This window comes from Sceloporus occidentalis, unplaced genomic scaffold, assembly GCF_023333645.1.
Source record: "Sceloporus occidentalis isolate IW3139 unplaced genomic scaffold, rSceOcc1.0.p SCAF_23, whole genome shotgun sequence".
In the NCBI taxonomy this organism is placed as follows: Eukaryota; Metazoa; Chordata; class Lepidosauria; order Squamata; family Phrynosomatidae; genus Sceloporus; species Sceloporus occidentalis.
The window spans coordinates 3,457,422-3,601,600 of record NW_028317003.1 but is presented as its reverse complement, the minus strand read 5'-3'; the positions used below and the strand labels follow the sequence as shown (position 1 = coordinate 3,601,600).

At 39.4% G+C, this 144,179-nt stretch overlaps 5 protein-coding genes across 6 annotated transcripts; 2 read left to right on the top strand and 3 right to left on the bottom strand.

The window, feature by feature from the left end:
• Nucleotides 1-27,659: 27,659 nt before the first annotated feature.
• Nucleotides 27,660-53,559, bottom strand: LOC149300701 (intraflagellar transport protein 70A). Its single transcript, XM_089484908.1, has 19 exons — nt 53,506-53,559; nt 52,373-52,438; nt 51,595-51,804; nt 51,312-51,368; nt 49,245-49,380; nt 48,461-48,565; nt 42,571-42,699; nt 42,107-42,156; nt 41,014-41,166; nt 40,077-40,142; nt 38,680-38,733; nt 38,322-38,387; nt 37,364-37,440; nt 36,331-36,541; nt 31,463-31,534; nt 31,152-31,255; nt 30,394-30,472; nt 30,115-30,244; nt 27,660-27,796 (listed from the first exon to the last, which is right to left on the bottom strand). Exons 1-19 carry the CDS (start codon nt 53,557-53,559, stop codon nt 27,660-27,662), a joined length of 1,956 nt encoding a protein of 651 aa, XP_089341034.1.
• A 2,498-nt stretch (nt 53,560-56,057) lies between these two features.
• On the top strand, nt 56,058-82,379 carry LOC149300700 (nephrocystin-3-like). The gene is made up of 27 exons (XM_089484873.1): nt 56,058-56,381; nt 56,625-56,750; nt 57,286-57,436; nt 58,166-58,318; nt 58,814-58,947; nt 59,181-59,341; nt 60,446-60,596; nt 60,807-60,881; nt 61,583-61,747; nt 62,797-62,900; nt 63,639-63,753; nt 65,235-65,378; nt 65,610-65,707; nt 66,151-66,253; nt 66,593-66,675; nt 67,201-67,339; nt 67,483-67,647; nt 68,254-68,351; nt 68,987-69,109; nt 70,332-70,521; nt 71,134-71,375; nt 72,411-72,486; nt 73,342-73,469; nt 74,364-74,604; nt 75,140-75,265; nt 78,392-78,507; nt 82,208-82,379. Exons 1-27 carry the CDS (start codon nt 56,058-56,060, stop codon nt 82,377-82,379), a joined length of 3,903 nt encoding a protein of 1,300 aa, XP_089340999.1.
• A 1,801-nt stretch (nt 82,380-84,180) lies between these two features.
• On the bottom strand, nt 84,181-92,061 carry LOC149300699 (ubiquitin-like modifier-activating enzyme 5). The gene is made up of 12 exons (XM_089484874.1): nt 91,907-92,061; nt 91,556-91,601; nt 90,815-90,904; nt 88,584-88,693; nt 88,307-88,393; nt 87,760-87,844; nt 87,269-87,373; nt 86,034-86,161; nt 85,754-85,889; nt 85,404-85,485; nt 85,020-85,126; nt 84,181-84,258 (listed from the first exon to the last, which is right to left on the bottom strand). The coding sequence occupies exons 1-12, from the start codon at nt 92,059-92,061 to the stop codon at nt 84,181-84,183; spliced, it is 1,209 nt and encodes a 402-aa protein (XP_089341000.1).
• Nucleotides 92,062-92,673: 612 nt separating this feature from the next.
• LOC149300697 (acyl-CoA dehydrogenase family member 11-like) lies at nt 92,674-115,873 on the top strand. Of its 2 annotated transcripts, none has more exons than XM_089484850.1 (20): nt 92,674-92,813; nt 93,730-93,829; nt 93,986-94,111; nt 94,484-94,645; nt 95,985-96,149; nt 96,431-96,529; nt 96,977-97,135; nt 97,320-97,426; nt 97,586-97,712; nt 97,983-98,060; nt 98,417-98,555; nt 98,761-98,868; nt 99,996-100,094; nt 111,637-111,703; nt 111,859-111,944; nt 112,322-112,393; nt 112,977-113,131; nt 114,080-114,196; nt 114,953-115,062; nt 115,759-115,873. In XM_089484850.1, the coding sequence occupies exons 1-20, from the start codon at nt 92,674-92,676 to the stop codon at nt 115,871-115,873; spliced, it is 2,331 nt and encodes a 776-aa protein (XP_089340976.1). The 2 variants fall into 2 exon arrangements, with proteins under 2 accessions (XP_089340976.1, XP_089340975.1); XM_089484849.1 differs by having other exon boundaries at nt 96,431-96,578; nt 97,014-97,135.
• On the bottom strand, nt 104,265-105,332 carry LOC149300698 (atypical chemokine receptor 4-like). The gene has a single exon (XM_089484924.1). The coding sequence runs from the start codon at nt 105,330-105,332 to the stop codon at nt 104,265-104,267; it is 1,068 nt and encodes a 355-aa protein (XP_089341050.1).
• Nucleotides 115,874-144,179: the final 28,306 nt, after the last annotated feature.

Genomic DNA, 144,179 nt, shown 5'->3' with positions numbered 1-144,179 from the left:
CTGTTGTCTGTGAATTTTATATGCTTTTCAATAGTCTGAAAATAATATGAACTATATTACTTAAAACCATTTAGGTCAAAACCTGAATACGGATTCAAGGAAAACGAATGTTGTAATATTATTCATCACTACTTGTCACTAACCTTGGTCATCTCATGAACCCTCAGTGGTTCAAGTCTTAGTGATAAAGAGCTTATATTTTATGATAAATAGTGTAAGCCAATGCTTATTGAAAGAGATAATACAATTGGAGCATCAGGTCCCATAATAAATTTCATTTTTTTTATTATTTAAAAAATATCTGGTCAGATTCCATTACTTTATACATTTTCTTGCACACATACTTCTCGAGAATGCTGCATTCTTGAATTTTTTTATTTTTTTTTTGTTCAGTGTATGGCCTGTTGTCATTTCTTGAGGCAGGCCAATACTCCAAATGCTATGGTCTACACTTTGGGGTTTTCCTTAATACTAAGATTGTTGTAATATCCAAGCCAGATTCTAATAAAGATCCTTAAAACTAAGGCAGAAATGGAATATGTGGAGTAGGGACACAATATGTATATAGGTTGAACTTGATGGACTTTGGTCTTTTTTCAACCTTATGAACTATGTTACTATGTAAGTGAGTCAGAAGCACAAGATGCATAGAAATCCCTGAAGTACCCGATTGACCATTGGGTAAATGTATGCATATGTACCGTTATTGTCGCTTGTGCCGCAGAGCCAAAGTAAGAATATAGCAGGCAGCAATAAGTATAATTTACTGGCCACTATCAATAAAGTGCCAGGGCTGATTTTAATCTCCAGTCCATCTCTACTTTTCAGTTATTTCTGTGGAACAACACCCATAACAATCATTATAATCTTGTATCACATTTTATAACTGGGGCTGTCCTCCATGCTTAACACTATTATATGATGTCATGTGCCAAGATGTGCAGATTAAGATCATTATGGACCCTGTACTGGCTAGACACAGTACTTCATAGGGTATGTGGACACGTTCCAACCCGCCCTTGTTGTACCCTTATGTACACAAATATACATACAGTATAAACTTAAAGCTAGAACTGTCCAAAGGTCTCCCAGTCCTTCTTCATGCATGAGTAAGGAGGGGCAGAGGAGACTAATCGGAGAGAAGACTAATAAGGAGAGGAAGGTAATTGAACAAAGGGTCAGAAAGTGGGGAAAATGATTGAAAGCCAGGCCCGGACTAGGACAAAAAATAGGCCTGGGCATTTAAGCCTGAGCAGACCATTTTTATTTATTTATTGTTAAAGCCCACCCTTCATGTACCTTCTTTGCATTTACTCACTCATTCACACAAATCATTAACACATTCATTAATGCAGTATCACAAATCATTCAAGCAATTCATACACACATGAATTCATTAATTGTCATACGCATTCACACAATTCATCCACACATTTATTCATTCATTCTCATACACATTCACACTACCCCCTCTCCCCATCTTATCTGCCCCTTCTCACTATGTACCCCCTTTTCACTATGTACCCCCTTCCCCATTTCTCACTATCTAACCTCCCTCTGCCCCTTCTCACTGCACCCCCCTCCCTCACCCTTCTTACCTTGTTGCCGGAGCAAGCAGCAACTGCGACCGGGCCCGCGGCAGGGCCGGATTGTCTTAGGGGCTGATGAAGCTGCAGCTCCAGGCCCCTACCTTAAAATAGGCCCAGTCAGGACCGGACTGACTGGGCCTATGCGGCCTCTACGGCCGCATTAACGCAGGGCCCCTTAAGCCCGCCTCAACTGCGACCGGGTCCGCCACTCTAACGGGCCGGGAAGCCCCCACCAGGGCCGGCCTTAGGGGTCTGCGTCCGCACAGGGCTTAAATTAAAACATTGGGGTTTTTTTTTTTACTTTATTTAACATCCTCCATGTTAAATAAAGTTAACAAAAACTTTATTCTGCTCAGATTATAGTAGCCTTCCAAGTTATACAATGGCCCTCTCCCTTATAATTATACCCCTAATTGTTCAGGCAAAATCTCCACAAAATATAAATAATTACTCAGACTTTTTAATTTTAATAGTTCACTTAAATTTTCTGCCAATAATCTAAAATTATCTATAAAAAAACAAAGGATGGTTGTAATCTAAAATGTGTTTTTGTTAAAGTATAAGAAAAAACAACTATAGTTTAAAAGTGCAATATTCCGTTTTATTTTATGGTTACATGCGCATGATGTGTTCAGGTGCCTCAATGCATAATTAATACAAACAATGCCTGTGGGTTTAAAGCCACGCAAATAATAAAATATATTAGGTCAAGTAAAAAATGTGTACACAGATGTGGCCCTTCTATTTGACCTCAATGCACATAAGTCTCTTCAAATAATTTCCTCATGTGTGCTGGTAAAATATTTTAACTTTGAAGGTCAGAAATAGAATAATAAGATATTCCAGTGATCCAAAGCTTAAATAATACATAGCCAACTAATGAAAGTATGTTCTCCCAGGATAAAACTGTATAAATTTAAAGGAAATGCAGCAATGAACCATACTGTGATGTAATTATATTAAACACACAAGAGACAGATTGACTAAGCAGTGTTATGTTCAGTTATATAAATATAATAATAACCCTTACCCCTATCTCTCCCCATATTACTTTCTCTCTGTGCCCCTTAATCCAGTATGTACTTGTATTCATTGAACATTGATTTATCTGATTTTGTCCCTTTAACAATTTACCTTAACTTTATTTTTCTTTTCTTTTTTTAATTTTGTTTTTATTTTTTCAGTTTTAGAAGTGCCTTAAATGTGGTTATACATCTTATCTTATATGCTTATTTATATTACGAAACTACACCTGTGCTTTTCTGTTTATTTTGCATGTCATTATCACAGAATCAAGTTTAGCTTACAGCACTACATGCTAATAATGCCTGGATAAATTATGTGAGAGAATGAATGAATTAATGTGTGAATGAATATATATCGGCAGCAGGGGCTAATATTAATATATATCAGCAGCAGGGGCTAATATTAAGGAAACTGCCAGTTCAGCTGTTATTTTGAAATCATATTTCAATCATAGTCTTTACTAAGAAGTTAAAAATGCATGTATAACCCATATACCGTATATATATATATATATATATATATATATATATATATACACACCTGTGTGTGTGATCTCAAGCGGTTCATAGTGTGTCCCTGAATGGCAGAAATAAAATGTTGTCACCCTAGAACTGTCACCTGTGCATCTATCACTATAATTAAATTGTGGGATGCACCAGAAGTCTTCATTTTAATTTTCCAAATGTTTGATATTTCCATGCCACTGACTTCTCCTTGCTACAAACAAACCCCCATCCAAACAGCCACATAATAGATATAATAGATAATAAGATCGCAAGACCCTCTTCTCCTTCTGTACCAGTATGCCTTAATGTGTGTTAATTTTATTGTCAATTTTAATGTTTTTACTATTCATTATTATAATTTCACCGTCCTTTCAATGTAAAAGCAATGGGGACAGATTATGACCATGCAGTTGGTATAGGTGGCCATTTTTAAATTTAGATCCAATTATGTACTTTGCCCAATAATATAGATTTTTCTATTTTCATAGGAAATATGTCCACTTGTGCCAAATCAACCAGTCACCCATGCCCCCATCCATGTTGGTTCCTATCCTAGGCATTTTTATTTGTAACCAAAAATTGTTGATGGCCTTTGCTTATGCCTCCTCCCATCCCACCCAATACCAAACATTACATTTCAAGATCATAGTGATTTTAACAACTAGAACCAGAGCCATTGGGTCCCTAAAGGGGAACTGCAGCCATGATATTTAATGCATATGATTGTGAGTATCACCTTTCCATTAATTATTCTTCAGGATCCCTTCTGTGCATTTGCACCCCCATTTTCTTTGCTTGCTAGAGATGTACATCCAGGGAACATGCTCAGTATTCTCACTGACAGCCAGCTCCAGTGATGGCTTGGGTGAGATTTCCACAATGTCTAATGAGAACCTCCATTCACTTGTGTAGAAAGCATTCCCATTCCATTTTCTTGCATAATTTAGAATATATGGGACATCAGGACAGATACTTTAAAGATACTTAATAATTTTCAGGGCTTACACCTCTCAGGGTTTCACAGCCTGCAGCTGATTCCATTATATTCCACTTTTATATAAACATACCAGTTCATATTTGTCTTAAATCTATGCTTGGACACAGGTGACTTAATGTACAAAATGTACAAAACCTCCTGACAATTACTTATTAGAACCATTTTGTTTGCCACCAACAGAGTGCCGCTATTATAGCATATTTGTGATGTGCTGTAAAAGAGTTAAACATTGATAATGTTAACAATTGTAACATTAATAATATTACTACGTAATGTAAAGGAAAATCTACGCAGTTCGTGTTATTGATACTTTACTTTTTCTATTAGTTTGATTTTCTAAAACTTTACAAAAAAAAATATTTCCAAAATCATCTAATTATCTGTGTGATATAACATAACTACAGTATTTTGAAGTAGAGTAGGATAGGCATCTTTATTTGTCTCTTGGGATCAAATATAACTGAATTAGAAGTAAAGACACTGTATAATCATACACTCTTTTTCCCTATGTAGACTATTTGATGTTCAATAATGTATTTTTCATTTTGCGATTGAATGCAAATTTATTCTGCTTTTTCTTTTCTGAAAAATGTAGAAATGCTCATATTTTACATAAGTCTTGAGAAGAGTAGGTTAGATGGGAACTTATTCGAGAAGGTTTACTAAATATTAGAAACAATGAAACTTATGCTGTGGTAAAATAGTTCTGTTTATTTTTGCCAAATGAATTAAGCTTTTGTATTACCATTGAAAATATTTGAGATAATAATCTATTATTAGAATGTTCTGTTCTAGGGGTATGTATAGAACACCACCAGGGACAGGCTGGTCCATGAGGAAAGGAGGCATTTGCACACAAAGAGCCGGTCCTACCTAGTGAAGACTTTTGGATCATTATGGGGAGATAGGAGTGCAGCGGGGTCATGTAACGCAAGCAGCCAGAACAAAAGCTGCAGGCAAGGTGGGGGGGTGAGGGGAGTAAGAAGGAAAGAGATGGAGGGTGTATGTATGCTAGAGTGAGGGTGTATGTATAAGTGTGTGTGAGCATGAATGTATATGTATAAATGTGTGTGAGAGGGAGTGTGTGTTAGCATGAGTGTGTAAATGTGTGCTAGCATAATTGTGTGTGTTAGTTTGTGTAAGTGTGTGTAGTGTAGAGAAGGAAATTCATTGGCTGCAGAAACACACAGAGAAGGGTTTATAAACAATTACATTTAATTTCCTCTGTAACTCTCATATTCGGGGATGCTTATGTGTCCTCTGTGCTGAATGCTAGGATATGATGTCACAGTGTGCAGTGTAGGGATGGCAAAGATTAAGGAGGCTGCTGCGTAGACATAGACGTCCCTAGTCGATATAGGCCAGTTATAAGGCATATCAGAGATCCATTGTGCTCTAAAGTCTTCCAATTGGCTACATTTTCCCTGATAGTGGTAGAAGAAATTAAATGTCCCAGACCATCAATACAACATTTGGAAACATGTTTATTTCTTAAAAATCTTGTGGTGGGAACAGCTATATGCGTATGTCTTAAAGAGAATAATTTCATTCAAATAATAAAAAAACATTTTCCTTGGTTAAATATTAAGATTGTTTATTGAAACAAAATGAAAGGGTATAGTGGACCATGCTTAATTATAGGTCTGTCTAAGGGTTGACGTCAAGGTCCTTTTGTGCTTTGAATCTATCCACAGAGCCAACAAATACATGCCTTTTAAGATTTCTTTTGGCTGCTAAATATTAACTTAAGTATAGCTGGAAAAAAATATTCTCCTATAAAAAAATGGGGATTCACTAACTCACTAACGCCCCAAACTGTGCTGACCTTAACATAATTGAGCTCCTGACAGAAGAGGACTGGCACCATTCAAAAGATGGAGGAAGACAGAAATAGGACTAATTTCAGGAAGACCACCTAGTGCCATACTAAGTGCTTATTCCTTCCTATGTATGGTCATGTCAGGGAATTTGGAGCGGACTAGTGCCCCCTCTTGCAGTTGCCCATGAACTAAGGTTTCAATTCAGCCTTAAAATGACAGAAACCCAAAGGGCAATATTCAGTGTTGTAATGGGTAAAGGATTCTTGAATTTAAGAGACTATCATGAGCTTGGAGTGAAGTAATTACTCCCTGGAGCATAGAATCCATTAGTTAAGGCAAATAAACTACAGTTACTGATTTCTCTGGTGGATTAACAGCAGGTGTAAGGAATTCCAGGTAGACTTAAAGCAGGTGGAAAATCTCACTTGAATATCTACTGGAATCTCACAATCAATTGATAATTACCCATCTGAAAGTAAATTGTGTACAGTTTGAATACGCAAGTTCTGTGTATTATAACAATGTTCAGTTCTGTGAATGCCCTCCGAGTCCTCTGGCAAACACCTGCTACTTGTGTAAGCTGCTTCTTACTGTGACTTTCAAGGGCTATAGGATAAAGAAAGTGAAGTTATTCAAGACAACTTTCACATAGCATTTGTGTAGAATCAGTCAACAGAATACAACGATGCAAAATAAATCATGACACACAACAAGATTAGTAAACAGCTCCAGAGGAGCAGAATATTTGTAATGTGGTAGAAATCGCACCTGGGGGTCTGGGGGGATGTGTGGTAGGGTTGAAGGGGATATGACAAAAGTCCAAGGGCTGAGGGGACCAGGAGAGTGAAGACTAGGGATTAATCGCCTTCTTGAGGACTGTCAATGATGGAATAGTCTTTGTGCAAGTGGAAGATCAGTCTGTGACAGTCTCAGACAGTTCCTAGGAAACTACAAAGGGTCCTTAATGTAACACATTAGGCACCAAACTTTTTAAATGGGACCCTCCATGTGAGTTCCTAGAAAAAATCATCAAAAGGACTAATAGGAGAAGAACTTCCTCTCCAGAGTCCTTGAGTTTATTTTCCAGGGTACCCAACAAATTTAGTAAAATATTCTCCACCACAATGTGGGTAGTATCTGTAACTGCCCTCTAACATGCACAAATTCATGGAAGGGGAAGTCCTTCCTTAAGGCCATCTATGCCATGTCTTTGTGTCTGTGGCCTGCTCGATGCTGAATTAGTCCAAACAGCCTCTGCTGTGGCATTGGGGAGCTCTGGAATTATGATTCAAGACAACACTTTATGTAATGCGAAAACCTTCAGTACATTTATAGATAGGGGACCAATACATTTAAGGACACATTTCCAACTATTGATTGATATTGATATACTTACAAATATTCAGATGATTGCGTATTTATGACAGCTCCCTGTTTTTTGATTAATATATTAATTTTATAGGGTAACACCAGGTTGATTTACAAAAATGAAACTGTTGTAGGTGGAATTATGTCAAATGCAAAATGTTATAACTGTTAACACTGAATGTGTCATAGCACAGAGATTCGATTCCATTATTAGAAAGGTTGATGTACTCAGATTACACAACCATACATAAGGAATACATTCTAGGCCATTTTTTAGAATAAACACAATATTGCATATGTTTTTATTAAGGGTAAAATATGCTATCCATAGAAGCATACTGTTATATTGTTCATATGCGAGTCATACATACACAAATTAGGTTTCCCAATGCAGAAGCAATCAAGGTTTCCTCTCAAAGCTCACAAAAGCGTGTAAATATACCAATCAATGTTCTGGATTATTATTATAAGTTGTCGAACAATAAGAAAACTTCTGCTTTTCAATGAAATAAAATATATACATTTAAATCTGTACTAGATTGTGTTACTTTCCCAAGGATTTTCATGAAACACCAAGTATTTGTCATCTTAAATCCGATCTTTCACAAAGGGATGCAGTTGCCATAGAAACCTCTAATCTCTTGGTTTAAAAAATGCTCACTCATCAGTTCCTGAAACATTGTCTAGATCCAGGCTAGACATATCATTAAAGAGTCAAAAGCCTATTTAGTTTGAGAGCTCAGAGCTCCCCACCCACTGTCACCATATAGTGCATGGAGGCTTCACATTCATTTTTAGGACTGGCAGGGAGCATGAGACATTATTTAATTTAGTCTTCAAATAAATTTAAACTGTGACTATGAAAATGTTCGGAATCCTACAAATTATTTTCTCCGACCAGCTGGATTGTCATCTGGTATTCCAAAACAATTATACAAACAGGATTTGTATGGTCATTCTGGAAGCTATGATAATAAACAAGGCTGTATACTTGTAGGAAACCTTCATATGTGTATAGGATAAGTTGACTTTATATGAATTTATATATTGTTAGATAAAAAAAAGTGTGGTACAGTCGTTGAGGGAAGATATATTAGGCTGCTTTGGTAAATAGTAGCTTGCTTTTTGTCAATTGAAGGAATGCCCCAGGTAAAGATGTTGGGTTTTCAAACAAAATTCATTGCTGGTAAATTGGGAACCATGGTGAGAGTCCCTGGGATGGAGCATCTGGAGAGCAGGGTGGCCAAGTGTCTTCTGCTATAGCCACATTTTCAAATTTTGACTCCAGAGCATTGAGAAATTCCTGTCTACCTTAACATTTGTGCCTGGGAGAGACCTTGCTGATGGTGTACCTTGTGTCTTGTTGCTGTGCTCCATCTCGCCACAATATATTACTTCTGACATTAAACTGACTTCAGCAACCTCACCTGAATTTGTCTATTACCCGCCCAGTTTTATCCCTTCTACACAGCTGTTTCGGTTTCTGTTAATTATTGCATCTCTGTCTACATATTAAATGGCTGATCATTAGTACATGTTTGGTATATTTCTTTAATCATACACCTAACTATATGCCTACAAAATCTCTCACTTTGTGCAAGTAGAACACCGAATATTCATTTGATTTAGATTTTAGTGTTTTTCTTCACTCACTTTGTCAATTTTGAAAAGCATGTTTTGATATAGAATACTGTGACCCACTAATCTTTCTCAGCTCAAAGAAAGAGCGCCATCGGGAGGAAAGAGGAACAGTGGACGATTGATGAGTACTGGGTGACAGCTTGCAATTATTAAGAGAGCATTTTTTTAAATTTACATTTTTTTGCTGTGTTTCATATTTTTCTGTTTCTTTTTTATACAGGTAGGATTTTAGCTTTATCCAGGATATGACATTCCGTCTGCAGAAGGTCAACACATTTTCTTGGCAGAACAAAACTGCCCAGATGATGAGTGAAGGGACCTACTGTTCATGCCATTGAGCGCTCTGAGCTGGGTACTAACTGTTCCAAAATGCAGCTGTGCACTTAGACGTCTTAATTGGTCTTGGAATTGTACATTGTGTTTACTTTTACCACCAAATTATCACACATTCAGTTCTTCCTCCTTTTGTCATGTTTTTCTCAGATGTGCTATTTTGGAAGATTTTCAGTCTTATTTATTTGTTTGCTCAAAAGGCAAGCAAAATCTGACCATAAAAAGGAATTTTTGTTACATAAACATATTTCATACAGAAACATACTGTCACATATATTCTGTGTGTAGTAATATTAATTAGAACATTTTTATTTATTGTTTCATGCAGCGTAATGTGCAGCCAGAGCCAGTGGGGCGCCTGAATTTGGGGGGCACCAGAGCTGCTATGAAGAAAGGCTCCTCGCAGGGTATGTGTGTATATATACGTGTACAGTGTTACACTATGTGGGGTGTCATTGTACAGGGTTAGACTGTGTGTCAGTGTGTCAGTGTACAGTGTTAGAATTAGTGTGTATGCAGGGGGGGTAGCAATGTATAGTGTTAGAAATAACTTGCGTGTTTGTGTGTCAGTGTACAATGTTAGAATTAGTGTGTGTTAGAATTAGTATGTGTTAGAATTAATTTGTGGAGGTGTCAGTGTATGGTATTTGTGTTAGTGTAAAGACTTAGAGTGAGTGTATGTGTTAGTGTACAGTGTTTGTGTGTGTGGTGGGGTATCAATGTACAGTATCAGACTGTGTGGGATGTCAATGTATGGTGTTAGGGTGTGTGTTAGTGTACACTGTTTGAGTGTCAGTGTATGATGTTAGAATGTGTGTTAATGTATGGTGTGAGCCAGAAAGGAGGTGCACAGAGTGACATGCAGGGAGCAGAGCATTGAGCAGAGAAGAACCTGTACAAAGTAGAGGGCAGAGCAATTATTTGTGTCCGGGTGTGATGTACCATATGTACTCAGCACGCCCCTGCATAGAAAACAACTGCTCTGCCCCCTACTCTGTACAGTCTTGTTAGGGATATTAATGAGACAAAATAGGCAAAACCAATATTTCGTCACACACACAAAATAACGACGCTACCAAACATTGCAGTACCACATCCACAATATTAATTTAAGGAGATACCCTATATTTTATCTCCGATCCTAAATTCTTTCAGATCGCCGAAAATTATAATTCAAATCAGATATATATCACCAAGATAGTCAATCAAAAATATTTATTTATTGTGAATACAATTTATAAAATCTATGTATGAGTCACACAGTGCATAATATAAAACACAACGTTCTTAAAACATGTCAAAATTGAATCAATTCAAATACAATATATTATCGATAGTTATCAATATGAATTAGTACTTTATGAGTCTAACACACAATTAATTTCCAGTCCACTCAGCAACCAAAAATTGATAATAATCAGGGCAGTAATAAAGATATCACTATCTCTCTTATATTAGTTTAACTAATATGACAAATTAAAAAGTAATTTAATAATATCTACGAGTATTAGTGAAATTCCTAATAGATGCAAATGATGTCAAACTTCATCTACAGATAACAATACCTTTTCATTATTGTTATTATCACGGGTTATAAGCTGCAGTCTCACAAGCCGCCATATACAATAATGCAATATATTATTTCCCAGAAACAGGGAATTCTATACGAAGAAGACAAAATTCACCTCTATTCAGAATAATAAAACAATTAAGTGGGAAAGAATATAACTTTCTAAAAGTTATATAGGTTAGAACTCCAAGTAACTCTAAGAGTGAAATATGGTGCCAGGATCTTTAGATTCCAATTCTCTGGGGTAAATTTGGTGAATAAATCTGTCACGGTCTGTCCATTTCAGTGTGCGATCTTTTTTTCTCTTCTAATTATCCAAGACATAAGCTTTAAAACAGAGCTTATTATCATAGCCTCCACCTCTTGATTGGAATTCTCCAATCATAACGGTGGGTTTTACCCATTAAAAGTAGGATTTCTATTCATATTTACACCGTTGTAATTTCTTAATTTACCTGTGAGAGACGCTCTGGTCTAAGAATTAATTTAAAACCATTACATATGTGTTTGGAATTTATCCTTGGTCACCCTAATCGCCAGGTGTTACCTCCTAGATAGTAACTCAGGCCTTGGTAGTCTTACCATGTATCCCCCATTCCAAGTTACATTTCTAAAGATATGTAGCGTCTACTCCTTAACTTTCTCATGGAAGATAACATTAATTGTATCATACAAACTGAAACATCTATATACATGAATACTTCTTTGTTCTCTATTATAGAGGGAACAAACACAAAAAGAAATCATCACTACATGATTAAGTAAAATAAAATGGCTCTGACTCCATTTTGTGTTCATGTAAAGTACAGAATATATGGAATACATGATAAAATATCTGACATAATCCCCCCTTTAGATTATGACAAAGCAAAGTCCAGTTTGCTTTAGAATGATCTCAACAAGTGTCAGATGGCATATTAACGACTTCAAATCATGTTGTCCGACATGGGACATGCAGGGGTATAATGCACAGATTGGAACACTTTTGCTCCTGTAAGAGAAGTCATTAATGAAAATTTTACAGTAAAAATAATTAGCCATATAAGAACTATTACAATCATCGAAACAAAAATGATATCGCTGTAATATGACCAAGCTACCCAAGGTTGAAAAGCCAACACAGCAGGGGTTTGGATTTTGACATGTATCTCATCCTTCCAGGTTCCAACATTATGTATGGTTTTCAACTGAAAAATATTTTGTGGGGTAACATACGGGATTGATAATAAGAAACATATTTCCATTCTCTCTGGATCAATATAAAGAGGAAGAGCACTTCCCATTTCATAGGCCAGATTTAGTTGCATGGGTTCCACGGTATTGCCATCGACTTTTGTAATCATTTTACGAACGATATCGTCTGCAACAAAATATAAAGGGATGTGTCCTCTGGTTAAATCAGTCATTCCAGATTGCACTTCGTCCAAAAATGAAGTTGTGTGGAATATTATCGGGTCGTGCATAAACAAAAGTTCACGTTTGAATTGTTCATGACTTTGGTGCAGATTAATGGAGTGAGAGATTAATTTGGAATGCATATTCGTGGTTACAATGGTATCATTTACCATAACCATTAAGTCTACTAGATACTCTCTTTGTCGTTCCATTTCCCGATGAATAGCATTGATTTCTCCTTTTAAGCCTCGAATTTCGTTCTCCAAAGTTTGAACAGAAACAGAGTTTGCAGCAGACATACCGGTTGCAACGACTGCACCTATGGCTGTACATACCAAGGCAACAATTAAGGCAACAAGGAATCTTTTAGCTCGATGATTCATTGTAATGGAGCTCGATACAAACGGCTTCCTGGCTTGTTCCAAAATTTCTTGAACGCGTCTTTGTGCTCTTTCAAGATGCATCTGGTACCAGGCCTTTAATTCAGGGAGCTGCATTGACGAAACATTGTACTGTTTTTCGATGGAGATCTTCGGGTCTAAGCTGACAAACACACGTTGTGTTAGGATCCTCTTTTCTGTAAGGATGAATCCAGGAGTCTCTTGGATCATGATGCCAGAGGATGGTCCAGGCTCTGCGATCGGTTCCATCCGCATCTCGTGACACAGGAGTAATACGATCCAGACGATCGCCACATCCTTCTTGGACATCTTTCAGAACATGAATCCTTATCTTAATATTCAAAAAAAAAATATAGTATGAGTATACATACTTGTAATATCACTTGACATTAAAACATAGCTATCCAATCTACCTATCGATATTGATATAGTTGCTGGATGGTATGGAAATTAATGATATGGATATACATTATCGCATAACATAACAACATGTCAAGTTGTATACGATACCACATTGTTGATTTGGATCTTCTGACTCCACACCGATGTTCAGTCTTCTATCTCAGAATCATTATCTAGAATTCTTAACCGAGATCTAGGATGACAAACACGCAATTGGTTAATATGAACCCATTTTTCAACAAAATCACCATCTTTAGAAATCTTGATCTTATAGGCTACTGGTGAAATCTTGTCAATTATGACATATGGACCCTTCCAAGAAGGTAGAAACTTCTTTTCCTTCACTTGGTTTCGTGCAAAGTTATACAGATAAACTTGGTCGGAGATTTCATATTCTTTCTTAGTAGTCTTCAGATCATAATAGGTTTTAGCACTGATCGCTGCTTTTCCTAGATTCTTTTGTGCAAAAGAAAATGCATGATGAAGATGTTTACGTAGATTTTCAACATACTGATGGGTTGTTGCAGCATTAATCAAATTATGATCAGATGTACGATATAGCAAATGTTGTGGTAAAACCATCTTCCTGCCTGTCATCAATTCAAAAGGTGACATCTTAGTAGCGGTACTAGGTGTAGCTCTAATAGCCATTAGAACCAAGGGCAATTTAACATCCCAGTCCTTGCCAGATTCTTTCACATACTTTTTGAGTATATTTACTATGGACTGGTTATAACGCTCTACCCCTCCGCTAGAGGCTGCACGGTAGGCGATATGTAACTTGCGTTTCACACCTAGGATTTTCCACATTTTTGTCATCACTTCGCTTGTGAAATGACTTCCACGATCTGACTCGATTCTCTGAGGAAGGCCAAATATGGAAAATACATGATTAATTAGTAATGCTGCACACACAGAACTAGTGTTCTCTTTGTTGGGATACATTCTACCCATTTGGTGAACATACATGTAACAGTTAACATATACTTGTTACCTCTTGAGGATCTAGTTACAGGTCCTATGAAATCGATTTGTATGTCAGACCAAGGTAGAGACATTCCTCGTTTCTGAAGTGGTGCACGATGAGTTGGAGCATGAGGTTGGAATTACGGACAAATCAAACATCCTCGACAATAAGTTTGCACATCTCTTAGCATATGCGGCCAATAGGCATAATCACGCAGTATCTCGTAGGTGATCTTATCCCCACGGTGACCAGAAGTAGGTGCATCATGTGCATGTTGCAACATTAAACCTCTAAAGGCGGTAGGAACTACCCACTGTTGTATGCCATGTTTGGATGTTCTGATCAGCAATCCATCCATCAAGTTGAATTGGACTTTATATCTCATCTCAAGATTCGCAAGTCTACATTATCCTTACAATCATCATCAGTGATAGGATTGGCAATGGGATCTTTTATATACTCATAAAATCGACCAATAACGGAATCGTTCTTTTGACTAGTGATTAGATCCTCATTGGGAAATTCTTGACTCCACTGTGCAATATTAAGGTCCACTTCATTTCTAGCTTCTCCATTGATGGCTGCCTGTTTTGCTAATGAATCAGCCAAATCATTACCTTCTTTATCAATACTTTGTATCTTAGAATGACCTTTGGTTTTCTTCCGGTAAATGGTCAAACCATATTTGATTACCAATTCATCAATCTTACAAAACAGCTTACCATGCTTCACAGGTTTGTTGTTACTTCTCAGCATTTGGTTACGTTTCCAGCTAGGCAGATACTCGACAAAACTGTTGCGCACATAGTTAGAATCGGTTATGATAACAAACTCTTTAACACCATATTCAATTGCCATTTGAATGGTTTTATATACGGCACAAAGTTCAGCTATCTGACTGCTTTTAGGACCAATGCTGTATCCTACAGATATATTTGGATAATCACCTGTCCATGTGATTCCAATACCTGCAACCAATTTACATTCATTATCAATGGTGATATGATATGAAAAACCATCTATGTATGCACATGATAGTGGTCGACAATATTCCTCGTCATAAGCTTTATAAGGAGAAAGTAATTGTTCCTCTAGGAAATCATCTCCGGTAGAGTTATCTTCCAGAGGTAGAGCGGCACAATCATGTAGATCTGCTAGTCCCTGGGCAACTACATTCTTCTTGTTTTGATTATAACGGACTTCTAACGGCCATCCCTGTAAGAATAAAGTCCATGCAGTAATTCTACTGTTAGAAAGATTACCGTCTCGTATCCTGTCGCTCTGCAAATATTGTAGAAGTTGGTGAGCAGTTTCTACAATAATCTTCTCGCCGTGGATATAGCTCCGAAAATTCTGCAATGCCCATACCGTAGACAATAAAGCTTTCTCACAGTTGTTGAATTTCATTTCAACCGGTGACAAGGTTTTGCTTGCATATGCGATGACCTTGTTAAGATTGTCCTGTTTTTGATACAAAACCGCACTTATGCTTAAGTTAGTAAATCCTGTTTCCAGATAGAAAGGCTTACCTCCCTCCGGATATGCCAAACAGGGAGCCTGAGTGAGTTTTCTCCTCAGCTCGTCTATGGCTTTGTTCTGGGCCTCCCCCCAGTTCCATCTTACATCTTTCTTAAGCAGCTGTAAAAGAGGTTTTGTTATTTCTGCATAGTTATCAATAAACTTACGGGAATAATTAATCATTCCTAGAAATGATCTTAATTCTTTGACATTGGTAGGAGTTTTGGCATTCAGAACGGCTTCAACTTTCTTCTTCTGTGGACTTAACCCTTCAGAAGTTACCTTGTGTCCAAGGAAGTTGACTTTGGTACGACACCATTGGGCTTTCTGTAATGAGAGTTTAACTCCTGCCTCTCTTAATTGAGTAAGAACATGTCGGATCTCCAGAATATGTTTATCAAAGGATGTACTTTTGAGTAAAATATCATCCACATAGGCCAAGGTTCCCCTTTCAAATGCGTCAGGTATAACTTTATGCATGAATACAGCAAATTCATGACCAGAATTTATGTAACCAAAAGGCATCCGGGTCCAAGTATACTGCTGTTTTCCAAATGTAAAGGCCAACTTGTATTGGTCCTCTTTGTGTACCGGAATAGTCCAGTATCCCTGGGCACAATCTAAGGCAGTGAATATTTTGGATCCTTGCATTTGTACCAAATATTGGTCTATGTAGGGTACAGGCCATCCAGACATATATACACGTTTACTTAGCTGTCTTAAATCAGCACACAAACGCCATTGACCATTAGGCTTCAGAATTCCTAGGATGGGGTTATTATACGAACTGTGTACCGAACGGATAATGCCACGGTCCTTTAAATTCCGAATGATATCCTGTAGCGCATCATAGGACGCTAAAGGTAGTCTATATTGCTTGATACATACGGGTGGTAGATCGGGATCAGTCTGGATCCTAGCGACATGAAGGTTAGTAAAACCACAATCATAAGAATCTTTGGCAAAGATCTCTTGGAACTCCATTAGAATTTCCCTTAGCTGTTGACGTTCATTGTCGTTAGAGCAAGCATCAGCCATGGATATCTGTTCTTCCACCCTTTTCTGAAATCCAGGAAAAATTTTAGGTTGACCTATTTCAAAGGATTCCTCAAGTTTAGAGGTTAGGTCCTCTCCAGGTGGATTAATTTTCTTTTGGTCATGATATTCTTGTTCATCAATTAGGTGGTCAAAGACGATGGAGGATTCTTCAATCCTGCACGAACCTTCACCTATATTGAAAGGATAAACAGATTGGATAGTGAATAAACCTTCTGGAATAGAATTAAACGTTTGTTCCACTATTTGTTCTTCTGTCAGATATTCTTCAGGAATGAGACCTATTACATGATTTTGAAATCCAAAAGTATAATATTCTGAATCCAATGCCAAACCTACAACAGTACCTTTGGATAAGGTAATCTTATGAGGTGCAATGTTGTTTATAACAACATAAATAGGGTTTCCATGAATATTTACCATTGGTGTGGGTGTTACCATGATACCGAGCTGTTGCATCCGGTTGGATAAGCAGATAAATGCATTGAGATTTCTCAATCTCTGGCCTTTCTTAACCTGTATGGGTAGAAGAAAATTACTACTCCCTTGTGGAATGGTTACATCTTCAGGTACTTGAACACTGACTGCATATGGCAATGCCTGTGCCGATTTCAGTGCTTCATCTTCATCCTGAAATTCACAAGGATCGCCTTTTAACCTGGTCCAAAGATTAGAATTAATCAGATCCAGATGGATAGCAAAGCGATGTATGACATCATTTCCCACATAAATCTGGTAACGAGGTTCGTCCAACACCAGAAACAAATGTTTGGCTGTTTTATTTCCGATAGAAATGGATAATAAACATTTTGCAATAATATTATGGCTATCCGATTCGCCGTCCAGATTATGGATCCACCTGTCTTGGGGAGAAAGATACCGGATCATTTTAGGATTAGCGATCTGTTTTAACAGACTTTTGCTGATATAGCTGTTTTCGATCTCGAAGTTTAGCTTGGCATTCTTACTTCTCCCTAAATCATTCACTTGAACAGGAAAAAATTACTTGTTATTAACCCTTTAAATTTTTTCAAGGAATTGAACATGACCTGCTGATTCCACAGATTCCACATAATCCCTGTGAAGAGAAATGGTTAAAATATCGCCTTCCAGAGATACATTTCAGATCCCTTCCGGCTGAACTTTTATGGAATGATCATCTGCAGGGGAAATAAAATCATTAACCTGCAAAACAGTAACATCAGATGACTGACTATTCCTAAAATGAATTTCAATTGAGTCCGGCTTTTCCTCAATCACATGGCAATTACGCCTGGATTGCTGATGAGACTTATCATATGGAATGGGTACTTTAGTTTGTGACCATACAATCCCATTCACACAATCTATGATTACATTAAGTCTTCTGAGTATATCTATACCCAAAATCAATCGGTCATAGGGGAGATTTACCACTATTACCGGGTGTCTCAAGGTCTTATTACCTATGGTAAACTTTAATCAGGTAGAACCTACGACATGAAGGGAATTACCTCCAACACTCAATAGAGTATTTGGAAAATCTCTTAGCTTCGGCTTTTCTGCTGCTAAGTCCATTACCTTCTGAAAGTACACATTTGACAATATAGTTGCCTGTGACCCAGTGTCAATTAACCCCATGAAGGGTTGTGGTAATGAATCCTGTACGTTTACAGAGACATAATATCGTCCTTCATATTCTTCTAGTTCACATAAAAACTTAGAATGTGTCAGCATATCACTTGTCTTCCATACGTTACCTGTCACGGCCATAGTTCCAACCTGTACTGATGTGTGCGCATTCTTACCCACTAGTTCTTCCCTCTCAGGAATGTCTTGAGCATTCAAGCTGTTACTAGTAGTCGGCATCTCATCGGTTAACTCCTTCCGAGCCGGTTCCTGGAAACTAGGTGCTTTTAAAGACAAGTTAGCTTGCGGATTAATTTGGTCTGGCTGCAAAATAGAAGAAAAAGTTACAGACACGTCCCCCCTAGCCAAAAGTGGAGGGACCACATAGGTTTTACCCTCATTATTAACACAATCATTTGATAGATGATGAGGATCTGGAAGTAAAACAGGGTTAGGAATTATATCACCTGATAACCATCCCTGTATCGCCACATCGGCTTTAACTTCGTTATGATCTATTGCGGGGGAGCTGGCATTGTGGCAGGACCTGCCCCTAAAAAAGGATTGGTGGTCGCTGTAGCCATAGTTTGACTTAATTTAGTCATTTGCTCCGTTAACAATTTGATTTGGTCACTCATTTGATTTACATGATGACGTAAATTGTTTTTCCCATTCCTGTACTGCCTATTAGGTTTGGAGTTATTTGGCTGAGACTGTTGGGAGTTATCAGACTCAGATTGGCTGGATCTGTCCCTATTAGTCCTGTAAAATTTCCTCCTTGCCTGAGGGTTTTTATTCCACTGGGAATTACCCTTCCTCCACTGTGGATTCTTTTTGGCAGTAGGACTTTTTCCTTTGTTATCTTGGGATTCCCCATTAAGAGTTTTAGGCTTGACAGCAGGTGAGGCTCTTTTTATCATGCAAGTCATCATTGGCATGCAGTACTGTATACAGCGTCATGCATTCATTAACAAGCCAGTCTAATGAGCAATCGCTATCATAATCTCTAGCAAGATTTGTCCGAATTGGAGAAGGCATTGCATAGAAGAAAAGATCACGGAATTCTCGAGAATCATATCTGGGCTTACGTTCTGTAAGAGAATAAGCGTTCTTTAGAACAGTTAAAAACTCTCTGGGACTTTGGTGAGACCTACATTTCAGATTATACACAGCCTTTTTAGCGGCTGAGACGGTTTTATACTGTCCAAACTCAATCTTAATCTTATATTTCATTTTAGACCAAGATAGGGTTCGCATACTTTGTAAGCCTTCAAAGTAATGTCTGTGATGACTTGAAAAAGTCCACGACACATAGTGCTTCCTGTGGAAATCATCATCCATTCCCAAAAACTGCATTGCCCTTTCAAATGATTCTAAATGAGCAGCAATATTAGCTGTGCCTTTTTTAGAAAATTCAGCAACAGTCTCCTTAAGGAATTTAATTACCTTAGGGGCATCATAGACAGGTACGGGTAATTTCTTAGTACTCTTTGTTGCTCCTTTCAAATTATGGGAGCGCCCGTCTGATCTGTGTGTTTTGGCCGTATTGGCACCTTGTAACATCACAGAGGGTTTACCTGAAACATGACCTTCTGAATAAACGGAAGATTCACTATCACTTTTATCACTCTCCTGATTTTCATCAGAGTCAGAGGAATCGCGTGTATCAGAACATTTAATCTTCTGATTCCGCTGTGATTGGACAGAAACCACCTGGTTAACCTGTTCTTGTAGAGTTTGTAATCGCTTACTTAAACTCAGAACAACAGACTCTGTTACGGTGGTGTGGGTTTTAACCCCTTCATCACCTTCACCGTACAAAGATAGCTTAGGCATTTGTACACTATCCTGTTTAGACAATTGGACTTGGAGTTCTCGTATCTCCCTACGACAATTATCCAGATCATAGCGACAATTCGTTTCCCTGCTCTTAGCATCAAAGTACTGGCCATGAAGTGCCAATTGCTTATCAGTCAAATCATCAAACTTTAGTCTCAACTGTTTGTACTCTGCCTGGGTATCATTTAACTGATCCAGGGCTGCTTTAGAAACATTCAACTCTTTCTGGAGACTAGACACTTCTTTTTCTCTAGTTTCACGATCTCGCAACAACTGAGAAGCCAATACAAAGAAGTAGGGCCAGGATGAAAAGATTAACCCTTCGTGCTCCTTCAAATCTGATGTTTGAACAATAGCATTCAAATGTCCAACCAAAGGTGATCTGTCAGACCATTCATTTGTTAGGGTCATTTGTACTTCATCCTTAAGGGATTGGAGCCACTCTCCATAATTCTCTTTGATTTTCAGATTTTTATGATAACCTCTCATAATATCTTGTTTAATGTTATTAACATGTACCAGCATTTGTGCTTTAGACATCAAAACATCTTCACCAGAAGTAGCACTCGATTTGCTGGACACAGACATGTTTTATGCACTGATCAGTATACAATACACAGTACCAAAAATATACTATGTGAAACAACAGAAAATGACAACAACTACCGAATATCAAGAATTGGAACAATTTTACGTGAAATATCTCAGCAGTGCCTCCAATTATGTTAGGGATATTAATGAGACAAAATAGGCAAAACCAATATTTCGTCACACACACAAAATAACGACGCTACCAAACATTGCAGTACCACATCCACAATATTAATTTAAGGAGATACCCTATATTTTATCTCCGATCCTAAATTCTTTCAGATCGCCGAAAATTATAATTCAAATCAGATATATATCACCAAGATAGTCAATCAAAAATATTTATTTATTGTGAATACAATTTATAAAATCTATGTATGAGTCACACAGTGCATAATATAAAACACAACGTTCTTAAAACATGTCAAAATTGAATCAATTCAAATACAATATATTATCGATAGTTATCAATATGTATTAGTACTTTATGAGTCTAACACACAATTAATTTCCAGTCCACTCAGCAACCAAAAATTGATAATAATCAGGGCAGTAATAAAGATATCACTATCTCTCTTATATTAGTTTAACTAATATGACAAATTAAAAAGTAATTTAATAATATCTACGAGTATTAGTGAAATTCCTAATAGATGCAAATGATGTCAAACTTCATCTACAGGTAAAAATACCTTTTCATTATTGTTATTATCACGGGTTATAAGCTGCAGTCTCACAAGCCGCCATATACAATAATGCAATATATTATTTCCCAGAAACAGGGAATTCTATACGAAGAAGACAAAATTCACCTCTATTCAGAATAATAAAACAATTATATTTACCACCACTTGTTGCTGTTGTCCAACTGGTCCTTGTAGAAATTAATCCAGGTTCAGTGGCAAGAAATTAAGTGGGAAAGAATATAACTTTCTAAAAGTTATATAGGTTAGAACTTCAAGTAACTCTAAGAGTGAAATATGGTGCCAGGATCTTTAGATTCCAATTCTCTGGGGTAAATTTGGTGAATAAATCTGTCACGGTCTGTCCATTTCAGGGTGCGATCTTTTTTTCTCTTCTAATTATCCAAGACATAAGCTTAAAAACAGAGCTTATTATCATAGCCTCCACCTCTTGATTGGAATTCTCCAATCATAACGGTGGGTTTTACCCATTAAAATTAGGATTTCTACTCATATTTACACCGTTGTAATTTCTTAATTTACCTGTGAGAGACGCTCTGGTCTAAGAATTAACTTAAAACCATTACATATGTGTTTGGAATTTATCCTTGGTCACCCTAATCGCCAGGTGTTACCTCCTAGATAGTAACTCAGGCCTTGGTAGTCTTACCATGTATCCCCCATTCCAAGTTACATTTCTAAAGATATGCAGCGTCTACTCCTTAACTTTCTCATGGAAGATAACATTAATTGTATCATACATACTGAAACATCTATATACATGAATACTTCTTTGTTCTCTATTATAGAGGGAACAAACACAAAAAGAAATCATCACTACATGATTAAGTAAAATAAAATGGCTCTGACTCCATTTTGTGTTCATGTAAAGTACAGAATATATGGAATACATGTTTTCTATGATAAAATATCTGACAGTCTCTTCACTGTCCTTAAGCATATTGTTATTTATGCAAAATAATGGGGGGGGTATTCTTGCCTGGGGCACCACTTGGTTTAGGACTGGCCCTGTGCAGCAGAGAATAGGATAACATGTAGGTTTATTATATGCAGACCACAAAACTAACTTCTTTTGGCATGAGTGAGCTAAGGGTCATTGACAACTGGGTGCAAGAATTTTGTTTATAAAAAGTAACTTTGGTGCAAAGCTTGAAAAGCAGTCAGCATAGCAACCAATAGAATGTTCCAGAGGTTGAAACATCACTTATAAAAGTCTAAAAGACGACTTTTTTCCCATACACTGTTTGTATTTTTTTAACCATTTCACTGCTGTGTGAACTTTACGAAAGTTAAAAGAGTGTGTGTTAATATATGGTGTAAGAATGAGTGTGTATGCTAGCATATGGTGAGATGTTAATGGTGTTAGATTGTGTGTTATAGTATGGTGTTAGCGTGATTGTGTGTTAGTTGTGAGGTGGGACAGGGGCCTGGATGTGTGTGTGGAGGGGTGCCAAATAAATCTTGCCCCAGGTGCCATTAACCTTCTCCCTTACCCGACTGCATGTCTTTAAGAGGTGGAGAGACCTCATTTAGACAGGAGAAACAATGAGACACATGAAGCATGTGTGTTCACAGAAGAAGAAGTTCTACTTTGGGATACCTTGGGTTATTAAAGGAGCTTTGGATTGTTGGCAGGGTTGGCATGTTACGCTCTTCCAAATGCTACGTTTCTATGTTTAACCAATGAGATATAATGTCATATCATAGCACTAAGCTTAGAGGACCGTTAATGCAGAGGTGAACACTTGTGGGGGTATCATAGGTAAACCTGGCCATGTATACCTTATATCAATATCTTCGACAAGTATTCCCAAATAATTTGGTTTCAGACAAAATTATCTTTTAAAGCTGTTTAACACCCCTTTTCCTTATGTTAAACATCCCCAGAGTACATTGACAAATTCTGAATTAGAGAATAGATGGATGAAATATAGAATAGCTTAAACCAGAAGTTGATGTGATATCAGTGTGGGGCAAGCTCTCTACCCTGCCACAGGTGACAAGAGCCGTAGTTATGGCTTGGCAAGCGTACTGGTGGATAGTCCTTTAAAGACCTTACAAAACTACAAGAATTAATGAATATGAGGTTTGAAAATGTTGATACTGCATTCTAGAACAGACAACATGAGAATCAGAATTTTCATGGACTAATTGTTATTTGAAGATTCATCCCCACATATATCATTATGGCAGGTTTCAGTTAACAGTAGGACGGTTGTCTGGGTTGAAAGCAGGAACTGAATGGGGATGATAAATTACATGCATCTTACATAAGCCATCTAGAATTTTGGACCTTGTGGACACATCTATCAAGCAGGCAGCCACACTGGGGATTTGCCTTATGGTCAGTGGGGGCTTGATTGAAACAGAAGGGGGGAAAATCATTTTGTCTTAAAGGAGTAATTTCAAATTTTCTTTGACATAACTGACACTTTAAACTAGAAACCAACATTCTCTATGTACCCCTGTATCACGCAGAGGCCCCTTAGCCCTTTTAAATGTTATGTACCAGCCAGTTAGCCTATCTAGCAGGTTAGTGTGCTAGTGGCACATGTATTTTTTCTTTGGCTGCTAGAGCACCATGTGCTGAGAGCAGTGGCGACTCTAGAAACTATATAACACAGTCAAACTGGGGGGGCATTCATAATTTCCACCATTAAATCATACCACTGAGAAAATATATATATATATTGCCAAAAGTAATGTGCTATGGAATGATACCTTTGTTATTGGACTAACATAATACTCGGTCATTCAGCATGGGAAGCCTGAAGCCACAATTTAGTAAGACTAACCCTTGAAATAAATATTATAGCATAAATAACACAATACCTTAACTTTTCCACTAAATTATTTCAGGGCCTTGAATGTTTTGTCCCCTGAAGTCACTACAACTTCAGGAGGGCATTTTATCCCTGGATAAGTATAAATTAAATAATTCCAACTGCCAGGAAACAGATAACCAAACACACACACCAACACGGGCTCTGTCACACCGACACCCAGACACACACACACACACCAGGACAGGCTCTGTAACACCGACACCCACACACACACACACCAGGACAGGCTCTGCCACACTGACACACAAACACACACACCAGGACAGGCTCACACCAGGACAGGCTCTGCCAAACCAATACTCAAACACACACCAGGACAGGCTCTGCCACACCGACACCCAAACACACACACAGGACAGGCTATGCCATACGGACACCCAAACACACACACCAAGACAGGCTGTGCCGCACCAACACCTATACGCACACATACCCCAGGACAGGCTCTGGTACACTGATAACCAAAAACACACAAACAGCAGGACACAATCTATGTCACTGACATCTACATCAGGATTAATTTTTCACACTGCATTGTTGTTTATATCCCCTTAGTGTTTTTGACCCTTGTGTATTGATGCCCCAGCCAGCACCCTTTTAGTATAGATTAATGTGGTGCCCCCACACCCTTGTATAATCACCTCCAGCAACCACTATTTGTATTAATGCCCCCAGCAAGCCCCTCCTTTTATTATTGATTTATGTGATGGCCCATCACATATATGCATTAGACATGCATTTTTATCTACATAATGAGTACTTATCTCTTTTAAGTAAAGACTATGATTGAAACCTGATTTCAAAATTACAGCTGAACTGGCAGTTTCGTTAATATTAGTTCCTGCTGCTGATTTATATATATATATATATATATAAATATTGGATCCTGCTGCTGATATATATATATATATATATATAAATATTAGCCCCAGTTGCCGATATATATTAATATTAGTCCCTGCTGCCTATATATATATACATATATATATATATATATATAAATATATATATTAGACCCTGCTGCCGATAGCAGGTATAGATCAACACATCTTTGCATGCATAGATCAATTGAAATTCACTTGTGATCTCAGCACTGAAGGTATATATCAAATCAACAGAATCAGATATACAAATCCTGTATTTGCAGGTATACAATAACAATATATAAAACGTAGCATTGCAGGTATAGATCAAATAAATACATGGAAACAGCATTGCAGGTATTATCGTATTTGCTCGATAAGACAACCCTGATTATAAGATGACCCCCCAAAATCTGAATATTAATTTAGGAAAAAAAGAAAAAGCTTGAATATAAGACGATCCTATAGGAAAAAAGTTTCCTATAGTAAATGTTAATTCATGTAAACTATTTTTTTTAATAAAAGCTATGATTGAGAAAAATATTTTGTTTTTAATTCCTTTTATTTTCCAACCTGCCCCCAGTTATGCACATCTGCCCCCAGGCTTGTCACTCTGCCCCATAAATGCCTTAAACCCCTATATGCCACTGGGCCCCATGATATGCCTTTTAACCCTCTAAAAGCCACTGGGCCCCATGATATGCCTTTTAACCCTCTAAATGCCACTGGGCCCCATGATATGCCTTTTAACCCTCTATATGCCACTGTGACCCATTATATGCCTTTTGACCCCCTATGTGCCACTCTGCCTCCAGACATGCCTTATAACCCTATATGCCATTCTGGCATTTAGGGGGTTAAAAGGCATGTTATGGGGAAGAGTGGCATATAGGGAGGTATTAGGCATTTCAGGAGGCAGAGTGGCGTATAGAGGGTTAAAAGGCATTTCTGGAGGCAGAGTGGCATTAAGGGGGTTAAAAGGCATTTCATAGAGCACTCTGCCTACAGAAATGCCTTATGCCCCCCCATTAAACCCAAAAAACTTACCGGTGCTTCTGACTTCCGGTGTGTTGTCCGGGCAGCGTGTAGACTTCTGCTGCAGCCAGAAGGAGGTGCGGCTAGCAGGGGGGGTTGTCTGCGTCCATCGCGCAGACCTTCCCCCGCTGTCAGAGAGAATTTCCCGGTGAGTGCCATCTTTGCCCTTCCACAATTACACATCTATGATACACACATACTCATTAACTCATGGTCTCCCTCATTCAGACTATTCATCCACATATTAACTCATGCTCTCCCTCATTCAGACTATTCATCCACATATTAACTCATGCTCTCCCTCATTCAGACAATTCATCCACATATTAACACATGCTCTCCCTCATTCAGACAATTCATTCACACATTAATGCATACTCACACATTCACACAATGCATCCACACATTAATTCATACTCACTCATTAACATGTACCCCCTCTCCCTCCCTTATCACTTTCTACCCCTTCTGCCTCCCTTATCACATTCTACCCCTTCTGCCTCCCTTATCACATTCTACCCCTTCTGCCTCCCTTATCACATTCTACCCCTTCTGCTTCCCTTATCTCTTTCTACCCCTTCTGCCTCCCTTATCACTTTCTAACCCCTCTCCCTCCTCTTTCCCTACTCACCCCCTTTGTATTTCACTCACCTTTAAAGTCCTGCGGCGGGAGAACGAGGCTTCTGTCTTCACTCCTGAGCGCCGGATATGATGTCATATACCGGCGCTCAGTATGAAACGCCGGCACTGCGGCGGAGGTAGAGGCCTCGTGGAAGAGAGTGAGGGGGGCCGAGCGGTTGCTAGGCGCTCCTCTCTCTCCTCCGCGTCCCCCCCCCCCCAAAAAAAAGCGTTTCAGGCTGCCCAGGACTTAAAGCCCTATTGCGGGACTGTCCTGGGCAATCCATCCGCTGGATGGTTCCAAATTCGGCGGGGGGGCAACGAATAACCTAGGGGGGGCAATTGCCCCCCTGTAGCGACGCCACTGGCTGAGAGCATGTTAATAGGTGTTAACAGGTAGGTATTAATTTGATTAACTAATTAAACTATTTTATTTAAATTAATAGAATGATATATTGGGTTAGATTATGTTAAATTAAATAAGATTTAAAATAAATGCTTCAATTCAACAGTTTAGAATTTGTAATTAATAACCGAATTCAAGTGATTATTTAATTCTGGAAAACCTCTTTCAGAACAGCATTCTTAGCCAAACATTTCCACACCTGCTACCTTGTGTTGAAGACAAGTCATCCAATGTGTTCCTAGTGGACATGAATTTTTTGATGTGTATATAATGTCATTATATTATGCTTTTCTGCATTATGCAGGGAGAAAACCCATTTCAAGAATATATATCTGTTAAAAAAATTTTTTTTAATATTTCAAATATACAACAGTAAAAATATCAATTAATACATCTAGGGATGTGATTTTGGGTAACCAGAATTAACCTTTATCTGGGGATTCATCTGAAATACGTACACAGAGTTTCAATATTTTTTCATTATTGCTAACCCAAATGTGACTGTGTTTTAAGTTTACTCAGATTAAAGCACCATCTGCTCAACTGTAGTCTGAGATATTTTAAATGTTCCAAGAAGCGATCTCATAGATTAATGCTTTCAGCTGTCTAGACTCATAAGTAACCGTATTCTTCCCAATATGCATTCTTTCTTCTTCCAATGGCTGCTCAATCATAGCTGGAATGCTTTTACCGTAAACTGGTCAAAATAAAACAAACAAAAAACATATGAGCCTGTAGTTTAGTATACAATAGTGTTTTTGCTTCATAAACCGCAACAGTATTTCATATTTGCACATCTCCCCAATTGCTGCTGATTGGTCATGTTTTGAAATGTAAAGATAAACTAAAAGAAAAAATCTGATTGCTGCCTTTAGTCAGCGACCGCTCCACAGAGCAGGCAGCCTAATTTGATTGCTTACTCCCATGGTAACCTATTGTGTAAAAAAAAAAAAGTTAAAGCTGCTCTTTTGTGAGATCGGCTGCCAAGCATGCTGGGAAAAAACATGAATCCACATCACAGGTGCCTCCATACTTAAACCTCTCTCACTAACAAATATATATTAAATAAATTGTGTAGCCAATTAAAGAAGGTGCACAGAGGTGTAAAAAGCTTAGGTCACTTGTGCAAATACATATTTGTGTCTTTAGCATAGGTATGAGATGTAAACCCTTATTTGTGTGCCTACTGAGTGATTTATTATGTACTATGTGGGCTTTGTGTGCAATCTACATGTATGTACCTCTCTCTATATATATACACACACACACAGTATACATGTTTTAAAGATTTTCTTTTAGCTTTAGTTACTTTAAAGGGGTTCAAGCAGGCCCGGACTAGCCATCGGGCAGATGCCCCGGTGGGCCGGGCGGCTCAGGGCCGGATTGACGTAGGGGCTGATGGAGCTGCATTAACGCAGGCAGGTCCGGACTGGCCATCGGGCACACCGGGGGGGGGGGTTGTTGTTACTTTATTTAACATCTTCCATGTTAAATAAAGTTTTTGGGGGCTTCCCGGCCCGTTAGAGTGGCGGACCCGGTCGCAGTTGCGGCGGGCTTAAGGGTCCCTACGTTAATGCGGCTGTAGAGGCCGCATAGGCCCAGTCAGTCCGGTCCTGACTGGGCCTATTTTAATGTCTATAATGTAGATTAAAATGTTAATGCTCTTTTGGGAGGTTACAATTCAAAAGAAAATGAGACCAAAAATAACATTGCTTTACACGAGCCATATGTGGCAGAATGCACAGAAGTAGAATCTTCTGTCGGCAGAAAAAAAAGTATTTCGGAATAAGACACAGAGGTTTTAGCCAGACATTACTGAAGGCAATCACAATAAAATTATTGCAATGTATTGCTGGGTAAGGTGTGAGGGAGTGAGTGTCAGACCTGACGTCTCCTCCACATCAGTGTTTTGGTCCTCATAAGAAGGTGAGTCTGACTCAACTCATGTGTGACTCAACACGCCAAAGGAACAGGGTCTTATTGGCCAATATTGTGCCATGCCACCGGTTTACCTGCTTTCCTGTATGGTTTCCTCCTCACATATTTTTGTGCAGAAAAAGTACTCTGAAAGAAGACTTACCCAATGACCAGATTTACTATACAAAGGTGGTAGATTTTTTTATCCGGGTAATTTTAAGGTAGGGGCCTGGAGCTGCAGCTCCATCAGTCCCTAAGTCAATCTGGCCCTGCCGCGGGCCCGGTCGCAGTTGCTGCTTGCTCCGGCAACAAGGTAAGTAGGGTGAGGGAGGGGGGTGCAGTGAGAAGGGGCAGATAGGGGTTAGATAGTGAGAAATGGGGAGAGGGGATAGATAGTGAGAGGGGGTACATATTGAGAAGTGGGGAAGGGGGTACATAGTGAAAAGGGGGAACATAGTGAGAAGGGGCAGATAAGATGGGGAGAGGGGTTAGTGTGAATGCGTATGAGAATGAATTAATAAATGTGTGGATGAGTTGTGTGAATGCGTATGACAATTAATGAATTCATGTGTGGATGAATTGCTTGAATGATTTGTGAGACTGCATTAATGAATGTGTTAATGATTTGTGTGAATGAGTGAGTAAATGCAAAGATGGTACATAAAGGGTGGGCTTTAACAAGAAATAAATAAATAAAAATAGGCTGCTCAGGCTTAAATGCCCGGGCCTATTTTTTGTCCCAGTCCAGGCCTGGGTTCAGGCATCCTCCAGGCATCATATGCACCTTAAAATTTTTGTGAAGTCCCCCTTGCAAGGCATACCTTGTACCACATAGGGGGAAGGGGAAACTGCAGTAAAATAAATGCAAGTAATTTCATGTGCATTTATCGCTGGGATACTGGAGTGTGGTTTGAGATATATGTTTTGTTTTGCTTTTTTAATTTATACTATTATATCATGTGATCAAATGCAGATATAGTGTGAACTGCTAAATCTAACTATAGCAAAACTACAAAAATGTGTCCTGACCCAGTCACTCAAAGGGTAACATACATACATACAAAAGTTTTATTATATGGCAATGTGATTTTGACTTACTTTCACAGTGTTCCAAAAACTGTATACATTCATAGATGACGGTGTCCCGTAACATGATCATATGCTTGGACATGTTTTCAAGCAAAGAAAGAAAGCACCTTTTTGCATAAAACCAGGTATCTGTCCCAAGCTGGGAAAAAAAGGAATATTGTTAAAAGGTTAAACATAGTTAAGAAGAACTAGAACTATTTGATTACAAACATCTTATACAAGGTAGGTTGCGTATGTTTAGTTGATAAATCTGCGAAACCCGAACAAGCAGTTTATAACTATACTTGCCTTTTTATTATACGGCTCCAAGCTTTTAATAACTCGCGAGATGCCAAACTCATAGTTGCCTTTAGCGCAGTAAAGAGTTCTATTCAAAAAAGAATCAGCAGACTGGTTAATTCCATTTCAGTAAAGAAATACATTTTCATTGATTATGTCACCATCTTATTAGAGATTTTTTGGGGGATTAGGTTCAGTGGTATATATTTTACATTTAATCAGTTAGCCTCACTAGTTAGACATCGCTATAATGTAGATTAAAATGTTAATGCTCTTTTGGGAGGTTACAATTCAAAAGAAAAAGAGACCAAAAATAACATTGCTTTACACAAGCCATATGTGGCAGAATGCACAGAAGTAGAATCTTCTGTCGGCAGAAAAAAAAGTATTTCGGAATAAGACACAGAGGTTTTAGCCAAACATTACTGAAGGCAATCACAATAAAATTATTGCAATGTATTGCTGGGTAAGGTGTGAGGGAGTGAGTGTCAGACCTGACGTCTCCTCCACGTCAGTGTTTTGGTCGTCATAAGAAGGTGAGTCTGACTCAACTCATGTGTGACTCAACACGCCAAAGGAACAGGGTCTTATTGGCCAATATTGTGCCATGCCACCGGTTTACCTGCTTTCCTGTATGGTTTGACAGCATGTAGAAATCACCTGGCATAAGAGTTCAGAGAATTCCTTTTCTAGAAACTTTGCCTGGCAATCTTGGTTTCCTCCTCATATATTTTTGTGCAGAAAAAGTACTCTGAAAGAAGACTTACCCAATGACCAGATTTACTATACAAAGGTGGTAGATTTTTTTATCCGGGTAATCGTAGGCAACCTGTTCCTCTTCTTTCTCAATCTTCCTCATGAGTTCTTCTGCCTAAAGAGAAAATGAAACAAAATAATGCAATATAACTAAGAAATGCATAATCCAATGTGAATGCAGTAAAATGTCCATGAACAATGGACTCCAAAATTACATTAAAAAAAAAAAAATCCTTTAAAATTACAGTATTGAAGCAGTAATGTTGGCTTCATGGGTTTTTACACGTATAGAACACATATGGGTTGACTCAAGCATACTTACCTCTTCGTTTTGGTTAGTCATTATGTAGGAAACACACAGATTTGCAAGGACAATGGCACTGACATTCAAGATCTAAAAGAGAGACAAAAAGAGAATTGTTTATCACAAAACAATAGAATTCACAGGATGTGTAAACCAATTGGAACAAATAAAGAAAAACGATATGATTAATCATAACACTTAAAACAAACACTAAGCTGGTAATAGATGTCATGCAGGTCTTGGGAAACTCAGGAGGCTAGCATATGCAAAAATGCCATGTATATATATATATATATATATATATATATATATATATATATAAAACTTTTATTTCCTAAGAAGTTAATAACGCTCTGTACTAGAGCCCAAAAAGGAAAACGTTGGCCAAAGACAAGCCCTCTGGGTGTTTACCAATGAACCTACTTAGGACCGTAGCAGATTCCATTTAGCTTTCCTTCCAGTTCCTCTGTGATGTTCTCCGACCTAAGTGAAGACTACTTTGAAATCAAAGGAGGGAGCTGAAGTTGTGGTAACTCCTGGAGGCTGGGAATTGTTAGGAGAATGATACATTTTCTAAGCACACTCATGCATGCCATGAACCCCAAAAAAGTAAAGCTGAACGCAAAAGGCTCTACTGACATTTAACTAGTTTAAGTTCATTTAAATAATTACTTGTTAATCAGAACATGTGTTTCCATTAAGCTCATGAGAAAATGCTTTTTAAACTGTGCTAAGGTCTGTATTGGAGCTTTACAATTTACAATAAATGAAAGCATTTTTAAAATAGCAATAATAAGGTACATATTAGATGTGCCATTCTGTATTTTTTGGAATAAAAAAACGTGTACCTGAATACAGGATACACCAAATATTTGAAAGAAGCATGATTTATAATCCATGGGGCTGTTTTATTAAACACTTCTTTTTAAAAAAATATTTTTAAATGTTTTCACTTTTTAGTTTTAGTTTACTTAGTTTCAAGAGAGGCCCTAAGGTCAAGAGATCCCCTGATGATGTCAGTGATTATTATTACTATTTTTATTTAGTTTTATTATTGTATAAGAATAATTGTAAACTTTAGTACTCCTCACTCTTCTCTACTTACCAATTACGCATCGATCACAAAGCCGGGCTTTATCTGAGCCTTTTCATTCTCAAATCCTACGCTTTGTGTTTCAATATACTTACGGTTTTTACGGTTTGGAAAATATTTTTCTTGAAAGAGCCTATAGGGCATACTTAATGTTTGAACAATCAGTGTAATTGTTTTGGAGATACCTACAGTATCTCACATGTGAGTACACCCCTCACATTTGTTATAAATATTTTATATCTTTTCATGTGACAACACTGAAGAAATTACTCAATGAATCTCTGCATATGAAGCTGAGCACGTGCACTCAACTTCTTTGGCTGACCATGGCGAGGCCTGTTCTGAGTGGAACCTGTTCTCTGAAACCGCTGTATGGTCTTGCCCACCGTGCTGCAGCTCAGTTTCAGGGTCTTGGCAATCTTCTTATAGCTTAGGCCATCTTTTTTTCAGATCCTCAGAGAGTTCTTTGCCATGAGGTGCCATGTTGAACTTCAAGTGAGCAGTATGAGAGAGTGTGAGAGCGATAACACAAATTTAACACACCTGCTCCCCATTCACACCTGAGACCTTGTAACACTAATGAGTCACATGACACCGAGGAGAGTGGAAATGGCTAATTGGGCCCAATTAGGTGTACTCACTTTTGTTGCTAAGGTGTTAGACATTAATGTCTGTGTGTTGAGTTATTTTGAGGGAACAGCAAATTTACAAGTTATACAGGCTGTACTTTACATTGTAGCAGAGTGTCATTTCTTCAGTGTTGTCACATAAAAAGATATAATAAAATATTTACAAAAACTGTGAGGGGTGTTCTCACTTTTGTGAGATACTGTAGCTTAAAAGTTCAAAGTGAAGCTGAGATCAGTGTCAGCAGTATCTGTTCAATTCTGAAGTCCTCTCTCATCTCCTCAACCCATGCCTACAAGAAACTATTTCATAAACATATGTAATAGAGTTTAAAGAACCATTTACTCTATATGCCTGTGAAAGTAGCTTTAGCTACCCACCATAGGTTAAAGTAATTATTCATCTACATTTGTTTCCCTAAGTGGAATCCTCAGCGTATGGACTGGGGAAATGGGAGGCGAGTTCATTAGTGGAAGCACCAGTTGTACAGGTTGTGTACTGGCAGACACTGGCAAACGTCTGTAATAATTTTAATAAATACATTTAATTATACTAACTAGCATGAATGTTACAGACCAGATTTTGCCAAATTGTATGTTCAAAGAAACACCCCAGCCCAATCCCAAGGTAATGCATGTTGGAGTCAATTTTGCATTGACTCCACTATATTTTACTGCATCCATACCTCAATTTTTACAGAAAAATAAGTCTTTTGATTTGTTTCCCACTTCCCAGGCATGCTTGAACCCCTTTTATTATAAATCCAAATTATTATGTGATAAATTACTTGCTATGTCTTGCTATGAGATATGATGGTGCTATATAAATAAGTAAAAAGAAAATTATAATACTTAGATGTGTCACCTGTACATAAGTAACATGCAAGCTAAGGTGGACTTGATGTCAGGTAGAATTTAACTTGTAACCCTTAAATTTTTAGGCACAGCCACTGAAAGAATAAAATATTAACTAACACTGATTGAACTAAGGAACGTCTGGAGAAACAAAAGCTCTTTTAAAGCTCTTAATAAATAGTTTAATATCAGGGATATTGTGGGTCCTTGGTGGACAGACCCTAGCAATAGTAGTATGGGCTGGAGAGAAAAAAACTGTACAAAAGCCAGGTATTTAGGACTAAATGATACTGAAGCTCACTGGACAGACAAACACTTTGAGAACATTCTTGTGTCACAAACACAATGCCAACTCCATGCAATACCAGAAAAGGGGAAATTAAAAGAATATTGGCACATTCTCTTTTTTACCGAAACTTTTCTCCTGCAAGGGCATCCCTCAATGTTACACTGTCCCAGCTATGAAGCACAGGAGAAAAATAATGATTAAGACGTTACAACAATGTCATTACTGTCATTATTTATGTATTTACCATTTAGGGGTCGGGGTTTTGGACACATTTTTCTACTTCGGTGCCTGGGCCATTTTCTTCGCTCCATGGACGCATTAGTGCCTAAAGCTTTTTACTTTAACCTCCACTTTTTGCTCACTGTCTCTGACAGATCATCAGTATTCTCTATCGTGCAATTTAACCCTTGTTTAACAGCCTATGTTGTCTGATTTTCACAAATATATTTGCGGGATAGTTTTGTACTGTGTAAGAGACTACTATTTACAACATCACTTTTAACACTTTAAAAACATTGGAGAGGCCTGGCCAAATAAGTTCACAATCATAATAGGGCTATAGCTACAATTAAAGTGGATACTTACTATATTGGTTCTTATATTTTTCACAGCTTCCCCACCAACAATTTCATAGGCCAGAAATAAATACCATATTGGCTCGAATATAGGCCGCACTTTTTTCAAACAGTTTAAGTCTTTAAAGTGGGGGTGCGGCCTATATTCGGGGTGTAGCGCCCGACGGCCGGGACATGCAGTCCCGGGCGCCGGGCAGGCAGCGGGGTTAGGATACAGATCCCCCGCAGCGGTGCAGGGGACCTGTATCCTACTCTCGGATGTGGTCAGACAGCCTCCCCTGCCAGCACTTCCCACGGGGGGAGTGGCGGCACGGGAGATTCGCCAGCAGCGGCGATGCGCGTAAACAGCCTCCGCTGCCGGCACGTCTGCATGATGTGCTTTAACAATCTCCCTTGCCGGGAATTTCCACGGGGGGAGTCCCGGCAAGGGAGATTTTTAAAGCACATCATGCAGACGTGCCGGCAGCGGTGGTTGTTTCTGCTCGCATCGCCGCTGCCGGTGAACGTCTGCGCGAACAATCTTCCGGAAGTTGAATACGTGTTATGTGTAGATGTCCCCCGCCGGCCCCGCAAGACCCCGTGGAGTCTGCACCGGTAAGTCTGGTGGGGGAGGACATCTTGGGGACAGAGTGGCAGCATATCTCGGGGGGTGGGGGTAGAGTGGCAGCATATCTCGGGGGGGTACATCTTCGGGACAGTGTGGCAGCATATCTCGGGGGGGGGGCAGAAACTTTTTTCATTAAAAAAGCACCTAACTTTTAGGGTGCGGCCTATATTCAGGTGCAGCCTATATCCGAGCCAATACGGTACTTGGTCATCATGCTTTTTGAAAAACATTATTTTTATACATTTTTGTGATCTATTTCATGGCTTGGTTTACTCACGCAATTGATATAAATATATATAAATAAATTATACATACTTTTATATTATATATATATATGCCTACAAATGCACAATTCAGAGATAAGGGTACTTATTATTATTATATATATGCTGTTCTTGCATACTCCTGCTTCTACCAAGTTAGCTTGGTGGAAATGCATCAAGATTTCTCAGTAGTTGAGAACTTATAGAAACCAGTGTAGATACTACAGAGAAGTCATATTTTTTTTCTAAATAGATACATGATGGCATAGATGAAGCTGCCATCTAACAAATAATACACTGAAACTTGTCTAAGTAGTTTGGGTAAGCTAGTGACTGGACTAATGGTATTCTGTTGTAAATGCCCACCCCCATAGTTGGGAAGCTGTATAGATCCTGCCTTAATTTTTCCAGCTAGCCCAACATCTGACCAGCTGTATTTAAAGTTGTCCTGGTTTCACCCAACACACAGTTGGTGAGCAGTCAAATTTCAATGTATTATTTTGAATAAAACCCATAAACATACATATCTGCAATGTGACACATCACTTCCAAAAAGAATGAATATGAAATTTACTTACGTTGTCATAGTGTTTTTTGACAATTGGTTCATAAAATCCAATGGCTTCCTTGTATTTGTTTTCTTGCATGAACAGGACATGAGCCACATTCAGTTTCCAGACATCGTGCTCATTGCAAAACTCAACCGATTTCCGGAAAATCTTTTCCACCATCTGGTAGTTCTCCATGTTCCAGTAAATTTTCGCCTGAGCCATCAAAACAGGGATATACCTATCAATGTATACGAGAGATGCCAGTGATATAGCTGAAACTCCAAAAATAAATAATCAAAATACTGCTATCTATATTATGATCAAATAAGATCCATGTTTTTATTTTATTAATAACGCATAAAAAATATGATCTGCAGCTGAAATAAAAAAAAAATGGTATTAAGGTAATAATATTTAGCATTTGAGTTTGCCAAACATTTTTCATATAATTTTATCACTGTGAACACTACTACTGTGTAACGATACTAAAACAGATTTTGTGTAGGATGATCAGTTTGCTTCTGTTTACTATACTTTAATAACAAATTACATTAGGCTAGATCTAACATTCTGGCAGCTAATTTGGAGTAGATTGCAAACAAATTTAGTGACGAAACAGAAAGTTTCCTGGTGGAAATATATATATATAATTATATATTTTCTTGAGTGATTATTTAAAGAAGTCCCTGGAGTGCCGGTAACTATTTTTGGATGTTTTATGATTTGCTGTTGCAGCTACTTGGCACCGGGCTAAAAAGGTGGTGATTGGTGTGCAATTGTTAATTTTGGACATTATATATATATATATATATATATATATATACACACACGCACACACACTAGATTATATGGGCAGATAGACAGGTTAAAAAAAAAAACCCAGAACATTAGTCTGAGGATTGTTTACAGTTTTTTAGGCACAAATTAGACCTGGAAATTATGAGAATTACCGTATGCTGGGTCTTACAAGTACAAAAGTATTACGACTATTTGATTAGTCATTTCTTTAAGATAATTTACCAGTCTGAAATATACAGAAAAATCTGAGTATTATTCTCACTTATCAAGTGCTTCATCATATTCATTTACAGCTTTCTTAACAGCCTCATCATCTCGGTTGTGTCTTGCCTCTTGCACCTGAAAAAAGGATGGCTTTATTACAAAAAAAAAGCTTGGTAAATCGTCTTCCATAGTTAATAGGTTATGGACCCAACCTTTTTGGTCCTCGAGACGTCTGCCCCTACCACTTAAGCAGTCAAGTCATAGATAATATGTATTATATATATATATATATATATATATATATATATATATATATATATAGGTATATATATTGCACTATAAAAATGAGACCTAAAGCCTACAGGACAAAGAATCGTCTGGAGATAAAAATAAGGGAGAGGCAAAGTGAAACAATGTAAGCTTCCGGAGGGTACCCATTAATGATTTGTTTCACTTAATACGTAAGGAAGGTAGCGATACATTTTGAAGGCATTTTTGTAACACACATATTTTTGTATATAATGATATACGGGATACGATTACCTGGATCTACAGGTAACTTGGTTTAACGGTACATTATATGATATTGATTCTCTTTTTCAGCCACTTTGTGAGCAATATATTGTGCCCTACCAAACAGAGGATCCACGCTAAAAATAGCAGCATGATGCTGCAAAGTTATCCTAACCTCCAGTTCACCAAACAGATTCCGTGAAACTTTTACCAACTGGTCATTGTTAGTTAGGGTTTCATAAAATTGTGTATGATTTTGAAGCCCCCCATTTATTTGAACTTAAAAGAACCCTGCATTTCAAATGCATACCAGATAATGTTGCCAATGTTGAAACATGGATTGTTGCAAATTAATCGACTGATAATCATTTCAGCAAGGACCCCCTTACCTTTTTTTTCCGTAAGTCTATATTGTTAAGTGATGCACTACTTGCCCTGTGTACCCATTGTACAGAGCTGTGGAATATGATGGTGCTATAGAAATTGATACATAATAATAATACCTGTTTTGTTAATTTTCTTAGTTGTTCAGTGAGCATCCCTGCTAGTTCGTCAAGCTTAAGGAAAGCCTACAGAGAATAAAGTGAGCTATTATATAAAAATGTACAAAACAGGGCTAGCAAAATAACAAATCCATGTAATTCAGCAAATTTGTGCCTTGAAATGACATAAATCACAAAAAATACACATAAATAAAATATATTGAGCAATCATGGTAGTAATAATAATTAGTATTTTGCAATAAATAATATACATGGCTCCCATATTCCGAAAAGCTAGCCTGTTTTCTTAGTCTGGACATATTTTGTGCAATAGCTTTGATGCAGCTATATAGTCGTAAGTAACTGAAATACAGCATACCTCATCTGGAGCTGTCTGGCATGTTATCAGGGCATCCAGAAAATCATATAGATACTGAAAAACACATTAAAACAGAACATATTTTACAGTCGTACATATTGTTAAAATGTATTAGAAAAATTCCCAATTTTTTTTTTTTAAAACTGTGAGTGCTTGTGGTTTGGCTAAAATTGCAATAAATTTTTTTGCCAAGTCACAAATTGGACAAAAGACCCACTCGCAAATTCACTAAAGGAAGCCAGAATTAGCATTCACAAAAAACTTACACACAATTGGACGCAGTGGATTAACCAGTGAGTTATACAACTGTCTCAGGGATAGGGTGCTCCAACACTCTTGAAAAAGGACTGGTTGGAAAGAAAGAAAGAAAGAAAGAGGGAGAGAGAAAGGAAGTCAGGGAAAGAGTCAAAGACAGAGGGCATGGGAGTGAGGAAAGTAGTCAGAGAGAGAGAAGGAAGGAGTGAGTGAGTATGTATGTATGTATGTTCGGGTGATTGTTTAAGTGTGTGTTAGAGGGGGTGTATGTGTAAGTGTGTGCTAGTATGGTTGTGTCTATTAGCATGAATGTGTCTGTGTGTGTTAGCATGCTAGCATAAATATGTACCATTCATAAATCTGTACACTACCATAGCTGTTTTCATGGAAAATAATGACATTTCTAGCTGTGGTAACATATTGGCAAAAGGGTTTTCTAATGATCAATTAGCCTTTTAAACTTAAAATTGGATTAGCTGACACAACGTGCCATTGGCACAGGAGTGATGGTTGATGATAAAGGGCCTTTCTACGCCTATAAAGATATACAGTTATAAATCAGCTGTTTCAGCTACAATAATCATTGACAACATTAACATTGTCTACACTGTATTTCTGATCCATCTGATGTTATTTGTTTTTCTGTCAAATACAAGCAAACTTCTGGGCGACTCCAAGCTTTTGAACGGTTGTTTATGTCATGAGTGTGTATTAGAATGATTGTGTGTGTGTTAGTAAAAGTATGTATGTGTAGCATATGTGTGTATGTTAATTACTGAGTGGCAAGGGGCTTATGGGGCTGCCTTACATGCTCCCTGGGCCAGAAGATGCCAGCCATTCCCATCACTGACTCATTTTTTGAGCAAAACTGTGTTCATTTGCTCTATAATGCAGGTGCACAATTGCACGTTTCCTAACATGTTCTGAGGCACAGCATTTTAGGTCCAATACAAGATACACACATGGGGCAGGCCTACCAACATAGCTCGTACCTCGAGTGGGTCAATGATTTTTCCTTTTACCTCAAAGGCTATTTTTTTTTTAGGTAACATGAGGAAATCATTCAACATTTATTGATTGTGTTTTTTATCAAATCAACTTTTTTATATATTATTTCGATTATATGTTCAAGAAAAACTTACTGGAGTGAGAAATTTGTAAGTCAGATGAGCATTCTCAGCAAGCACGTCTGCTGCAAGATCAAAGTACTGTGTAGAAAACACAACACAGCGTTAATAATATTGCCATACATATAATCTGTCTTCTGTTAACAATGGAGGGAAAACATTTTCTCAACATTTCAGATATTGCTAAGATTTTACCAGCTCTGAGCTCCTTTAGGCCAAGGGAAAACCACATATAAAAACAGAAATCTAATGTCATCAACACTTTAAATTAAAAAGGGGACACAGAAAGGAACTGAATCCCAGAACAATCAAATCAATAACTAAATAAAACAGGATTCTAAAGTATATCCTTTATTAGTGATTCATTAAAAATACTAAAATGATGGGTGATATCAGATTCCCTCAATAGGGTAGCGTATCCCTATGTGAAAAGACATAAAGGCTATGAACTTAAAACACTTAAAAACATTCTCTCATGACTGTCTGAATAGTCTCTTTTATTCAAATTCTAGTGTCGACACCTCTTGTGTGGACCAGGCCACTAGAAGAGGCAAGAATGCAGCAGGGTCACGTAACACATGACCTGCAGTAAAAGCAAGAAAAGAAGGCTACAGGTGAGGTAAGCGGGTGTGGGAAGAAGTGAGCATTAGCATGACTGTGTATGTGCAAGTGTCTGTGTGAGAGGAAGTGTGTGTTAGCATGAATGTATGTATATATATTTGTGTGTTAGCATGAATGTGTTGGTGTTAGCATAAGTATGTGTGTTAGTGTGAGAGTATATGTGTGTTAGCATGTAAGTGTTATGTAAATATGTTAGTTACCTGGGAGGCAAAGGGCTGACGGGCCATTTGGCTTTACCTGCACCTAGGCCAGAAGGTGCAAGCCCTCCCCTGGTCTCAATGACGGTTGGACACATAATGAATTTCAAGATGTCAAGTTACAATTTAAATACCTCATATTTGCAGTAGAGTAGTAAGAGATTTCCAAATGTTTCTGGGGGGAACGGATTCTGCTGCAGCAAAAACTGTAGTTTCTCAAAGCCTTCAGTGGGTTTTGCATCCATGTTCATCAAAGCTTGATTGTGAAGAGTAACTGGGTCAAGTTCCTATAGTTGAATGAAACAAAAGCGAAAAGCAAAACATTGCCATTTATAAAATGCTTTGTAAGAAAGTGTAGGGGTCGCCTTTATGGATGTGAAAAGGCCACCTCTTAAAATGTATCACTGCACATAAGTAAATTAGACTCTCACTGTGAGCTCAGGGCATGGGAGTCAACATGAATAGGATATAAAGCTCTCATATTCAAGGACTACACTGTCACTGTACACAAATTGTCAGGCACCACCGGGATTCAAACCTGCAACCCTGTGGATTCTAGGTAAATCACCTATCCACTACTCCACTGGGTGGATCTTGAATTGCACTGTCCTTCTGCCTCTCCTTGGACCATGCTGTTCCCTAATGCTCTTGAAACACCTGCCCCTCGTTTAGTCAATTAAGGCTTAATATAAACCATCCATTAGCCTAGCCTCATTGCTAGAGCATTGTGTTCCTGACCCTGTATACTAAGCTAATGCTTTGCTGCATTTGATCTGTCTCCTGTGTATGACTCTTGGCTACGTCAACGATCCAGTTTTGTGTACCAGACCTCGGTGTGTTCCAGACGTACCTACCTGTCCAGCTGCTTCCTTGCCACGTGCCCTGCCTGAGGGCTTCCTAGCAGCGTGCCCTGCCTGAGGGCTTCCTAGCCGTGTGCCCTGCCTGAGGGCTTCCTAGCCGTCTTCCCTGCCAGTGGGCTTCCAGTTTCCTGCCTGTTTTTCTCCTGCTCTCTCTGAACACCTAAAGATGGCGCCTAAGAGAAAATCTAAAGCTAAAGTAGCGTACAGCCCTGAACTGGACACATCAGCCTGCCTACAGCCATGTTCTGAACCTGAACCTGCCCCTGCATTGAGACTCCTACCTGATCCGGCACCGAGTGCCCTGACACAAATAAAAAACGGTCTGGCTCCTTTTAAAAGGGCACTGAGCAAATGCCGTATGACTTACCTCTTCAGATCTCGGTGGCATATCTGTCAGAGCTTCTTGTGCAGCTTCATCTAAGAGCAATATAAAAAACACTTATCACAAAATAAATCAGCGATAGACTGCAACAGCAAGTTACTAGATCAGTTAATGTTAAAAATTCTCATAATTCCCTGTATATATAAAAAACGTGGTTCAAAAGCCTTTTGTTATAAAATGAATTATAGGTGTAAAGTAAATGGATTTCTTTATGTACTCCATGCACCAGAAACTGTAATGGGAGTGTGCTTTAATTAGATATCTGTAACACTATAAGCAAACTAAAAATGGTTATATTTTTATAGTTTCATGTTAACTAAGTTAGTAAGTGCATAGTGCTGCTTTAATTGTCGATCGGATGTTGGACATACTATTGAAATCAGTATATTCCAGTATATAACTTAAGCCAAATATATTTTTATACTTAATGTTGGGTTGACAATTCTTACAATTTTTTAACTGGTATTCGATAGCGGCTTTGAGATTAAATGCTTCAATAAGCGCTGTGTCATGTAGCACAAGGGTGTTTCCAACACTTCGGACATCAATGCCTTCTGTGGTCATGCCAACACCAAGCTCTAAATCAAAAGAAACCAAAAATGTAATTTTTTTTTCCACACAAGTCTCAATTTGTATAGATCTTTGCACCACAGATTTATATTAAAATAAGTGAAACAAAGTTTATTATGGAAGCAAGAAGCTAGGAATCTTGCTGCAAACAGTAACATAACATACACACTTCCAATGCAAGAGATAAATCTATAACAAGCAATTCAATGGGAATTCTTGCATGGATTGCAATGGAGGAAATTAAATAAAATAATAATTTTAAAAAATAATGATGATCTATTTTATCTCCATTAATAAATATGGTTTTATATAACACTGCTATTTTTCTACTCTTTCTACTGAAGTTTATGTAAAAATTGCTGTCCTATTACTCGTGATAGATTAATCTCCAACATTCAGTCCAGCCTACTGTGTCCTGCCAGTTAATCTACCTGCTTCACTACTGGCTATAATCAGTTGCTTTGCTTAATAAGAGTATAATTCATGCTGATCTAATACACAGGATTTTCATCAATTACAGCACACTGCCTTTCCAGTACTATATGGACTTAACAAACTAGGATCTAATCACAATTGCCCATAAAATGAATTGTGTTTTTCCAAGGTTAAACCCTTAAGGGTATCGCTGTTTTTTTAAATTATTTTGTCTCACTTATGACGATGTAACGTTTTTGCGGTATTTGAGTTTAGAAATACCCATTGTTTTTATGTTTTTTTGCAAGTTATAGGGGAATAAGTACAAGTAGCACATTGCTATTTCAAAACAATTTTTTCTTAAATCTGGCCATTCTGCCCCCAATGTCCTATTTGGGACACCTTTGAATCCAGTCAGTTAAATTAAAAAAAAACCCATATATGTTTGATGGGGATCTACTTTAACTCTTCCGATGCACTAATTCCACTACCAGCCATTGTCAAATTTTGTGGTGTGATTTTACAGCTTCTGGTAAATATCACAGCCAAACAATACCTCAATATGTGTTCAGCAACATCTCATGAATACAGTGATACCAACCATGAATGGGTTTGTCAGGTTGTTTAGAGGCTAAAAGGCCACATTTGGTACATGCTCATTTCAGGTTTTCAACTTCGAACTTTGACATTTGGTCATCCTTCCCCCATATGTTCATTGAGAGATCTTTGAAGCCGTCTAATTCTATTTACCCCATCTAACCAAATACTTTTGAAAACTAGACACCCAAGGGTACTTCAAATGCTGGTATTTTAACTCTTTCCATGTCAGGATTTTTGTGAACGTAATTTTGCTCATAGAAATAAGCTTTTTTTAATATTCTTTGGCTTTTTAAAAATGTAAAATTTTTTCTTCTTTTTTATTTATTTTAATAATTATATTGTGGTCATTAAGCTGGGTTCCATTGACTTGCATGGTTGAATGAGTTATACCTGTATACAACAAGCAGAGCGAGGCCAGAGTCCGGACAGACCGTCTTGGTAACTTACTTATTTTTACAGCAACACCAATCAAAGATCGTTTTTTTTAATTACATTTATTACGAAATATAAATATATTTCTATATTTATTCTGACAACTTTCCATCAGAACCTGCATTAACTTTTTCAGCAATTTGAGCTACAGTAGCTCGTCTGTTGTATTTGACGACAGGGGCCAGTCTTAACCCCCCACATGCATCAATGAGCCTTGGCAGCCCATGACTGTTGCTTGTTCACCGCTTTTCCTTCCTTGGACCAATTTTTATAAGGTACAGACCACTGCGGATCGGGAACACCCCACAAGAGCTGCATCACAATTTGGCCCTTGTCAAAGTCGCTCAAACCCTTATGCTTACCCATATGCTTTACCCAACATGAAATGTTCACTTGCTGCCTAACAACAGGTGCCATGATAACAAGATTTTATATATATATACACCGTATTTGCTCGATTATAAGACAACCCTGATTATAAGACGACCCCCCAAATCTGAATATTAATTTAGGAAAAAAAGAAAAAGCCTGAATATAAGACGACCCTATAGGAAAAAAGTTTTACCAGTAAATGTTAATTCATCTAAACTATTTTTTTTTTATAAAAACTATGATTGAGAAAAATATTTTGGTTTTATTTCCTTCTATTTTCCAACCTGCCCCCCAGTTATGCACATCTGCCCCAGAAATGCCTTATACCCGCAATATATGCCTTTTAACCCTCTAAATGCCACTGTGCCCCATGATATGCCTTTTGACCCTATATGCCACTGTGCCCCATGATATGCCTTTTGACCCCCTATGTGCCACTCTGCCTCCAGAAATGCCTTATACCCCTATATGCCACTCTGGCATTTAGAGGGTTAAAAGGCATATTATGGGGAAGAGTGGCATCTAGGGAGATTTAAGGCATTCAGGAGGCAGAGTGGCGTATAGAGGGTTAAAAAGGCATTTCTGGAGGCAGAGTGGCATTAAGGGGGTTAAAAGGCATTTCACAGAGCACTCTGCCTCCAGAAATGCCTTATGCCGCCCATTTAACACTCCCTCCCTCCTCCAAACTTACCGGTGCTTCTGACTTCCCTGTCATGTAGCCGGGGCACTGGTGCGGGGAACTCTGATCTCTGACAGCCGGGGAAGGTCTACGTGATGGACGCAGACAACCCCCACTGCTAGCCACACCCAGGGCCGGCCTTAGGGGTGTGCGACCTGTGCGACCGCACAGGGCACCATGGTTGCAGGGGCGCCTGACCGGGACTTAGATTAAAGCATCGGTTTTTTTTTTTGTGTTTTATTTTAAAACTTTATTTAACATCATTCATGTTAAATAAAGTTTTAAAAAAAACCGATGCTTAAATCTAAGTCCCGGTCAGGCGCCGAGCGGTTGCTCGTGAAGTTCTCGGCAACCGCTCGGCGCCCCTTACTCTCCGTGACTCCGTCGCTGTGCCGGCTCTCAACATGAAATGCCGGCACCGCGGCAGAGCGAGAAGACGGATGCCTCCCGCTCTCACCGCAGGACTCCGGCAACAAGGTAAGTGGGGGGGGGTGTAGTTTGAAGGGGCAGAGGGGGGGGTGTAGTTTGAAGGGGCAGAGGGGGGGTGTAGTTTGAAGGGGCAGAAGGGGGGAGTGTAGTTTGAAGGGGCAGAGGGGGGGTGTAGTTTGAAGGGGCAGAGGGGGGGTGTAGTTTGAAGGGGCAGAGGGGGGGTGTAGTTTGAAGGGGCAGAGGGGGGGGTGTAGTTTGAAGGGGCAGAGGGGGGGGTGTAGTTTGAAGGGGCAGAGGGGGGGTGTAGTTTGAAGGGGCAGAGGGGGGTGTAGTTTGAAGGGGCAGAGGGGGGGTGTAGTTTGAAGGGGCAGAGGGGGGGTGTAGTTTGAAGGGGCAGAAGGGGGGAGTGTAGTTTGAAGGGGCAGAGGGGGGGTGTAGTTTGAAGGGGCAGAGGGAGGGGGGTGTAGTTTGAAGGGGCAGAGGGGGGTGTAGTTTGAAGGGGCAGAGGGAGGGGGGTGTAGTTTGAAGGGGCAGAGGGGGGGTGTAGTTTGAATGGGCAGGGGGGGTAGTTTGAAGGGGCAGAGGGGAGGGGTAGTTTGAGGGGCGGTAGTTTGAAGGGGCATGGGGGGGTAGTTTGAAGGGGCAGAGAGGGCGGGTAGTTTGAAGGGGCAGAGAGGGGGGGTAGTGAGGGGGGGCGCCAGAGGAGTAGTCCGCACAGGGCGCCACAACGCCTAAGGCCGGCTCTGGCCACACCTCCTTCCTGCTGCAGCGGAAGTTATCTATGCGAATCGCGTAGACATCTACACGCTGCCCCAGCTACACACCAGGGACTCAGAAGTACCAGTAAGTGGGGCGGGGGGGGAGACAGGAGGATCCAGGTCCCCTGCAGCTGCGGGGGATCTGGATCTTAGTCGTCTCATAGTCAGACCTATTTGAGGTCTGATTATATACATTTGCTCTGAAAAAAATCTTATTACACACACACACACACACAAATGGTCTATTTATGGTTCTATGGAAAAATCACATAAAGCATAATTTCAAACATTGGTATACAGGATTAGGTTTCAAAAGTGGACATTATAGAGAAAATGTAGTTGCTAATAAAATATTAACAGCCAGATATAATTGTTATCTATCTTTTAAACACAAGAGAAAAATCTAACTGAAACATAGGTTTAAAGACATGTTATGCTATTCTTATTTTTTGTAGTTTATTGCACTCCCACCAAATATTGAATATGGAACCTTTGTGTTTATGGCATCTGCAGCAGGACTTAGATACCAGGGGATAAAATGTATTGACCTGAGAGGGGACCATATACCAGCGATTAAAGAAATGTTCTAGTAAATTGACACAGTGGATAACTTTCTTCATATCAGAACAAGATTGAAACCACATACCTAGAGAAAAGGTTTTGCCTATACGGTTTCCCCATTTAATCATTGAAATAGTCTTATCTTTCTCGCTAATGCAATTTAAGAGGTTCATTTGCGCATCAATTTCTAATTAAATTGTTTGTCAATAAAATCATCTAATAAAGAATGGTCTCAAGTAATTTTTAATCCTCTAAAATAAGTAAGAGTATTTATATTTTAGTTGGATATCTGGGAAGGTTAAAGCAATATTATTCTCATAGAGATATGCAAGATTTAGGGTCTGGGATGTAAAACTTTTAAAACCTCTAATGGGGTGGTAATAAAAACTCTGACCTTGATTTTCCTAAATGCACACATATTGTTTATTAAACTGATTACAGGATTACATTGATTATATGGAATTTTTACTATCTTTGGACTAATCCAATAGAAATTAACAGGATTACTAATCTTACAATCAGATTGTTCACAAGCATACCACCCCGTTTTTAGATTACATTTTACATCCCAGAAACTGTGTGAATAAACAAGCTTGATGCAATTTGATAATGTCCGGATATCCAAGTCCCCCATGTTCAATTTTCTTATTCAAAACATGAATTACTACAAATCTCAGTTTTTTGTTAGCCCAGACATATACCGTATTTGCTCGATTATAAGACAAGGTTTTTTTCAGAACAAATGCTCTGAAAAATAACTATTGTCTTATATTCGAGGTTGTCTTCTGACTACAAGGCTTAGATCCAGATCCCCCGCAGCGCTGCATACAACGTGCGCTGCAGCTGCCACTTCCTTTGGGGCTTCTATGACAGAGCGTCGACATCACATGACCTTCCGGTGCTCATTTATAGAAGCCCCTTGTAGGCCAAAAGCATCTAAGACCACTGTCATATATATCTCCAATCTACCCTATCAAAGCCCTTTTCTGCATCAAGAGCTAAAAAAAACGTATTATAATTTATCTTAACGATAAGATTAAATATTTTGTGGGTATTATTGCTACCGGATCCGCCAGATATAAAACCTGATTGGTCTTGGTAGATCATATCTGACATAACTTCTTGTAATCTTCCCGCTAATACCGGTATTTTTGAAAATATTTTGATATCAATGTTTATCAATATAAATCAGAGATAGGTCTCTAATTTACAACATAATTTGGGTCTTTATTGGTTTTCAGTATAGGGTAAATTACTGCTTGAGACCAGGTGCTTTTCCTTGTGTTAGATTTTTTATTGTGCCTGGCACGTCAATTGTCATCAAGGGGTTAAATACAAACTATTCTACATACACTCATTCTGTTCCTACAGAGCTAAAAACAGGGTACATATTGGTCATTTCGACCCATGGTAAAGCAGTGTAACTGCATGTGTATTTTAAATTATTTTAAGTGATGCTTGAATACTTTTCAAATCAATTTGATAAACAAGGGGAAACCCAAAAACAATGTGATGTTGACTCACCTGGGTGCTCTCGGATTCCTCGTTCAATAATATCTGCAATATGTTTTAAAGCAGGTGCATACTGCTTCATACTATAGTAACACAAGGCAATGTTGTAAGATAAGTCTGTCAAGGAAGAAATGAACAAGAAAAATCAGAATTACAAATAGATTATTCTGCGTTTCAATCTGGCTACACAGGATGTACACAATTGCTAAAATGCTTTAAAGGACAATTGTTACAAAAATAATGATTAAAGTGGACTTTAAAAAGCAGACCATGTGGTGCATCGTTGTTAGGCAGCATGTTTAGCTCTATACCTGTTGAAGAACTACAACTCCTATGATGCTTAGCTAGCCATAGGATAAGTGCTGGACATCATAAGAATTGTAAATACATTTAAGATGAAAACTACTTGTTGGCAACTTCTGATATTACTAGAGTAGTGTATTTGCTTGATTATAAGGCAAGGGTTTGTTCAGAAAAAAAAAATCGCTCCACCACACAGCCAACTAAGCCTAGGGGCATGTCACTTTTCTTCATTAAGATCCAAAGTTTAGGGGGTTGTCTTATAATCAGGGTCATCTTATAATTGAGCAAATTTGGTATATCTCATTATCCACATAATATATCCTTCAGACCCAAACATGCTAGACAAATGCATAGACTGTAAACCAAGTCTATGCCACTGAATGGGTTATATATGTACCCAGAATGCCCTGGGTGCATTCCCCAATGTACTACATACAGCTCTTGGAAACCAAGAAAGAGGCTGAATTCTAATGCTTCTGGAACAATGTTTTACCTTGTTTGTAACCCACGACTTGCATTGCAGTAATGAACTTTTTGCATGCTTCTTCATATTGTCCTTCTTTGTACAGTAAACATCCCAAGTTAATATCGCTGTCTGGATCATCAGATGGTATCTGCTCTACCATACTCTACGGGGTGCCAATAAACAAATGCAAGTTAGTGCTGTAAATCTATAAATAAAACATAATAAATACCCAGATACAGACTGCCTTTGATTATAGGTCATACTCTTAAAGAGATAGTATTAAATGTGACACTAAGCTATCATATGCATCAAATTGGATACATTTGGGGATATATATAAATACACACACATATATACATCAACAACTATTGGCACAATTGGTAAAAGGGTGTAAAAAATATCTTTATTGTTTGATCTTTTGATGTTTTCTTCAAACAAAACACAAAAATACTCTGCTCTCATGGATATCAAACAATTGCAAACACAACACAGGTTCATCACCAAAAAATTTAAATAGTTAAATGTATGTGTGGCACAATCACTGGCACTTCTATGAATTCATGTGAGAAAAATATAGTTGACGTATATTCCCTTTGATATTTTACATTTTAGTACACTTGTGTGACTAGGAAAAGAAAGTTGCGACTTCCTGTTTCATAGGGGTATAAATATTCAGTAACACAGAAGCCAAATTCCCTTAGTCATTCATCAAAATGGGTAAGACTTAGGAATATAGATGTGATGTGCGGCAAAAGGTTGTTGAGCTTCTCAAAATGGGAAGTGGCTATAAGAAAATAGCAAAAGAATTAAAAATGCCCATTTCCACCATCAGGACAATAACTAAGAAGTTCCAGTCAACTGGAAATGTTATGCGTTAACCTGGAAGAGGATGTGTGTCTATATTGTCTCAACACACTGTGAAGAGGATGGCTCGAGTGGCTAAAAATCTCAGGATCACAACTGGAGAATCCCAGAAGATTGGGGTAAGAAAGTCTCCAAAAACTACAATCTGACGTCACCTACATCACCACAGGTTGTTTGAAAGGGTTTCAAAAAAAAAAAAAAAAAAGCCTATACTTTCACCCAAAAACAAATTTCAGTTTGCCAGACACTACTGAAACGTCAAATGGGATCAGTTTCTATGGTCAGATGAAACCAAAATAACCTTTTAGTAATAAACAATGGACAGCGGTTGGAAATGATCTAAAACATACATCAAAATCAACACAAAAATGGTTTACGGACCATAAGATCAAGGTTCTTACATTGCCATCCCAGTCCCCTGACTGAAGAGGATTCCACCTGCAATGGCCTAGAAATTCGAAGGATCTGAAGAGATTCTTTATCCAAACTCATCAGGCATTATAGGAGACGACTCAGGGCTGTTATCTTGGCAAAGGGTGGTAACACAAAGTATTGACTAAAAGGGTGCCAATAATTGTGGCACACATATATTTCAACAATTTTTATATTGGGTAAACCTGTGTTGTGTTTGCAATAGTTTGATAACCATGAGAGAAGAGTATTTTTGTGTATTGTCTGAAGAAAAAATGGTTAAACAATAAAGATCATTTTCTCATCCATCTTTGCTCATATTTACCAACGGTGCCAATATTTGTTGAGGGCACGAATTATATATATATATATATATATATATAATTTATAGTGCCACCTAATTGAAGATAAAGGAATAGAATACTTATCAACCTCCTATATGAAACCAAAGTAAAATCAAATAAAAACATAACCGTTATTGGTATATAATATTAGATAGGGAGGGTAACCTCCTTAGAGCACCACACAGCTCCTGGTGTCCTAATCCTGCCTGCCTAAAAAAATGCTAGATAGTCTAAGTGTTACACGTCCGCTAGCATTCTGGAAGGAAAACCTACCAGTGGCAACAGATCTTTCTAAAAAAGTGTGTGAAAAACTATTGTTATCATCTTTCACTTAATTTTGGTTTGGTATAAATGGTAAGTTTGTAAATTCTATTTTACAATTGTAAAATCATTTTTTTATTATTGGCCACACGTTAATTTTAGGATTTATAAAAAAAAAAAAGCGAGACTTGTACCAACATTACCGATCACTTACCTTTGCTCCTGAAAGGTCCTCTTCTGCATACTTTATAGACGCTTGTAATTTTAGCATCTGTAACACATACAAAACATATATAATGTAACAAAAAAAATTAAATATCTTTTAGTATTTTGTAACATTACAACTAAGGATTTTTTTTTTATTTAGTGCCTTTAGTGCTTTTAAAATACGGTCTATTTTAAAAGGTGCCATACAAAACTAAAAAATACTTTTGGCTGTGGACTCACTTTTTCCGAGAACATAAACTCCCATGCAAGTTGAGTATTACGTTCCTTACCTTACTCTGATATGCAGGGCTGTCCAATTGAAATGTTGCTTTCATGGCTTCAGGATACATACATGCCTTGAATAAAGACTGGGCATAGTATAGTTTGTATTCCTCAACTTCAGGGCTAATTTGAGTAAGCTGTTCATAGCAGTCAGCTGCGTTGGCAAAGTCTTGCATCTGATAATAACAGTAACCAAGAAGGGACAGGCCAGCCCTCGACTAGAACAATAACAACATCACATTAACATGCGGGTCATAATAACGTTACATGGTTAACCTCAACAAAGTAAGTAACATGAGATATTAAAGTGTAAAATTAATCATTCCTAGGTATACTCGGGCCAACTTATCTGAAGATAAGAGCTTTTTTTGTCGGAATGCGCATAGTAGTCCTTTGTATACTGGGATATCTGAATGCAAGTACTCTTTGATAGCCACTGCCAGAATAATAATAAAAAGCATGGCTTTGCTTTCTGTTATTTGGCAAAAATGTGGCAAATTTAGATTAAATTAAATTTTACTTAAATTAAGTACATACTGTTAAGCACTTGAATTGCCAGTCTTAATATGTGGAAAATATACAACCCCATGTGTAGTAAATGGTCTGTTCGATACAGTGCTATATATATATATATATATATATATATATATATATATATTTATATACACACAGTATATCACACTATAATATTATCACCATTGTTCAATATCTATAAATATGCCCTTCAAGACACAATACTTCTCAGTTAGATGTCAAAACGGCTTCTTATGAATAACATGCAATTACCCTGTATTGTTTCTGAAGTTCATGGCTGAGTATTTGTATCGCTTCTCCATATCTTGCCTCTTTTATCTGCAAGGTAATAATATAAAGACAAAATAATGCGATATCGTTCGTATTTGCAACAGACTGTCACTGAAGTAATTGGTAATTTTAGTGTTTCGTGTTTTCACATCAATACTTTGTGACTCTGACGTTAAATCTTCCTCCAGCACAGGCAAAGCCAGAGCATTCTTGGCGAAAACTGTACCAGAATCCTGCTTTCAGTCTCAAATAGAATGCTTGCTGTGGTTCTCTTTGTGAATTGTTGTGGCAAACGAACATTTAGCCATTAGAGACATACTTACAACGTAATACATCCTATGTCGAGTAGTTATTACATTTGAAACATGTAATATGGCAGCTTTAACATACAACATTACTTTTTAATGACAAAAAAGTTTAACAATTAGGAAAAGGGACTGGGAAAGGGAACATACGTGTATTTCTTAATATCCCTTTCTATCCTTGATTCAAAATATGACTTGATTCACCTTCGCCCGTCTTCACATTTCTTTTTTAAATATGTTTTCTTGGCTCTACGGTTTTCCCTACTATCTTTATTCATGTTGTCCCCTCACTCAAGTCAATTATTCAAACCTGAAGACAGGTCAGACCACAACATCACATCAGATCAGTCATTTAATAAGTTAAGATAAATGTATATTAACTTGATGTAAATGACATACACATATAATTTGACAGCAGATAAGAACCATTCGGCACATCTAGTCTGCCCATTTTTATCTGCTTTAATGAGTCAGTCCTTGGTCTCATCTTACATTCAGGATAGCCATATGCATGTTTACATTTCCTTACTGTATTAACATCTACCACTTCTGCGGGGAGATTGATCCACTTATCTACCACCTTCTAGGTAATGTAAATTAAAAATGTCCTTACACACTTTATCTAATGTTTTGATTATTTATTTAATTTTTTTTAAACTGCCCAACACTGTGGTGCTGCTCTGAATTATTTTATTTGTCGTAAGTCAGTACTGTTGCAATCTCTGTCACGTATAGGTTACAATCTTTTGTCTTCTCCTCAATTTCGCATTGACAATCAGCTATGCATGTCGCTACCATATTCGTTCTCACCAGTCTGTAGATGGTAGCCGTGTATTGCCCATCCTTGATCTGCAACATGGCCATCCTTCCGCGATATCTGTGCCACAGACGATATGACTTATTAGGGTGCAAAGAACCCCAACAGTCTCAGCACAGCACACTCGTCGCCAAGGCCGCTACTTCTGTACCATAGCAACCAAACCGGAATCTGTCAGTCATAGCCACGCCTCTTCCGTCCTATCCAATCACCTGAAACGGCTTTGGTCACACTTTGTTGTAACCGAAAACTTTATTAAATCTTGCACACACACACAAAACAATCCACTATCCGAAAGCGGTGTTTGCTGTTGCTGGGGGTCTCATCGCCTCCTGACAACTGGAAGGTGACAACAAAAGTTTATCTCTTTGAGCAGGCAGTTCGAGGTGGATTTAGAAAGAGCAATTCTGCTTCAAAATGTGCAGAATGTATTACCCTGGCTATCAGTGATTTGAAGATCCCATTGCTGCTTTAATAAGACCACATTAATTTGGTGTGGGAATTCGAATTATGCGTGCTTTTACATGCACAACATGTATCAAACCAGCAACAATATTTGCATATATGTTTGTAAATATTAATGTCTGTATATTGATGTTGATGATGTAGCAAGTTGGTGCGATAGCGTGTGTCAATAAAAATCAATATCAGCACCGTCAAGCTTCACATGTCATTTTTAATGAGATCTGACTACCTTATTAACACTGGTGATTTACAAATGCATCCTGTTTCCATAGCAACGACATGTTTATATATTCACACATTTCACAGGTCACTTATTCTCACTAATGGAAACCCCACTCTGTTATACATAAACCATCAGCCAGCGAGATATTGGCTATTTTACTAATGTATCTAGTTATCCATACACTCCGGTGTGACTTTCAGTTCTGACCATTGCGCCCGCTGAGCGTGATCGAACACCAAAGGAGGCAACTGTTGGTGCTCTAGGTGTTGTAGAGAAACTCCTATCATGCTCAGCCAGAGCGTTAAGGCGTGATCATTCCACAATCCACGTCCCTCTGCTTCTCACGTGTCCGAGCTCCCCCTCTCTGCTTTCCCATCTTCCCATCGCAGCCCTCCTCCTACTCCCCCCTCCCCGGCTGACTCCAGGCTGCATATCCGGTACTGAGTGAGTCTGGTTGGGGAGTTTCGGCACAAGTCACTCAAATATGGAGAGGTAGCATCAGGAATAGCGATCGGGTCATCATAGGGGTCCTGTCTGCAACTTCCCTGCTGAACTTACCAAAGATGCTGCTCAGAGGGTGAGAAAGAATTCGCCAAAACCTCCTATTGGGTTAAAAGTTGGAGTAACACTTTCATTATATATATATATATATATATATAGTGTGTATATATACAGGAGTATATAGTGATATTTTGATGTAATTTCACTTAATGTATATTTTTAGAACCAGTTACAATCTGGGTATGAATAACAGTTCATCTCTGTAGTTGTAATCAGAGATAAACATAATTTCTAACTTTTCTCTAAGGCTTTATAAAATGCACTACTGAGATATTTTATTTATGGTCATTGTATGACCATTGTGGCTCTAGAAAAGAAGCAATTCTGGTTCAAAGTTGGAAAAGTGGTCTTATCACCATAGTAACACTGTGGAATACTCCTTCTGATTGGACCATTCCAGATGTTGCTATGGCAATAGGATTGTTTTTTCCAACCTCTGCATAAGAATCGCTTTTTAAAAATTGTATTTATGCATAACCCCAACTGAATTCTCTTATAGTAAAAAAAACAAAACAGTAGTAAATATAACTTCCGGAAGCAGAACATATCCCTCGGCTCTTTTAAGATAGACTTTATTGAACACCGCAGGCTACTTACACTCGTATACCTGAATGGTGTGAATTAGACCTTTCAGGAAACAGAAGTCTCCAATTCATAGTTTATCACCCACATTTCTTACTTAAACACCTACTGCTACATGCCCGTGCTATTTACTCTTACGAATTAACATGTGTGAACCCACCAGAGCTCCTATAAATATAAATTAGTGTTCCTGGGTTCCAAATCCATACTATTTACTCCATTACTTCAACCTCTTCTTACCGCACAAATATGCCGAAAATGTCTTAAGTGACCGATTGCATTAAATACTTCCAAAATTTAACATCAGGAATTTTGTTAAGGACCAATAAAATAAATGATCCAGTACCTACACTTCGGCTTAGGCTTAGAACAAACCAGGAAAATGTTTTGGAAATGTGCAGAACTATGGAAAAAACGTAATTTTACCTAAAATTCTCTAAGTGAATATTTACGTTAAATAATTAAATACACTTTAACTTTACATGCTTGATTAATTGTAAGAGAAACTGTCCAGCTCCACCCAAAATTTATATAAAATAGTGAAAATCTCGTGTTTCTTGAGTGCTTAATCATTTGCTAAACGTGCCAGTTTTGGTAATTTTGTAATTTTGTATTTGGTCTGATGTTATTAATAATTGTGTTGTCTGAAAACTTTGTTTTGGTGTTTTGCAGAATTGTAGATAATGTTTAGGCTGGTGTCCTAGCCTTACCACCATGGGGACGGCATCATCCCTGGTGAACCCGGGAGAGGTCATTGAGGACACGTATGGTGGAGGTGGAGGGGAAGCTTGTGAGATTCCAGTAGAAGTGAAGCCCAAAGCACGACTCCTGAGAAGTTCTTTTAGACGTGCTCCAAGGGTCATCGGTGCTAGCTTCAAATCCACAGCCTCTGTAGACCTTGAATATGCTGCTGAATATGAGAGGCTGAAGAAGGAGTATGAGATCTTCAGGGTCAGCAAGAACAATGAGATTGCCTCCATGCAGAAGAAGGAGGTGAAACTAGATGAGGAGAACAAAAGATTGAGAGCAGAGTTGCAGGTGTGTAAAATACATGACTGTATTGAGGTGGTTTGCTTCTGATACATTTGTATAAAACAAGAGTAATACCCAAATCCCCAAAAATGGCTCCCGTACAGTAGTTTTAGCTCATATCTGCAAGACTTGTCTCTATAAGGTGGGAGCAATAAGTTGCCACAAATCCATACCTACATTGAAAGTGGGGATTAATCCATTTTAACTAAATGTTTGCTAATTTTTTCCTTTAAAAATGTATTTATTTAGGCCCTGCAGAAAACGTACCAGAAGATACTGAGAGAGAAAGAGAGCGCCGTCGAAACTAAATACCAGGCCATGGAAAGAGCTGCCACTTTTGAACACGACAGAGACAAAGTAAAGAGACAGTTTAAGGTAAGCATTCACCATGAATCGTTGAAGAATAAAACATGTACAGTGCTGTTTGTAATATTACATTTAATTTAATGCTGAATCAGGTGTCTGAAATAATTTTGCCATCTTACTAAATCCCAGTTGAATGTAAAATAACGATCTGAGCTGTGTCTCTCCTTAACTTTTTAAGGAGGTCCACAGGAGCCCAGCAATTCGTTTTAGCACATGGCTTTAATTTAATGGCACTTGATTCATCCAATGCTAGGTTGAGTCTGTTTCACCCCTGTGGAATCCCAGATTGGAAGTCATGTCATTTGGCTACCTAGATGTGCAAGGTAGACAGCATGTTATATTGGGATTTGATAAGACTCAGTTCTCCTGTTTACTTGAGCCATCATCCTTTCACCGCTGAATCGGGTTCATCCATGTATGTTCTATTATAATAATTTTATTGTCTGTTTAACTGGCTACTCAATTTGGTATCTCTGTTTTATGAATGGACATATCTCAAGTGGTCCACCAAGTTGCTTAATTAACGTGTGTGAATAATAATCAGATTTTCAGGGAAACTAAAGAAAAGGAGATCCAGGACTTGCTGAGGGCAAAACGAGAACTTGAGGGTAAATTTCAGAGGCTGCAGGCACAGGGTATCCAGATGTTTGATCCAGGAGAGTCAGATTCGGATGACAATGGCACTGAAGTAACTGGTAGGTGAGGCTGGAAGAACCCAGAATTATAGGCTGTATTGAGGAAAATTTCTGATTTATATAATGGTGCAGTGATGGTCTGCCTAGGATGTTATGATTGCAGTCAAAAACCAATGAAAAGGGTTCTCAGGCCCAGTTTCGCTCTTCAAAGAGTCAGTAAACTGCAGACACACACTGATGATGTTTATTACTCGCTTCATCTTCCACATTGTACAAGGGATCTAGTGTTTGGCCTGGTTTGCATTAAATATGTAGTGGACACTTTCACTGTGTTGGTTGGGTTTGCATGTTGGCAAGGGGCTCTACGTGTTTATGGGGTTTACAGGAAATAAATGTGGTGACACCAGAACACCGTATGCTTCTTTTGAAGTGATTAGTAAACTTCTACTTCATGAGGCTGCCTAAAAGCTCTGTTCTGGGGTCCTGCTCAATTAATTTTCATTGCCGAGTCACCATTGATGACAAATTAGATTCAAATTAGATTAACCTGGATCGTTTTTTTACGTGATAAAAAATTATCCAGGTTCATAGTCTAGTTGTATTTGAGCTGCCCCAAATTCTATCTACTTAGACAGGAAATGTAAGGTTTTCCACAATATCACATGTTAATTACTTTTGATGACCAGCTTTGAAACCTTCTTCATAACCAGTGTAACCTCCAAATAAATGCCCCCTGAGGTGTAGCTATTGAATTACAACTTGTACTTGTTCCCTTGTATATACCGGTAGTTCCTGGAACCCAATGTGACTTTTGGACCGGTGGAGCCTTGGGGAGCGAGCCTTCTATGGGGAGCATGATGCAGCTACAGCAATCTTTCCGTGGACCTGAGTTTGCTCACAGTTCAATTGATGTTGAAGGACCGTTTGCTAATGTGAACAGAGGTAAGCTAAGAGACAGACCGTCTCTGGACTATTACCTGTTTCATAGCTAATTTATTTAAAATTAAAATTGTTTCATAGCTAATTTATTTAAAATGTTTGTGTGTAACGTCTCTATTATGCACCGTGAAGTTTTCTCAAAAATGCTATCACAAGTTACAAGGAAAGCTTTTAAAGCTAATCAGTAAGAATTCTACTTCTTAAGTTGTTAACAACATGAAACATTGCTTCTTATTCAGAAGATTGGGTAGATGCAACACAGCCATGAATTGTAGCAATTTGGACCACAAACAGAGCTTCCATATCTAAAAAAGAAGGCACGTGTAAAAAGATTACAGATGCGGACATCATAAATAATCCATGTTAGGTTTATTGTACCAACATTTCCTTTTATCACAGAGTTTGGTTATTGTGGTCCTTCACTATACATGTTAAAAATGCTGTCTGTCATGTCTGTCATGTTAAAAATGCTGTCTGTTATCTCATTTATACTTGTAGATGACTGGGATGCAGCGGTCACCAGTTTGTTACAGGTTACACCGCTGTTCTCTCAGGCACTGTGGAGCAACACTGTACGATGTTACCTGATGAACACAAAAGACACACAAGCAGAAGTAGACATCTTCCTGAGGGTGAGGACCAGGCTCCATTTTTCTTTTCATATTTATTTGCTGGAGCTGGCTTTTCATCTAAACATATATATCCTACAAAGCAGGGAGGGGGATTCTAATTATCCTCTTCATGCATTTGCAAAAGTGTAGAAAACAATAATTTGTTTTTGGGGATGCTCGTCATATGCTTTAAAGTGGTTATGAAGGCTGGAGTGTCTTTTTCTTATGTATTTTGTCTCTTTATTTTCTTGTAGGAATATGCTCCCAAACTTCAGAGAGTATGTGAGACACTGGGTTATTTCTTTCAAGTTGTTTACTTCCCTGAAGAATGTGAACGCCACTACATGCCTGTCAAGAAATGGGAAATTGAAAAGAGTTCCTTAGTAATTTTATTTTTGGCTTCCCCCTTACCCAGGTACTTGGTCTTCTTGTTCAGCAGATACTCCTGGGCTGGAAAGGCTAGGAACACTAAAGAGTCCACAAGCCCTAAAGGAGTTTTATTATCAGTACAACAGCCAACATTTTGTGAAATGTCCACCACAAAGCCTGTAGATGATTACAGTTGAAGCTGTTGGGGCACCACAAATGGCTAAACTACTTCCAAGAGCAGCTGCACAATTAAGGCTTGTGGGGAGCCAGTTTAGCTGAGCCCAGCAGGTAGCTCTCAGCTGGTCATGGCCAAAGTTGTTCAGAATTTTCAATAATTACAATCCTGGGCTTGCTAAATATACAAAATAGTAGTGGACAAAAGAGCCCGTGTGACCTTCCCAGGCAGGTCTTTGGACGGGGTATGGGATTAGGCATACTATCTCATTGTGGAACTCCTCATACGGAGGAGCTAAGCTAGCTTGCTCTAAGTTAAGTAGTTCCTTAACCTTTTTTTCTTCTTTATATTAAAAAATGAAGAACAAAAAGACCAGGTAATTGAGCAGAGTAAGTGAAATTTATACTCATTAGTATGAGGGGATGAGACTAATTTACTATATATATATATACTAAATAAACTCATTATAATGTCCCTCTAAACTAAAAGAAATAACTAGCTCTTTTTGAAGAAGTTGAATTTATTTTTTCAAATGCTTCTGGGATTTTGGTAAATTGGCTTGTATTTTTGAACTTTCTTTGAGTGATAACGGATTGTGTTCAAAGGGGTGTACTAGTTTTAAATGGGTGTACACTAAAACATAGTAGAATAGAATGCAATTGAGATCAGAGGGGATTTCTATCATATAATGAACGGATCTGCTAATTGTTCCAGTTTCATTACCTGTGGTGGGTTGTTGCAGTGTTTCCAATAGAAACAGCATTCACACGAGACAGAGGTCAGATAAATGATTCATTCTTTAAACTGAATGAAAGTCAACCTTTGAGCCATTTCTTTAAAAACTTTTACATGTGATATCTATCTATCTATCTATCTATCTATCTATCTATCTATATATATATATATATATATATATATAATGTGTGTTTTTGGGAGCATACATTTCACTAACAGACTTTATAATCTGGAATGTAGCGGTCTCTGGGAGGATTGTAAGGAAGCATTCCTGAGGAACACTGAAGCAAAGCCTCGCATCATTTATCACAAGATGGGGGGCGGCACTCTTGCCGTTGACTGTGTCCAGCAGCTACTGGAGCAAGATCCAAACAAGTCAAACAGAACAAAGGTGAGGACAATACCAATCCATTAGTTAGAATGTAGAAACATGTAATTTGATGGCAAATAAGAACTGTTTTCTAATGCTGTAAAAACCTTGGTCTTATGTTTTGTGGACCATTGGTGCCTGCGCCCATCCCTACACCTTGAGTTCCAAACTATTGTATATACTTAAGAGTGACCTATAATGTGACGAGTGTCTGCCTTTCTTATGTTTCAGACTATTGATCATTGGGGAGATCCAGAGGAAGGAGCACATAAAACCTATTGCCAAGTGGAGCAAGTCATCAGACAGGTAATAACTGTTTCTTGTACATTTATGTAAATGCCCTGTAGATACCAATTGCTTTCCCGAGCTTTGATGCCAACACTGGTTTCCTTCAATAGAGATTTTGCTGTCCCCAGTTAGAAATTATGTTAAGATCATTAGGAGTACGCAGGCTTGATGTATAACCTAGCATAGTTATTGAATAGGCGATTGTGAAACATGTCACTGGATTACATTGTAGACATCGAATTGGTTTTGTGTGGTCTAGAAGTAGGCCCACTTTAATTCATCATCAATAATTCACTCATTTGTTGATCTTGGTCGTGATTGTTTTGTGAGATGTTGTCAGCAATCAAATCGGTCCCAAACAGGTTTCCACTTTACAGTCTGTCATGTAATTAACCCCAGTATTGATATCATTATTCTGCTCCATGGAGTTTTATCTACACTGACATTTTGTTTCCACATATCAGAAATATATAGGACTCTCTGCAGTATTTATATCTATGTATCTTGTGTTGGCACTTTAATGGACAATGTCCCTCATGATTAGCAGATTAGCTGAGAACAGTAGCATTTTAAGTGAAGAACATGAAATAGGTTATTAATTTAAGGCACCAAATTCAATTTACCAATCTAGTTATTTAAGTTTTACAGAAAGCGCCAGACGTAATATTTACTTTGATGTCTCTCTAGCTCAAAGTTGTGACACGCGTTTATTCATTTAGGATTTGTTGGGTGGTGAGATTTCTGACCCTGATGCGAAAGATGACCCAGCAGTTAAAGAAGATGAGGACTTTGGCGATCTTCTTTGGGATGTACATGATGAGCAGGAGCAGATGGAACGTTTCCAGCAAGCATCTCAATCTACTTGTGAGCTGGGGTTCCAGAAGGTGAGTGACGGAAAGGTATAGGATGTCACGATAAATTATTTAAAATTGACTGGTGCAATTCACATTAAATAATATCGCACATAACAGGACTCTACATCAATGACATACTGGGGCAGTTTTTCATGTTAAAGGATCTTGCTCTCCAGTGCTCCGCTGTTCCCTATCTGTGCCTAGCTGGTACATCCATTGTAGGATTTTGTGCCATGGACTACATTTCCTTCTGAGGCAGAGGAGACAACGGCCTCAGAAAGTAGGTCTGGGGAGGGTGGCAGGAAGAGGTGCTCCGGGCCAGGGTTAGGACAGTGCACAACCTAAATATGACGCTGATGCACATCTCTACGCAGGGGCGTAACTAGAAACCTCAGGGCCCCGGTGCGAGAATCTGTTAAGGGGCAGCCCCCCCCCAACCCATCTATCCCTTTCTCACTATCTCCCCTCTCCCTCCCTACCCCCCCTTCTCACGAGCTACCCTCTCCCTCCCTACCCCCCCTTCTCACGATCTACCCTCTCCCTCCCTACCCCCCCCTTCTCACGATCTACCCACTCCCTCCCTACCCCCCTTTGTAGGTCACTTGCCATCAACTCCTGTGTTGGGAACGTGAGGCGTTTGTCTCGGGTGCCGGCGCTTCACTGCTGAGTGCCGGCATATGACGTCATATGCCGGCGCTCAGCGTGAAGTGCCGGCACCCGAGACAAACGCCTCACGCTCCCAACACTGCACTCTGGGCAGCGCTGAGGCAGGCGGCGGCGGGGAGCAGAGGAGTCCTGGATTTCTGTCAGTCAGGGGGGCCCAAGAGGTGCCGAGCGGTCGTTTTCAGCAACCGCTCGGCACCCCTTGGGCCCCCCTGACTGGCAGAACTCCAGGGCCCGGTCGCAGTCGCGACCCCAGTAGTTCCGCCACTGTCTCTACGGCAAAGCACTCAAGTCCACTATTTACCCCTTACATGCATGTTTATATAAAGGAGAAAAGACCTTATGTGTTTATCAGTGTACCAACAAGTCTACTGGGAGACTAAAAATCAATATTTTTTCTATATTTTCTCTACTAGTATTTTGATCGTTTGAATGACTTGGTTGCGGCTCCAGCACCCATTCCACCACTTCTTATTTCTGGAGGTCCAGGATCTGGGAAATCACTTCTTCTGTCAAAGTGGTATGTTTTAATATGCTCTATTTTGGAATTTTACCTTCAGATGGATTTTATGTGCTTTTCATATAATGTATGCAGACAACATTTGTGCAGTACCCAAAAGAATTTAAATAGTGTTACATATCCAACTTATTAAACCATCTGATCTTGTTGTGTACATTCTTTAAATGTTCACAGTGAAACTACACTACCTAACAACATAAATCATGAGTCTACATAGCAATGTAAGTCTTGTGAGTTGGAATAAAGGACATAGGGCATTAACATGAATATCCAGGCAATATTTATGAACGCATTAGAGATTTTAGATTGAGATGCTATGTTAATTACTTGTTAGCTAAAGAGCCTGAATGTAAATGATTTAAAATGCTGAAATACATACTGCAATGGTTTTCAAAATGACCCGCTCTAGTTCTCCTTATCATCATAATCTAGCACATATATCTCAAATAATTACATGATGATTTATGGTAACTATAAAAACTTAACTACTGTATTATATTGTCTAATATATAGGTATTGCTTTGGATTGTTAGAAAATGCTGAATAGATAGTTTTGCTTTCAATATTTAATATAGTGTGTATATAATATTTGTATAATATTAGTTTAATATACTATCTGAGTTTTTTGTATTTGCACCTCTATTTCAAACTTTGAAACTGTACACAAGTAATCATTCTGCTCTTCTATGGAAGCCCTAGGTAGATAGACAGTATTGTAATGGTTATTCTTTTTTGTAGGATCCAACTTCAGCAGAAACATTCACCAAACACATTGATATTGTATCATTTTGTTGGAAGACCCTTGACAACCAGTTCTGAGCCGGCACTTATAATAAAAAGACTGACTCTCAAGGTAGGTCACTTTTCTTGTACGATACTTGTGCTCTGAATAAAACTTTTAGATATGCAGAGTTTTGCAAGTCGAGATGCATTAAATACAACAGGTGATATGTTTAGTCAAAGGGGGTTATAGGGTATAAGACTCTACAATAACATTAATGCAAAAAAAAATAAAAAAAATAGCATTAATGCAAAAAAAAAAAAAAAACACTGCCAAATCTCACCTGGCAATATCACAACTCAGACCCAAATGGATAAAGGTGTTTTGATTTAAATCTGGTGATTTCACCATCTTGCAGCATCTTGAGCAGTGCTTATTCACCCGCTACACACACATACAGCCTGTTGTTATATTTAATGAGGAAACTGGATATAACTGTATTAGTTGAAGTTGATACCTTTTATTGGGCCAACATAGAAAAATCGGTAAATCTACATACATTTTTGGGATCTCAGATGTCCCTTTTTCAGATGGACAGTGACAATTATTGTAATGCAATAATTGATTTAATTATCTCAAAGCGATAAATTGAAAAACTTGAATTTTCATTCACAGAAAACGATTAGGCTGGAGGCAAATTCACTGGGTTCCTTTGCAGCATTAGCAATTAGTATGTTAGCTACGGGGAATCTATAAAAAGTTTCCACCAAAGTCACTTGGGACACAACTTCGGAAAGATGGTGCTGCCTGACCAAATGTGAACATAGAACACCTTTCACTGTGCCATTTTTCTTATCAGCCATTCCTAAATAACCATTGATGTTCTTTTTAGGTTTGCTAGAATACTAGTTCTGTAGCTTTTTGACCTTTTGTCTAAGATCAAGTACCTGTGGGACAGGGAAAGATTGGTTCTCTGGCCTTAAGGCCTATCAGGTTTTGGAGCCCCCATTTTTGTCCACCAACCAGGGCACTCGTGTGATGTGGTTTTGCAGGAGCACTGCCTAACTTCACTGATTGGGTTGATAAGAGCACCATAGCTCAACCCTTACACCTGCTTATTTTCATTTTTACTCTCACCCTTAAAACGCCTCGGCCTATGGGTGGTGGTGGGGAATTTTGTATTCTTAACCAGCCATGCGCTGGGGCTGCACATTGCACACTTTTTGGTTTTCTTTGTGCACATATGTTAACTTGTTTATATGGTTAATATACTTGGTTCACCGGAAATGCCACAGTGAAGATGTGTCCCTGAAGACGTTGCTTTTTGCTGGGGAGGCTGGGCCTTTTTGGCCACAACTCCTCCATAAAGACTTCAGTGGGTCTTCTTATTAGGGGGGACTGTGGAAGATCCAGCCATTGGCTTTGGCCTGGGAGGGAAGGAAGGAGCCGCATACACACCCGTTGGGAGTGCAATACCATTGTGGCCTTACTGCTTTTGGAACAACATCCATTAGAATATAAATATTGCCTTGGTTAATATGGATATAAAATTATACCAGAATCACCCCTTTTTATATAAATAACCCTAGAATTTTCTGTTTATTTCATTACAGCTCATGCAGCATTCCTGGTCAGTGTCATCATTTTCAATGGATCCTGGAAAGTTTTTGGAAGAATTTCCGCATTGGCTTGAAAAACTTTCTATCCGTTACCAGGGAAACATCATCATTATTATAGACTCTATTGATCAGATACAGGTACGTGCTTCTGATGTCATGTAACAATTCATGACTTCTTTGTCAAAGAAGAGGCACTGTCAAAATTGTCTGTCAGGAATACTATTCTTTTTTTAACAATTATTGCAGGAACAAAATTATGTCTTAAAAAAAGACTTTGGTGCCGCAAACATCAGGCAGAAGTTTGCAAATTAAGATTTGACTGTTCTTGTTTCTGATATTAACTAATACTTTTTATTTTTTTTTGTTCAGCAATCTGAAAAACATATGAAATGGCTGATTGATCCGTTACCGGTGAATGTGCGTGTAATCGTCTCTGTCAATGTTGAAACCTGTCCTCAGACATGGAGGTGAGTGCTGGCAAAGCCTAAATGTATTCATGCATTTTTAAAGTACTGTGTATTTTATATACCTTGGTGAAACTAAACAGCTTTGTGAAATTCAACATTTGTTATAAAATGAAATATTTGTTGTATATCAGAGGTGTATTTTTTCCCTAAAGCGAATGGACCACAGCGTCTGAGGTTTGGGACGCTGCTAGCTCATAACCGTAAAACCACTTTGTAAATCTGGACATATGACCTTATGCTGCCATAATCACCAAAGCTCTGGCGCTTGTCCCATCACCTATCCGGTAATGTAGAGGACTTCATAAATTGGAACCTGGGCATACTGTATGATTTACAAAACCACTGGAACAGCTGGGCTATCTGGTCTGTAGAGATCGAACGTTGACTGTGAAGACAAATGAACTGGTCAATGTAACTGAGTGTTTGTTATTCTTTTTTAACAGATTGTGGCCTACTCTTCACTTAGATCCTCTTAATTCAAAGGATGTGAAATTCCTCATTAGTATGGAATGCAACGGGGCAAATATTGAATTGACCAAAGAACAGGTACATTTCTTTCTACTTGTACTGAATGCAACGCAACTGCTGGAGAGGGATTATTTAGGAATGTCATGAATATAAAGAGAGGAATAATGGAGGCAAACATTGAAGAAGTTTCTCAAATGTGCACAAAATGTATGAATAATAAGAGAGGGAAAATCCCCTGCCAAATCGTATTTTAACCCCTCAATGACAAAGGGTTTAAGGACAACCCATTGTTGTTAAACTCATATTTTATAGATGGATCCTGTGTAGAATACACAGGATCTTACTTGTTATCCTCCCATACACTTTTGTATGTTATCTGTGTATAAATTGATTTTATTTCCTTATTTTGAATTCTAGGAGAGGAAGCTGGAAAGACACTGTAGGTCTGCCACAACCTGCAATGCCTTGTATGTGACCTTACTTGCTAAGATACTCATCTGGTAAGACTCAAGAGTTGTCATTTAGGTATTATTACCATGTTGTATTAGTGCACCATATAATAGTACAGGACTTCTTTGGATTGAGAAAAAAAAAATATATGGTAGATATAATTTTTTTTAATTTATACATACTTTGTAAATAGTTTATTACCTTTAGGGGAAGCAGCAGTTCCATTAAAGTACATAGGATGACTGTGTTGTCCCTTCAAGAAAACTTCTGTTATCTCTGCGTATACTGGCATTCTTTTAGGAATAAGCATTTTTGTTTGAAACATGTATAAGATTTACAGACCATGTAGGATGCTATCCACTGGTCCATTTCTTTGCTACTAAAAAAAAAATTTGGGCTTTAGAAAAGTGCTGCAAACGTATGCTTGAGATTCTCCCACTGACCAGTTTGTTTCAATGTTTGTTTTTAATTTATTCTGAAAGACATAGTTAAAGTAATGAGGAACCCTAAAACATTAATTCACGCTGCTGTCATTACTAAACATGGCTGCCTTATCTGATTTTGGATTTAAGCAGGGCTGGAAGCACCGGAAACATTGCAGATGTTTTACAACTTTGTATGCAATGTCAGGATACGGTGTCATTGTACAGACTTGCCCTGCGCTGTGTGCAGGAGTTCATGCCTAGGGCCAATGACAAGGATCTCATGAGAGAGGTAAGACCAAGGCTTTGCCAAGGAATATATGCTGAATGGAATAGAATAAAACCAAATTCAATTCAACGCTACCTTGAACTTTTGTAAGAATCACTAGTGACTTAGAAGAAGCAGGAGAACCCTAATGTGTGTCTTTGCTGCAGGTACTGTGCTTGATCAGTGTCAGTCACAATGGAGTTAGTGAGTGCGAGCTGATGGATCTCTGCCCTGGGCTGACATGGCCCGTCCTAACATTTTTGGTCTACCATATGAATAAGATGGCTTTACTAGGGTACAGCTGTGGTCTTCTTCAGTTTCAACATCTACAGGTAACATTTTATCCTCTAGTACATCTCCACTAAATAAAATTCACTAACTATAAGTCATTGAAGACATACACGTATTGCATGATAGGATGACCCAGCTTATTGATATTTGCTATCTTCTAGGTCACCAAACTGGTTTCCGTGCAATTTCTCTGCCCCCATGTCTTTCGTACCTTCAAGTATACTGTAGTGGCATGCACTGCCATGTCCACAGCTTTCTGACATTTAACGGTTCCTTGAACTCTTTGGAGTTTATCCACTAAAGGGGCAATTGACAGGAGAATTAACTCCCTGAATTCAGTATGCATTACAAAGGGAAACCCAGATAAACTCCTCTGCATGGAGCTGGCCTGGCATAATGCTAAGTTCAATATGTGAGTCGACTTTCAAGAACTCAAGAAAGTAATTAAAATATGCTTTATACAGCTCCAACCAAGCTGTTCTTGACGTGGAAGCTTTCTGTGGTTGGCCCTTTGTAATGGGATGTCAGGGAGGTGAAACTGCAACTGCACTGCAGACTGTCCTTTTGATCTTGTTGCCTTGTTGTCTGTAGTAAGAAAAGAATGGCGTGTAGGATTGTGGCCTTCTTAAACCAATTTTCATCTCCAGGCCTGGGAAGCTGTCAGAATGGAGTACATGCAAGGTGGTCAGAATATTGTGTCTGAATACAGAGAGAAACTTATACAGCACTTTGCAGCAGAGTTAAGGTACAGTACAGGGAAACAATGCTGTATTTTGAATTGCATGTTGTGCTTTTATATTAACCTGGTGTATTTATTATTGATTATATCTTAACAAGAGACCTCCGAGGCCCCGAAAGCAAATGTGATTCTACCTCTTGTGTTAACCAAAAAAAAGTTATGACCTTTGACCAAGACCTCCAACTGCTTTTGGGCCAATACAGCCATTTTTAAGTTAGTTTCTGAATGTATAAAGCCGCCACCATTTTTGTCAGAACAGACGGGTAAGAAACGGAATTCGTTATCTGAAAATGAATGGGCCAAAAACAAAATTAGCACAAGTCTAATATAGATTTTTAATGTTCAAGAAATAACCATATCATTTTGTGTTTTGCTCTTTTGCTTTCTGGATCATGCTTAGATGGAAGTTGTCCATGGTAAGCTGTCAGCTAGTCAGTACACATTAAATTATAGACAAAAGATTGAGTAGCTTGACAATAGATGGTCCAAACAGTTATTCAGCCTGCTTTATTTAACCAGTTCATGACCATATACAACCGGGGCTGCCGAAGCATGCTGTTTGTATCTGGGTTTCATTACATGTGTGCAAAGGGCAATGTTTCTATTTGCCCATCTGCCATTCACTCTTGTACTCATATCAGTCAAGACAGGGTGACGTGGAGAAGTGCCGATGAACTCACCTGGCTCTTCCAGCAGCAGGGAGAAAAGCAAAAACTGCAGAGATGTCTCATGAACCTTTTCGTGGCACAGAATCTTTACAAACGGTGAGTGCTTCACATATATATATATATATATATATATACACTCACTGACCACTTTATTAGGTATACCTTGCTAGTACCTTGCCTTTAAAACTGCATTCATTCTTCATAGTATACTGTCGACAAAGGGCCTGGAAACATACTTTAGAGATTTGGGTCCATATGGACATGATGGCATCACGCAGTTGCTGCATATTTGTCGGCTGCACATTCATGATGCGAATCTCCCGTTCCACCACATCTGAAATGTACTCTATTGGATTGAGATCTGGTGATTGTGGAGGCCATTGGAGTACAGTGAACTCATTGTCATGTTCAAGAAACCAGTTTGAGATGATGTGAGCTTTGTGACATGGTGCATTATCCTGCCGGAAGTAGCCATCAGAATATGGGTACACTGTGGTCATAAAGAGATGGAGATGGTCAGCAACAATACTCCGGTAGGCTGATGCTCAATTGGTACTAAGGGGCCCAATGCGTGCCAAGAAAATATCCCCCACACCATTCCACCACCACCAGCCTGAACCATTGATACAAGGCGGGATGGATCCATGCTTTCATGTTGTTTACGCCAAAGTCTAACCCTGCCATCTGAATGTAGCAGCCAGCTATCGAGACTCATCAGACCAGGCAACATTCTTGTAGTCTTCCATTGTCCAATTTTGGTAAACCTGTGCGAATTGTAGCCTCAGTTTCCTGTTATCAGCTGACAGGAGTGGCACCCGGTGTGGTCTTCTGCTGCTGTAGCCCATCTGCTCCAAGGTTCGACGTTCAGAGATGGTATTCTGCAGACCTTGGTTGTAACGATCTCAAACCAATCTGCCCAGTCTCCTCTGACATCAACAAGGGATTTTCATCCACACCGCTCACTGGATATTTTCTTTTTTCGGACCATTCTCTTTAAACCTTAGAGATGGTTGTGTGTGAAAATCCCAGTAGACCAGCAGTTTCTGAAACACTCAGACCAGCCCATCTGGCACCAATAACAATGCCACGTTCACAGTCACTTAAAGTCACTTAATTCTGATGTTCGGTTTGAACTTCAGCAAGGTGTCTTGACCACGTCTACATGCCTTTATTCATTGAGTTGTGTTACCAAGCAATTGAACAGGTGTACCTAATAAAGTGGCCAGTGAGTGTATATGAACTTTTATTAATTTCTTGAAAGTCCAATAACAATTTTGTTGTGATATCCTATTATATAATATTTAATTGCTTTTTTTAGGGGGCATTTTGCTGAATTGCTCAGCTACTGGCAGCTTGTGGGGAAGGACAAAATCTCAATGGCCACTGAATATTTTGACGCATTGAAACAGTATGAGAAGAGCTGTGAAGGAGAGGAGAGTATGACTCGTCTTGCAGACCTTTATGAAACACTTGGACAGTTTCTCAAAGACTTGGGTCTTCTGGGCCAGGTGAGTTGACTGCAGCTTGCTCATTCAAATTAATGTGTGTGTGTGCTGTGTATGTGAGAAAAAGAACCCCACACTGATTTATAAAACACATTCATGCTTCTACTGCTGTTCAATACAGCTTGCATGTTTCTGAGTAGTCTTTGGATTTGTTCAGTCCAATATTTGTAACTTCACAATTCATTACAGATCTGTCCATGCTGAAGATCAATAGGTAACAAATATTAAGTTAAATTAACTTAAACTTAACTTAAAATAGGCCACTATTCGCAATTATGCACTCATTAAAGGGAAATAATGTAAAAAAATAATTTAGTTAAGTAACTAAAACTAGTAGTGTGAGGTATTATATTATGGACCCACATTCAATAAAATAATATGACTTAATTAGCAAAAGTATTTATGATTTTTTTTTTGTAGCTACTCTCACTCGTTCCTTCTAATGTTAATTATATTCATTTATTTCCGAAAAGGAATTATTCATAGGAAGTTACACCGGCTGGAACTATGACATCTTCCTAAAACAAAATAACAAACATAAATAACTTTTATTAATAATAAAAAATACAACAGTAATAAAATCCACTGTAGCCTCACTCTTTCTTCTTCCTTTAGGCGGTGATTCCTCTACAGCGCTCCTTGGAGATTCGAGAAACGGCATTAGACCCTGACCATCCGAGTGTAGCCCAGTCATTGCATCAGTTAGCGGGAGTCTACTTGCAGTCCAAGAAGTTTGGAAATGCTGAGCAGCTGTACAAACAGGCTCTAGAAATCACTGAAAATGCTTATGGCAGTGAACACCTCAGAGTGGCGAGGGAGCTCAATGCACTAGCGGTGCTGTATCAAAAACAGAACAAGTAAGATTTCAAGAAGGCACTTACCATATTTCCCTATGTATAAGAAGCACCTTTTTTAGAAAATTTTGGGGTCTAAAAACTTGGTGCGTCTTATACAGTGGTGGTAGATTATTTTTTTTACCGGAAATAATCATCTGCAGGGGACCTGTTGCTTACCTCTGTGTTGCTTAGCAGCATCTCTTGTTCCGTCGCGGTGACACAGGAACCCCGTGGAGTCACGTGAATGTACATCACATGACTCCGTTCCTGTTCCTGTTTGAGCAAGGCAGAGGGAAACAGCGCCCCCCACGGCGGAAGTCTGCGAGCCGCACCAGAAGATCTGCAGTTCAGTTAAGGGTGGGGGAGTAAATGAATGAATACATGTGTGTGTGATAGCATGGATGCGTGTGTAGGGGCCACAGGGAGGCTGAAAGTGATGTGCATGTACTGGCTGCCTGAGCATGATAGGAGTGTGATTGCTAGCAGCTAACATCAATCACACTCATATCATACCCAGGTAGCCAGTCCAATAACATTATGTAATATTTTTTTTAAAAAATTTCGGGACCCAAAATTAAGAAGCGTCCTTTACATAGGAGCGTCTTATACGAGGGGAAATACGGTAATCGTGTACTCATGCCTCAGGAGAAATGCGTGGACTGGCTTTTGAAATGGTTTCAATGCCTAATGTCAATGACTTTGTCCCATCCTGGTGCCGAAGTTCAGCAATGAAGAGTCATCCTGCACCATGGGATTCTTTAGACTTCTTTAGACTGCTTGAACCCATATTGATACCATGTATTTAGCTTTATATATATATATATATATATATATATATATATATATATATATATATATATATATATATATATATATACACACATGATAGTGACAACTCCCCTTACAGAGTGGTACAATTATCCCTCTTGCTAGGTAGATGTATGACATAAATGAGGAGGCACATCTCCCAAGGGTTAATGTTGGTTTCGTGCCTGCTGATATTTTTGAACTAGATTTTACTCTAATTGAAAATATTATTTGATTTTTCTGTAATAGGTTTGAACAAGCTGAACAGCTGAGGAAAAAGTCTCTAAAGATACGACAGAAAGCTGCAAGGAGAAAAGGCAGTATGGTAAGGGGGTTGTAAGACCTCAGCTTGTAACAGATGCACAACATGTCTAATTGTTTAATCGAGTGGTCAGTGTGTACTAGCATTCCCAACATAACTATGGGATCTCTACTGCGTTAAAGCAGGTGTGTCCCTTTATATGTTCCTTAGATGTCAAGCTCAATATGTACAGCTTGGAGGAAAAGCGAGAGGGGAGATGTGATGTGTGAGGCCATAATCTAAAATTAGAGGACCAGTGGTTCAAATGTAATATAAGGATTTTTTTTACAGAGAAAGTGGTAAATAAATGGAACAGCCTTACATTAGAAGTGGTAAAGGCTTATACAGTGAGGGAATATATGCATTATATGGGATGGGTATAGAGCTATATTGAATCTAAGACAAGACTGATTAAGATCTAAATCTTTACATCAGATAAAATGCACTGAATAGTTCTTAACTGCCGTCAAATCCTATGTTTCTACATGGTACACTAGCGCAAAATAAGTTCCTTTGAAACATAGCTATCAATTCAGGTTATGTGTTCACCTTTCACTTTGTTATGACAACATTGATAGATGTTTTGGTATTTTGTTTTTTTTATATGTCTTTTTTAACCTTACTTTCTCAATTAGTGTACGCACACAAATTATATATTGTGTTTTAGAGACAAGCAAGGTTTTGTTTTGAAACCATTTTCATGTATGTGAGACATTATTATTATTTTTGTGGGTGTAAGAATCTGGTTCATCATCAGTCGCAAAGGGGGTAAAGGAATGCAAAGCGATGATAGGTTGGTTGTAGTGATATTAAGATTTAATTCACTTTCATTAGATAAATGTTCTGTTTAATGTTGGTGCTGTCTTTCTGTTGTTTCAGTATGAGTTTGCTCTACTGCGCCGCCGAGCTCTGCAATTAGAAGAGCTCACATTAGGCAAAGATACCCCCGATAATGCTCGGACACTAAATGAACTTGGGGTGCTTTACTACTTGCAGAATAACCTGGAGTAAGTAGTGTTTCTTGTTTTTTGTTTATTTTGTGGTTTTTTTTGTTTGTTTTTTTTAAGAATCAAATTTAGCCAAACAAATGTAATGAACAATAAATGCTTCGAACAGCTATAGTGCGTCAGTGAAGCTTATGTAGCTTCATGTTAAATTAAAGTTGACCACCCACCAATTTCTTTACTACTGGTATCTGATTTTAAATATGCTTCACAAGTGTCATGTTTTATATATAATATACATATAATATGTTTCACAACACTTGTTAAGTGTCGTGTTACAGAAGATTTGTCGTTTTTGCGTTATATCTTTTTTTCCAGACAGCTGTGTACTTACGATTTGTATGTGTTGACTTAATCTGCTAGGCAAACACCTAGACTCCTTATCATACTGCCTTTTAGTAAATAATTGAATGGCTCAGTCTTAATCATCCAGTCTAACACTCTTGCTAATGAAAGTCAATGGAGGAATAGACTTGTGTAGCATAGCTTTGAAGAATCGGCTCAGTATGGTGTTTGCGCAGGGGAATTTGCTCAAAATAATCACATGGCAACGATGGCAGCACCCAGGTCTGCAAATCAAAGTTTATTGGAAGAAAATGAAACATAACTTTGTCAACCTACATTACTGTATACAGCATTGTATTTTTTAGGAAAAGCAGTTTAAAAAAAACCCCCAAAAAACGATTTCTCCTTTCAGGAAAATAAAAAAGGACAATAGACTTTGTTAAGAGAGGACTACAGTGATATATGGGGATGTGTTAAAACATGACGGATAGGATGTACTGAGTAGCTGTGTTGTTAAGTGTTAGGTGTTCATTAAAACCAATTTGACTGGCACCCTAGTTAAATAATGAAATGTAATACGGCTTTTTTTCCTCCCTCCTACTGTGTGAGAAGAACTGCGGAAATGTTCCTTCAACGCTCACTGGAAATGAGGGAGCGGTTTCTGGGTCCAGATCATCCTGATTGCGCCCAATCCCTCAACAATCTGGCTGCTCTTTATAATGAAAAGAAGCACTATGACAAGGCAGAGGAACTGTATGAGCGAGCACTAGACATCCGGAGGAGAGCCCTGTCTCCTGATCACCCATCCTTGGCCTACACTGTCAAGCATCTGGCTGTGCTGTACAAAAGAAAAGTATGTTCAGGTTTTACCTTTTTATATAACACATCTTGTAAAATGATGACGTATACATTATAAAGCATAATGCCCAGCTCCATAAAAGTCATGTTTGTCTAAATACCAGGCATAAACAGTAGGAGAACCAAGGAAATCATATGACTTTATAAGAATCTAAGACAAGGGAAGAAAATGTGGACTGAATATGTAATCTTCATCCAAAGACACTTCCACGTGGCATGTAATATATGTTGAAGTCAATCAGCAAATACTCCCCCATTTTAATAGCTTGATTTTTAATATTGGGTTCGGTCAAGATTAGGCAACATGGATCTATATCATGGGCCATTCAAAACACATTACTAGTATTAGCCACTTTACAATAGTTATAACAGATGTTTCCCTTGCTGAAAACTGATAAAAAGTTTGTGACATAAAGTCAGAAATCCTAATTAAGCTTCATGACATTTTCTACTTTGCCTCTATTTTACCTAAAATTGCTGCTGTTGTTGTGTTTGCTGTTCACTAACTCTAATGTTTGCATTGTTTTTAGGGAAAACTTGACAAGGCTGTTCCTCTTTATGAGCTGGCAGTGGACATTCGTCAGAAGTCGTTTGGACCAAAGCATCCCAGTGTTGCCACTGCCTTGGTGAACCTTGCAGTACTGTATTGCCAAATGGTATGAGAAACCCCTTTTATGTTAACAATGGACAATAAATAAATGTAAAGAATCACTCCAGCCTTATTGTAATGTAAAATGCATGTTAAAGTCCATTTTTTAATGCATTTCCATGTGTACTACTGCATACAATTAAGCAGTCGATGTTCAATTGGCATATATACTTCCATTGACTTTAATGGGAGTGGTACTTAGCATGTAAAGAAAGTATTCTTAAGTGTGCAATGAAGACCACAGCCATATTTTCGAACTCCAGTAACCAAAATAATGCATATTGGAATCTGTGTATAAAATTTGCATTAATTACATAACATTTGCTAGTAGAGACTTTATATGGACAGGCACCATCTCATATAGAGTCATATCCACATTTCAGAACCAGAGGCTTATCTTGGGTATGGCGCCATTTGAAGGGGGCGGCAGTGAGCGGTTTTCCAACGCCGTCTTTTTTTAAAAAAAATTTTTGATGGGGAGGAGAGAGAGGGGCGCCAAGCCTCCACGAGGCCTCTACCTCCGTCGCAGTAATATGACGCTCAGCAGTGAAGCAGCAGGCACCAGTGAGCGGCTTTTAAACGCTGTCTTTTTTGATGCGGAGGAGAGAGAGGGGCGCCTAGCAACCACTCTGCGCCCCACGTTCTCCCCCACATCAAAAAAAAAAAGACAGTGTTTAAAAGCCGCTCGCTGGTGCCCGCTGCTTCACTGCTGAGCGCCGAAATACGACGTCATATTTCGGCGCTCAGCAGTGAAGCAGCGGGCAGTGCAGGAAGACAGAAGCCTCATGCTCCCGTCGCTGGACCTCAAGATGAGAGAACTACAAAGGGGGAGAGGGGTTAGACAGTGATAAGGGAGGGAGAGGGGTTAGAAAGTGATAAGGGAGGGAGAGGGGTTAGAAAGTGATAAGGGAGGGAGAGGGGTTAGAAAGTGATAAGGGAGGGAGAGGGGTTAGAAAGTGATAAGGGAAGGAGAGGGGTTAGAAAGTGATAAGAGAAGGAGAGGGGGTAGATATAAGTAAAGAGTGTGAATTATTGTGTGGATGCATTGAGTGAATAAGGGAGAGCATGAGTTAATAACTTAATATGTGAATGTATTGTCTGAATGAGGGAGAGCATTAGTTGTCTGAATGAGGGAGAGCACGAGTTAATATGTGGATGAGTTGTCTGAATGAGGGAGAGCATGAGTTAATGTGTGGATGAATTGTCTGAATGAGGGAGAGCATGAGTTAATGTGTGGATGAATTGTCTGAATGAGGGAGAGCATGAGTTAATGTGTGGATGAGTTGTCTGAATGAGGGAGAGCATGCGTTAATGTGTGGATGAATTGTCTGAATGAGGGAGAGCATGAGTTAATGTGTGGATGAGTTGTCTGAATGAGGGAGAGCATGAGTTAATGTGTGGATGAGTTGTCTGAATTAAAGTGTGAATTAGTGAGTGACTGTAAAAGTGTTTGTGTATCATAGATGTATAATTGTGGAAGGGCAAAGATGGCACTAGCAGGAGGTATTGAGCCTTGGGGACCAAGATGGCACAGGCAGGGTGTATATGGGACAAAGATGGCACGGACTGTTTGGGGACAAAGTTGACTTGTGCTGGGCTATTTGGGGACAAAGATTACAAATCTTATGTGTGTTATCTGGGTGCTGGCCAGGTTCTATGTGGGCAGTGTGGACACCAGGGCTGACTTTGGGGTGTGCAACCTTTAATGCCGTGTTTTTATGTGAATTCCAATTGATCTATACCTGCAAAGCTGTGTTTTTGTGTTATTCTGTAGATCCATATGTGCTATGCTATGTTTCCATACATTATTTATGTGTACCTGCAAATACAGGGTTAATATGTCTTATTCAGTTAATTAATACCTACAATGCTGTTTCCATGTATTTATTTGATCTATACCTGCGATGCTACATTTCATATATTATTGTATACCTGAAAATACAGGATTTGTATGTCTGATTGTGTTTATTTGATATATACCTTCAGTGCTGAGATCACAAGTGAATTTCAATTGATCTGGGTTTGTGTTTTGATCTATACCTGCGATCGGCAGCAGGGACTAATATTTATATATATATATGGGCAGCAGGGGCTAGTAAATGGGTTTTAGATATTTGGACAGGGGCGCAATTTCAGTGCTTGCCATAGGCGCTATTTTCAGTGGATACGCCTCTGTTCAGAACATTATACTTAGGGCAACACTATAGACATGACCCTTTATCGTGAGACATGGGATAGTACCCTATTCGCCCTTTCTAAAGTATTAAGATCTGCCGGTTATTAAGAAAAAAATTGTTATGAAGATGGTCCTTTACCCTATCCAGACTTTACTTAATGAGCCCTACAGCATCGGACAACTGTTGGAAAGAGTGTGGAAACATAGTCCCCTAAAACTTTGGGAAGTTGTCTTTGATTTAGCTTCTAAGATTTTTTATTTTTACCAGAGCCTTTTCTATGGAAATTTCAAGTTATGCCTATTCCTGGCATATAATGGAGAATAGCAACCCCACTACAATAATAGTTGTTGCCATCTGGGTACGCTGCCTCAGGCCATCAAACAGATCAAACAAACAAGAGAAGAAAAAATCCATCCAAAAATAGTCTATGACTAAGTCCAGCAACATGGACAAAACACGTCAGTGACCACTTCCTTTTTTTTGTTTGTATGTTTTTGTCCTATTGGAATATTCTATGAAGAACACAAGTGACAGGGTATGGTTGCAGTGGAAGTTGGAGCAGACTCAAGGCCTGTTATATTTTCATGACTTCTCTATATAATGATCTGGATCAACATGTTTTATTTCCCTTTTTCTTTTCTGGATGAATGTACTGTATTATATGATACACCATTGTTAGAGCTAATGCTCCTATCTTGACTAGATCATGCTAATGTGTGGTCTTGGACATCCAGCCATTTTATTTTGTTCTATATGTTTCCGTACATGTACCGTAAAGGGAAACCAATTCTCGATAAAGATGAAAGTTTAAACAATACATTTAAAACATTGGGGGACTTAATTAGTTTGGGATTTTCTGTATCTGTTGTTCTAATTTTATTATACCCTCTAATAAACATCCGCCACTAGCCTTTGGCATTGTGACAAACGTTTACATTTTGCTTTGTTTTGTACAGAAAAAACAAGCAGATGCCTTACCGCTGTATGAGCGTGCCATGAAGATTTATGAAGATAGCTTGGGTCGAATGCACCCAAGAGTTGGAGAAACACTAAAAAATTTAGCTGTCTTACGGTAAGAATAACATTCATACTTCTTCTCTGTGTTGTTTCTAAATATATTTTAAATACATGTAAGTGAACACTTAGGTCTGCTGTCTCTCTTTCTGTCTTTGAGAAATCTATACAAAGACATTTTCCTGTTTTTTGCAAAAAAGGCACCTGTTCACTTTTTTTTTGTCTGTTCAAGCTCTGAAATTATCATTTTTGGGGTATCTTGTAAAAAATGTAATTTCAGGCCATTTCAGTAAAAACTATGAAGTAAACTGGAAGTTCAATGCTTAATGATCAATTGTTATGTTTACTGACCAAATAGCAATGGCGTCTTCCCTAACTTTCTCATCTTGAGGTAACTCACAAGCAACTAAACTAAAATTGAGCACTTAAAGAGACATCAGAATGCAACACCAGATAAATGTTTTCTTCTTTCCTTTTAAATCATTTATTAATAAATACATATTTAGGAACTTAAACAGTCTTCCTTTTGTAACACACAAAATGTATTTAGGAAACATTTACAGTATTGGCACATACCGTATTGGCTCGAATATAGGCCGCACTTTTCCCCCCCACTTTTAAAGTGGGGGGTGCAGCCTATATTCGGGGTCTAGCGCCCGACGCCCGGGACATGCAGTCCCGGGCGCCGGGCAGGCAGCGGGGTTTGGATACAGATCCCCCGCAGCGGTGCAGGGGACCTGCATCCTAATCCCCGATACGCTCAGAGAGCCTCCCCTGGCCAGCACTTCCCACCCGGGAGTCTGCTCCGGTAAGTGAGGAGGACAGTGGTAGCATATCTCGGGCAGGGAGGAGGACAGTGGTAGCATATCTCGGGGAGGGAGGACAGTGGCAGCATATCTCGGGGAGGGAGGACAGTGGCAGCATATCTCGGGCAGGGAGGAGGACAGTGGTAGCATATCTCGGGAAGGGAGGACAGTGGCAGCATATCTCGGGGGGGGGGGACAGAGTGGCAGCATGTTTTTTTGGTGCTTTTTTAAAGAAAAAAACTTTTTCTTTAAAAAAGCACCAAACTTTTAGGGTGCGGTCTATATACGGGGGCGGCCTATATCCGAGCCAATACGGTATATGATGTTCACCAACTACAGAGCTCCAAAGTCCTCTGTCCTAGGCCAGTCTCTCTAGATGCTTCCAGATGTAGCCCATCTTTTTGGTGTCAGTCTGGAGGTCTCGTCGCCATTTTCTATGTATATTAGTACAACCTTTTTTCCGCTTGCCTTAAGGGCTCCACTTCAGTGCCTGTATGGTGATGTTGGTTGGCTGCTTGCATAGAGTCTGCCCTGTCCAGCCCCATCTTATTTTTCTGATACTTCCTCCTCTGGGAGTTGACAAGTTCTCTCCCAAAGATTGGTGTTGCTGATGGTGCCTGGCCAGTGGATCTGGAGGCAGCTGTTGATAAAGGTCTGGACCTTCCTGGTGGCTGTTTTGGTTGTCCACCAGGTTTCAGCTCCATACGGTGGGACCGACTTCATGTTGGAGTGGAACAGTCCAATGTTTGTTGCCAAAGACAGCTCTCTGGAGCTCCAGATGTTCTTGAGCTGTAAGAAGGACACTTTTGCTTTGCCAATCCTTGCAATATAATCTGCATTAATGACACCCTGCTGATGGATGATGCTGCCCAGGTAGGTGAAGGAATGCACTTTCCAAGGGGGTCTACCATTCAGTGTTACTGGGATGTTGCCGATGGAGTTTATCTTGAGGATCTTGTCTTGTTGTGGATGGTGAGACCAATCTGTGATTGGTTGGTCATTGCTACATGGATCTTCTCTGATCTTCTATGAAGCTGGGTCAACAATGTCCACTGGATTTCATTTCCAAGCATGCTAGTGGATGTCTACATAATCCAATTGATGGTGAAGAGAAAGGGTGACAACAAGCATCCTTGTCTTACTCCAGCTAGCAAATAAAGAAAATGAGAGGAGGCCATAAGAGAAATAATGAATTAAATGAAATTTAACTTAAAAAGTACTAGGATTAGCGGCTAGGGTCATAGTAGGTCACATGAAAACCTGCCAAACAAACAAAATATAAAAATGACCCTGCGCAAACCGACACATTTAAAGGCGAAAAACACCCAATGTGCAAAAATAATGAACATTGCACTTCTTCAGAAAAGAACACATAAATTATGTGTAAATAGGAGATTCCTCCAAAAATCTACCATAGAAAATACTAAAATATAAAAGTATAAGAAAACGCATATAGTGTAAAAAAGTAAAGCTAAAAAAATTGAGAATAATGGATCCACCCTTGTGGCACTACGTATAAACACTTTGGAACAACCTCCAGGTCAAACAATGAACAGAGGAATTGATGCAATGATCGTATATAAAAGGAGTTTTAATAAAAACAAACCATCCATAGCTGATATCTCAGGTCACATACATACTTACATACACAATCAAATTAACCCTTATATTGTGCAACAGATAGCAATTTAACATATTCAATTAAAAGCTTTTTTTTATTTACTCTGGTTCGCACCTGGAAGCTGTCTATGAGCTCTGCCCTCCGTGGATCACTCTGCATGACGTTCCGTGGTGTCATACAGCTGTTTCATGTTGCCACTGCTCCGCTTCTTCTTCCAGCCCGTCCACATAGTCTCGCTTGCACTCTGTGGGCTTCAACATATTCTTCTTTGGCCTTGGCCTTTGCTGCTCTAGTTCTGCTGTTGTTGAGTGCTACTTTCTTCTTCTTTCTGTCTTCTATCTTGGTCATGGTCTCTGCTGTGATTCACTCTTTCAGCTGGTGTTTCTTGACTCCGAGCACTTCCTGTCATTATGATCTAAGTGTTTCTTTTACTTTCTGCTACCTGTTAAGGGCACTGTCTTCCTTGTCTTAGAACTGCACTTGTAGTACTGCAAACTTCCTCTTCGTCATCAGTCCAAAGTCTTCTTTGGCCTTGGAGTGTTTCAGAAAGCTGACATTGTACATCTTTCTTCTGTCAGATGTGTCTTTCCAGTTCTTCCTCAGCTTCAGTCTGGCCACCGCCAGGTGATGGTTGGACAACACATATGCTCCTCTTCTAACTCTAATGATGTGCAGGGATCTTCTGAACTTCTTGCTAATGCAGACATGGTTGATCTGGTTTCCTGGACAAGGTTCACCTTGATCATCTTCTTCTTGGTTCTTAATGATGCTGTGATGATCCTAGGGCCATGCGCCTCCCATCCTATTAGTGCTTCCTGTGCCTGCTTGGACAACAGGCAGCCTACTCGCTGTGTGTGGGATGCGTTATTCTCTTCATGTCCGCAGTACAGCTGTCATCAATCGTCTCTGTCCCGTTTGTGTCTATCTTGTCCTTACGTTCCATGTGTCAATGTCAATACAACTGGTTGAAAGAAGGGTCGTCAGCTTATTGACTTCCTTGCGGCTTTCATGAGTTGAAAATCCTTCTAGATATAATCAGTACCAATTGTTGAATGCCACATTTTTTTTATTTATCTGAAAGAAAAATGCTTTGTGTATTGGAAAATTTTTTTTTTATATATTTAGTGTTACTTATTATTTGATATTTATTTTTTATCACATCTTGGCAAAAACATCATTAAAAAAATTTAGAATTATTACTTTCCTTACTTATCTTGCATTGCTTGTGTACATGCATATGTGTTATGTCCTAAGCAAAAGCTGTTAAACAATGGTACATAATGAGATAGCACCTCCAGTTTGTGAAACGTGACTCAATCATATTTTAACAGGTATGAAGAAGGAGACTTTGAGAGGGCTGCAGAGCTGTATAAAAGAGCAATGGAAATTAAAGAAACAGAAACATCGGTCTTGGGTGTGAAAGCTCCATCTGGTCATTCTTCTAGTGGCGGGGACACCTATAGCCTCCGAAATACTCTACCAGCTGGTGCATTTCCCGAGTAATGACCCGACAATATCTCTTGTGGTCGTTTTAAACCCACTCCAAAATCTTCATGATCTGACTGTGTTAATTGATCTGAAGAAGGAGGTTAATGTGCCCCATTATTTGTCTCTGAATTTAACGGTATTGGAGGGTGTAGTGAATTAAAATATGTTTATCCTCCAAATAAAAAAACTATATATTTTGAAACTTCCAAAAACATAATAAACCTGTCCTCTATCCAGTCGCATTTTATAGATATTCTAAAATAATTTATAGACATATGTAATCATATTTATTTGTATAGTTTATCCACCAGATATTATGTATATATTTTAAGTCCGTGCTTGAAAATAAGAATATATTAATACAAAAGTATTTTATAAAACATTAAATTGATTTTCTTTTTTTAATTACATATTTTCCAAGTGTTTTATTTAGAAAAACTGCAAAAATACATACCATTAACCCCCTTTTTTTTTTTTTTACTGAGGGTGTTTTGTGCCAAAAAATCTTTTTCAGCATTTTTACACTGTTTCCTTAACCATGATTCCCTTTTTAATTTTTTGTGCACACAAATAAAATATTATTTTTCAAGGACAGATAGAACTTTATTTTGATACCATTTTTGATGTATAGTCTAACATTTAGTATAAATCGCACATTAAAATTAAAAAAAAAAAAAGTTTTTCTGTATTTTACCATGAAAATGGTCCTCAAACCAGTTATACCAAAATACCACAAAATATCTTAATGCAAGTGTCCTTAATATGAAAAAAACCCAAACATGCATAGGTTTTTTAAAAATGTTTTTTGGAAGGTACGGGGCACAACATGGAACACGCTGGTTCCCTTTTCCAAAGTTTCAAATTTTGTGATGCCTATGTCTCATTTGAGACTGTTTGTTTGGCTGCCCCCCAGCTCAAAATGCCCCAACAAAAATATATATTTCTGGAGAGAAGACAAACCAGGGTATTTCACAAGGACCATTTAGACACTTATCAAGCAACCAGTTGGTCACCAATCCCTGACAAATGGAGCCGTATTGTTAATTTTCATTGCTGAGGGTGATGGGAGTTGTAATCCACAAAAGCAGGTGCACGAGAAAAAGCAAAAAGGATGACATCCCATTTCTATAAAAAAGAGCGGGTGTAGAGTATTTTTTTTTACTTTTTTGTAAGAAACGTAATTGATTTTATTTGCAGGTGTGTGGGGGTGGTGGTTGGTTGTGGCATAAGGACAGCAGGGATTTTTTCAGTGCGCTAGCCAGCTGATCTATAGTTAGATAGTTGGCACACTTTTTAAATTTCTTTTTTTTTTTTTTTACTTGAAATGAGGGTAAATGGCTGTTCCTATTACAAGGCAGTCCTCTGCATCAGGAACCGCTGTTCATGGTGATCCAACCTACCCCTGGATAATTTTTTCTCTCTTTTTTTCAAATTATTATATTTTTTCCTTCTTACTTTACTGATGTTTCTTTACTTCCGCCGATAGGTGGAACGAGGGAGAAGCTGTCCCACTGGCTCCCGTCCTTTTGTATTAGTGCACAAAGGCCAGAATAATGCAGATAGGAATGTTTCGTTGCCTAATTATATCACATATTGATAATTTAATTTTAAAATTCCAAAACAGCTGCATGGACATGAATACCATGGTTCAAATATATATTTAATAATTTTATTAGTCCTTAATAATGTACAAGCACAACCAAGTGTAGTTACATGACAGATTAGCTAAAGTAGAACACCGATTTATTTGGTGAAATCGATTGCAAGTCTTTTCTCTAAGCAAATAGAACCCACAACCATAGGCTTTAATGGCCTTCTACATGCTCTTCATTTGGGCCATAAGTTCCTCCAGGCTCTGCTCAGACTCCTCCACCGTAACACCAGCCGTGGGTTCCTGTAAACAGAATGCAGGATTTCACAATTCAGTTTTGCATATAGTGTAAAAGGGGTAACAACTGAATGAATGAAATTAAATATCCATCAACTTTTGGACTGATTTACGCAACAAATTATTAGATTTAGATTGTATTTTTCTACTTATCTGCAATACTATAATGTAGACATTTAAAAAAATGACTTAATTTATACATATATATGCCGTCTGAGTATGCAAAAAAAAAAGTATGTCAAGTTAAATGATAAAATATAAATGGAACAAATTGTATCGCACAATAAGCTGTCATTTGTATTGCATATGCGTACCATGCTCTGCACAATATATCTGATAAATTATTTTTAGTATATACACATTTTTGGCACCTAAATGCATATGAACATTTACACATTAAGGATAAAAGCAGCTATTAACAGATATATTAGAAACAGAGGAGAGAAAGTTAGAACTCCTCCTGAGCAAGCACAGAGAAGGTACTTGTGACCTTAAAAAGAAATGGCAAAGGGATATTATATGGGCCAAATTGTTCTTATCTGCCATCAAATTCTATTCTTCTATTCACTCATACTATCTATATTCTAACAAGATGCAACATGTCGTAATACAAGAAAAAAGGTGAAATACTTATATTCCTTTATTTATACTGGAATCCAGTGTTCTGAAACTGGAACCACACAGCCCACTTTTTCATTGGCATATCTTTTAACATTGAGCTTTCAGCCAACAGAAACATCTTATTAGAGTAATTCTGCCCATTGTACCTTTATTGGAATGGTATATGCCACAGTGATTCCTTCTGGCAGCTCTGGGACTGGCCCAGTAGCAGCTTTTAACTCTTCTTCCGACACCTCTGAAACCAGCTCAATACCTAAGGAAGGCAAATAAAAACAACAAACGTTATTGGTTAAAAATGTGGTACTCAATATATTGCTTTTGTTTGCAAATACATTATTTAGGTGTAAAACTAGTGAGGAAAGGGAAACATATTGGCTCAGTATGTAGTATAATGGAACCATGAGATGGTTAAGAACCATAACCATACACAATGCATTGCTTAATGTAGCTCAACATATTCACGTTACCCAGTTTGGCACATTCCATATCAACCCAATATCTTGCGGTTTCAATTAGGCAATATGTCTTACCCCAGTCGTTGTCCTCATGCACTATTTCTTCTTCTTTTTCTTCTGCCACCACTTCTGGTTTGGGCTTTTCTGCCTCTTTTCGCTGAATTAAAATTTGCCGTGTTGTGAGTTAGAAAATAATGGTTTTGCTAAGAAAGTGTAATGTATAATATTGAATTTCAGTAGTAGCACAAAAAATGTAATTAAGCCAACAAATAGGCTTGCCTGCATCTTATTTTTGAAAAGGTAAGAAACCCATAGAGATGGGTTTGTTTGATCAAGTTACGGTGTCAAGCCCCTCCAATGTTATTCTGATTGCCTAGAAAAGTATACATTTTTAACAGAATACCCAAAAACCGTCATCGGATTACCTTGTATTCGGACTGCTGAGTCTGGCAGTATTTGTCGTCGCAGTGTGGGTTGGGTTTCATAGCCATAGTAGGGAAGAAATCTTGCATTGCGTTGTATCCCAGATAGAAGCTAACTGTGCCAAAGTGTAAGAGATACCTGAAAGACAAATGGAATTGACTTCCAGTCCGCTGACGTAATCTACAGAATGCACGGGTGGGTGTAAGAACAGAAACCTATGCATACATCAAGTGTATTTCGTACAAAACTAGGGCTGCTTCAAGCATGGAATATGTTACTTACTTGAGAACATTCTGGACAAGTAAACCAGCTACAACTCCCATAGTAGTGGGCAAGCTGGCTGCACAAACGCCCTCCCGCTTCAGAGTCTTCTCATCAATGTTGGCCGCGACCACCAAAGGAGGAGCACACTGTGAAACAAAGGTAAATACATTAAAAATAATACAAACATACTTTCCTGATCTATAATATTTGTCTATTCTTGAACATGCACCGTAAATAGTATGTATGATAGGAAAAAAAACTTTATATGTATTTTTTAGAACCCGAAGTTGTATTTTTCTGATCCACAAAACTTGAAACTAGGTGTGGCTCTGATTCCCAAGCTTATTGTCACACTAAGCTATACACAGTGACACAGGGACACACGGCAGATATACGCAAAGGCCAATGGCACAAACTGTTCATAGTAGGGTGCTTGAACAGGTTAACAAGTTAATACAGCTTGCAGAGCTAAGAAATAATTAAATTCCCAAGGCACAGCCATTACCACATAATCAACATAGCCGGAAGGGCGTCTGGGTTAACAGGGAAACACCAAAGACATTTAACTAAACATGTTTCAAAGGGTAAGGATCAATCTTAACCCCTTCAGTCCCCTTTAAACGTACCGGTACGTACAAAAAACCGCATTCCAAGAATCCACTATGGACGTCCCGGTACGTCCTGCCCTTCTTGCAGCGGCAGGGACACATTCCTGCTGCTGCACGGGAGATCAGGCTGTCGTTTGACAGCCTGGACTCCCCCCTGACAGCAGAAGCTAGCATCGCCGGCTTTCTGCTGTCCGATCTGATGTAACAGCTTCCGGCATGAAAGCAGTTACATTTTTAAATGCCGATCGCGCAATCAGGCATTCCCTTCTGGGTGGCGTCCCTGCAGGAATATCCGAATGCTCCGATGAGGCACAGACACTGTGATCTCTATGCAAGTCTGTGAGGACTTGCATAGGGATCACAGTGTGATCGGTGGAGGGGGACCATCCATCTATGGTATCAAAAGAAATCTCTATCTCTCCTTGAAAAAACAATATACAGTTTACATTGGTACACTATTCACAGGAAAAGAGAATAATCGCTGAACCGACATAGAGCAAAAATTGCAAAATTGCTCTGGGACTTGAGGTACCAAAAACCCCTGGGATTGAAGGGGTTAAAGCAATTAAAAGCAATTTAACAGTGATGCTCACACAATTTCATACCCTACGTCCTAGCACATAAACATCAAGCTGGGATAAGTACCGCAAAGCAGGCCGTTTCTCCTGGTTTAATAAGCTGAATGTGTCCGGACACCGCATTTTCGCTGACTCCTGATTCCATCCAGACTTGTCCAAGTTCATTACATGCCTTTGAAGGGAAACATATGGAAGATACAATCTGTAAGACATATACTACACTACTGGTGTTTACATGTTGTTAACTGCTCCATTCTAAAGTAATCAAAGGAGCTAAAGCGATCAAAGGATGTGTTGACTTGCTAGTGGAGTATCACTCACACACCGGAAGGATGTACCACTTAATCACCAAAATAATATTTAAAGAAACAAAACAGTCATGTCTTTTTTTTTGTCTGCTAATAATATTAGGTTATTGTACCTAAATCTTTTGGTTCATACATATTGGAAATATCAGGATCTCAAAAGCAGCAATGAACCCATACATAGTAATGGTGGTATCACAGTCCATTACCTTCACAAAGTATTTGGACTTTCCGCTAATGAAATTACACTCACAGTGTTTATTGCCATCCGGGCTTCAAAGTTGTCCACACAACTAAGCACAAGATCCACAGGTTGACCCTCTTTTAATCCACCTTTGCTAAAGTAAAGAAAAAAAATGAACAAAATACTCTCATAATTGAAAAATAAAACACAGCTCAAGTAGAATATTAAAAGGGACTGTCGAAAGTCACAGGCCACTTCATCAATGAAAAAATAGAGTATTCAAATATTAAAGGCATCAAAATAATGGAGTTATTTCCAAACATCATTTCTGTTTTTTCATCTATGTTAAACAATTTGAGTTTCTAGGATTCTGCATGTTCTGAATTGGTGTACGTAATAAAACAAACAAAAAAAAAACTTGTTAAACACTTTGGCTTGCACATTTTCTGTAATAACATTACAATATATTAAATATTTACTCATCCAGAGTTGAGTTAAATTAGAAGAAGCTTTTATTTACAAACCAATCACGGGATGGGGAGTGGGGGATCTTTATTTTTATTGTTATATATATATATATATATATATATATAGGCAAAGGGGAGCAAACCATTACCTTATCCTGTCCATAAAATGCTGGAAGTTGTCTACTGTCGTTATGTTGTAATTATGCACTTCAAACTGGACATCAGGGTTTATATTCCTATGAGGACACAAGGTAACAGAAAAACAAATGAGAAAAGCAAAGTTGCCATGCTAGCTTACTGCTTTAACATTGGTTACGCCCAATACAACCTCTGAACAATCCTTAAACACAGCAAACGGGTTACAACAATAAACATGTCTAAAAAGAAAGATCAGTAAGCAGGTAAAGCCCACATAACGCAGGTTACCGTAACGTATGCTCGGCAGCCTCCACTTTACCAAGTCCTGCCTGGTGGGGTTGGAAGAACAATCGGTTCATGTTGGCCAGTTCCACCTTGTCGTAATCAAACAGCAGCAGCTGGAACGAGAAGAGTCACAGCGAAGGTCTCTCGTGAGTCACGGCGAGCGGAGATATTGGAGTTCTCTCTCCAACAGAATCGTTATCACATACTTAAATAAAAGGCTCAATCATAAGCTTCATTACCAAATGGGTTTACTATGTCTCTGGTCTCAGTCGGCCGGGACCAAACGTGACCATCTCTGACAGGTGGCAGACACGCCGCCAAATAGGCCAGAGGTGGAAGGAGGTTATAGGCAACACGTTAGCTCTACATTTTAAAGGATTACCTCCAATCAGCAGCCCATGTTGTTTGTTGTTTATGCAGATTATTGAAGTTGAGTAACCTATTTAGCCTTCCATGCTGCAGGGCTAATTTCATCGGGATTGACCTTTCATAATGCAACAAACATAACTAGTTGAAATGCTATAAATAAATTTTTTTTTTATTATTATGTTATTTATATAGCGCCAACAATGTATGCAGCGCTTAATACAATTTACCGTACTTGCTGTATTATAAGACGACCCCCCAAAATCTGAATATTAATTTAGGAAAAAAAGAGAAAGTCTGAATATAAGACGACCCTAAAGGAAAAAAGTTTTACCAGTAAATGTTAATTCATGTAAACTATTTTTTTTTTTTTTTTTAAAAGCTATGATTGAGAAAAATATTTTGTTTTTGTTTCCTTTTATTTTCCAACCTGCCCCCCCAGTTATGCACATCTGCCCCCAGGCTTGCTACTCTGACCCAGAAATGCCTTATACCCCCTATATGCCACTGTGCCCCATGATATGCTTTTTAACCCTCTAAATGCCACTGTGCCCCATGATATGCCTTTTGACACCCTATGTGCCACTCTGCCTCCAGAAATGCCTTATATCCCTATATGCCACTCTGGCATTTAGGGGGTTAAAAGGCATATTATGGGGCAGAGTGGCATATAGGGAGGCATAAGCCATTTCAGGAGGCAGAGTGGCGTATAGAGGGTTAAAAGGCATTTCTGGAGGCAGAGTGGCATTAAAGGGGTTAAAAGGCATTTCATAGCGCACTCTGCCTCCAGAAATGCCTTATGCCCCCCATTTAACACCCCCCCCCCAAACTTACCGGTGCTTCCGACTCCCTGCTGTGTAGTCCGGGCAGCGTGTAGACGTCTAAGCGTTTCCCGTAGGCAACTTCCGCTGCACCAGGAAGGAGGTGCTGTTAGCAGCGGGGGTTGTCTGCGTCCATCGCGCATACACCTTCCGGCTGGCAGAGAGAATTCCCCGCACCGGCGTGGGGAACTCTGATCTCTGACACCCGGGGAAGGTCTGCACGATGGACGCAGACAAACCCCGATGCTAACCGCACCTCCTTCCTGGTGCAGCGGAAGTTGTCTACGGGAAACGCTTAGACGTCCAGACACTGCCCCGGCTACACACCGGGGACTCAGAAGCACCGGTAAGTTGGGGGGGGCATAAGACACGAGGATTCAGGTCCCCTGCAGTGCTGCGGGGGATCTGGATCTTAGTCTCATAGTCAGACCTATTTGAGGTCTGATTATAAGACAAGGGGTATTTTTCAGAGCATATACGGTATATATTCAAGGGGTATGACAAGACGAGAATTGACAGACTAAGACAAACCGACACATTAGGTGGAGAGAGCCCTGCTGGCAAGCTTACTTAAATTCACCTACTTTTTATTAAGTGAATAAACCTGCAATGACTCCCCAATTTGATTTGACAATGCTATTTTATACCCGTTTAAAGAAAAGTTTCAATTTAATATCCTGTCTCCTATCAAGTCACACTAAAAATAATCACAGCTATCCGAGTAGATCCATCATTACTTAAAAAATTCAACAAAACCATTACAAATGTCATTAGGGACTGGATACTGAAAATAATGAACAGATCATCATAAATTACAAACCATATAAAAAAAGCCCAAAATGGAAGATTTTTTTATTTCTTTTTTAAAGAGTTATGTCCGCTTTAAATTGATTAAATGAGGAATTTACCAGTAATTGAAGTATCAAAAGCATGAAACAAGGACATTCTATAGCCCCACAACTGTATGTTTCCCACACAGGTAAAGTGCCCAATCTCACAGCAATTATTTTCTTAAATGGATATTTGTTGATAAAAAGCATGTATTACCTTACCAATGCCACATCTTGTCAGCATTTCAGCGGTCACGCTGCCCACGCCGCCAACTCCCACTACTGCTACAGCGAACGAGCGGATTTTCTGTCACAAAAGGTAATATGGCTTTATGAGAACACAGGTATTCATATCTTTTACATCAGGAGACATTACCCAAATTCTAAAAGATATATATATTACATATATTTGCAATCGCTATTTAGTTTTAGATCCATCAGTGGCATGTCACCTACCTCAAGCACCTGTTCTACTTAATATAATAATTTTCTTAAATATAATCAATTTGTTTCGTAATCACCATTTTTATTGATTATTTTGACATTTAAAACGTATGCCCTTTAACTGCATTTCTATCTGTTTGTGATTACTTGCACACATTAGTTATTTGCAGCAGCATATGGTAGAGTTACACTTCTGTCATTTATAATAAGAATCACAGCGTCGCAGTTATCGCCGTTTGCTCGTATTTTCTGACTTCATGCCGATTCCGGATCGGACCCTGTAGATCAGGGGTGTCCAAACTGCGGCCCTCCAGCTGCTTCAGGACTACATCTCCCATAATGCTCTTTCAGCTAAGGGGCTGGCTGAGGAGTATGGGGGATATAGTCCTGCAGCAGCCGGAGGGCCACAGTTTGGACACCCCTGCTGTAGATCGTCAGATTTGAGGTGTTCTAAAGAACACTGCCTAGTCCTGTAAAAACTACGTACGTCTATCTGTTAATCGGGCAACCTCACCTCGTAATCATCCACTATCCCCATTCGTTTCAAAGCCATCAAGCGACTGAAAACAGAGAAAAAGAAAACTAGGTTGAAATTAACGCTCACCTTTATTTATCACGAGCCAACATTCTACGCAGCGACGTACAATTTAAATATGGGGTGGTTTACACGTAAAGTACTAGATCCTCTGTTTACATTTGCGCAGATCATGGGTAACAATCACAATGTCACAAATATTTGGCGTGTTGGCCCAATAAACGAGATCAATGTAGATTAAATACAGCACTTTGGGCTAATGCATCAATATCCATTTATTCGTTTTAAGCGCCACCGGTGCCACCCATTCAGGCGACAAGGAATAGACACCTGTAGGGGTTTGAATCCACCACTTCAGAGCTCATCTTATCAATCTTGGCCCTGTGGATCTCGTGGGGATCATTGCCTTTCACCCTTCTCAGCTCATCCTCCAGATCCCGGATCCGAGCCTGCAGCTCCTCCACCCCAACACCGGCAGAAGCCATGCCCGTTCAGCCAGCCGACAATATGGTACACCGAGCGCTGTAAGAGAACACGGAAGGAAGGGTGTGACTGGATGAGTAAGCCGATCTGCCTCTGGTGGGATGTCTACAGAGAGATCGTAGCAGACTACACTAAGCCGTCTATTGAGACTGTCAGCGTTCAATTTACAGGTAGACTGCTGCCAGTTACTGATGGGATGGAAACGGTCCAGCTAACCCTTTCCTGCGGCAGCATTGAGACACGTCTGCACTCAGGAAGAGGAGGGACTGAACCCTGTAAATAATCAGTCTTTTCAATTTTAATCAACACAAATTACTTCCTGTGTCGCTGTCATTACAACACCTCAGCTACACGGCAACGGAGACTGCCGCGGAACCTGAAAATGTGTACAGCGCTCTAATAAAACATTTGCCGTTATCAAAGATGGCGCATTAACCTTCTATTTACGTCAATGTTCGGGTTGTATACTTTACGCATGCGTATGCCTTTTTAAAAAAAAAAAAAAAAAAAAATGAACTTTATTGAGTGGTACAATGATTAACAAAAAAATGTGTGAAAGGTTGAGATTGACTATAAACATCGTACTTTGATCTCAACGTCTGTAGTGAAGAGAAATGGCGGAAGAGGAGCTGGACACCAGCGCAGTGCGAAGTAACCACAAGCTCGATGAACGTAGTTTAGACGAGTACCTGCGCAGGCACCTACCGGGTTACGGCGCGGAACCGTCCGCGGGGCTGACTGTCCGACAGTACAGGTGAGAGTCGCCCCTGACAGCTTATAGCATTCCATAGCTACAGCATTCGTGACAGCTCGGTATTGACATTAAGAAACTACAACTCCCATGAACCCCAGCAAACAATTGACAGGGCATAACTAAGAATATTTTTGGAGTTTTAGTTCAAAATCAGGTGTAAATTTTACAGTATCCTGCATACTTCCAAGGTGTCTCTCTTATGGACCCAAATCCCTCTGCCTGTATTCCCTCCCATGACCTTGCTCCTTTTCTATGGTTTTATAATGTTTTCTGGGTGTGAAAATATCCCAATGTTCTACAGCCCGAAAAGTCACGATAACAGGCAGAAATGTGTATTTAAATTAAATTATGTAACAATAACACATTTTATGAGTACCCATGAGAGGGAAATTGCGGTCCTCTGGCCTTAAGGCTTAGAGACCCCTGATTAAATCCACAGGGGTGCTCAGCATGTGGGAATGATTTTGGTCACTGCATCAAGTACCGCTTGTGGACCCTTATATTCAATAATAATAATCATTTAAAAAACCCAATACCGCTTTTGGACCCTTCATGCGCTTTTTATTTTTTATCCCTCGCTGCCCTAGCCTATGGCTGGTGGGTGGAGGGAGACATTTTTATAACACCATTCGTGGGCTGGGGTCTGATACATTTGAATTGGCCCCATGCTTGTATATGATGCACATAATGCGATCGCTAGTACACAAGAAAAAAAAACATCACTTGTTGCTTTTATTACAATGGGTAAATAGAAGAAGTTTTTAATTGCATATTAAGGGAAAAACAACAGTACTAGGTAAACTAACACTCCAGCAGAAGGTGACAGTATAATCGGTGTCGGAAACTGTGTATCAATGATTTTAACATTTTCAGTGTATGTAAAACTGATAACACAATGCATTTTTTTCTTTTGCAGATCCGGTCAATCTAATGCAACATATTTCATTAAGAAGGGCTCAAATAAATATGTTCTCAGGAAGAAACCTCATGGTCCGCTTCTGCCTGGAGCTCACCGGGTAAAGTGCGCTTTACAGATATGCTCGAGAACTTTACGATCCACTGTTGATATACATTCAGATCACCTTGAGATACATATGTATAGATATATGCTTGTGTGTGTGGGTGTCTTTTTGTGTTTTTATATAAGTATTACTATTTCTGGATAATATTAGGTTGACCGTGAATATCAGGTTGAGAAGGCATTGTTCGCAGCTGGCTTTCCTGTCCCGAAGCCCCTGCTGTACTGTAACGATGTATCAGTGGTTGGAACTGAATTCTATGTGATGGAGCATGTGCAGGTTTGTCTAATTTTCTTTCTATTCTTTCTGGTAAAAATATAATGAGCTTTTTAAAACAGTTAAGATCTTATTGTTCCATAAACAATGTACGAATGGAGCAAAGGTAGCTCAGCCAAGAATCACTTGAGTAGCTTGCCCTACAGACCCTCAAATTTAGGCTCGCTAGTGCTATTACAGGAAACATCTCAAATCCAGAGCTTGAACAGATCGGTGGTTGAATTCCGATTAGCAGACATGGAGATAAGATGATTAGCAGCACAGAGTCCATTGTTCAAGTCTCTATACCTGATATATTAGTGAAATGTGAAGTCATGAACTCCAATATACTTGCAGCTAGATATATATATATATACATTTTTTTTTTCTTGCCAGGGCCGCATTTTCAGAGATATAACTCTTCCAGAAGCCAGTCCTGCTGAGAGAGGTGCATTGTACGTGGCTCTCATCGAAACCCTGGCTTGTCTCCATTCATTTGACATACGTGCATTGAAACTTACTGAATATGGCAGAGGCAAAGGATATTGCAAGAGACAGGTAAAATTCTGAAAACCCTCAAGGTGGGCAACCGGAGACCTCCAACAGTTATAGTGCAACATGCAGGCATTCAGTCATTGCTGGAGGAGGATGTTGGAAGCAATAGCTACGCAACTGCCACTGGATTACGCTCTCTGCACCTTTGTACCAGTCATTGGTTTTCCTGTTTTTATTTTTATTTCCAATGGACAGAGTGTTACAATTCTGTGTAGAACCACACCATCAGCCATTGTTAATATTTAGAACCCAGAAACACATATTTTAGAGAGAATCTATTTTTTTATGAATCTGATGATGTTGTATTACGGTGTTAAATGAAAGGGGTTTTCAGTAATGACAGATCAGGGTACCAGGGTACCAGGTCTTAGGAGTGGTTGTTACTGTCTCTACTATGATTAATGGTAGCGTTAATAAAAATGGCACTTTTTTCCATTAGAAGTTTTTTTTTTTGTTTGTTTTTTTTTTTATTTACTAGCACAATTTTATTTTGATTGCTTTCTAAAACTGGGTGAGGAACAGCCAAACTCACTAGGGTAAAGTTGCTATTTATAATGCACCTTTCTCCCATTGGGGCTCAACGCGCCCGGAATTAACCTAATCAGCAGCTTAGTAATAGATGTTGTTATTGCCCAATCAATTGTACTTGTTTATTCACCTCAGAAGGATGAAGGGCTGAGTTGACCCTGCCAGGATTTGAACCGGCTACCCTGAGCTTTGAACAGGCTCCACAGTCAGTCTAGTCTAGTCAACTGTTTTATAAGACGGAGCAAAGCAACAAGACACAAGATCGCTATGCTACATCAGCAAGGGCTCTCACAGGAAGACATTTCAAGGAACACAGGGGTTTCTAGATGTTCTGTCCAAGCTCTTTTGAAGAGGCACACATATTGTGGACCATAGACACATCTGTTGGCCAAGGAAATGCAGGGAGGCATCTAATTAGCCCCACATTTATTCTGGATTATAATAATGAACCCAAACATAAAGCATTATTCATTAAAAGCTATCTTCAGCATAAAAAGGTACAAGGAGTCCTTGAAGTGACGATATGGCCCCCACTGAGCCCTGATCTCAACATCTTTGAGTTTGTCTGGGATTACATTACGTGCCAATGTAGCAAGAAGAAATGCTTCTGTTTTGTAGCCAAATGATTGCGACACTAAATATTGATTTAGATTTTTCCTCTGTCCACTCGATTTGCATTTTGTTAAATGATTAAAAAAAAAACTATTTACATGTCTATTTTGAAAGCATCCTTACATTACATCATTTTTAACAACTGCACAATACTGTATATCTTGCCGGGTTTAATAATTAAACAGTATTATATGTTTCACAGGTAGTTACCTGGAAAAACCAATATGAAAGGGCTGCGCATTCTGATATTCCAGCGATGGACCAGCTGGTCCAGTGGTTAATGGACAACTTGCCAAGCAACGATAATGAAGAGTGTTTGATCCATGGGGATTTCAGAATTGATAACATAATCTTTCACCCAACAGAGGTGTGCTGCACAACCCATATCTCTATGTTATTTGCCGTGTCAGAAATATATAGTAAGCTCATTTAATGTTGTTTGTGATGGCATTCTCTGCACTCCTAGTCCATGGGCACTTCAGCTTTACTTAATATTGCCCAGTCTGCTCATGTTCTGTATTCCAAAACTGTAGTCAGTTTCAGATGTAGTCTAAGAGGCACAAGTACTGAAACATTCATGTTTTATGTAATATGACATGAGTCATGTTATCCTTCCGTACCTAATCATTGCCTTTTTCAATGTTTTAGACTCGTGTGATTGCTGTCCTGGACTGGGAACTGTCTACAATTGGCCATTCTATGTCAGATTTGGCTTACTTCATGTCATCCTATTTTTGGCCTGCCAATGTTATGTTATTTGGTAATCAAAGCGACAAAAGCTTAGGCGAAATAAAAGGTACATAAAAATGTATTTTCTTTTTTTTTGTGTTTTTTTTTTTTTGTTTTTACTGATGATCTAAAGGTAGATGTCCAAGAAGACAACATGGTTACATTAGTGTCTTTATTGTTCGGCAGGAATAATATATCAAATACCGGGGCGCATAGACATGTGGGAAAAAATAAATAATATAGTGTAATTGAGCGTTTAATCTGAGCACGTTTGTGAGTGCAAATTTTTTCACCATATATTCTTTCATATTGAAATTTTATTACACTATATTGTTTTATTTATTTTTTCCCACATGTCTATGCGCCCCGGTATTTGATATATTGTTCCTGTAAACACTTATGAGGAGTGTTATTTTCGGGCAGCAGCAAGACCTGTAGGGTATTTATATTTTTATTATTCACCAGTTTGTGGAGGTGTCTTTCTTTTCTCTTTGTTTGGCAGGAATGCCAGCCTTTGAGGATTTGATGAACATCTACAGTCGTTGTCGAAATATCCCTTTGCCAATCCCAGACTGGAACTTCTTTCTTGCACTTACCTTTTTTAAATTAGCGGGAATATTCCAGGTAAAGGTATAATGTAGATTTAAGCCACATGTTTTGATAAACTAAAATGGCCTTATGGGGTTGGGTTAGACTAGGCTAGCTCAACTAGTCGCTGCTAGATTATCAGTTTAAGGAAATAATGGACAAAATAGCTCAATCATTTATATGTAATTAAACAAGTAACTGCTCTTTTTGTTTAATACAGGGCATCTATGCACGATATCTTATTGGGAATGCCAGTGCAGAAAATGCCAGCACTTTTGCTGAGATGATAAAACCAATGGCAGAACATGGGCTTAAATTAGCAAAACGGTAGTATTTTATTATTTTTATTTTAGTATGAGTTATGTGCGTTTGAATTGCCATTTTGATTGTAGTTCTATGTTCTTTAGAGCATATGGAGAGTTTTTTTCACGCAACGCATAGTGTCTTTTTTTTAAGTCTATGAAATATATATGTGTATATTTTCAGAGGGAACCATACAGCCAGCGAAGACCCCAGCATGTCAGGAGAGTTGTTCTTACAGAGTACTAAAGGTCGAAGGGTGTTGCAGCATGTGAAGAACTTCATGCAACAGCATGTGTATCCAGCTCAGGAGGTCAGTGGGAAGAGATGAGAAGAATTGACAGTCCATTTTACAATATTATTATAACGGCGACAAATTCATTTTTTGTGCTTACAAAATAGTTTCTTTAATGTACGAGAAATACAATTGGTTTGGTGCAGTTAACTTCTGACACCTAAAGGGTGCCTTCTTGGGAAATTATGTAAAATAGCATCACAGATACAATTTAAAGTGCTGTTAAAATCAAATCATTATTAGTAGAATTTTACTTCATTTAGTGAATCTGCTTTGGCATGTTTTCAGGAGGTTTTGGAATATTACATCAAAAATGAAAACTCGCCTCTGAGATGGAAGAAACCATTGGTGATTGAGAAGCTGAAGGTAAACAGAGTCTAATAATCTCTCATAATCTAAAGTGTAATCACCAGGGCTGTCCACACTGCCTTCTGCTTGCCTATTGTCTGTATGAGTACTACTCTTACTACTCTGGGAATGATGGGCTATGTGCATTTCTGTATAATATTATACAAGTGTTGTATGGATGATTCATGTGTAGAGTGCATTAATGGAATCACTGCATGAAAACATGATAATGCATAAGGTAAAAAAAAAAGAATGATTAAAAAAAATACTTCCCCATTCATTACTGAGCAACTCTTTTGGAGAAACCAGTTATATATGTTGCAATGTAAGTACGTTCACAAAATTGATTTTAGAATTTATCTTTGTGTCGGTAGGAAAAGGCTAAAGCTGAGGGATTATGGAACCTTTTCCTGCCAGCTATCAGCGGCCTAAGCCAGACCGACTATGCATTCATTGCAGAAGAAACAGGGAAATTGTTTTTTGCTCCTGAAATATTTAATTGCCAAGCGCCAGGTAATAATGTCCGCACTAAGTGTTGCAATGCACGTTTGTAATTATTTTTCCCTGTGAGTTTGTGCTCAGTACCTATTACTAATATAGTGAGACTTTTTTGTATAAGTTATTAAACTAAAGGGTCACCTTATACTATATATAAACCCGGTTTATTTGGGTTTAATTTTGAGTAAGTAGTCATAAATATTGTCTTCTATTTATTCAGACACTGGAAACATGGAGGTCCTTCATATGTATGGTACAAAGGAACAGAAGAAGCAGTGGCTTGAGCCTCTCCTTTCTGGGGAAATTCAGTCTTGTTTCTGTATGACAGGTGAGCCCAGTTCTGGTTTCTAGCTTTAAGTTTTTTATACATGGTATATTTACATTTTTTAGTGAATGTCAGAATGATGCAGGTACAACTGATAAAGGATCAAATATTTTTAAAGTATATTTCGGTAAACGTGCCTCACCCTGCATCATCAACTCTAACTTGCCTTTAGATAGAAGAGCAATTTACATTTTGTACACTAGGACATTTTTTGTACCTTTTTTTTTTATTTGTTGTCTACCAATTTGAGTTAATTTATTTTTTCCTGCCAAATTACATAAGCAATAGTGGGAGATGTGATCAGGCTCTGTCCTTGTCAACTGTTGCATACCATCTCACATATCTACAGCATGTATGTTTCAGTGTATACAGTGCCATTATTAAAATATTAGATATTCCAGACTATATTGCAGTGTAAAAAATACTAACCCAAGCTAAGACAATTCTTTATTGCGTTCTCGTTTACATGGTATGTTAGGGACATTGTAGTATCACTTTAATTTTTATTGAAAAGGCCAAATGCCTTTTATTGAATGTATGTTTTATATTTGATATCACTACCTCTGTACTGTTCCTATGGTAAATAATCATTTGGAGTTCAAAAGCAAGTCTCTGGATAGTGAGCAAAACCTCACTACCTCACAGAGAGTTGCAAGTATTGAAAGAAAAGGGTCTCTGGCACTCACGTTTTCTTTTATTCCATCAAATAATCCACCGGTTGATGATAAAAAACAAAACCAAAAACAGCACTGTAACATTGTGGAAGGTGTATTTCAGCTAGACAAAATCTAAACACTACACAAGAAACTTATGATTAAGCACCTGGTGTGCGAAACACATAAAACTTTTGTGTAGCTGAGATACACCTTCCACAATGTTTCACCGCTGTTAGTTTTTTATCACCGACTGATAGATTATTGAAAGTAAGTGCCAAACCTGTTTTGTTCTATATTTGAATTTACTAACTGGTATTAACCAAGCACAATATGGAGCAGGAACCGGCTTCCTACTGACGGCTAATTTCCAACTAATGCAGTAGCCCAGGAGTTTGTCTAGGTTGTCAGTATTGGACTTCATCGTGTAAACTCGAATTTAACACTTAAGCTAACATTAACCTTTCTTTGTGCTAGAGCCTGATGTAGCGTCCAGTGATGCCACCAACATGGAATGCAGAATACAACGTGACCACGACAGCTACGTGATCAGCGGGAAAAAGTGGTGGAGCAGTGGTGAGTGAATATACCCACACCTAAAAAGGTCACTTGTAATGACAGTGTAAGAATTTCTGTTCCCCGAAAGACAAAGAGGTTTATTCACCGAAAGCATAGTTAACATGAGGGTTTGCATGAGACTTGCTCTATGTCTCAGCCCCTTCCTTTCACTATAATATATGATAGGCTTCTGCTGTATCATGTATAGTTAAATTATCCCCTTCAAGACCGGAACGTACCTGGTACTTCCGGGTCAAAGGTCACCGGCAGACCGGGATGTACCAGGTATGTCATCGATGATGCACGATCCAGCGTCGCTATGGACGCTGGGATCGCGAGGGGCGGCTGCTACTGACGGCTGGGTTTTCCCAGCGATCCGTAGCAGCCACTCCCCCTCAATTCCATGCAGGTGATTGTCCATTGCATGTACATATTAACCTCTAACAAATCAATAAAATAACCACAGACACAGAATTGTAAATTGGATAAAATTGGCCGTAGCTTTATTTAAAAGGGTATAAGAGGCATTAACAACACAAACCATTTAACGTAATAACCAAATAACTTCTTATAAATAATACACCAAATACAATCCGCCCCTTTTCTCAGCCAGATTGTGTAACACCAAGCCTCTGTCCACCTCAACACAGAGGCGACCTTTACCCCTTCTAAAACTACGACAATATAACATATTACATACCTTACATTTAAAACAAAAGGGAGGGGGGGGGTGGGACGCTTGCTGAGCAACAGCTCCTTGAAGATTTTTCTTGAGGTGAATTGAATCACCCTGCGAGCAGCTATTTATTTATTTTACAGTTGCCTCACGCTGTAAGCACAGCTGACTGTACCAATCAGCTGTGCTTATTTTTCCCGCCCCACAGAAAGCGCAATCAAACCTCGTGCTGCAGCACAGCTGATAAACCAATGAGCTGCGCTAAATAAACTGCCTGCCCAGTAACCTAGAATTAGATTTAGCTAGCCTAGCCCACCAAAACTTTATGCCTTAACTATCCTGACCTTTTAGTGACCCTTATTATATAACTAATGTCCAGCAATGGACAATTAGCGCGCCGCTTAGGCAGCTTGCGCTTTCAACGCTTTGCAGCGATAAACCCTAATGCCTTCAGTTCTTGTGAGATACTATTTAAACACAATCTTATTAGCCAGTGTGTATATGTATGTTTCATATCATCTACATTTTAGTATTACAGTCAACTTTTTGCAGCTGATGTTGTTTCTTATTTTCCCAGTCCGTCTCGGGTCAAATCATGCAAAATAATGTTGATTTTGGCTAGAGTTGTGAGTATCTGTCACAGAGGATTTAAGGTATCCTCTAGACAGCACCTCACTTCTAACTTCTTTTACGGGGTGAGAAAGATTCAAGCATTTTGTAAAAAAGGCTTTTCTCGCTTGCCCCATTGCACTGGGATGTGATATCCCTTGCAAGCGGCTAGAACAGGAGGGCAAAAATACAGCTATTACAGACACATCTAACATTTTGATGCTGACATTTTAGAGCAGTAAAATAAATGTAGCGTTTACTGTAAACTGGGCTAAATATGTATAAATCAAAGCTATTAAAGGCTTTTAAGTGCTTTCTGAGTAGATTTTTTTTAATAGGGGCCCTCAACCAATGCAAAGCAAAAACTATTAAGTTATGTTTTTCATTGTATGAAAGGTTTAGGGTCCTGTTAACTAGATCACCAGTAAGTAAAGATGAACAACAATGTTCCATGTAAAAAAAACCAAACCACTGTGTAAGGTGTATCTCGTCTAAACATCCTGAGATACATCTTTCACAATGTTGCAGCACCGTTAAGGTTATTTTTTTTTTTACCAACTGATTTACTTGATGTAGTGCCAGACCCATTTCTTTCTTTATTTGGATTCATTAATCCAAATAAAATATATGCTGATATTTACTAATTTGGTAATCGAGCGCAACATGCAGAAGGTACCGGCTTCCTACTGTGGGGATAGTATTTTACTATTGTTTTCAAGCTCACGCAGTAGCCCAGGACTTTATCTAGGTTGTCAGTATTGGATATAAAGCATGCTCTTCTAGATGTGAAGGGGTTAAAGTGTCATTGGTTAAAAAAACATTTAAAACTGGCCAATCACATTTTAAGGTACACTTCACTCCTTATATGCACCTTAATGCATATGGCAGCTGTTACTTGTATACTTGTAAAGATGTGGGGTTTTTTTTTTTCCTTTTTCATCCTAATGCATTAAGGGATTCCTCAGAATATTCTTTATACATTTGGCACGTTTTCGTGCCACCCCCAGTTCCTGCTGAATCACGGAAAGCTGAAGGGGTATTCCTTTACAGCTCTGTACCTGCAGCGTTAATTATGCATCTATGTATTATATACTGTATTTTGTCAGTGTATGCGTGTCTCTTGGGGCCTTTCTAGTATCACAGTACCATACATATTATGTATGAGTGTTTTTGATGTTTGTACGTATACTGTTTGTGATATTGACTTTACGTGTTATGCCTGTATGCACTTTTTATGCTGTTTTAGTTCTGCACGGCATCACAGTATGCCTTTTTGCCTGATATATACAGTCACGTGAAAAAGAAAGTATACCCTCTCGGCAAATTCACTTCAAGGTCAGACCGTGCAATGCAGGGAAATTGGGAAAAAAAAAACAGGAGTTACATCTCAGACTCTTCAGCCCTCAGTTAGCAAGTTAAATGTTAAAGTTTATGACAGTACAATTAGAAAAAGACTGAACAAGTATGGTTGGTTTGGAAGGGTTGTATCTGAACAAACCACAAGACTTCTTGAACAATGTCCTTTGGATTGATTGCTATTATATGCTGATATGTAAAACCATAGAATTCAAAGATGGTCTACTTTATTTTATGCATACTGTGTATAATAAATATATATATATATATATATATATATATATATATATATATATATTTTATTTTTTTTTATTATTTTTTTATAAACTCATCATTTGTTTAGTTAAATGCTACCAGTACAATGGGGAAGATTTTTTTTTTCCAACACACACATGCAAATGACAGTTTTTGTTGTTTTTTTACTTTACTTAATCTTAAGAAAAAAAATAAATCAGAAATCACAGAAAAAATGCATATGATTTTCTTGAATGAGTAAAATTGTAAATGGATTGGGACACAAGCAGTTAAGATTGTATTTTCTCCTTTGATAAAACAAACCTGTGAACAATTAGATAAAGATGTTTTGTGTTTATAAATGTGCTACGATGTTTAGTGCTTGAATACAGACTGTATATCCAGTTGGTTTGTGTAAATACCATGTATACAATATACTTGATAAATTATACTATAGGATATATAAAATATATGAGCATAGCTAAGGGAAGTGTCCTTAGAAGACCACTTTCCATTGCAATGGTTCATGCCTATCATGGTGTGACCTCTAGCAATATTAAAATATGCATTTTTATATACTTGTCATTGACCTACTCCATTATCAATCTCACTAGTCTTCCATGTTGCTGCCCTTTTCATCTCCACATTTCTTACGTAGTCTCACCTTCTGTTCTCTTCCTATTTCCCTCCTCTTTCCTAAATATTGTGTCCTTTGCTCTGGAACACATTTTCCCAATGTCAGAAAAAAATATTCTGTTAACTAGGGAGCTGATTACCCAAAGGGATGAGAGATCTCCTGGCCCTTGTGCATTGTGGTGATCTATGCCTAGATAGCACAGCTCCATAGCATACTTCCACCACAAGTGAAGTGTTGGGGCATAAAGTTATGTACTATTACTCTTAACAAAGGATATGCAGTGTGAGGCGAGCCTGGGGATCAGCTAGAGGAGCAAGTCTGAGTGTAGAAATGAGATTGGTGGGAAAGTACATGTGCTTGGAGGAAGCTAATGTTTACTTTTAGATCTTTTAGGTTTATGAGACAATCCACATAATTTTGTAAGGATGTCCATCATCTCCAATGTGAAATACTGAGTTAAGCTGTGCACCAGCCATAAAGTTTACGGTACCATTGCTTCCTACCTCCTGGAATATGTCAACCCAAGCCTTCATTTAGGCCGCTCCCCTTTAAATACTTGCCCCAGCTACATCTGCTTGTTAACTTAAAATGTGAGCTTTTTAAAAGGTTCCATTCTTCATAATGTTTAAGATGATATCTCAAACATCGTCTGTCCTGTATAAAGTCCCATGCATTTCTAGAGAGAGAGACTTATTGTTTCTTCCACATGATTTTCTGAGTGCATGGAATACTCTTCAGCGCTTGATGTTTGCTTTTGCCAAAAACCACACTTCTTGATAGTTTTGGTAATATAGGATTGAAATGTTGCTCCCACAAAGGCATATAGTATTGGATTAAGACAGCAGTGAAACAAAGCAATGCTTTTAGTCACCTGGATCATTATGTCAATGGTCCGACTAGTGTTGCATATTGTAATAAGGGCATATATTAAATCAATTGCTCTCCAGAACTTAATTATATTGTATGGTAATTGAGTTATAAGAAAGATTGCCACCACAGCTAATAAAACCTTTAGAGACCTTGATCTCTTGATATTGTTTTTTTTTAGTAATACTTTGGCCATTGCAGAGTAACAGTATAACATAATAAAAAAAGGCAACACAAAACAAAATACTATATCCAGAATCTGGATTAGGACTGTCATCACCTTTACAGAGTCCTTGGGGTATTCTGGAAGACATGTGCGTCTACCATTGTGTTCTTTCACAGTGCTAAAGTAGAAATCTGGGATACTCAACAAAATGGAAGTGGCCCAGACAAAGAGGCAAATTGCCCGGCACCTTTTTGCAAAATTTCGATGACTTGACGCTTTGTTTACAGTAAAGTATCTATCCAGACTAATGCAGGCCAAGAATTGCATACCAGAACCAAAATTTACAGTGTACAATGCTGAGGTTATCTTGCACATTCCTGTTCCAAATAGCCACCCTACGGCAGAATCCACTGCCCAGAAGGGAAGAGTAAAGAGTAGCAACAAATCAGCTATTGCCAAGTTCAAAATGTAAACATCAGTCTTGGTTTTCATTTTCTTGTGACATGCATAGATAACGACAACTAAGGAATTGCCTGCCGTTCCAAGCACGAACGCCACACTGTAGAAGGCGGGAAGAAAAATCTGGGCAAACGTTCGGACATCACTTTTTTCGCAACGCTCTTCGTAATTGTTATAATCAAATGTTGTGTCTGGGTAGTCATCATAGTTCTCAGTCGATGCTGTTAAAGTTATATTTGTCTGGGTAGACATGGTCCTTTGAATAGGAAAAAACAAATAATTCATCTTACTACTAGCTCGCTATGTTGAAGAATGAGAAATTGTCATACGATTACCTATTTCATGTACCCAGGGAGGATTTTTTTTTAAAATGTAATATTCATATTGTCCTATATAAACTGTGTAATAATTGTGACATACAATTAAAGAAAATAAGTCTGTTTAGCACGGTCTAGATTTTAAATGGCAAAATAGGCTACAGAATCTGTATTTACTGTGGCAGAATATTGGTGGTCTAATCATTTATTACATAACAAAATCAAGATAATTTTACTACAATAAAATAGTTTTGATTGCTCTGACTTCCTTTATAATTTTTATCAATATAGTATATTAGCACAGATCATAGAAATGCAAAACTGTTGCTGGATACTTATAGCTTCACTTTACCATAGAATGGACATCATACCAAATGTTTCTGGCTCCCAGTACAAAAGACCAGAGCCGTATTTAAATGGTACCTAGGGCAAGCTCCCTGTTGGCCCAATTTTACCAAAGTAGCGCTCTGTGTAGCTACTGGGCTGCTGCTGGGCATGGGATCCCAGTGCAAAGGGTCTAAACGAGGAAGCGTTGGGAGGGTTCTACACCAGCAGGAGTACGGACCTCCACCAGACTATGGAGGCTGTCGAAGGGGCCCAGGGGATAGCTGTATTGTGTCCCAAGGCATTGTGGGCCCAGCGCAGCTGCTCTTTTTGTGCATGTGAAAGACATCCCTGAAAAAACCTTCTCAATCACAAAGCGTATTTTATATGGATCAGATTTACCCAGACCACTTTAAATATCTTATTGTGGTTCTTACACACCCAACAAAGTAAGTGGAAGTGGAAGTTGTTCAATGATCCAACTGGAATATACCGTATTGGCTCGGATATAGGCCGCACTTTTTTCCCCCACTTTAAGTCTTTAAAGTGGGGGTGCGGCCTATATTCGGGGTCTAGCGCCCGACGCCCGGGACATGCAGCGGGGTTAGGATACAGATCCCCCCGCAGCGGTGCAGGGGACCTGCATCCTACTCCCCGATACGCTCAGACAGCCTCCCCTGCCAGCACTTCCCACGGGGGGGGGTGCCGGCACGGGAGGTTGTCTAAGCGCATCGTGCGGTTGTCTAACCACACGATGCGTTTTACCTCTGGCACCGGAAGTTGTATACGCGTATTGCGTAGATGTCCCCCGCCGGCCTCGCAAGACACCCGGGAGTCAGCTCCGGTAAGTCGGGGGGCAGAGGAGGACAGTGGCAGCATATCTCGGGGAGGGAGGAGGACAGTGGCAGCATATCTCGGGGGGGGGGACGGACAGTGGCAGCATATCTCGGGGGGGGGGGACGGACAGTGGTAGCATATCTCGGGGAGGCAGGACAATGACAGCATATCCCGGGGGGGGGGGGGGCGCTGAGTGGCAGCATGTTTTTTTGGTGCTTTTTTAAGGAAAAAAACTTTTTCTTTAAAAAAGCACCAAACTTTTAGCGTGCGGCCTATATACGGGGGCGGCCTATATCCGAGCCAACACAGTATATTTGTTGGTTCTTTGCCTATTCCTGTGAGGTTCTTGGAAGTCTGTGTCAATCTAAAATGCAGATAATGCTAGGCGCGGCTTATCAGTTCATAAACGCCGGCCAAAGAGTTGTACTGTGTCCACCATCAGTAAAAATGTAAACCATCTTTTAGATATATTCTTCTGTCAGTGTTCCAGTTTCTTTCGCAATAGAAAAATATTTATACAGGCTTAGAGAGATAACCGTGGATATTTACATAACTTTCAGTGATGGGAGACGATTTAGCGGAGGTGAACACATAAAATGATTATTATGAAGCCAAAATTATTTACATATTGCATTTGGTATATAATGCTTCGAAAAACTGATTGCAGTATAAGGTTAAAAGGGCCTTGTTTGAAAAATTCTAGATGATACATGTTATTAAATTGTGGAGAGAAATGTATGTATTTTAATTCCAAAGAAGTTAGCACATTAATGCAATAAAAAAAATGTAAGTATTTTGTTCGTAAAGAGGCATTGTAACCGCATAACAAAGGAGCCTCGGTATTGAAGGTACTATTCCATTTACTCTGCTGAATGAAATGAAATAGTATTAGAAACATATTCCCTAGTACTGTTGAATGCTTAAACCATTCCCAGAAATAATTATTTAATTTAACAATACCCTTCCTCCACCTTCTTTGAGCTCACCTTTCTTAGTCCTTGTCCTGCCTTCGGACAATACTTATATGAGTGTATCTGGTCCGTCCCTAAGAGTAGCACTTAATACCCTAACTCCTAGATTGTAAGCTCCTTTGAGTAGAGCCCCCCTTACCTCCTGTTTCTATGAGTCTAATTGTTATGTCATTCATTACTTTTTATGTCCTGTGCTGTGGAATATGATGATAATATATAATCATAGAATAATATCAACTGTTGCTCCATCATACTTTATTCCTTGGAACACCTGGCATTTGGCATTAATGCCGGTACAGGCAGGTTATCGTAGAAACCAAAAATGCTTCTTAAATATATATATTTTTTGTGTAAACAGCACCTTAAAAGGCAATATGTGTATTTTGATTTATTTACTGTATAAATCCGGATTTAAAAAAAGGATCCAGGTATGTAGAGGGTAAGACTGGCTCAAGCTTTTCTGGACTTGTACAATCGTGGACAGCTCTAAAGAGTTTTCTTCTGTCCCGTTTGACATTGTTAATTACTCTCAAAAGAAACAATGTTACTAATAAAGTCACAGACAGTAGAACTTTATTGTATGTGTTCCAACTAAATGAATGTTTGTTGGCTGGTTTTCTAAACCATTTACTGTCCGTTCAATTTGTTTGAAATTGTCAAAAGAATTTGCACAAAAGGGATTTCTCTTCTCATTCTCAAGCTACTGTGTACAGTACGAGTGGGGCAGCAGCATAAGTAAATGTTTAGAAATTTCTTTGCGAAAGAGTTTGTGCATTTACAATTGTATTTAAAACAAGCATAGTATAGCATAAGAGGAGGACACCAACCTTATTTCCGAAGCAGCGTCAATTTCCATATTCACAGAATCTTCTATGCCTCAGATTAAAATGATGCAAAAGGTTTGGTTAAGAATCCAAGACCTCTCCCTTTATTATTGGCAGCTTTTTATATATTTCCCCCCCCTAGACAAGGATGAGTCAGACATACACCAAAGTTCACAGACCAACTTGCTGGGAATAAAAGCAGAATCATTTTGTTTTCTTCTTAGGAAATTCCACGTCAAATATGATACTTACTGTATGTCTGTATGATTCTTTAGAAGTAAAAAAAAAATGTGAACACTTGTATTAATATTGGAAGAGGATGAAACAGCCAGAAAAATGTCAAGCTACCAAAACAAAAACAGCTAAGATTGAAACTGAAACTACATTGTATTATTTTATTTTTTTAAAGGATGCGCCTCCTTCTTGTGAGTGGCAACATCTCGCAGTGGCGTTTGTGACCGCCCTCTGGATTGGTCACAGAACACCTTGGGGTGGGTGTTCAGTGTCACTGAATGCCTCGCTATCACCATCAACAATCCCTTCCTAAACTCTCTTAAAACTTGTGTCTGCCGCCATACAGCGACCCATACAGACAGGACATTGACGCTCTGGTGAGAGGCTGGTCGCTGATGCCGATCTCCGTTTTGCTGAATGCCTTGTCATCCAGGCATTACAGCAACACCGTTTGGGTGCAGAAAGCGAAAGTAGATCGCTTTCTGCACCCGTCTAAAGCCATGACGGTCCTGGCACGTCAATTGTCACTAACTGGATGTTAGTGCATGACATCAAGGGGATAATTATGTTTTTTACACAAATAGACTTGACTTCTAGCTGTCAAACATATCAAGCATATACTCTCAAAGTGTAAATATACTTGCAATACAAGTATTTTCGCAATACAGTTTTTTAATACGAAATTTAAGACATGCCTCTAAAAATCTCACAGATTCACACAGATAATGCATCTGTTTTACCCTGTTTTGCACATACACAGAGCCTGAATTGTGACCATACAGTTGCAAAATCTGGATGTGTGCATTGCACCCTTAATCACAATAGCTGCAGCCCCTCTCTGGTGCATCAACCAGAAAGCAAATGGGTTGTGCACTAAAGTGTATATGATAATAATTGTCACCTTTATATTATATATATATACAGTGTGTGTGTGTGTGTGTGTGTATATATATATATATATATATATATATATATATATACACTACATATTGCATTATAATATATATTTCTTTTTTATTTCATATCTTACTTAGAATATATTAGCAACCCTGCATATAAAGGTGCCATGCATTTATTAAAAAAACAAAAACTGTCTGTGCTTCTCACCCTAATAAAGTTTATTAAATGCATTTTAGGTGTGTTGAGCGCACAACCCATTTGCATTGTATACATTTTCTAGCAGTCATAGGGGCCGCTGGCAGATAGGCCTGACGAAGTTGAGAAGTATGACCAGGGCCGGCCCGACAATGGAGCCGAGTGGGGCAACCGCTCCAAGCCCCCCTTTTTTTTTTTTTTTTTTTTTTTTTTTAAAGCGAAAGAGAGAGAAAGGGGCTTGGTTTTCGCTTACCAAGCTGTCAGTACCTGCTCGGCGCCCCTCTCTCTCTCCTCTGCGGCGAGTCTTCCTGTTCGGTCTCGGTGCCGGCTTGTAATGCTGAGTGCCGGAAGATTTCCGGCGCTCAGCATTACAAGCCGACACCGAGACCGAACAGGGAGACTCGCCGCAGGACTGCTGAAAGGTAAGTACAAGGGGGGGCGGCAGGGACGGAGGGAGAGGAAGGGTAGATAATGGGGGGGGCATTTTAAAATTCGCCCCAGGCGGCATTTTGCCTTGGGCCGGCCCTGAGTATGACAAAAACACTGCTGCTGCACAGTGCATCAGCTCAGGCCAGTACCACCTCTTGATGTCTGAGGTCCTGCTAGAAAAGGCAACAGACAGCTGTGGTCAACACAACAATAGTGAACATTGAATATGCTGCCAGTAAATCAGAGAAAACTAGAAAATAAGAAAAACCCATGCAAATATACATTTTTCTATATGTGAAACAACTTAAACATGGTGTGTGAATTCATGTGAACAACATATTAATGCATCTACTACATATCTTTATTATCTATATTTCCTTTCATTATTTGTTTTTACAGCTATTTTGCAATGTGTGCTAACTGACATAATACAAAAAAAGACCTTGTAAGTATGTCATGTTTTGGGCGTCTGTATTTTTCCTGCTGCTTGTTTCCTACCAAAAATTATCTATGTGATAAAGTCCCTAGAAGTTCACCAGACACAAGACATCCTGTTTTTATCCAGTTTGTCAAGGATGACTTGGAAGCCTCGACTAGAGTCTTTAGTTGAAGTTGATACTTTTTATTGAGCCAACATATGAAAAGAGGAAACTATTGAAAACCAAAAAGTGAAAGGTAATAATATAATTCAATTGTACTTCCCAAATGACTGCAGCAGCTCAAGAAGACACTCTTCCTCAGGGTGTAAATATGCCAGTAAACACATGATTGGGGCGCAAATACATATAGGGAAAAATAATATAATAATAGTGCAGAGTGTATAACCAATAATAAGTGTTATATGTGATATAATTGCACTCACAAACAATATAGATGCATCGGACCCATCAACATATAGTGAAAAAATTCCTTTTATTAATCTTCATGGAGAATCTGAGTTTGCTGTCAACCAGTCGCAACTTTATTAACAAAAGGAAAAACAGAACATTTGAAGCGCTTGACACGTAGAACGCGATGACATCAGAACCCGGAAATACAAAGGATACAAAATGACGATGATACAGAATAGAAGCAGAAAAGAACCTGGTGTTGTTTCCTGAAAAATGGCAGCTTTGTTTCACTAAACCATCATGAAATAAAATATTAACTAATAACTGGCATAAAATCATTAATACAGAAGTAAGTTTTTAAAATCACAAGTTTAATCTTTTAAACTACATAAACTATGAAAAATGCATTCAAGTATGCATCCTTTTAAAGGGACAGTTTAATGTCCCATGCATACTCACCAACCAAAAATGTGCGTTAAAGTAACTTATTACTTTATTATGCATTTTTTAACTTCAATTTTTCAACCTTAAGGAGAAGCTGCAGCTTCAACGCTCCAGTACCTTTGTGGTCTTGTTTTCCCATCATACATTTACAAAATTAAAATGTAAAGGTCCCACTTAGCTGTCATATGCATTAACAAAAGAATATTGTACTTCCCTTTCCATAATAATTCCTTTTCTTTCTATATTTCCAGGTGCTGGCAATCCAAATTGTAAAGTAGCAATTGTAATGGGGAAAACTGAAAACTCAGCCTTATCTCGGTAAGAAGAACTTTTAAGTGTCCTCTCCCCCACGATTCTCAGCAACCATTTGCTAATGCTTTCTGTTAATTTGAGATTAATACTGTATATCCTTGCTAATAATTAAAACTCTGTCACTGAAAACAACCTTTTATTGCAATTATATTTTATTGAAGGTACAAGCAGCATAGTATGATTATAGTACCCATGGACTCTAAAGGTGTAGAAGTTGTGAGGGCCCTGAAAGTTTTCGGATATGAAGGTAAGCATATTTAATTGGTATGCAAATATATATTTATATTTTTTTTTATGAATAACAATATATAAACACTTAATGGTAGATATTAACCATTTGTAAATCTAGTCTTTTTTTTCCTGAAGTAAAAATGAATATAGTGAATATAGTATAGTGACTGTTTATTATGCATAGTATGCATAGTATGCATACAGTAGGATTGACTTGCATACCTGAAGAATTGGGTATAACACATGTATTTCTCGGGGCTGCCTTCTATCCAACGGAATGAAATAACTATATATAATGTTACGTGATTATTATAACCATGATTTATTTCATGATCTACTATTTAGTTTTTTCAATTGTTTATATGCACAAATAGTTATGCATTTTGTTTTCAGATACCCCTCATGGAGGACATTTTGAGGTGCACTTCAATGATGTTAGAGTTCCTGTTTCTAATTTAATACTGGGTATGTATAAGTAGGCTTTCATTGATTTCAGAATCCCTAAAACATCTGATCAGTTGTGTGAAAGAAAAGATAATGGGGACAGCTTAAACCACCATCCAACCTAGCTGAATTAAAGTGAGGTAATCCAGGTGACTGATATGTTTACTTGTAAGGTGTTTCATCAAGAACCAAATGTTCCTCACTTTGAAAACCTCAGTCTTGTTCTATGAGCATGATGACCAGCATAGGGGTTTAAAAAACTGTCTTCTGTAGATTTTAACAAAATCACTTTATAGTTTCATTGGTCCTTGGTTTATGAAGAAGACTATTTAGGATTTAGTCCCCTTCCCAATCGAGTAGTATTTAACATAGAAAATGTTGTCTTGTCATACAAGCTGCATCAAATCTAGACTTCTTTGGAATAGACTTTTCATGAACTAATTACATATTATTATTTCTACCTGGGTAATTGGTATTGTTATCTCTGAAAAAACATAAAAACAACACAAGAAATTAAAGTTCTACCCAGCTCATAAAATTCTTAGAACATAAAAAAAATAGTATGACAAAAATGTGATCAACTTAATAGTATTTTTTTTTTTAGGTGAAGGAAGAGGGTTTGAGATAGCACAGGGGCGCCTTGGCCCTGGTCGTATACACCACTGTATGAGGACCATAGGTGCAGCTGAAACTGCCCTCCAGCTAATGTGTGCCAGAGCTGCCAGTAGGAAGACATTTGGGAAGAAACTCTACCAACATGTAAGCAGAAAAAAATAATATACAACTGGTGGACAATAGTAAATGGGATACTGGTAAATAGTAGGAAATGCAACTTACTATCCATTCACATTGCCCTGGATCGTAGACTTTCTTTTGTAAACATGTTAACAATTGGAATTCATATAGAGAGGCTGGTAGATAAATGGAACATCCTCCCAGCAAAAGTGGTTAATACAAGGGATTGGAATAAGGCTATCAAGTTTTTTTTATGTTTATCTACAAATAAATATAAAATCGTAGTTTCGTTATACCCTAGTAAGCATAAATATTTGTTATGACCTTTAAAAGGATATTCCAGCCTGCATATAAACTTTAATGCATATGATAGGTGTGTGTGTGGTCCCTTAAAATGTTTATGTGGTCCATTTTGCAAATGCATGTGGGGATTCTGCAGAATCCCTCCCCCCGAATGCATTTGCCCTTTTCCCCACCTCCAGCTAAGTGCCCTGCAGGAGATGCATTCAGCCGAATGCATCTCCCTGCACATGATTTACTCACCTCCAGTCAGCTCCAGTGGCCATGTGTAAATTCTTCCCATTGATTTCCTGATTATGCTGCCAATCAGTGACAGGACATACTTCAATTGATTTTATTGGAAGTACTTTACTGCCACTGATCGACAGGAAGAGATTTTTTTTTTTGTCATTTTGGAAGAAAATATATTGAATAACTCAGAACACTGTCAGAGACATTAGACCGTCCCTTTAAACATTCCAGCTTTCTCATTTGATGATTGTGATTGATTTTGTTTAGTAGATAGTTATCTTCCAACATCTTCTTAAGATTATGGAAAAATAAGGCTGAGACAACCAAATTTAGCCATTTGGTTATTTATTCTGCTGTTGTTAACATTCAAACTTCGAAACCACTGTACACAAGAACATAGTCAAGTAAACATGTTTGGAGCAAATGTTTTCTTCCACGCAGGAAGTGGTCGCACACTGGATTGCTGAAAGCCGCATTGCTATTGAACAGGCCAGATTGCTCACTCTCAGAGCAGCCAAAGCCATAGACACGGTTGGGAGTGCACGGGCCAGGAAAGAGGTACTTTAAACAATCCCTAATATTGGGTACTTACCAGACATATACTTGGTACTGTTAGCAAAAGCCTTTGGCTAATTCCTGCCAAATAGTATGTCCACTAACACACACATAACAGTGAACCAAATGGTTTTATGGTGTAATATGTAACAAATGAAAAGAAGATGTTTCTTTATTATTTTAAATAATAATAGTGCAATAACATATTACACAGTTGCGAGCAATATGTATTTACTATTTAGTAAACTTGGGAGATACATCTTTTTCCCCACTGTCTTCTTGTCTTCCAAAACAGTTTTTTGGAGGTTTAGAATTAATTGCTCTTGGTGGAATAAGTAGATTTTTATAAAACTGCAAGACCGTAGTATTTGTCTTGGGCCTCCAATTCTTCTCAGGTTTTGCAGATCCATGCGTTCAGATAAGCATCATTTCAATTGGTGTTAGTTTTTTTAAAGACATCATCCCATTCTCTTTGTATCAACCCATACTCCTCCTATAAAAACAAAACGCGCAGATGGTCTTGTAGTGTCTGAATTACTTTTGCAGCCAGTTTGTTGAAACCCAGAAACTCACCTGCTTAACCAATGCGTTAACCATCCTATAGTGGCAACAGATTTATTTAGGCTTTAACCAAGGGTTCCAAGATTTAAATAGTATAAGAGCTTTCATCTCCTTTCATACTTTAGCTAAATTAACACAATTCTGCGTGATTTCTATACATTATTGCAAAACTGAGAAAAAATGTAATGGTCTTTGCAGATTGCTATGATCAAGGTAGTTGCTCCAAGAATGGCATGTGAGGTTGCAGACCGTGCAATCCAAGTTTTCGGAGGAGCGGGGGTTTCCCAAGACTATCCTCTGGCATTTATGTAAGTAGAAGTATTTACTTTATGAGCATCAGGTGTCACTGTGCATACTTTGCTATTAATTTACATTTTCATAATTGATATTTATTTTCCTGTTCAAACTAAGTTGTTTATACAATAATTTCACCAGTAATACACAACAAACAATCTTCACACATAAATCTAAGTAAGTGTTTTTCTCCATATTGAGCAATAGTAGGTACAATTTATATACATGCATAATTAAAGTGCAAGGAGTTTCTGTACTTTTGGACAATACTTGCCAAAGACAAACAGCACAGATTCAAAGGTGGCCTGTTTTAAGTGGCCAATTGTCCTAAAAAATTGGATTTAGAGTTCTGTAATAAAATACTGTGTTCAGTATAAAATGAGTATTTATTCTTTAAATAATTAGACAAATATGTTCAAAACACTGTTATATAGTTTAAAAATGAACATTCTGTTTCCATAAGAAATATGGCTAGAACATTCAACTCGTCACAGATTTCTGATGTCCCAGTCGGGAAAACCAGTTCTATGTCATATTACTGTTGCCTAAATTAATATTAGTTACATAGATATACCATTCCATTCCTCATATGCAGTAGCAGTGCCAGTGATATATTTTCTGGAGTGCAAATTTGCGTTTTTGTCGCAGTTTGTCTCTTTTTATAAGAGAACAACGTCCAAATATTCTTCATCAGCATGAATGTTTTGCAGGTACGCGGCTGTTCGAACTCTCCGCATAGCAGATGGTCCTGATGAAGTTCATCTCTCAGCCATTGCCAAGATGGAATTGTTGGAACAATCAAAGCTGCTCTCCGCAAAAATGTGATAAAAGCGTGACAATGACTTGCCTTTATTAGAAATAAAGGAGGAAAACAAACTGATTTTAATAGAATCAGAGGAGATGACTGAATTTTTGCAAAGATTTTTGTCTGTAATTGTTAAGCTATGATTTTATGTAATTTTTGGGGGTTTCATTTTTTTCCAACCATTTAATTACTCATCACTGCTGGTAACAATTTACATTTTAAAGAATTTGCCATGCCCATATTGATAAATGAGCAATAATGTAAATGTGTATTGCATACAATACATAATATATGAAATTATTAATATTTTTTAAAAAATAATATACACTTTGTTAGCATTTCAGAAAATAAACACATTCTCATGAAGAACTTCTGTTATTTCTTTTATTACTTTATTACAATTTTGTTTAAACCTCTATAAATAGTAACTTCATCATTTACCTTTTCATTTGAGTATTCACCCACTGAAAATTCCCTGCATCTTGCAAATCTATTCTTTTGGAACACTGATTATTCCAATCAGTGTTCCAAAAGAATAGATTTGCAAGATGCAGGGAATTTTCAGTGGGTGAATACTCAAATGAAAAGGTAAATGCACTGAAGTTTAGCAAACAATGGATTTATTATAGGCGGCTTTTTGTGTAATTTCCTTTTCCTTAATTTCGACATACTTACATAATAACTATTCCAATAAAAAAAGATATGGGCATTCTTTTTTAATATTTGTGTTATCTTTCAATACTAATTATGAAATATGTATTCAGATGTAGGATGTACTGATGCAACCCTTCAAGCACATTATTTTTGTATTATTGATGTGATTCAGCAGTGCAGATTTCCTGAACTGGCAGCGCCATACGGAAACTACCAACATCAATTTAAATGGGGATTTCCAGATTTTAGTATGTTCTCACCAACCTTGCTTTTTTCTGACTAACAGTTGTGTTCGGAACAGCATCAAACTAGTGTTGTCTCTCCCTAAAGCCTGGGCTGAAAGGTCACTGCTGTCTGAGTGATTGAGATTTTGTTACATTACATTTACCGTATTTGCTCGATTATAAGACAAGGTTTTTTTCAGCGCAAATGCTCGTCTTATAATCAGATTTCCAATAGAGGTCTGACTATGACACTAAGATCCAGATCCCCCGCAGCGCTCCAGAGGCCCTGGATCCTCCTGTCTGGTAACCTCCGGTGCTGGTGCTTCTGACTTCCTGGGGTGTAGTCAGGGCAGCGAGTAGACAACTACGCTGTGACGGAAGCCTCCATCACTGGGGCCACTGGAGAAGCCTGACTGCCAGCCTCCTCCCTATTGACTATGGGCCCTGGGTTTGTAAAGACTTCTGTGGCTACCCCCAGCAGTATCATCTCATCACTGGCTGAGGGGATTATCTCCGGCAGACAGCCAGGATCTGCCACCAGGGAGTGACCACCATTCTTTGATGTTTAATGTTGTATAAATCAGTCTCCCCCCTATTGTAATGTTAATCCCGTTACTGCCCCTGTTGTCTCTGAGAGGCAGATTAAGGGGGAGGTTTGTGTCCCAATATCTTGTTTTATGTTAATGTGTGTTTTGCTGGATATATCCAGCTCTGTGTGTCTAAAATAAATCAGTCTTCGTTTGGTTTTACCCTACACTGAGTTTCGGCTAGTGACTGGGGAACCGGGGAAAGTGTGTTGTCCGAGGCTAAGGGAGCACAAGACAGCGGAGGTAGTCGGTCGGACTAGCCAGCTCCGTGACATACGCGATTTGCAACTTCCACTGCACCCGGAGGGAGGCGCAGTTAATAGCGGGGTTTGTCTGCGTCCATCGCGCAGACCTTCCCCGGCTCTCAGAGAGGAGAGTTCCCCAGCAGCTGCGTGGAATTCTGTCTGCCAGCCGGAGGGTGTATACGCGATGGACGCAGACAACCCCCGCTGCCAACGGCACCTCCTTCCGGCTGCAGCGGAAGTTGCCTACGCGAATCGCGTACACGTCTACCCGCTGCCCCAACTACATACCAGGGAGTCAGAAGCACCGGTAAGTTCGGGTTTCAAATGGGGGGCATAAGGCATTTCTGTAGGCAGAGTGCTTTATGATATGCCTTTTAACCCCCTTAATGCCACTCTGCCTCCAGAAATGCCTTTTAACCCTCTATACGCCACTCTGCCTCCTGAAATGCATTATACCTCCCTATATGCCACTGTGCCCCATAATATGCCTTTTTAACCCCCTAAATGCCAGAGTGGCATATAGGAGTATAAGGCATTTCTGGAGGCAGAGTGCTCTATACAATCCCTTTTAACCCCCTTAATGCCACTCTGCCTCCAGAAATGTCTTTTAACCCTCTATACACCACTCTGCCTCCTGAAATGCTTTATACCTCCCTATATGCCACTCTGCCCCACATATCATGGGGCACAGTGGCATTTAGAGGTTTAAACGGCATATCATGGGGCACAGTGGCATAAAGGGGGTATAAGGCATTTCTGGGGCAGAGTGGCAAGCCTGGGGGCAGATGTGCATAACTGGGGGGCAGGTTGGAAAATAAAAGGAAATAAAAACAAAAAAAATATTTTTCTCAATCATAGCTTTTATTTAAAAAAAATAGTTTACATGAATTAACATTAACTAGTAAAACTTTTTTTCCTATAGGGTCTTCTTATATTCAGGCTTTTTCATAAATTAATATTCAGATTTTGGGGGGTCGTCTTATCGACCAAATATGGTATATACAATGTCAGCAGATTTTATGACACTTTCCCATGACTGTGAAAATATTTAACAAAGACAATTTAAAATAGCATTAACATGTTAAAACAACTGGGACAGAGGGAGAAGAGGACCCTGCTCTGCCAAGCTTACAATTTGAGTTGTAGAGAGGGAGATATCTGATCTTGCTGGTGGGCATGGTGGATGGCTTCTTTGGGATGCTAGTTGAGGGTATTAGGAGAGAGAAAGTTGTATGCTTCTTGGAATGGATGGGTTATAATTTAAAAGCAGCTCTGCATACATGTAGGTCAGTGATCTTGTTCAGTACAGAACTGGGACTGCAGAAGCAACTCCGGGAAAGGCTAAGTCATATTTCTTCAATTTTGTAGTTGACAGCCACTCCTGTGTGTGATCCTCCCTGCATCAGTTTAATCTTATACATCTCTTACACTAAATATATATTAACCCCTGATGACAATTGACACGCCAGGCACATCCCAGAAATGCAACCTCATGATGACAATTGATGTAATGGGGTTGAATGAGCATATAACCATAGTTAAATAGTGTTGCTGCAATGCCTTGACATTGAGGCATTCAGCAACACAAAAAACTCTGAGCTTCCCCCCCTGCCGAACATGGGGGCAGGATGACCATATGTCACAATTCAATTTGAAATACTGAATTGCTCATGTTCCAAATGTGGCATTTTAGCCCACAAAAAACTGTCAAACCTGTGCATGGGTGGTATCACTATTTAAAAGATATTGCTGAACACATATTGGTGTGTTGTTTGGCATCGACACATACCAAGAGTGGTGTGTTCTGATACCTTTCTATCAAAATCAGTATTAGCTTTTTCAGCAATATGAGCTACAGTAGCTCATCTGTTCGGTTTGACCACACAGGCCAGCTTTTCCCCCCACGAGCATCAATGAGTCTTGGCCTCCCATGACCCTGTCACCGGTTCACCCCTTTTTCCTTCCTTGGACCACTTTTGATAGGTACTGACAAGCTGCAGTTTTGGAGATGCTCTGACCCAGTCATCTAGCCATCACAATTTGGCACTTATCAAAGTCGCTCAGATCCTTACATTTGCCAACACATCCACTTTGAAGGCGAAATGTTCACTTGCTGCCTAATATATCCCACCCACTGACTGGTGCTGGTGATAACACGAGCCTCAGTGTTACTCACTTTACCTGTCAGTGGTCGTAGTGTTATGACTGATCTGTGTATTTTGGTTTTTTTAAGAACAAGAAGGGCTTTTTCGATTCTATCATCTAATTTCCTGTAAAAAATAAATAAAATATAGTAGAAAATTGATTTAAAAAATATTTTACTCATATACAAAAGTTGTAGGCAAGTAATGCAGAGCACCAAGGATTAATACATAATGGATGGTCAGACAGAGCCCAGATCCATACGCAATATGTGTAGTCAGACAAGCCAGAGGTCAGTTTACTGGGCAGGCCAGATATTTTGCTGTATCACTAGTCGGGAGAATAGTCAGGCAGGCCAAGGATCAAAAACTGCTTACACAAATCCATAGCAGGACCACACAAGGGTACTTGTGCTGAGCAGTTCCAGATTTTTTGACCTAGGGTTCAGCTTACCTGCCTCCAGACGCACAACATGAGTGTATCTCCTGCTGCCTATAGTGTTGCCCTGTAGGCAGGAATGCGCAAATGACCTGGAACGCACAGTGGGGGGGTACACACCGTTCAGTACCTCCGTGAAAGCTGGCAGCAGCGCGTCCCAGTGGCATGACAGATCCCTTGTCTTGCAGCCATTCAGAACCTGTATGTTACAACCACCTGTGCTGTGAAATCTTTTCTGTATATGCAGAAAATAAAAAGTTAAACTTTTATTTACAATGCACAGTAAACAATGGAGGCTTCACATTTTTACAGTGTAGAAGAAATGCTAATAAGTGTCATTGGATATATTTTTATTAATCCATCAAAGGATATTGCTTGAGTATAGAGGACATTTAGGAAATATCCATTTTTTTGCTGTAAGAACCTCAATCATTGTTCAGTTTTTCTCTTATGTTTTTATGTTCGGGATAAATATGCCATGCATATTGAAAACCCCTCAGTAAACCTCCATGCGGCCATCACTCAACCCATTTAAAAAGGCCCAAACCAAAATTACCATGCTGTAAAGATGAGCATTTTGTATATAATGATTCCATTATTTCAAAATGTTTGAGAACACCAAAAAAGTGATATGCCTGTGATTAATTAAATAAAAATCATAATGAAATGTAACATTTTGTCACCATCTCAAAAACTCAAATAAATTAGTAAACCATTCAAAAATTTGCTGTTCTAAAAAACTTATATAACAACCCACTCTTCTATGAACTATTATCCTAAGCCATTAATTAGCTTGCAATTAAAAATAACAGGCAATATATTCAACCCTTCAGGGTCAGTTTGCCACCTTTGTGTGGACACATTAACTCACATGTACATTGACACTAACACAACCAGACACTCAATACTAGCACACACACTACCAAACCAACACAATTCCATATCACATTAACAAACATGCACAGAGACATACATGCTTACATACCCACAGACACACAGACACACAAACACTAACATACATATCCAGACACACGCTAACATATGCAAACACAAACAGACAGACCTGGACACTCACACTAATGCACACACCTAGACACTCACACTAACACGCTCATCCAGAGACTCACACTAATACAACCAGACACAATACATACAATATACCATTATAATACATTCCAAATACAGGAGAACTTGTACCATGTTGTACAGACTTGAAAGCGACTTATTATTATTATTATTATTTATTGTTTTATATAGCACCATCAAATTCTGTAGCGCTGAGCTCCCAACTCTGTGTAACCTTTTGACTAAATGTTGCCACTGATACAAAAATGCATATATACTATTCAGTTTTAAAATATTAGTGGAGCTTTAAAAAAAACAACTATATTCTGGTATATTGTGTCATCATGAGTATATGTAATTTGTGTTTCCAGTACATAAAACAAAACACCTTTTCAAACCTGGCCTCTCAAAACCACAATTACCACAGAAAGATTATCTTTCTCGCTCCTGCTATCCTCTCTTATTCTTGGTGGCGTGACCTTTTTCTTTTTTTAACATCCAGTTCTTTGCAATATAAAAATTCCCCTTTAACCCCACCTGATCCCCAGAAAAAGCCACCATCGCTACTTATGGCCTCCTGGGTCCTCTAGGGTCCTACCTTGCTTAACTGGTCCCACAACGTGATGTTATTTCCAGTGTGCAGTATAGAGACTACCTTCAGCGAGACTATGTCGCAGGGCTAGATCAGGTTGCCGCGACGTGGCAGTCTTTAATTTTCCGGTGGTCTGAGTGGTGGACACCTTGCTGACAATTGCTGGCATTGCGGGAAACACTCCCATTTAAAGGGGACATGGGCGGGGAGTGGGGCATGTCAGGACCCTGCTCCAGCAACCTGGAGGATTCGGGTGTCAACCCGGAGTCTCCATGTGAAACATGGAGAATTCCCAGGTATGCTAGTCATTCTTCCCCCATGTCCTATTTGGGACATCTTTGAAGTCGGCCAGTTCAATTTACCCCATGAAACCATATATGTTTCACACCCCAGGGTATTTCAAATGCTAGTATATTAACTCTTTTCAAACACTGCTACCAGCCTTTGTCAAACTTTGTCATAGTTTGTTGGGTAAAAGGCCACATTTTGAAATGCTTAATTTCATTTTTTCAGCTTGGAATTTTGACTTGCTGATAATTCTGCCCCAATGTCATGATACGCAGAGATTTGAACCAGCAACCTTGTGGATTCCAGATTAATCAACTATACACTTATCTTGGGTTGCTGTTTTCTTCTGCCTCTTTGTGGCCATGTTATTCCTGCATGCTTTTGACACACCTGCCCCTAGTTCGGTCAATTAAGGCCTAAAATAAACCTGGCATTACCCTAGCCTCAGTGCTAGAGAATTGTGTTCCTGGCCTTGTACACTGAGCTACCGATTTGCTGCATCCAGATCTGTCTTCTGTGTTTGACCTTTAGCTTTGAACTCTGATCTTGTTCTAGTGTTTGTCCCTTGGTACCCCGCTGATTGTGATATTCTGGTTTCTGACCTTTGGCTTGGAGAGCGACTATTCTTCGGATCATCCAGTGTACCGTGCATTGGTCAGCATCCACTAACGCCTGCTGGCTTGCTGTTGTCTGTTTGTTTCCTGCTGGTCTGCTGCCGCCTGCCAGTCTGCTGCGGTCTGCCAGCACCCCTGCCAGGGACTTCCAGCCGTGCTCCTGTTGTGTGCCCTACCAGAGGGCTTCCTTTTGTGTGCCCTGTCAGAGGGCTTCTTGCCGTGTGCCTTGCTGTGTGCCTTGCCAGAGGGCTTCCAACCGTGCTTCTGCCTCATACCCTGCCAGAGGGCTTCCAGCCATGCTCCTGCCTCGTCGCCTGCCAGTGTGCTTCCAGTTCCCAGCCAACCCCGCCACTGAGAACTTGTTATTTCTGCCTGTATTAAGCTTGTCACCCCAAGTTTATATCCTGCTCGTGCCCAGGACACCTACAGATGGCGCCCAAGAGGAAGACTAGGGCTAAAGTGGAGCAGCAATGAACTGGATCCGTCGTCAGCCTGCCTTGGGCCATGCTCTAAATCTGAGCCTGCCCCTGCATCAAGATTCCTACCTGATCTGGCACCCTGTACCTTACACCTATTACACCAGATTAATTTTCCCACATAAAACCATGCTTGAAAACTAGACAGCCCAGGGTATTTTAAATGCTATATTCAACTACCAGCTTTTGTCAAGCTTTGTGGAAGTATTTTTTTGCATTTTTCTAACATACACATTATATTTATGATATGATTATGCTTTTGGTATGTTTTGGTATGTCACTGTCAAACACCCAAATATGTTTTCAGCAGCATCTCCTGAGTATGGTGATACCACTCAAGCATGGATTTGTCAGGTTGTTTGAGGGCTAAATGGCCACATTTGGGAGGTGTGCTTATTTATTTATTTTTTATTTTGGCATGTGGGTTATACTGCCCCCATGTGTTAATTGGGACATCTTTAAAGCATTTTAATTTACCCAATCAAATCATATATTATTAAAAACTAGACACCCCAGGGTATTTTAAATGCTAGCATTTTAACTCTTTCCATGCAAACATTTTACCACCAGCCTTTGTCAAATTTAGCAGTAATATTTTTCTGTGTGTTTTTTCTACTTTAGGTATGAATTTACATCTCCTGGTGTGTGTCACTGCCAAACACCCCAATATGTGTTCATCAACATCTCTTGAGTACAGTGAAACCACCCATGCATGTCAGATTGTTTGGGGGCTTAAAGACCACATTGAGGAGCAGAAAATTTTTCTAATTAGAATTTTGACATGTGTTCATTCTATCCAATGTCCTATTTGGGACATCTTTGAAGCTGGCCAATTAAACTTTCCCCTTTTTTTAGAAACTAGACATCCCAAGGTATTTCAAATGCTGATATTTTAACACTTTCCACTAATTTCACAATCAACCTTTGTCAAAGTATGCAGTAATATTTTTGTGTGATCTTTTTCTTTCACATGAATTCTCAGCCTCTGGTGTATTCCACAGCCAAACAACACCCCAATATCAGTTCTCAGGAAGGTCTGAAGAGAACCTCTTTGGAACTTGTTTATTTTTCAATGGGTGCTGCCATCTTGCCGTGGGGGCTTTGGGTGTCGCTGAATGCCTCGATATTGAGGTGTTTCAGCAACACCGTTTAACCTTGTTGGTCGCCACCTGACCTCTTTTAAAGCAGGTCTGACTATGAGACGACTAAGATCCAGATCCCCCGCAGCTGCAGGGGACCTGGATCCTCCTCCCCCCCGCCCCACTTACCGGTGCTTCTGAGTCCCCGGTGTGCAGCCGGGGCAGTGTGTAGATGTCTACGCGATTCGCGTCCATCGCGCAGACCTTCCCCGGCTGTCAGAGATCAGAGTTCCCCGTCTGACAGTCGGGGAAGGTCTGCGCGATGGACGCAGACAACCCCCGCTGCTAGCCACACCTCCTTCCAGCTGCAGCGTAAGTTGTTTACACGAATCGCGTAGACATCTACACGCTGCCCCGGCTGCATGACAGGGGAGTCAGAAGCACCGGTTAGTTCGGGGGGGGGCAGGGGAGTGTTAAATGGGGGGCATAAGGCATTTCTGGAGGCCACTCTGCCTCCAGAAATGCCTTTTTAACGCTCTATACGCCACTCTGCCTCCTGAAATGCCTTAAACCTCCCTAAATGCCACTCTGCCCCATAATATGCCTTTTAACCCCCTTAATGCCAGAGTGGCATATAGGGGTATAAGGCATTTCTGGAGGCCGAGTGGAACATAGGGGGTCAAAAGGCATATCATGGGGCACAGTGGCATATAGGGTTAAAAGGCATATCATGGGGCACAGTGGCATATAGGCGGTATAAGGCATTTCTGGGGCAGATGTGCATAACTGGGGGGGGCAGGTTGGAAAATAGAAGGAAATAAATCCAAAATATTTTTCTCAATCATAGCTTTTATTAAAAAAAATAATATACATGAATTAACATTTACTGGTAAAACTTTTTTCCTATAGGGTCGTCTTATATTAGGGCTTTTTCTTTTTTTCCTAAATTAATATTCAGATTTGGGGAGGTCGTCTTATAATCAGGGTCGTCTTATAATCGAGCAAATACGGTATTTAATATGGCATGCACTGACACTCCGGGGAGTGATCAGATGGGGCAACACCTTTTCGGTGTTGCTGAATACCTTGACATTGAGGCATTCCAGCAATACCGCTTGAGAGAAGAAAATGATCTTTGATCACTTCTAAACCTGTTTAACCCCATGATGTGCCAGGCATGTCAATTGTTAATGGTATGTATTTCCGTGACGTCAATTGTCATCAAGGGGTTAAACACAGACCAAATAACATATAAAGGGTTCCTGCCCTCTAGAGCTTACAGTGTGATGGGATGCCCTGTACCCCGACTGGGTACTCCCGCCAAACGTTGCTTCCTCCTGCTGGGACACCAACAATTAACCCCTTCACCGCCAGACAGAACCAGCGCTGTAGAGAGAAGGGGGGTGTCGCTGCATTGGAGCTGCGCTGGCACTGTGGCTAGCCGAAGCATAGCTACACAGTGTGGCTATTGTCCTGAAAAGGACAATAAAGGATCATAGCAGCCCACGCCAAGCATCAGACAAAACTCATGTTGAGGTGAAAACAGGACTCAGTTTATTTGGAAACACAGGGTATTTAAACAGTACAAGGGCTAATTTACATACAATAGACACAACAAACCACACAAAGTTCTTCATCAGGTCCTCCTTTCTACACGGCTCAGTATTTGCACTCAGCCCACCCCAGCCCAGTAGGGGGTCGCTATTGTAATCTGTGGGGAGGATGGTAACCACGGGCGTTTCCCTGACTTCTGGCTGAAACTTGCTGGATATCAGATCCAGGTACACATACTGGCCATGGAGGTCTCTGTTCTGTAATTACTGACCCAATGGAGAGTAACACCACACATATAAATCCCCTCTCAAAATGCAGGTGCCCAAAATCTGTGTCCAAGCTCCACAGTCTTTAGAGTCTCTTGTACTTGGGGAAACATGGCACTCCATACCTGGGCCCATAGTCTGTAGGAAGGAGGCTGGCACTCAGTCCCCTCCAGGAGCCCAAGGTACCGAGGCTTCCGTGACATACAGTATTAGGCATAGTAACATATAATGTAATGTAAAAAAATGTTAAAATTGGGGTTATACGAAGGGGGCTGGGATAAGAATTTGAGTTCAGTGACCCAAGTCCTTATGACACACCTCAAACTGATAGGAGATCATGTGTGAGACAAAGCAGGCTTTCCAAATAGGATCATTAGAGATTTACACAAGGCTCATTCTTCAAAACACAACAGTGATTTATATTAGACTTGGGCACCAGGGGGCTCTTCGTGTTCGTCTTCGTGCTCGTCTTCGGCAAAAAAAAAACCTTCGTATTCCGTGAATATTCGCCTGGTCCTGTCTTCTCTTCGGGCGAATATTCGCGGACATTCTTCGTGTTCGGGTTTTCTTCGTTTTCCCCAGTTAAGGGGTTAAAACGGGGTTAAAGCCGCTCTGGCGCCAGGAGTTTAAATGTCCGTATGAGCAACTCTATTGGTCGTCAGCAGGGGGCTCGTCTGCCATTGGTCGCACGTACAGACTTTTATGGTCCTGGTGCTGTAACTTACCCGGCACATCCCACTGGTCTCCCTGTCGTTCGTATGGACATTTAACTGATAGAACAGGGTGACCAGTGGGATGTGCCGGGTAAGTTGCAGCATTTGGGTTTTAAAAGTCTGCACGAGCCACTCTGTTGGTCGCTCGTGCAGACTTTTAAAACCCCAATGCTGCAACTTACCCGGCACATCCCACTGGTCTCCCTCCCTGTTCAATTAATTAAATGTCCGTACGAGCGACTTTATTGTTCGCTCGTACGGACATTTAATTAATTGAACAGGGAGGGAGACCAGTGGCATCGGCAGGGTAAGTTGCAGCATTGAGGTTTTAACACCCCAATGCTGCAACTTGCCCTGCAGATGCCACTGGTCTTTAACTAATTGAACAGGGAGGGAGACCAGTGGCATCTGCAGGGTAAGTTGCAGCATTGGGGTTTTAAAACCCCAATGCTGCAACTAACCCGGCAGATCCCACTGGTCTCCCTCCCTGTTCAATTAGTTAGGGGTTAAGTTTATTTTTTAAAGGGTTAAGGGGCCGTGCAAGTGAGCCTATTGGTCGCTTGCACGGCCCTTTAACCTATGGTTGATGCCAGAGGAGGTCCCTGTAGGCGACCAATAAGCTCATTCGCACTGCCCTGTAACCCGTGACGGCGAATCTGCGGATTTCCACTTCCGGGAACTGCCGCAAAGCCGCGAAGACAAGGTAAGTTAGAAGAGGGGGGGAGAATGGTAGACGAAGACGAAGACAATCACGAAGATCTTCGTGGTGTGTGTCTTCGTCGTCGCCTACGTTTTACCGCCGCCGTCTTCTCTTCGGCGTGTCTTCGGAACGAACACGAAAACGCACTCTTCGTGTTCGTTTCCATGTTCGCCCGAAGACGAATGCACAAGTCTAATTTATATACATCCAACTGTAAATCCAGAAATTAAAATATACACAGTCACATGTTCCAGTTTAGAAATGATTCAGAATTGTCTGCCCACAATCACCTTTCAGATTTAACAATTGGCTTTTAGAGTAGGATTCAACATATACAGTAGATTTGGTAAATTTTCTAATATTCTAATTTTTGTCTGAAATTTGTAGGCCCACATTCACTCACACTCTCAGTGTGGGCACTGGGCAAAGAACTTTGCTCCCGAATAAAAAATGCCCCCGAATTGTCGGCTGAATTAAATGGGCATGGAACAAAATTTGTTGCCCGAAAACAAATGGGCCAAAAACCAAAACAAAAAATTTGTCTGGATCATTTGGTCCCATTTGTACAAGTCTAATATATATATATCTATGTATATACACTGCTCAAAACAATAAAGGGAACACTTTAACAACACAATGTAACTCGAAGTCAGTCTGTGCAATCACACTGTCCACTCAGGAAGCAACACTGATGGACAATCAATTTCACATGCTGTTGTGCAAATGGAACAGACAACAGGTGGAAATTATAGGCAATTAGCAAGACACCCCCAATAAAGGAGTGGTTCTGCAGGTGGTGACCACAGACCACTTCTCAGTTCCTATGATTCCTGGCTGATGTTTTGGTCACTTTTGAATGCTGGCGGTGCTTTCACTCTAGTGGTAGCATGAGACGGAGTCTACAACCCACACCAGGTAGTGCAGCTCATCCAGGATGGCACATCAATGCGAGCTGTGGCAAGAAGGTTTGCTGTGTCTATCAGCGTAGTGTCCAGAGCATAGAGGCGCTACCAGGAGACAGGCCAGTACATCAGGAGACGTGGAGGAGGCCGTAAGAGGGCAACAACCCAGCAGCAGGACCGCTACCTCCGCCTTTGTGCAAGTAGGAGCAGGAGGAGCACTGCCAGAGCCCTGCAAAATGACCTCCAGCAGGCCACAAATGTGCATGTGTCCACTCAAACGGTCAGAAACAGACTCCATGAGGGTGGTATGAGGGCCCGACATCCACAGGTGGGGTTGTGCTTACAGCCCAACACTGTGCAGGAAGTTTGGCATTTGCCAGAGAACACCAGGATTGGCATATTCGCCACTGGCGCCCTGTGCTCTTCACAGATGAAAGCAGGTTCACACTGAGCACATGTGACAGACGTGACAGAGTCTGGAGATGCCGTGGAGAACGTTCTGCTGCCTGCAACATCCTCCACCATGTGTCAGTAATGGTGTGGGGTGGCATTTCTTTGGGGGGCCGCACAGCCCTCCATGTGCTTGCCAGAGGTAGCCTGACTTCCATTAGGTACCGAGATGAGATCCTCAGACCCCTTGTGAGACCATATGCTGGTGAGGTTGGCCCTGGGTTCCTCCTAATGCAAGACAATGCTAGACCTCATGTGGCTGGAGTGTGTCAGCAGTTCCTGCAAGAGGAAGGCATTGATGCTATGGACTGGCCCTTCCGTTCCCCAGACCTGAATCCGATTAAGCACATCTGGGGCATCATGTCTCGCTCCATCCACCAACGCCACGTTGCACCACAGACTGTCCAGGAGTTGGCGGATGCTTTAGTCCAGGTCTGGGAGGACATCCCTCAGGAGACCATCCGCAACCTCATCAGGAGCATGCCCAGGCGTTGTAGGGAGGTCATACGGGCACGTGGAGGCCACACACACACTACTGAGCCTCATTGTGACTTGTTTTAAGGACATTACATCAAAGTTGGATCCACCTGTAGTGTGGTTTTCCATTTTGATTTTGATTGTGACTCCATATCCAGACCTCCATGGGTTGATAAATTTGATTTCCATTGAGAATTTTTGTGTGATTTTGTTGTCAGCACATTCAACTATGTAAAGACGAAAGTATGTCATACGATTAGTTCATTCATTCAGATCTAGGATGTGTAATCTTAGTGTTCCCTATAATTTTTTGAGCAGTGTATATATATATATATGCCAGATATACATATATATATATATATATATATATATACATACTTGTGGCGATAGACCTAAAATCAACTTAACATTTGACGTGACCACTGTTTGCCATACAAACAGCATCAATATTTCTAGGCACACAGGTTTTTAAGGAACTCGGTAGGTAGGTTGTTCCAACCATCTTGGGGAATTTACCACAGTTCCTCTTTGGATTTAGGCAGCCTCAGTTGCTTCTCTCCCTTCATGTAATCCCAGACAGACTTGATTAGTGTTGAGATCAGGGCCACAAAGCACGCACTGCAAACGGGATCCCTAGAGACTCACACAAGGCTCATTCTTCAAAACACAACAGTGATTTATATAAATCAGTCAGTGTAGGCTTTGGAAAGAGTCTTTGTGACAAGATTTTCCACCTGTTGTATTCATCCTTGACCCCATCATGTCTATTGCGCATTTTTAAAGTTGTGGTCTTCTGCAACTGATCTCTGATGTGGTTGAGTGTGTTTTGGTTTCTTAAAGAAAATTGAATAATTCTGAACTAGAAAGCCACATGATGAAATAGGATTGTTTACACAAAGTACAATTCAACCAGAATATCAAATATACCACAAAATACTTGCCATTAAAGTAATGCATGTGGATTTTGGTTAAAGCATCCTTTTGTGTGAATAACCTTTGCCTCAAGTGACTCTCTTTCTCAGAAATCAGAATAAAATGTCATATTGGTAACTCTAGTTAGTGTGACTATACAGGAAAGACACTTTTATCATTAAAGATTTCTGGATAGTCTGCACAAAACCTGGCAGATTAAACAATTGGCTTTAAGTGTAGGATACAATATTATAAAAAGATTTTCGTTTCCTGCGTTTTTGGTTTTCCATTGGGAAATTAAATTTCACTCTCATTAACACTCTCTCACACATACCTGAATGCTCAAGATTAGAAAACTTCATCTTTTTTAGAGGTGGTCACGCATGCTGATGATCAGTTAATCAAGGGCATTTAATTAGCAGAACATGTCTGCTACTTAACATCTTAATTTCTATGGAAGCACATTTTCACACATGGCTTCTCCATTTTGGCTTCATTTTTGTTGCATAAATCATGACATGGTGTAATATGTCACGTGTTGTATTTACCTAATTTTTAGGCCTGCTAAGGAACAGATGATTGTTATTTTGTCCTAATATGTTAAGTCATAGAATTCAAATATATCAGCACTTTTACATAAACAAAACTAGATATTCGAACTTTAGTGAAAAATCTGGTCCATTTTACTAAAATTACCATAGATATATTTTTAAATTATCTACATGCAAAAATCCTTAATGTAGTAAAAACATATTCACTGCAACACATTTGTTTTTCATATATATCTACACAAGAAACGGTTTCCAGAACAGTATCAATTTGTCACAAAAAATTCAATTGTGGTTTTCCTGTAAGCAAACATATTTTTGGTTTTGACTTCTTTGGTTTACATTCAGGGATAATTTAGAGCTTCCTGCATGATAGATTTGATGGTTGGACTCTCCCTTGTTTAATGTTATTATAAATTATTGGGTTAACGTGATTGACCAGACTCAACTTAAGTCACACATTTCTTAATGCTAACGTTTCCAAGAAACATATTCATTAATAAACAAGTTGTTTGTGAGTACATGCAGCTTTAAATTTTGTGTGAGGCAGGTGAGGGCATACAAATACCTATTTAAAAAGCATTTAAAAATTAAAACATGTAAAAGACAATGAAACTATAAACCAGGGAGTAGGTTTACAATCGCCTTCCCTCATTCCACACCTGTCTCCTACTCATTTGAGATGAGGGTTTAACATCATCTATGTCATTGTGCCAGACATACTCGAGCCATTGGGATGGAGGAGTATTGAGTTAAAATGTTTTATTCACCTGCAAATCCCCTTTTTTAGCCTATGCCCTATTGTAAGTATATTGTAATTCATTATACCGTATTGGCTTGGATATAGGCCGCCCCCGTATATAGGCCGCACCCTAAAAGTTTGGTGCTTTTATAAAGAAAAAGTTTTTTTCTTTTAAAAAGCACCAAAAAAACATGCTGCCACTCTGTCTCCCCCCCAGATATGCTGCCACTGTCCTCCCCCCCCGAGATATGCTGCCACTGTCCTCCCCCCCGAGATATGCTGCCACTGTCCTCCTCCCCCCTCGAGATATGCTGCCACTCTGCCCCCCCCCGACTTACCAGAGGAGACTCCCGGGTGTCTTGCGGGGCTGGCGGGGGACATCTACGCAATACGCGTATACAACTTCCGGTGCCGGCACTCAGCGGATGTGCCGGCACCGGAAGTTGTATACGCATATTGCGTAGATGGCCTCCGCCGGCCCCGCAAGACACCCGGGAGTCTGCTCTGGTAAGTCTTGGGGGCAGAGGTAAAACGCATCGTGCAGACGGTCACCGGCTGCGGCGATGCGGGTAAACAACCTCCGCAGCCGGTGACCATCCTCACGATGCGCTTAGACAACCTCCCGTGCCGGCCCCCCCCCCCGTGGAAAGTGCTGGCAGGGGAGGCTGTCTGAGCGTATTGGGGAGTAGGATGCAGGTCCCCTGCACCGCTGCGGGGGATCTGTATCCTAACCCCGCTGCCTGCCCGGCGCCCGGGGGGAAAAGTGCGGCCTGTATTCGAGCCAATACGGTATATATGTATGCCATTTTTGATACATTGAAGAAAGTTGTAACTTTTCTTGTATACATACTGTACCTGTTGGTGTCTGCATGTACCTGTTGGTGAAACATCTGCATATTTGTTTGAAAAATAAGTGATGGTCTATATGTTTTTATGCCTCTCCATAAAATGCTATTTTTATAGTATTATTTGAAACAAATAACAAGATCTGTTTGCATGTTTTGATGATAAGACTAATTGTTGCAGTAACTATTAAAATGTGTTTCCAAAATGTAACTTTCGATTGTATAGTGCAATATTGTATAGTCTGATTGGGAAGATGTTTTAGATGACCATAAAGTTCATATGAAGAGCTCTAGGGAATCTCCCAATGCTCTATAGATAAAATATTTTGAAATGTGATCATTTTTGTAAAAATTTAAAAATTAAGCATTTAAGGGACCTGTTGCTTATCAAATTTTAGCATAGCCATATTCATTCATTAAAATGTCCTATAGCCTCTGCTTTTTGTTTGACGATCAGAGTAGTTCGTACAGAGATATTGAGTTTAAAAGTTTAACTCCTGTAGCAATCTATCAATCTATATCTCCCATAACACTATTTCTTATATTGAAGTCCCTTGTCCTCACCCCACCCTCGCTAAGGCTGCTTGAACCATCAACAACAATTAGCAATTTAACAAAAGGTCAGATATAATTTAACAAAAAATGAAGATGGTTGCACATCTTATTGGTTTCTATCATGTATGTATTGGTTCCTTTAATGCAATTGTATTTATTAAGAATGTTATTTTAGTGTTTAGAACTGCATTAAACAACTACTTTGGGTCATGTTACAAATGCTCAGCTTTCACTAGGTGTCACTGTTTGAACACCAGTCAATTAGAAAAGAGTCTGTCTTATCTTTCCAGTACCTTGTATAGTACTTAGATTTTGCTTCAGATAATAATAAGTGTGTTCCCCATTCACTACCTTACCTTGCAGATAGGTTAGGTTTTGCAACTTCTGGCCCAGTGCCCATGTACAGTTGAGTGGCTTCCTGGCCCCTTGCTCCAACTCCCCCATAACATACACATTAGCACAGACACACTTACATTTAGACTGCCTATAAGGCATACAAGCACTCTAAAAAAGACACATATACACTCACTCAAACACACACAACCATACACACTCACTCTAATACACTTTTACAATTAAAATATACCGTATTGGCTCGAATATAGGCCGCACTTTTTCCCCCACTTTAAGTCTTTAAAGTGGGGGTGCGGCCTATATTCGGGGTCTAGCGCCCGACGCCCAGGACATGCAGTCCCGGGCGCCGGGCAGGGTTAGGATACAGATCCCCCGCCGCGGTGCAGGGGACCTGCATCCTACTCCCCGATACGCTCAGACAGCCTCCCCTGCCAGCACTTTCCACGGAGGGGGGGTGCCGGCACGGGAGGTTGTCTAAGCGCATTGTGCGGATGCTCCGCACGATGCGTTTTACCTCTGCCCCCAAGACTTACCAGAGGAGACTCCCGGCTGTCTTGCGGGGCCGGTGGGGGACATCTACGCAATACGCGTACACAACTTCCGGTGCCGGCACATCAGCTGAGTGCCGGCACCGGAAGTTGTGTACGCGTATTGCGTAGATGTCCCCCGCCAGCCCAGCAAGACACCGGGAGTCTCCTCTGGTAAATCGGGGGGGGGGGGCAGAGTGGCAGCATATCTCGGGGGGGGGGACAGTGGCAGCATATCTCGGGGGGGAGGAGGACAGTGGCAGCCAGTGGCGTCGGCAGGGGGGGGCCAGAGGGGGCCATGGCCCCCCCTACATCATGCTGTGCCCCCCGGTGTGCCCCCCCAATCGAAACGCCGTCTTTTTTTTTTTTTTTTAATAGACCCGGAGGAGAGAGTGAGAGGCGCCGAGCGGTTGCTGAGGAATAAGTTCTCAGCAACCGTTCGGCGCCTCTCACTCTTCTCCGCGACCGAGAGGCCTCTTCCTGGTTCGCAGTGCCGGCATTTCAAGCCGAGCGCCGGTATATGTCGTCATATCCGGCTCCCAGCAGTGAAGCCGGCAGAACCAGGGATACAGAGACCTCGCGATCTCACCGCTGGACAAGCCCAAGGTAAGTGAACTTCAAAGGGGGGGTTAGAAAGTTAGGAGGGGGATAGAGAGTCAGAAGAGGTAGATAGGAAGTGAGAAGGGGTAGATAAGGATAGATTGGGAGGGAGAGGGGGTAGATAAGGATAGATTGGGAGGGAGAGGGGGTAGATGGGATAGATTGGGAGGGAGAGGGGGGTAGATGGGATAGATTGGGAGGGAGATGGGGGTGGATGGGATACATTGGGAGGGAGAGGGGATAGTTAGGATTGATTGGGAGGGAGAGGGGGTAGATAGGATAGATTGGGAGGGAGAGAGGGGTACATAGGATAGGATGGGAGGCAGATGTGGTAGATAGAGAGGCAGATGTGGTAGATAGGGAGGGAGAGGGGGTAGATAGGATAGATTGGGAGGGAGAGGGGGTAGATAGGATAGATTGGGAGGGAGAGGTCTTTATGGGACAAAAACGGCGTACGTTCAGCTGTTTGGGGACAAAGTTGACATAATGTGTAACTTAGGTGCTGGTCAGGTTCTATGTGGGCAGTGTGGACACCAGGGTTGGCTTTGGGGTGTGTGACCAGTGATCTATGCCTGTAATTTAGGGGGTTTTATCTATACCTTTAATGCAGAGTTTATATGTAATTTCCAATTGATTTATATCTGCAAAGCTGGGTTTTGTGTCATTCTGTTCATCTGTATTGGCTATATTTCCATACATTATTAATGTTTACCTGCAAATATAGGATTTGCATGTCTTATTCAGTTGATCAATACCTGGAGTGCTGTTTCCATGTGTTGATTATTTGATCTAAACCTTCAGTGCTGAGTGTACATGTGATTTCCAGTTGATATATACCTGCAATGCTGGGTTTGTGTGTTCTGTTGGTTTATACCTGCAATGCTATGTTTCCATACATTATTTATGTATACCTGCAAATACAAGTTTTTTTTGTCTTATTCAGTTGCATGTGCTGTTTCCATGTGTTGTTTATTTGATCTATACCTGAACTACAGGGTGTAAGTAAAAGAGCGCTATGGTTTAGTGAATGAGGGGACAAAGGGACTCTGGGGATGATTACAGGGGAGAGGACCTCTCAATGTCACGGTGCAGGACTGACTCTCACTGTCTTCCCCTGATCTGCAGTCAGTGTGGCAAATATATTGGCAGCAGGGTCTAATATTAATATATATTGGCTGCAGGGGCTAATATTAATATATATCGGAAGCTGGGACTAATGTTTATATATATCGGCAGCAGGGGCTAATATTAATATATATTGGCTGCAGGGCCTATTATCAATAAATATTGGCTGCAGGGGCTAATATTTATATATATTGGCTGCAGGGACTAATACTATATATCGGCAGTAGGGGCTAATATTAATATATGTTGACAGCAGGGTATAATTTCTATGTATATCGGCAGCAGGGTATAATATAAGTATGTATCCGCAGCAGGGGCTAATATTAATATATCCGCAGCAGGGGTTAATATTAATATATATCGGAAGCAGGGTGTAATATTTCTATATATCTGCAGCAGGGTCTAATATTTATATATATTGTCAGCAGGGGCTAATATTAAAGAATGAAAAATAACTGTCACTTTAGCTGTTATTTTGAAATCATATTTTAATCACAGTCTTTACTTCAAAGAGATAAGTGCATATTATGTAGTTAAAAATGCACGTCTAACGTGTGTGTGTGTGTATATATATATATATATAGTGTATATGTACCGTTTTATAATTGGCCCCCCTACTTTGGTCCCTGGCCCCCCATGTGCCCCCCCTAAATATGAAACCTGGAGACGCCACTGGTGGCAGCATATCTCGGGGGGGGGAGACAGAGTGGCAGCATATCTCGGGGGGGGGAGACAGAGTGGCAGCATATCTCGGGGGGGGGAGACAGAGTGGCAGTATGTTTTTTTGGTGCTTTTTAAAGAAAAAAACTTTTTCTTTAAAAAAGCACCAAACTTTTAGGGTGCGGCCTATATACGGGGGCGGCCTATATCCGAGCCAATACGGTACTCTATACACCTAACTCTACTAATCACATGACACATCAGCACACTGTGCGAGTAACTGCGTTATTACCATATAATCATATAACATTGTGTAAGGGGTTGGGGTTCTGGAACGCAAGGGCACAGGGCTGCCAGTGGGTTGATAACCAGAATATTCAGTAATGAAGGAGCCACTTAGACATGAACATCAAATACGGTCCATGGTTTATTAAAAAAAACAAGGGAACAGGCAAAAAAGAGAATTATGGCAATAAAATGTCAGTACCGGAAATGTAGATCTAGGAGTGGGTAAATGAAGCAGTAGATTCGAGGTATGTGACAAGCAGCGATAACATGAGATGAGCCAGTGGTGAAAGTCTAAACGTACAGCAAAGTTTTTAACAGAGCAAAGGCATTTCTTATCCAGTGTTACATGAGTTAAATTGGTTTCCAACATTAATGTGTCTCCACAAACAAATCTGTGTAATGCACTTTAAAGGGTTAATATTTGAAGAACCTTGGAGAAAGCTCATAAAAAGATTTACAAGTATGAGGTAAGAAAAGCTATAGTAGTGCAATTCTGTAATCAGTACCAGAGTGGATTACATTTCAAATTGGGAGAAATGTTATTAGGTCATTATCTAAATCTATAGTGGCAGAGGTTATGCAGCAAGGTATTCTGACCTAGGGTGATAGGTCCAGGGGAACAGCTGTGCAATGGACCAGTTACAAGTTTCCTATGAAGGACAGTGCTGTGTTAGCACAGCCTCCATAGTAGGCAGTAAAAGGAGCTGTGCACCTTTAAAAAGTGTCAGCATATGATGTAATGGGCTTATGGGATTTTTGTTTGCTTTCTATTTCAACAAAGCTGCAAGGCCAAAGGTTTCTACTAAAATCCACTGCTGTAACTCTCTTGTACTTTTTGTTGTTTGCTTTTGTGGTGAGGAGAGTAAAGTTTTGGGAATAAGGTTTAAGTAATTGTTAAGTCCCCCAAACCCCTATTCTAGGGGTTGTGAGACGCTATGGGAATGCAAGGAGGTTAATGACGGAGGTGGGTGTATGGTTTCTTTGGGTAGTGGCGTGCCTAGTCATTTGGGCCTTGCCCATTTCGGGATTACAGATAACCCAGGAGTTCCCGTCGAGGACTTGAGCGCATCGCAAGAGAGGATTTTCTGGAAGCATCTGGAAGGGAGACAGAAGATGATCGAACGCTGTACTGAAAGATCTGTTCAAGAGGATTTCATGGAAGCTCTTTACTTCTGGAGAAGTCTGGGGGCCAGCCTCTTCCCTACAGACATGGGCCCTGGCCTTGGAAGGGGTTCTGTTTTTTGGGACGTGGGTAGAAGGGGTCCATTGGGACTACCTCTTCCCCCAGGTACAGAGTGCCACATTTCCCAAACTACCAGAAACTCTAAAGACTGTGGAGCTCTGCATTTTGGCAGGGGGTTTTATGTGAGATGTGTTATTCTCCATTGGGTCAGGACATACAGTACAGAGATCTCTATGACCAGTATTTGCAAGATCTGATATCCATCCGGTTTCAGCCAGAAGTCATGGAACTGCCCCTGTTTACCATTTTCCCAGAGACTACAATAGCGCCCCCCTGCTGGGCTGAGGTGAGGCTGAGTGCAAATACTGAGCAGTGTGCAGGCCTGATGGAGAACTATGTGTGGTTTGTTGTGACTATTGTATGTAATGTTTAAATACTGGTGTGTTTTCAATAAAACTCAGTCCTGTTTTCACCTGATGGGTATACTAATACCTTTAACAAAGCTATGACTGAAGCAATAGCGCCTCACCTACATAATATAACAACATAAGAAATAAAAATGCTTCCACGTAAAATGCTGCACGTCGCCAAGTTACCAATCCCTAAGCCAGGAAAGGATACAACTGATGTTAAAAACTACGAGCAGATATCTCTTAAGAACACAGATACAAAAATATATTTGCCCATTCTAGCCCAAAGATTAAAACCAATTATGCAAAAACAACCTTTCTTCAAAACTAAAGTGTTCCATTTCTTTTATTAATTTTGTAGCCCGCCTCTGTACCTTTTCCAGTGCTATAATATCCTTCTTTAGAATAGGTGCTCAAAACTGCACAGCATATTCAAGGTGTGGTCTTACCATTGATTTATAAAGGGGAAAAATTATATATTTTTATCCAGTGAATTAATGCCACTTTTATACGTGACAATACCTTACTGGCCTTAGCAACTGCTGACTGACATTGCACATTGTTTCCTAGTTTGTTGTCTATAACAATTCCCAAATCCTTCTCATTTGTTGTTATCCCCAATTCACTACCATTTAGGGTGTATGTTGCTTGTGCATTCCTTACCCCGAAGTGCAAAACTTTGCATTTATCTACATTAAATTTCATCTGCCATTTGTGCACCCAGTCCCCCAGTCTATCTAAATCCCTCTGCAGCAAAATGTATTACATTGTATTACTTTACAGAGTTTAGTGTCATCTGATAAACAGGGAAACATGACTTTCAACGCCTATTGCAAGGTAATTTATAAATATGTTGAATAAAACTGGTCCCAGAACAGAACCCTGAGGAACACCACTAACCATCACTAAGCCAATATTCAACCCAAGAACAAGAATTTGCACTTAGACCAATTTCTTTCAGTTTGAATACTAACCTATTGTCTGGAACCGTGTCAAATGCCTTGGCAAAATCCAAGTAGATTACATCCACTGCAAAACCCTGGTAGAGCCTGTCATAGTGTGTGTGCTTGGGTGTCGGTGTGCCAGAGCCTGTCCTAGTGTGTGCGTTTGGGTGCCGGTGTGGCAGAGTCTGCCCTGGTGTGTTTGGGTGTCGGTGTGGCAGAGTCTTTCCTGGTGTGTGTTTTTGATCATCTGTTTCCTGGCACTTTACTTACTCGAACTATTTATTTTTTACTTATGCAGAGATAAAACACCCTCTTCAATTTGTAGTCGCTTTAGAGGACAAAACTTTCTAGGCCCATAAATCAGTGAGAGGAAAAGTAAAGGTTTTACCTTGTCAGTAGCAGCAGTTACAGATTGATGAGAGTTGGAGTGTAAGACAGTGATAGTTGGCTTACCAGAAGCTGAGATTAATGCTCATTGCTCATCTACCATACTGTAAATTAATAGTTTATTTTAGTGCAGAAAATGTACTGTTGTGGGGTGGAGTGGGGAAGCTGTAGTGACTACTGTAGTGTATTACAGGGTCTGCAGCAGACATTTTCCCCTGTTCCTGAGTAGAGTTTAGTCGATTCAGACTGTTGCCCATTTAAGCTACTAGTCAAACCTGTAATTTGTGGACAAGTTAATTGGTTTTATAATCATAGTCATATCATTATTATTGATATGTGGCAATAAATATTGGTGACAATATAATATGTATAACATATACTATTGGGGAAATTCAGTGGGGAAATCCTACTCCATGGGGCTGCATATTCCTATCATCTGCCAGTGTCTCCCTGCCCAGGCCCAGTGCCCTAACACTACTACTGCTACTGATGCACCTCTTTGGCTGTCCTTACACTGTGGGAACCTTTTTTTTACTCATAAATCTATGATATAGGGGAACTTCAGTCCGGCTCCATGGGGCTGTATGTTCCTGTCATCTGCCAGAAGTAAATGGTTTGCATAATACTGCATGGGTTTACTATAGGAAGATCCTGTCAAACTGACTTAATTTATATATTTTTAACTGGATAACTAAGATAATGGACCTGGATGGAGCTGTTGATATAGCCTATGCAGATTTCAGTGAGGCATTCAGCACTGTCCCCCAGACTTATAAATAAATTGCAGTCTTTGGGTTTGGATGTAAGAATAGTTGAGTAGATAAGGCAATGGTTGAGTAATAGGATGCAGAAGGTTGTAGTTAATGGCCTATATTTGGAGGAAGAACCTCAGGTATCAACATTGGGACCATACTTTTGAATATTTTTATTAGCAATATTACAAAAGGTCTTAATGGTATGGTTTGTTTTTTTTGCAGATGATACAAATGTCTTTAACGCAGTAGACATTCTGAGTGGAATATTGCATTGGGGTCAATGTTCTGTCAGTTACAAAGGAAGAGAAGGACTTACTTAAAGGTAAGCAGCAAATGCAACAAAGCATTGGAAAAAGCAAGCAGGATTCTGGGTTGCATAGGGAGAGGCATTAGTAGCAGATAGATGGAGGTGGTCAGGCCTCACCTAATGTTTAGTGTACGGTTCTGTTGTAGCCCATAGAGCAGCACAGCTTAGCAGAAGGGGTCTTGACAGAGCTAGGATAAGGGCTTTAGGTGTGAGGTTGGTGATTGGATGAGGTTGGTATAGGCGGGGTTTGATCCTGTAGTTTTAGTCCATGACCCCTTGTTCTAACATTGCTCCTCCTGTTGTAGCCTCGACCTCCGGACTAGGCTTATCCCCCCTTTAACCCCCAATAATGATAAACACACAATTACAGTTGGAAAAGAAAAGGCTACAGTCAATGTTTATTAGAGTCATTGTCACATTAAACATAGGTGTGTAAGACCAATGACTCAAAAACACAAACCCCATTAAGCTTGCCAAGTACTCCAGGTACCAGAGACAAATACCACTTAGGGAAGGGACGTACTTGGATGCCCACCTAGACCTGGGGTTCCCAGCACTGACAGCTAACAACCTCCCACCGGTTGTTACCAACAGTTCTCTTCCCACCATATTAACCCCCTGGATACCTGGCAAGCTGCCGCCCCGTAGACTGTGACATACTCCACAAACTCACAGAGCTAGAAATCATTGGGGGAAGGAGACGCAACCAGGTAAGCCAACCAAAACATTGTCTCCCAAGCCCGGGAAGCCAATAGCTTAAATAACCTACCCCCAGCCCCCCCCAAATACCTGGCAAAAAGCATACTCCTCCTCTACACAACAGTCAAGGCCTACTATAGCCAATTCTGGCCCCTCCGTGGGCATCATTCAAATAAGCTTGCCTTTAAGTATTTAAATGTTTCTATTGCACCCCCCCCAAGCTATACTTATACTTATGAAGATCTGTTAATCTTTCCTGATAAATTCTGTCCTGCAAAGCACTTACCATTTTTGGAACTCTCTTCTGAACTTTCTCCAATGTATCAATATCCTGCTGGAAATGGGGTCTTGACTAATGGGGGCTTAAAGAAAAAGAATTAAGACTTCCCCAACCAATAACGAGACTAACACATGCTTTTGTTGAAAAAAAAGTTTGTCCACAGCTTTATTATAACAATGAATAACATAATTCATACCATTGTCCAAACAGCAAACTGTAACAATGCCACCCCCTTATTTCATTCCCTCATCATACCAATAACACAGACAATGACACCACCGATGAATTAACATAACAATAAACCATCCCACACCTAAAAAGTGCTAATAACTTCTCCAAAACCGAAAAGTAGGGGCATACCACGACACCCCTAGACCCCCTAGGTTCTGAGCCTCAGGCCTGCTCAAAACCTACCACACCAACCAACAACACCAATTATTTAACCGTATCCAACAGAAAAATACCAATTCTACCCCCCACCTTACAATTCCAGCCCCACTGCTGTGACAAAACGGAGCAACACAAAAGAAACCCCAAAAGCTTCGGGAGCAAGGGACAAAAACAGGTCTGCAGAGCTAAGTTAATAATGACAGTCCCTAAAATGACTGCTCTATATTTAGAGACTAGAGGTTTAGATAACGTAAGTTCTACTTTAGTGACAGGATGTGGATGAAACAGTCTCCCAGCAGAAGTGACGGAGGCTAATATAGTGAGGGAAATTAAACAGGCATGGGATTAGACATAAAGCTATACTATAGGACCAAATACTTATAGGGATTTAAACCCCTTACATCAGAAAAATGGGCAGACTACATTAAGGAATGAGGCTGATAAGCTACAGCACATTGGGTAAAGTTTCTTCAACACTACTGACATGCTTCAGTCCTACTAGAAGAAGCCTACACTTCATGGGCTGATTCAAGTTCTTCTCATACAGTTCTAGCAGAGCAGAAGAAAAAAAAGCTGGTATCTCTACATCTCCTGCAGTCTGTACAGATGGTACAAAAACCTTACTAAGTGTATAAACTAATGTATACATGTATAAACTAATAAATGCAACATAAATTAGAACATGCATGTAATATGTTTTTTCTTCCTCTCTGCAATGCATCGTCGCTGCATTGTTTATTAAGAAGTGATGAGGATAAGTTGCTCCTGACGTATTTTTGTGGTTCACTGGCTACCCATAAATCATAGCTACATGAATGGGAAAACCTTCAACCATTTGTTCCAAAACGTTTACTAAAATACTACATTTTAATATAGTTATAAGGTCTGTCTGAACATTTAAAAATGCCATAAAATTCTATTTATATGTACTAAAATTAAGGCATAATTTCCCTGCTATAGAAATATTATACACTGGTCTGAATACTAATGCACTACATTCTCTATTACCCCTTGAGAATCTAGCCTTTTAATTCTAAATTTGCAGCTGATGTCACATGCACAGCTTGATGATTTATAGACAGACACCATGTTATGTTCTAAATCCAAAAACGCCAACAACAGACCAACAGCTCATAAAATTCAGCTCTGAAGATTAGTTGCTCATAACACCCAAAGTTAATGGTGGGTCATGAAGTCAGTATATATGAAAAAAATGCAGTATTTAACAAGTTCCTTGTGAGAATTCACATTTACCTTCATTTCTGTTAAAAGTATTCTATCCTGATGAAGAATAAAAAAGAGTTAAATAGAAAAATCAAAGCTATTAAGAAAATAAGAAAGACACGATTGATACTTGGTTTTTAATATATGTCCTGTGTTTAAAATAACCATAATGTATGTGGAACTTTAAAGCGTTATTACTGCTTCATTTAAAATACATGGTACATCTACAGCATGCTTCAAACAGCAGGGTGAATAAATGCTAATTTTATGTCTACAGTTGCCAACTTCATCTGTTTCACGGAAATGTGACAAAGGCAACAATAGTGAAAAAACATACAATGCAATTTCATATAATGCTTACTATTTGTTTAAGATCTGCCTTGACATAATAAGATATAATGTAGAACATTTCCATTTACTAGACTGTTCAGTGAATAAAATCAGCCACAATAGCTAGTGATCAAGCAAAAAGAACAGTGTCATTTGTAAGTGGTGTGTGTGCGTGAAGGGTCATTCACTAAAAATTTAAGTTGCTAACCCTTAACTCAACTGACTTGGCTTAAGTGGCATGCACTTATTGTATATGATACAATTTGCAAAGCAGCTCACACCATCATCTTTCATCAATATAAAGCTTCTTGTTAATGCAATGTTCAGTAAAGGTTGTGTGCAGTGGTATGCTAGGGTTCTTATGCCCAAAGGGGTGTTAAAATAAATGATTTTCTCTTGCTGTACAGGAGAGCGTGTGTATATATATATATATATATTCTGGTGTATAAGAATTCCCTAGCCGTGGGAAGATGCACTTTTTGTCCAAATGTTTTTTCCTTATAGAGGAACATGTTAAGTAGGAGGATGGGAGCTTAGATTTAGAGGAGAGAAATTGCGATGGTGGTGGAAGGGTAGAGCAAGAAGATTCTTTCAGGAGTTGGAAACTCCCAAGGGCCCTATTAACAATGGAGATACAACATAAAAATCTTATTATCTCAGAATTTAGTTGATTGATCTATAAAGATTTAGCCATTTTTTCATGAGGATATTGTATCGTCATTAAATCATATTCTCAACTTGCAACCAAAGTTATAAACAATTAAGAACAACTGTTAATTGGGAAAATGCAACCCA

Coding starts and splice junctions, on each gene's coding strand:
- LOC149300701 (XM_089484908.1), bottom strand. CDS start 53,559: ATGGCCATGTTGCAGATCAAGGATGGGCAATACACGGCTACCATCTAC. Junction 41,167..42,106: donor TGCCACCGAGATCTGAAGAG/GTAAGTCATACG, acceptor ATTCAACTATAG/GAACTTGACCCAGTTACTCT. Junction 30,473..31,151: donor ATAGTAAATCTGGTCATTGG/GTAAGTCTTCTT, acceptor TTTTTTGAATAG/AACTCTTTACTGCGCTAAAG.
- LOC149300700 (XM_089484873.1), top strand. CDS start 56,058: ATGGGGACGGCATCATCCCTGGTGAACCCGGGAGAGGTCATTGAGGAC. Junction 63,754..65,234: donor TAAAAAGACTGACTCTCAAG/GTAGGTCACTTT, acceptor ATTTCATTACAG/CTCATGCAGCATTCCTGGTC. Junction 74,605..75,139: donor CTGTGCTGTACAAAAGAAAA/GTATGTTCAGGT, acceptor CATTGTTTTTAG/GGAAAACTTGACAAGGCTGT.
- LOC149300699 (XM_089484874.1), bottom strand. CDS start 92,061: ATGGCTTCTGCCGGTGTTGGGGTGGAGGAGCTGCAGGCTCGGATCCGG. Junction 87,374..87,759: donor CCCGGATGGCAATAAACACT/GTGAGTGTAATT, acceptor TTCCCTTCAAAG/GCATGTAATGAACTTGGACA. Junction 85,127..85,403: donor GCATGAGGACAACGACTGGG/GTAAGACATATT, acceptor TGCCTTCCTTAG/GTATTGAGCTGGTTTCAGAG.
- LOC149300697 (XM_089484849.1), top strand. CDS start 92,674: ATGGCGGAAGAGGAGCTGGACACCAGCGCAGTGCGAAGTAACCACAAG. Junction 97,427..97,585: donor GGGCTTAAATTAGCAAAACG/GTAGTATTTTAT, acceptor GTATATTTTCAG/AGGGAACCATACAGCCAGCG. Junction 98,556..98,760: donor ATTTAATTGCCAAGCGCCAG/GTAATAATGTCC, acceptor CTATTTATTCAG/ACACTGGAAACATGGAGGTC.
- LOC149300698 (XM_089484924.1), bottom strand. CDS start 105,332: ATGTCTACCCAGACAAATATAACTTTAACAGCATCGACTGAGAACTAT.